Source organism: Protomyctophum bolini (genome assembly GCF_963924005.1).
Source record: "Protomyctophum bolini genome assembly, chromosome: 10".
Taxonomy (NCBI): domain Eukaryota; kingdom Metazoa; phylum Chordata; class Actinopteri; order Myctophiformes; family Myctophidae; genus Protomyctophum; species Protomyctophum bolini.
In genome coordinates, this window is record NC_137871.1 from 34242971 (window position 1) to 34378115 (window position 135145).

The window sequence follows — 135145 nt, forward strand, 5'->3', positions numbered from 1 at the left end:
TATTATTTTAATTTTGGGCATACGATACGGAAAGACAATAGGCTAATATAGTGATCACACACTACACAGATGTTTAAGTGAACCTTAATGATTCACTAACACAAAACATTAAATCCCATTAACAATAAAGATAATTAGTTTTGACGCCGTTTGTTTTACATCATCATTACAGCACTTATTAGGGATTTTCCCAGAGGTTAATTTCACTGATGTGTACAACCTATATTCAAATAGTTTCATTTGTATTGGAGTGTGAAGCTTGAGGTAGGTCATAATCGCTTCAACGTGATGCCTGGGTGAGATGAATCGTCTGTGGAAATTATGCCAGTCAGCATGGCCCACCGTTTAATGCTGTGGCCAAAATAATTATACACATTTTCTATGGTATCATCATAACTATGTGGCCCTAGTGGTGTTTTGGTCTGTGTATAATCCACTGTTAGTGTTTTCCAGTGCCGATGATGGATGGTGGGAGTGGCAGTAGAGATTGGAGGCCTGTCGTGGAGATTGTGACGCACCTGGGCCAGTATAAAATCACCAACCAGTATAAAAGGAGAGAGAGAACAGCCCACAAGCTCTTTTGCCATTGTAACAAACACCACATGCTGCTGAGACCCAGTGAAACAATAGGCCTACTAGACTGACACTATAGTCAGATAAAGTTGATAGTCAAAGTTACTTTAAGCAACTCAACTCATATAAACCACTGTCCAAGTATCCCAAACCATTTGCCTGCATACTGTTACAGCAATGTTGTTATTCAATCGAGCCATTTACACGTCACATCTACAGTATAACCATAAGTGTTCACTTCGTAAATGTGTGTCAACCCCCATCCTCTGCCAGAGAAATGCCTGCTGCCTCTTAAGGTTACATTATCCATATACTACAAACTTATACATCTTTGGGGTATTCCTGAATCTTATGTCATATTATGGTATATCATTCTGGAATTCTTAACCCATAAGACACTACAGTACAAGAGGAAATATCAGATTCCACTAGAAGGCTGAAACTAACTTGATATACCTGACATATTACATTCAATCATTCCTGATTTTTATATAGAAGTGTATAATTGTAAGTCTGATGAATTGAAAATGGTGGGCCTATTGTAAACAAGTGTAATGCTTCATCATAGTGTCCACAGTTTTTGTATTGAGTTGTACTTTTGTTTGAATTAAATGTACTCATTCTGCATACTGTTTATAAATCAATACATTGAAACTGGGACTCAACTGATGCAAATTACAGCAATGTTGTTATTCAATTGAGCCATTTACACGTACCGGTATATTGCATTTCTGTTATATATGCTAAAGTGGCTTGCATTTATTTAAATTGCCTTTGTACATTTTTTTTATAAACAAAACAAACGGCATTGGTGCTGCATTATTTCATAGGCCAGTGGTCTACTTCAACATTAGAACAGGAGCGCCACCAACAGGTGGAATTTTGAAAATGACTCAAATCATGAAGGCAGTGTGCAATTTACGTGGAATCTTTCACAGAATGTCATACTAGGCTGAGGAATATATCCCACCCTTTTCACATTGGCCAGTTACAGCGCCACCAACAGGTGGATCTGTTGTTGTTGTTCTTGTTGTAGTAACTACCCAGCACACTCACGCCTAGGCCTATATCATAGCAACACGGGTTATAGACTTTAACCCATTCAGGCCTGACGTCGAAATAAAAAAAAACGTTCTGAAAGATATACCTATTCAAAGATTTGTGCCGCATTTTTACGATTTTTCAAAAATAGCAGACCTACAAGTTCTACAAGCTATGAGCTTGTAGATCTACTATTTTTCAATAGCCAACGTATAACAAAATGGATTGAAGTGTAATGTCACTTATTTTGCTTTCACACTGAAAAACAAAATTATGAACCGAGAGAAAATTGAACATTGAACAAATTGCCTGTAAATGAGCTTATAATGGCAATATACATACAAGTTAGAAAGAAAAAAAATCTTGATGAAAAACAAAAACCGGTATGTTTAAAGAACATTGGTAGTAAAAGTATATCCATAAAAAATAGGGAGTTAAGGGAGGTGGTCAAATGGAGTTGTTTTGTAAAAACTGTAAAAACTGTTAAATGCCCGGATGAAAACTGTAACCCAGATGAAACCATAGAGAGCCTGCTAGTGGACTGTTTTAACATTAACGTTATACTTATAATGCAGTATTGTATGGAGTCTTTGATGAAAAACATGTCTGCTATGGAACAATACTTTTATTGGGCTGTGGTTTGCACTGTGGTCAATAAGATCTGGAACACCAGGAGTGATCAGGAGGGCCATCTCTGGAGAGGTGGTCTTCATACAAATAGTAACTGAACTGAAAAGACAGAGAACCCTGGACTCAAGACAGAAAAACTGATACCAACACTCTGTGTGTGTATTGCAATTCCTTACTACTGTACTGCCAAACTCAATGTAATATGAGTGCCATGAATAATTTAAATAAAGCATATTTAAAAAGGAAAGCAGGACATGGGTTTAAAATGTATTTAGAAACTTAATTGTATTAAATATTGTAGGATGGCATTTTGTATTGCCGCTATGTTTTGTATGTTATTTTTTATTCCTCAGGTACCCACACTTTCTCTCCATAATAAGGACACACGCTCTTACACCAAATGGTAGGGCTGTAACAATTACAAATATAAGTTTATGAATTATGATTAATTGTCACACATAATGGGGTGCTTGGACATGTATGAACTCACGCATCACTAACATGTCCTACACATACAAGACAAAGGAAGTGTCCCAGAGAGAGAGAGAGAGAGAAGGATGAGGCTACATGCTTGGCAGGACTTAAGAAAAGGCCTACATTGACAGAGGTGTTGACACAAGCCAGCGTCATATGAACCAAAGAGAGAGAGAGCGAGAGCAAGAAAAGAAATAAATAAATGAATAATTAATTATGGCCACGGCGGGCCATGAGGAATTGACCAGTACATAGAGATAAGTTTTGCCGTCAAGCCAGTCATTAAACAATAGCCGTCACAACACACAATCTTCAACACACCCACAACACAGCAGCCACACACTTAGTAACACTAACTAACTATCTACTAACTGTAGTGTAGATGAACATCAGTCTTCATTTTGAAATGATGTGAAAGCCCAAAACCTCTAGCTTGAACTTAAAAGGCTAATTGAAGTGGCCAAGATCCACATGATAATACTATTCTCTGTTACAACAACTCAGTTTGTTCAGTGGCAAACACAACACAACACAGACTGCAGCATCCACCCAATCCCAGAGCAGACACAACACAGACTGCAGCATCCAGTGTCCACCCAATCCCAGAGCAGACACAACACAGACTGCAGCATCCACCCAATCCCAGAGCAGACACAACACAGACTGCAGCATCCAATCCCAGAGCAGAAACACAACACAACACAGACTGCAGCATCCAATCCCAGAGACACAAACAGTCACTGACTGAACATTCATTAAATGCCACCCAATCATTGCGTCCTAAAATGACAGCAACAGCTTGAAGTGTACACACAGCTTAATTTTCTTACAACACAAGCAGCAGCAGCAGCAGCAGCAAAGATGGGGAAAAGGGTTCGTACCTTGAGCTGTCTTCTACTTCAGTTGTAGAAGAAGGGATGGCGGCTGGCGGCCAGCAGGGTAAAAGTTTGGAACCCACCAATGGATAGAGAGAGATAGAGCAGTCCTCTTTTAGTTGGTCCTCAGATGAGCCCTCCAGCGGGGTCTCCAGTCCTCTCCATCCTCCATACATCCCGACTGTGGCGACTGTGGCTCAGGAGGTAGAGCAGGTCCTTGGGCAAAATTGCTCCCGATGTGCAGGTTGGTACCTTGCATGGCTTCCGCCGCAATCAGTGTATGAATGTGTGTGTGTGTGAATGTAATGCATATGTAAAGCGCCTTGGATAAAGGCGCTATATAAATGGCACCGTTTATCATTTAATCCCAGTGTCAATGGCACCGACCAGCCTCATTCTCCTCCTCCTGGAGGCCATCTGATCTCGCCCACCCTCGGTATCACCCCATACAGATGCATGTTGGTAACGTGTTCATCCTGGTTGGTGTTTAGCACTGCACGTAGCATTCTGGTGTAGCACAGTGGGGCCAGGGTCGGTAGAGCAGGCTTCAGGGACCAGCATTCACAGCTATATAGGAGAGCGGACATCATGAATGGTAAATGGTGCATTTATATAGCGCCTTTATCCAAGGCGCCTTACATAGATTGTGCATTACATTCACCCATTCACACATACACAGATGGCGGCGGAAACCATGCAAGGCACCAACCTGCACATCAGGAGCCATTAGGGGTTCATAAATCATAAATAATAACAACTTGAATTTATATAGCACCTTAAAAAACACACTTTACATCAACAAAAACATGCTATTTTTTTCATGAATATACTATAGTAGAGTATTTCTTTTTACATTGTATGGTTTTATTACTGTAAATTGTTTGACATTGACTTATAATAATAATTATAGTTGAATCTACTTGTTCAGTTATTGTTATTTTAGTATTTAAAAAAAACATTTGCACATAGCTTGTAGAAATGCCTATTCTCATACTTTAGTGTGACAGTCTTGTATGAAGAAGTATAGGGCATTAAGTCATTTTGGGGCGTTATACTTTAAAATAGCAGATCTACAAGCTCATAGCGCGCTATAAACTTGTAGGTCTGCTATTTTTGAAAAAAATAGTGAAAATTTGCCTCAAATCTTTGAATATATATTCTTTCAGAGTTTCAGTTCAAATCTTTGCTTCTGATATTACATATCATTTTTGGGGTCCTTGACAACCACTGATATAGAAACATGAGGTTTTTCAGAAAAAAAATTTATTTTAGGCCTAAATGGGGGGTATGATATTTCTGCCTAACAGCAACCAAACACAATATTATTCACTTCACAGGCACAGCACACAAACAATGCTTTATATCCTGACTAGTTCTTTCATTTTACTTTTTGTAAATATAATTAGTGACATGACATTACACACAAACAAACAATTCACCTCTATCAAGTATTAACCATGAATGCTAAAGCAGCTAATTAACTGTAGGTAGTAGCTAGGTAAGCTAACGCACCTGGTCTCTTGGGGAATTATCGTCCAAGGACGATAATTAAACTTCTCCTCCTGCTGTCACCGTCATTTCTCTGGGCAGTTTCAACTTTCCACTCCCTGACAACACTGACAACTCTCCTCATCTTCCATGAGGTGGAAGTTGGTACGTTTTAACTTGTTTATTTCACTGTTTTACTAACAAACACGAAGGAGTTTGAGTCAAAACAAACACTCGCAGGTGTGTGTGTGTGTGTGTGTGTGTGTGTGTGTGCGTGCGTGTGTGTGTGGGGGGGGGGGGACCAGAGCCCGCGCGTGAAGGGAGTGTCTGCCAATAACCTGCATCACAGAATAGAGTGAGCGTCTGCCTTATTACGTTTTTAACTCAAATCTATGCTTCTGGGCCGGGGGTCCCTGGAACAACATATTTTCAGATGGGGACCGAGTTATTGGCCCATTTGGTTCCATTTTCTCACACTCAGAGAGATCGAGTTACAAACTTTAAGGTTCCATTTGTTTCACCTGGGCTGGGAAAACCAGTCTGTCTGGAGCCATGGTCTGGAGTCTGGACCGTAGCAGAGCAGGTGTGTAAACATGGTGGTGGTTTCCTGAATGGTTTTCAGACTTTTCTTCTCGACCTATGGCACCTAGTAGGCTACAAAGCTCACACAGCAGGCATCGTTCCCCTCCTCCCCTCTCCTCTCCTTCTCTGTCGGAACTGCTATAATTAATATGATTATGTTTTTTTTTTACATTTAACAGTTTTTATATGAAATAAAGACTACCCCGTCAGGAAGGCTACCATCTTTATCCATGCGGCTGTATTTTATTATGATTTGCACTCCCAGTCCTTGACACTAGATGGGTGTCTGGTGCCAGGACTGGGGCGAAGCACCTTGCAAGATCTCCATAGTCCATACAAATATAAAAAAAAATCTATTTAAAAGTAGCAATACCACAATGTGGCATGGCACACAAAAGAATAAAACAAAATTATGTAATTTTCTGCAATTTGGCATATATGATATTGATATAGACTACTGTAAATCAGTTTTATCATCAGCCACTTTAGGGTAAATAGCCTACTGCAAATGTTGCAATTATTTGTTGTAGGTCTAGTTATAGACAATTACACTGACAAGAATTCTGTCACCTCTATGCTGAACACAACTTTTCTGAATCTTGTCTGCTTCACCTAAATATTTATACATTTACATAAATAAATAAACTACAATGCAAATTGCATTTTTGAGATTATAGAGCCACAGTTGAAAGGATGGAAGTGGTGGGAAGAAGTAACCTACTCTGATTTTACTCTGAAGTAGCAGTAGCAATACAACAATGTAGAAATACGGTATACTATACTCTGTTGTCCTGCATTCAAATGTAGTTGAGGTATAAAATACAAAGGTATTCACAAAATATAGCCTACTGATCTACATGTTCACATTGTGTCATAGAAATTGCAGCGTGTTGTGAGTTAGAAAAGCTATTATTGTTTTTGACATTTGCTTTTTACTTTTCACCTACAATGCCATGCCCCATTAGGGATCGATTATGAATCTATTTATTAAATGACCAATGATCGACGATTCATTTATTTAATACACTTTTTTATTGATTAGTTTGAATAACTGTTGCAACCCTATAGTAACATTGTTATAGTTATGAGTGAAGGCAAAAAACTATGAGCTGCACTGCCATAAGATTCACCCATCTCTTTTAGCAATATTAAATAGGATGCTAATGCTATATGCTGTCACATATGAAGTGAATTGTGTGAAGTTATTGTTTATTGTTGTTCATTGTTTTTGTTGTTATTTTGTTTGCTTGGCCTGTTTTATGATTGTATTACATGTTCTGCTATTTGCACTGTGGATGGACTACGGTCTACCTGTTTTCTGGAAAGCACTTTGGGTCAACTGCTGTTGTTTTTAAATGTGCTATATAAATAAAATTGACTTGACTTGACTTGACATATGTCACGACTAAAATAACCGGATTGAGGGATGGGATGGCTGCTAATTGTAGCTAACCAGCCACTGCAAAGCAAACTCTGCCTATATTTCCAAAATGAAAATAAGTGTGTGTTGATTTGATTTGAACATTTAGAAGCAACCAATACCACATAAGGAAAGGGTGAGTGTGATTTTATAATAATATTATTATTATTATTAATAATAATAATAATAAGGATTATAACTGCTTATAATAAAATGTATATACCGGTAGGCCTACTATATCCTATGATGCACTGCTCAGTGGTGGAAAGTACAATTTTGAGGTATTTCCAGTTTTCTGTACTTTTACTTCTACTCCACTACATCTCAGAGGAAATTATTATACTTACTTCTACTCCACTACAATTAGTTAAAACTGTATACAGTTTTAATAGTTACTAGTTACTTTGAAGATTTTGATTATTATTACAAAACATACATTAACCAATAGCCGATCTAGAAGTATATTGTAGATTTGCTATTTTCAAAAGACTTTTATACATTTTATACATTTGAAAACTTGTGTAACGGGACATTGTACATAATGAGTGCTTTGTACTTTTGGTACTTTAAGGACATTTTGATACCAAATACCAATACATTTGTACTTTTACTTTAATTCCAGACTTTTACTTGTAACAGAGTATTTGTACATAATGAATGATACTTTTACCAATTTACAAAATGTGTACAGTTGGTGTGACAAAAAAGCCACCACAGGCCGATATACATTCATATACATATTTTATTGACATTGTTTGTGTCACTCAAACTCACCCAGTATTAAACAGAAACATTAAATAAATAAATACAAGGTTCTTCTTGAGACATCATTTTCAAGTTTGTAGGAGATGATTGTTGAAGTACACATATTAATCAATTCATATCTATTGATTTATATTGCTCATGTATGGTTATTAGTATTTGATGTGGTTATATGTACACACAGCTTTAGATCCATATTTCTTGGCTTTAGGCATCACATAGTCCAAAGAACACATCATAGAAAAGGGTAACTTGGTTTGTATTTTCAAAACCATTAAGCTTAGAATAATAACATCCATATAATCTGCCAAAAAACAGCACATATAATAAAATAGAAGCAGCGAGGGGGGAAAACGACAACAACAACAACCAAAGAATCACTGTCTTCAGTCTCCGTGAAAAACCCCAACAACATTACAGGCTAACATTAGACAAGCCTATAATATACTGTGTATTTAAAACCCAACAGGCTCCAGGACGGCGGCCTCTAACCTCTATTTCAGGACCTCTTCCCCCCTGCGTTGGGCTGGCCAGGGGGGTGTTTGTGGTAGCAGTCTGTGGGGTTGGGGCTTGCATTCATCCCTGTGGGCACATAGTACATGCTCTCAAGGTAGCTCTGGTCCAGCGGCGGATGGCCCTGGGGCTCTGGCTTGGACCCCTGACCAGACGGATTCCCATAGCCGTTTCCAGGCCCGCTCTGGTGCAGTGCCGCTGGGGCAGAGGCCTCGGGGTGGCGGGGCGGCTGGGGTTGAGCCTGGGGGTGAGCCTGGGGCTGCGGAGCTCCGTAGGGCAGGTACTGCGGGGAAGTGGCATACATGTTGGGGTTATGGAGGGATGGATAGGGGGCTGCAGAGGGAGGATAGAGACCTGAGTGGGACATAGCCTGCTGGGGGATAAGCACCTCCACGTACTGGCCCGTCTCCGGGTCGAACAGCATCTTCCTCAGCGGCTGCACAGGCATCTCGATGTAGAAGTACTTCCCTGTCTCGGGATCCATGAGCACCCTGCGGGGCGTCTGCCCGTAGCTGCTCTCTGAGTACAGACTGGAGTTATCACCCCCGTAGTCAGAGCCATAGGATGGACCCAGGCTCTGAGGGCCACACAGGTACTGGGCATCCATTGGGGGAAGGTTAGGGGAGTGGCTGTGACTATGACTATGGTCGCTGTAAGGGCCCCCGGCCACACCAGGTGGCTGCTGATGTGGAGACCGGTGAACGGGAGGGCGCCGGGGGTCCATCTGCTGGGACGGGGGCTGCATGAGGGAGGGGTGTGGAGGGCAGACAGGGGGCTGATGAAGCGGCTGGTACATGGCTGGTGGCGGCTGGCTAGGGCCCATGGGGCTCGATTTGGGAGAACTGCGGTGGTAGTTCATGGGCAGCGGATCAGATCTGCAGTGGTGGGCACGAGGGTGGGGCTGGGCCATAGGGTAAGGCAACGCCTGGCCTGGGGAGTGTGAGGGCGCGGGAGGAGTGAGGTTGCGGGGGCTGTGGTGGTGGTGGTGGGGAGGGGTGAGACCGGGGTGAGAGGGGCAGCCTGAGGCGCAGGAGCACGGCGGAGGGCGGGAGGAGGGGTGGTAGCGATGTGGCGATCTGACTTGACCGCCAGGAAGCACTAAGGGGCTGAAACTCTCCCTTTCGTCATAGCTGGGGGGGTCGTCGGAGGCATAGAAACGCATGTCATCCATCCTCTGGGAGCGCTCGCTGGACAGGGATCTGTGGTACTGCTGGCGTGGTGCATGTGTGTATCCCGGCACTTGTGTTGTGGACACAGCAGCGGATTGTTTTGTACTGTTGGAAGTAACTGTCATAGCTTGCTCTTGTGTATATGTCGTCCTGCGATGCTGTGGTTGACTGTTTAGATCCACAACAGCTGGCTGGTTTGACTGGCTGGGTACAGCTGAGGCAGGGCCATGGAAAGTGGAAGGTCCAGGGACTTGGTTCGTGGCCAGGGCAGGAATTGGGTCTGCGGCTGAAATTTGAGCTGTAGCTAAGGTTGTTGGTCTTTGTGTATGTCTGGAACTCTGAGGTGCAGTCCCTGGCTGCTGCTGAACTCTGTCATCTGTTGCCTCTGTCTGGGAGAGTGCTGTAGATCGGCTCGGCGTGCCAGAAATGGCGGCTGACGTTTTGCCTGGGGGAGGTTTGTAGCTGGAGACCGCAGACACTGCTAGTTTTCGTGTATAGTTGGAAGCTGATGCAGTCTCATTTGAGAGCTTTCTGTAGATCGTCGGTGAGGACACTACTATTGTTTGAGCCCTCTCCTCGGCCAGTGGTTTTACACCTGATGTCGCCTCTGTTGATTTCTGCGTTTCGTTTGGCTGCGGCCCAAAATCGGCTGGTTTAAATTTGTAGTTTGGTTTAGGGGGCACCACTGGCTTTTGAGAATTATTATTAGCAATAGACTTGACCTCTATTGTTTGAGGCCTGCTGCTTGGCAGGTTACTTCCAGGCACCTCTGGTTGCTGTGGTTCTTTAGACGTTGACTTCACTTCGATAGGCTGAGGTCTGAACCTCCTCGGAGCAGGTGATTTTGGCGGGAACGTTGGATCCTGTCGCTTCACTGCTTCAAAATCTAAAGGCTCCTTCTGCTTGGTCTGATATGGTGTCTGATGTTGCTGCATATGTCTGACAGTAGACACACTGTTTTGCTTCGGTGCATCTTTTGATATGGATTTATCACTGTTCCCATCCTCTTCATTGACCTTTGAAGGGGGACCAGATTTGGTGGACGAGGAGGAGAAGGTTCTTTCCCTCCGTGGCTCAGCCTGACACCCATCTGAGGTCGTGTTGGTCTGCAGTGGGATCTCCAGGCGGTTCACGTGCTTATGGGGGACTCCTTTGGCTTCAGATGTAGCCTGAGCCTCGCCCACTACTGACCCGATGTCTGCCTGATAGCCCTTCTCTTTCAATATCATGGAAACTGAGTGTCCGCCACTGCCTGGGCTGATACTGGAAGTAGGGCGTGAAGGCGACACAGACTGTGTGCGGAACGGGCTCTGAATGTCATCCTGGGCTGGTGATGGAGATCTCTTGGTCTTGCTGGACCCATCCCTTATCAGCACGACAGCGGTGGACACCTCTCTGTCCTTGCTGGGAACTTTGGGGAGGCTCCCCAACATGGGAGGCTTCTTGTCTCGTCTGACCACCTCGCTTTTCACCTCGTCGTCTGTTGTTTTGTGACTTTTCACCTCCACGCTTTGTGTTTCCGTCTCTGCGTCGGGGCCGGGTCGAGTTGGTCCTGGTTGGACAGGTCTCGCGTCCTCAGGTGTTGTGTGACTCTCCTGTGGCACGTCAGAGGGGGGCAGAGGCGACGCATGCCGTTCTTCTCGTGTTTTCTCAGATTCCGCCTTGCTGGGATTCATTTTGTTTTTGTCCTCTTTCCAGCAAACAGCTTTACATTCGATCTGCATTGGCTGCTGCGGGCGGGACAGAGGTGTTGCCTGTCGCTGCAGAGATGGAGAGACTGGTGGTAGCTTCACCTCCGCCTTCCTTCCCTCCCTCCTCTCCCCCCTGAGCTCTTCCCCCCGTTCCTCCATACTTTGCTCTGCCATCTCCTCCCTCTTCTCCTGGGTCCTCACTTCGTTCCTCGCCTCCCTCCTTTCCTCGATCTTTTCCTCCTTCCTCTCCTGTTTTGTTTCTTCCATCTTCTCCTCCCTTGCCTCCCGCTTTTCATTATCATTCACAAATGATGGCAGAGCGGCACTGGCCGCTTTAAATGACAGATTGTATGTATTTTTCACGAGCTTCCTAACATCCCGCACTTTGTGCATGGGGGCCTTCACTCTGTTGTTTCCGTTCTCCTCCACCTCCTCTGATTTCTCTACTCTGCCCTCTGACCTTTCTGTACAAGGCACATCTGGTGATGGAGCCTCGCGGTGTAGCTCGGGTCTATTTTCCAGGTCAGGTGAGAGAGAGACATTGAGTGAGGTTTTCTTCTTATTCTCCCGGGCAGGACTGACTTTGAATTGGGTAATCTCTGGCGTGTTTGACATGTACGTGCTGTTGTCACATTGCTGCAGTTGTCTGTGGTCTTCTGTGCCAGGGCCCTCACATTCCTGCTCACTGTCTGTTGTCCTGGCCTCAGCACTGCAGGCTCTGGTGGCCAAACGGGAGCCTGTGATTCCGGTTGTGGCATTTGCTGAGTCACCAGCCTCATGCCTTTCCTCCCATCCTTTACTGTCATCTCCTCCTCGCTCCCCTCCAATTCCAGGGATTATGTTTTCGGGGGTGGATGTTTTACCGTCAAATGGCACTGTGAATTCGGATCTCATTTCAAATGTGCCCGAAGAGGTTGTTTGTCTGCGTTGAGAATCAGACCATTCTCTGTCACTCTCTGACAAGGTGAAATTGGCTGTGTTATTATTTGGACTCGGCCTGTTGCTGAATTTCCCAGCCTTCTGTTGTCTGCCTTCATCCTGTGGGCTTGAGTCTCTTCCCAGAGGAAATTCTTCAGGTGAGAGGCTTTGGTCTGAGCGAAGACTTGAACTCAGACGGCGCTCATCAGTTTTTGGTGACTCTCTGAGCGGTGCCACTGCACACTGAGGAGGCAGGGTTTTCTCTTCAGAGGTGGGGCTGACTCCTGGCATCTCCCGCTCTTCAGTTTGTTTATCAACGCTTCGCATCTTCTTGGACAAAACACTTTTAATGAGGCATGTAGCCATCGTGGTCTTTTTGGAGCATGTTTCATCCAGAGACGCGGATTTCTGGAGTTTAGATTTTCTCTCGTTGTTCTTAATAGGCTCGGGGCTGGTCTCGGGGTGGTAAGACTCTTCCATGGCTGCTGGAGTACTGTGTTGTCTCAGAAAGTCTTTTGAGCACCGCTGTTGCAAGGGACTATCTGTGATGAGAGGGCTGCTGTTCTCACTGCTCTCGTCCTGCATCATTTCAGCCGCTGTCTTTCTCTTCAGCTGGATCTGCCTCTTTGGCACGCATCTCTTCCCCTTCCGAGGCTCCTCTCTCTCCACAGCCACATCCACACACTCAAAGCTGCCCATCTCGTAGCGCCTTGACGGGTCCAGACCGTCTGAGTAGTATCCACAGGGCTGCTGGAACAGGAAATCCTCGTTATCCAGCCGCGGGGCGGAGCCCTTGAATTCTGCGTAGGCCAGCCAGGCAGCGTTCGCACCTGCTGGGCTGTCCTGGGTGGAGGGCTGGGAGGCATTGGTGGACGAGCGGTGGCTGCTGTTGTACATGTCCAGGTAATCCACCTCGGGGCTCGATAGGCTGCTGAAGGCCAGGTCACTGAACCACTGCACCTCATTGTCCGCCTCGTCCAGCTCACTCCCCATGCTGGAGCTGGAGCTCTGGCTGGGCCTGTTTGCGGCTGCGCGTCTGGGAGCAGCTATCTTACTCTGGGGCGGAGCGGGGTACTGCCTCCTGATGGGACCGCCACCCCGGCTGTCTTGCTGGGAAGTTTGTGCGTGGAGGAGGCTCTGTTGTTGTTGTATGTGTCTAGCGGCAAACAGGTTCTCTGAATAGGAGCGTGCTGTTGGCACTCTCTGCCGAGTCTCTGTGCTTGTGGGAGCTCCAGCGGGGCCTTTTCTATTCTTGGCACTGAATGACAGCTCAACCTGTTCCCCTCTGTAACTGGTGTCCCCCCACCTCCCTTCCCCCTGCTCAGACAACAGCTCCTCCCTCTTCCTCTCTCTCTCCATCTCCCTCCTCCTACGCTTTTGCCTTTCTCTCTCTCTCTCCCTTTCTCTCTCCCTTTCTCTTTCTCTCTCCTCCTCCTCCTCCCGCTCCATCTCCATTTCCCTTTCCCGTCTGACCCAGTGGGCTTGGCTATTACTGTCACTGGGGGCAACTTTGGAGTTTCCCCTGGTTGTCACCTGTTTCTTTACATTACCAGCTGGTTGGGATGCTAAAACCTGAGGAGGACTATAGTTTCTGTTCTGCCAGTGTCTGTATGGCTTCTCGGGAGCTATTATGTGGACAGGGGTGAACCTGGTTAGTGGAGGAGAAGGCGTTCTCCTCCTGTTTACACGGTGGGCCATGTCTTCAGTGAGCCTCTCTCTATTTCCACCGCAGACTTTAGATTGTGACTGCTCTCTCCCTGTGTGTTCAGGTGGATGAATGTTGTTTTCTCTATTTGCAGGAGTTAGAGAGTGAGTCTGGTATGTGGGCTGCAGCACCTCTGCTCTCTGTATGGGTGACTTCGATGTGGCCGTGTGTGCAGGTGAGTTATTTGGACTCCTGCTTCCAAGGGAGACTGAGTGATTAGGGGAGGGAGCCTTTAGTTTCGTTGGAGAGTTGTCGTTCCTGACTTCAGGTGATAAAGGAAATGAGTCTTCCTTATGGACAACAGTAGGGCCGATCTCAGAATTTGGATTATGCCGCTGGTATATTTCATTCAGTGTTATTTCCCCGTCAACGCTTTGTTCTAACCCTCTCGCTTTATCTGAAAAAGGCAAGTCACAAACCTCAATTAACTGGATAGGACTTTTCACAGCAGATGGCCCGTTTTCAATATCAGCCACAGCAGATAACTCGGGAGAGGCTGAGTCGGTACTATGTTTGTCAAATGGAGAGACACTCTCCTCAACCTCAGGTATATCTTTCAGGGGAACAGACAGATGAGTATACTGGTGGTCAGCTTTACTTAAAGGACAGACTGGTGGGATAATATTACAACTAGGTTCAGGTGATAGACCAACTGGTGATTGCTGACTAAACCTACGTTCGGGCGAGGGGGCAACAGGTGACCGTTGACCAGACCTAGGTTCAGGTGATAGAGCAGCAGGTGACTGCTGACTAAATCTATGTTCAGTTAACAGTTGACTAGACCTAGGTTCAGGTGATAGAGCAGCAGGTGACTGCTGACTAAATCTATGTTCAGTTAACAGTTGACTAGACCTAGGTTCAGGTGATAGAGCCGCAGGTGACTGCTGACTAAATCTATGTTCAGTTAACAGTTGGCCAGACCTAGGTTCAGGTGATAGAGCAGCAGATGACTGCTGACTAAATCTATGCTCAGTTAAAGAGGCAACAGGTGACTGTTGACCAGACCTAGGTTCAGGTGATAGAGCAATAGGAGACTGCTGACTAATTCTACGTTCGGGTGACGGGGCAACAGGTGACAGCCGAATAAACCTTGATTCAGGTGAGCAGGGAAGAGGTGAATACTCTTGTTTTCCGCGTTGAGGTGAAGAAGATTTACACCTGTCAGATGAAGGGGTTGGATACCTTGGCTCAGGTGAAGGACTATTCGGCTTTGTATCTGGTGATGGAGTTTGATGGTTTGGCTCAGGTGAAGGTGTTTTGTACCTTGGCTGAGATGAGAGCGCTGTTTCCGGGTTCTCACACTGAAGGACAGTACACGTGACGCCTGCTATCTGAGGTGAACTCCCTGGTGTACCAGAGGACTCTGTTGTACTGCTCTGTATGCTGTCTCTGCTCCTCGGGGCAGGTGGCCAATTTATTTGACTGCACTCAGGAGTGGAGCGATGGGACAGTTCAGGAAATGGGGCTGAGTCTCTGTCCTCGGGCTGAACGATAGAATAACAAATTCCTGTTATATGAGGAGGAGTTGAATTCAGGCTTCTGGCACCAGGAGAGATGGAGTCACGGTGATGATCCAAGGAGTTTGATGTCTCCTTCACTTCAGAAGACGACTCTCTCCTTCTGACCTCGGGTGAGGATGCGGTGATCCTGATCTCAGGTGAAGCAGCAGTATGCCGGCGTTCTACTGGAGAGTAGTTTGACCCGGCTTCAGATGACGGGGCTGATTTGTAACCAACTAAAGGTGAGGAGCCTTGTAACCTGGATTCAGGAGGAGTCAATTTTATCTCAGGTGAGAGAGCGGGGGACAGTCTTCTGGTTTGATTCTCTAATGGAGGGGTGGCACTGAGTAAATCAGGTGACGGAGTGGTGGGCTTAGATTCAGGTGTAACCCTGTGCTGCCTAAGTTCAGGTGTGGAGGTTTGAGATATGAGAGGTGGAGGAGGTGTGTAGTGAGGAGCAGGTGTAGATGTAGGTGTAGCAGGGGAGTGGTAATGAATCGGCTCAGGCGTACAGGGAGAGTGCTCTATGTCCGGTGTGGAGCCTCTGCTAAAGAGATCTGGTAGGGAAATCCTCCCTCTTAGTTCCGGATAAGGAGATGAGGCCTGCGTATCCGGGGAGCAGGACCTATTCTTTAAGTCGGGGGAGACTGATGTTTCTCTCGACTGGGGTGATATTCCTGTGCTGCTAAGTGAGGGAGAATGGGAGGAAATAAGGACCCTGGGTGCAAAGGTCGATGATACTAAATGTGGTGAATAATCCCTTGATATCCGTTCCAGCGAGGGGCTCCTCTCTCGATTACCAGAGATGCTCCTTGGCTCTGGTGAGATCGCTGCTCCTCTAGATTCAGACGAAGATGGGGGCAGTTCAGAGGATGATGAGGAATTGTCTCTGTTTCTGAGTTCAGGGGAGGGGCTAAGAGTCGAAGATTGATAGGAGAAGCTGCTATGTCTGTCTTGGGATCTAGGCGTGATGCTCCGTGATTCAGCTTCCAAGTAATCTTGTTTTGGTTGAGATGATGAGAAGGAACTTTTCGTATCAACGGAAGATGTGGATAAGGATGACACTCTTCTTTCTGGGCTGAGTGTATGTGAGCTGTCCGTGTTGTGTTCAGGAGATGGGGTTCTATCACCACAAGTAGGGCTGTGGGCCTCGGCCGACGGATCAACAGTATTTTGATTCACACAGCTCACTCCCTGGCCCTCCGAATAATTTCTATGCGGTGTCGGGCTATGGAACTTTTCTGTAGAATCCTCAAACAACTCCTCTCCTTCACTGGAACCGGGAGCTGTGTGGTAGGAGCCTGAGGAGTCGTTCCGGTCATCCGGTGACGCGGCAGCTCTCCCATCCGCCTCCTTCTGCACAGGGACGAGAGACCGCGAAGCGGGGCTGCTGGAGAGGGACGGTGTCTCGCAGTCGTCGCCGAATATGTCACACAGGCAGGTGGTCTCAGAGATGGCACTGCGATGGCTGGTGATGTTGGTGATGTCAAAGATCTCCACGTGGTTAGGGGTGCCGTCGCGGTGGCGCAGGGTGAAGGTGCGGGGCGCACTGCGCAGGAAAGAGTAACTGTCCCCCTGGAGAGTCCAGCTGTCCATCGCTAGACCAAGAGCTCCAGAGTCTCACAGTGGCCAGTCCAGTCTTCTCCTGCCGTCTGCTCTGGACTCTACCTGGACTGGGACAGAGAAATGGTCAGATTGATGTGTGTGTTCATATGTAGTTCATTCATTATCCTTCCCATATATTTAGACAGTATATGTTTGCCAGGATAGCAGAAAGAATGCAGGGTAATAAATGTAACACAGCCAGGTCTCCAGCTCAAAACAAAACCGGGGTTATAGTTGCCATTGGTCAACACACTCTACCGACATACACATTGAAGTTCATTCATTTCCATCATGGGTGAATATCCTAGGTAGGACATAAGCTTATTTAGTGCAACTTTGGTAAGTAAAGTACACATTATTCTTGTGCTGTTTGCCTGTCTGCAGCAAAGTCTGTCCCCTTCAGAATTATTGACCTTTTTAACCTCTCTAAAGCTGTGGGAATTCGCTACTTGGTTTTAAAAGGGGTTACAACATAAAAATAGATAGGTTAATTTGGGCCTGTTGCCACATGCACCATGCAAATTGTAATGAACATAGCGGCATAAATAAGTGGGCTAATATGCTTAAAGAATGCTTACAGAAGCTTTCATGCAGTAATTACAGATTATACATTTTAAAAAGACGCTTGCACACTGATGGGCTCCATTGCAGACAGGTTTTCAAGAATTTTAGATTATCCATAATGCTCCATTTGCAAACCTTTATTTTACTTTACAAAGCTTTAAACTGAGCTCAGTTCAGATATACATTACATTTGACAGTAGATTTATTTATTTGGCTCTGACGTTACATACCATTCATCTGTCCTTAACACACTGCTTTGCTTCGGAACTGCAGAGAGCATGAAACCATGGCCACCCGCAGTGTGAGCGGGTGCAATGGGAAAGACGGCAGCGCTTCTACTGTACCTTTTGGCTGAACGATAGGGTTCTCCTGAAGGGCATCGGGTTCCTCGTGCGTTGCAATAGGTCCTCTTCATCCAATCCACTGTCCCTCTGAATCCACAGAGCCGTCCAAAGACTGCAGAAATACTATACATGTGCCCTGACCCCGGGGGCCAGCATTGACCAGCGTTCAGCAAAGCTCAGCCAGGGCTGAGCCGCCGTCTAGACAACTACAGAAACACATTGGTGGTGCCTGCCATATAATAAGACACTGCTGAAGGAAAGGAGCACATCTCACATGTAGGACTTACACTTTGGTTCCCTCTAAACTAATCTATTCTACCCTCTCTCTCTCTCTCTCTCTCTCTCTGTGTATCCCCTCCCCTAGAGCTGGCTCCAGGAAAAAGGGCTTGCTGTGTCTAACCTGGGTCTTATTTTTTCTTCTCCAGGCTGATGTTTGGTTTGTCAGTGTGAGTTCCCTGTCTGAGTTGGGCTGGTTTTTCGGGGTGGGTGGGGCGTAGTGGGTGGTGGTGGGTTTATAGTTAGCAGCAGGTGCTGATCCGTCCAGGATGGATGTATGCCCCGGGAATCTGACACTCGGAGCCAGCTCAGTCACAGGGACCCACTATATATAGACCCATGCTATCAAGGCCAGATAGCCATAGCTTTAGCAGTTCGCCTGGGCGCACGAGCATGAAAAGACAGTGGAGAGATAATGGCACACAGAACAAACCCACACTTTGCCCACTTGACTGATACACGGGTTGCCATGGGAGTAGCTACAACTGCATGTGTGCGTGGGCAGCGTGGCTGTGTGTGTGTGTGTGTGTGTGTGTGTGTGTGTGTGTGTGTGTGTGTGTGTGTGTGTGTGTGGCATGCGCACGCAAGCTAGGGGCTTACTGGAGGGACATGAGGTTAAAGGTGAAAGAGTAGACCGTGCTACATGCAGAACTCGACCCACTTGTGAAGGCTGCGTTACAGTATACTGTAACGCACCCTTCACACAAGTGGGTCTCAAACATAGCCTATAGGCTATGTTTGAGCTGCCCCTGCATAACCAGTACCACACTGAAAAAGTCTCATTTTTATGGGGCGCTATAGGCCGCTAGCCCCTCCTATATTCAGTAGTGTGTGTAGATTCAGTAGTGTAGATTTTCGTCTTACACAAACATTACATTCCCATTGACAATGAATGGAGAATTTACATCATGTGTCTGAGCAAATCTGTGTTTTTGTCCTACACGTGTAGATTCAGTAGTGTAGATTTTCGTCTCACACAAACATTACATTCCCATTGTCTACGAATGGAGAATTTACGTCATGTGTCTGAGCAAATAGACATGTTACGTCATAATGATGACTGATGAGAGATTTTTTACTTAAAAGTATCAATACCCTATATTCGGTATTCAAAATTAAACGGTACAAAAGTATTAGCTAAAAGTATTCATTATTTTCAAAATGTATACAAATCTTTTGAAAGTATAAAACGTGCTGAAGTGATTAATTTATGTTAAGTGTGTCTCTGAGATGTAAGTAGGCCTATAAAGTAAGTATAAAGTAAAGTAAAGTACTGTCCACCACTTCTAGACTATACTCACACTTTAAACACGATTATTTTTTACATTTTTTATCATTTGGACATTAAGAGTTAAAAGACAGCAAACATGAAAAAAAACAAGAAAAACATCTTTCCCCTAGCTCTGAATTTACGTCTTTTAAACCTGTGATATTTTTTGTACGTTCTCATTTTGGTGAATGCATTTGAGGAAGATGCCGCCATGCAGGTCATGTTCCATAATAGTTTGTGTGTGTGTGTGTGTGTGTGTGGGGGGGGTGTCTCATTTCTGTTACTAACCTAATAGGTCTGGAGATTACCGTTAATTCTGTGTCATTAGGTCAATGGAAACTTTCAGCATACAGCTCCCATCGCATGTGAGGTTGCATAAGGAGATGATTGAAGGCACGCTGGGCCTCATGTAACGTTTTTCATTTGTATCAGGAAAGTCAAGGTGATGAGAGAACTCACCCCTCAGATCCCATTTTAAACACTTACTTTAATTTGGGATATAATGGAGAAACAACATGCACCGTTATTTTCCTCTTGAAACCTTAAGGAGGATATGCTGTGGTTCATTTAGCTCTACTAGACGCACTGGCCTACATTATCTATGATAAATACACACCTATATCACCAGGCAAACCTGTCTTAAAACCTCTTGTGTGCAATTTTGGAGGATAGGAGACAGCTAGGAAAATAATTATGTGTCTGCGTTCTTATGTGTGCGTTTTTGTGTATAACTGTATATCTTCTTGTGTGTTTGTGTATCATTATAGCTTACAAAGAGTGCCATGTGCCAATTTGAACTCTACGTCAGGCATAACAGTGGAACAGCAGGACAGCATGCAGCGGATAAGCCAAAGGGAAAGAATGATGAACGCCCCTGCAATGGCAAGCTTTAGTCCAGATCACTGTTTGATTAGTCACACTGACCCCCTCGACTCCAAAGGTCTCGCTCAGTCGCCAAGCCCTATCTAACCACAAAGCTGGGCATCTGTCTGCCAGCATGCCAACAGACTCACAAGTCAGTCTGGCAACGTGCAAGACTAGGATGCCAATAACCTCCTGCCACCATTTGCCTGGTGTACTTTGCACATACTTTTAGTCTACACTTTAGAGCCATATAGGCCTATATACTTTGTTGACCGGTGTCCCCCAGGGCTTTATCCTTCTACCCTAATGTACTGTAAAGGGGGTACACAAGCACATGGCCGTTTATCCGTCCGCCTTCTCCTACCAAACCACTCCGTTAGCACACATCTCTCCATGCACACAAAATATACATGATTTCATTCAGTAAAATCAAGTGCTATGTTTGGGATGTGAGTTTAAGCTAGTGTTCCGTCTCGTGACAGGGTATTCAAGAGACGTTGGTATGACAAACTGAAACAGTAAAGATAAAATTCTTTGTCATTTCTGAACCGCCTTAATTACCCTTTTTGGGATTTAAGTCACATTTGGGATATAATCTCCATGTGTGTGTGTGGTAAATGTCATAAACACATGGTAATTCATTGGTTATTGTTGTTAAATGACAATTAAAACATTTTTTTCTTCTTCTTCTCCTCCTTCTTCCGCCAAAAATAGCTGTTCTGGCTGAGTCGGTTTTCGTGAAACGCAGGAATCTGGTAGAGGGCCATGCCAAACGGTGACTATGCGAAGCCCATGACGATTGGCCAAATTGAAAATGCAAACTTTGAACGTGCATATCTCATGAACCGTTTGACCGTTGGCAATGACACTTAGATACACATATGTCTCCTCATGCCGAACAACTTTCGTGTTCTGACCTCTGACCTTTAGATCATTTTGAATTATATGAAAAACTGCTCAAATGTATCTCCTCCCAGGATATTTGATCAAAAGTTCGTAGTACATCTTTTAAGTGAAATATTTTAGTTTTTATGAGCCAATGAAAATTGCTGTTTTGTGAAAATTCTTCTTCTGCCTCTAATACCTACATGCAGCCATTTGCGTAATTTGCTTATGCTATATTTCTTATTGTTCTTGCATTGTAATAAGACAACTAAAACTAAGTAGGCTAAGTAATTTCAACCTGGTTTCTCTTCTTGGAATCAGGAGCTATGTTGTGTCATGTACTGTATGGCGAGAATTATGCCAACCCTTGATGGATGCGTTCGGAGCTTTGCTCGACATTTTGGGCAAGAGCCCAGATCTCATTAAAAGATTGAATAGAGACCCTTAACCTGACTCCTCAGCCATGCATTTCTCCTGGGCTATAAAGGGATCTGCATTAGGTATGTCTCACCATTAACAAACGACACTGCATGCTTGTAGACTAATTAATATGAGAAATTGTTTGAACCTATACTGTTTATGCTGTCACCTCTGACTTCTGCTTCAATGTTGGAATTCTCATCATACACAAATGAATTCTCGGTATGCCTGCTGACCCAGCTATGGTGTGTGTTAGCCCTGGTCCAGTGTGTTAGCGTCGCCTCTCTCTCGCTAACGCACAGAACCAGGGCTAAGTGTGTGTGCGTGTGTGTGCGTGAATATACACAGCATATTCCGGATTTTCTCGCCTTCCTAATTAAAAGTGTAGACCGGAAACAGAAAGGTCCAACTGGCTCAGGATTCAAACCAGCGATTTTCTGCCAGTCATCACTGCATATACAGTATGTGGTATGCGTCACCATTTGGCTATCGCCGTGACCGCCCCCTAGACTTTGATAGATTGAATATGTACCCAGCAAAAGTAGTTAACAATGCTTCACAAAAATATAGAAAACCATAAAATGTTTGAAAAAAATTGAATCATTTTGAATTTATTTGAACACAAATCTTCTCTTCTGGGAGTACCTGGCGCCTTTTCAGAGGGGGGTCCGTAGACAAATATATAATTTTCAGCGACGCCCTGCACATAGAAACACAGACATACACATTAAAAGTTAAAACATTTTCATGATGTCAAGGATTGATATGTATTTCTACAGTATTTCTACAAGCTTTAAGATGTGCTCTTTTCAAAGAGCCCATACAGTAGGAGGGTTAAAGGGATATTAAACTTTCAAAAAACCTTTGGTCATTTTATAGTCTACTCTGGCTTATGTGAACACCCTAGACGATTTTTAAGTTGCTCGATTCAGTATTTAGATATTTTATATTTATATTTTAGCTGCCCCTCACGTATTAGAAGGACATTATCATCAGTCACCAGAAAAAAGGTCTGTGTTTTCGATGAATCTATCGTGGTTCAAATGGAGTTTGACGTTACAATGGTTTTGTATAGGAATTAATATCAAATAATACCTAAATACTGAATCGAGCAAGCAACTTACAAACTTTCTGGGGTGTTCACATGAGACTGAGTATCCTATGCCACCAAAATGTGGAACACCCTACCAACAGCCATTAAGACATGAAAATCCCTTGACTCCTTCAAAACCGCTCTCAAAGGGCACCTAACGGACGGCTGCGATTCGAAACTGGCCCCTGTAAAACCGGAATCCCCCGTCCCCTTTCACCCTTACTGTATATGTTTCCTTTCCCTAGCTTTTTACCTCCTTACATGATTTCCTGTTTTTTATATAGAAGTGTACGTCTCTAAATGTTCTGTAGAATTAGAAATGATGGACCCTGTTGTAAACAAGTGCAATGCTTTATCAGTGTGTTGTCCACTGCAGTAATAGTCTTTGTATTGAGTTGTGCTTTCATGTGAAATGTACCCATTCTGCATGCAAAATGTTAATAAATACTTCAATCAATCAATCAATAAGATGACAAAGTTTTTTTTTAAGTGAAATATCCCTTAAACTGATCAGATTTTGATGCTATATTTATTCTCTCTTTCTCGTTCTATCACGTAACCCCGGAGGGTCGTTGGGGCACCACAGACGATCTGTTGACCAGCTCTCTCGATCCATCCCTCTCTATCCATCTTCCCATCTCTTTTGTCTCCCTCTTCTCCTGCCCCCTTGTAGGCTACAGTGCCTTGCAGGATGGTCTTTGCAAGACCTGAGGATTTATTAACATTTTTTTCTGGGGACCCCTGGAACCACCTCAAGGATCCCTGGGGGGTCCCCGGATCCCACTTGAGGATATTTTTCCACATCAGTCTAAGCAATTTGGATTCTATTTGTAATTGTACCATACATCATTTGTTGAAATAAATAATGACAACCATGATACAAATCCAGTGCTACATTTAAAAGCATTAATATTAATACATTGTTGCATTATATCATAATGCGCCTAAAATACAATCTTACTTTGAAATTCTCTTGTCACGGGGCAGAATGCGACACGGGAAGTTCCGCCTCCATCCTGGTGGTGAGTTGCTGTCATAGCAGGCAAGTGGCTAACGCTAACGCTTGCTAAGTGGCTAGCAAAACAGGTAAGTGTTTCTTATTTCAACGTTTTGGTGTTGAACTGAGAGCCGGACAACCGAATATATGTTTCGCTGCGGGCGAAACACAAAGCGAAGACGACAGAACGGCTGTCATTGTGCCTTGTAATCATTTTCGGCCCTGTCATTCAGCAGCTTGGGTAACGTTACCTTTAACTGTTTAGCTGCTAGCGACAAGCTAGCTTTTGTGGTCAAGCCTAGCGACTGTTCTTAATGTTTGTTTACGTTTGCGAAATACAGCTTCGTTCTTATTTTTAGGAGAGGAGACGTGCGTTATATGTGTGTCAGCGTTATATTTTAATAAGAAAATATGCGTGTAGGTCCACTGAAAGCCACCCAACGTTAATGTTACACAACGGTAGCGGTTGTAGCAAAGATTCCATGTTTACAGTGATGACCATTTGATTGAAGGGGCTGATGAGTGCGTTACATTGTCCCTTTAACACCGAATACTATGTTTATTAATTTAATAACGTATCGTTTAACGTCCAAAATATATACGAGGTGAAAATGATGTTATGAAATACCCTATAGGCTATATATATTTATATATCTTTTTTAATTCATCGTGAGTGACTATATGTAATATCTTATAATAGGCCTGCCCTAGAACCTCATCGCCACCAATTAATCGACCAAGCAAACTTTTCGATCCAGACAGAGATTTTGCTGTGCTGTTGTATTTTTCTCCTCATGGTCAGATAAAAACACAACTACCATGGCTTATCATAGTTTGATCATTGTTACAACACGACAGCAGATGCGACGCGGGTCGATGGGTTGAAAAGACAGCAGTTTGTTCTTTGTTGTTTTAAAACTCGTAGGTTGGGTGGGTTGCCAGGTTTTTCCAGACTCACTGTAAACAATTGGTAGGTGACAATGAAGTAGCCTAATGCAGTGCTATCCACTTGCTTATAATTAGTGTTGTCATGATCAAAATGATGATAGACAATCAAATCCATGACCTTGTCCTTAACCAAAAGTCAGATTGCTATCCAGACCTTGAATGGCTTCAGTTTGGAGTAAAGAGTGCACAGTGCAGTTAAAAGAAGAGCCACTACATGGCAGTACCCAGGATTCTCTTATTTTTTGACAGTGTGAATTTATCAGATCGATTCGATTTGTGAATTTGAAGAATCGTGACAATGACAGCCCCACTGCTTATCCAATCAAAATAGCAAAGAATTGGCTATTTTTTTATCTTATTTTTTTTTAACTAGAAGAGGTATTGGATGCTGTTATGTTGTCTGTCTCTGTCATGGTGTTTTATATTGTATGTGTTGTTATATGTTTGATAATCCAAGAGTAATTCCATTAGTGATTCTGCAGTAATATCAAATGCAAATTTACATGTGGTCCTTAGTCTCCTCTTCATGCCGCATGCCGCATGAGTGCAAAATATTGTTATATGTTGAATCCTAATCGTTTTGTTGTGAGTGAAAATCACCCAATAGTCTGTATATTCTGAGTCTTGAGAGCCCATTCTCTCTCTCCCCCAGCCTGTGTAAAACAGCAGATCTTTCAACGAACATTCCATGCTGGAATAGGGAGGCTGGGGGTTCAAGTGGCATTTTAAGTTTCATGCATATTTTGATCATTAACATTTTCATGTCATTTTTATATCGTCACAATCCACAATGTCCAATAATATAATTGATTATACATGCGCTTTAAAGATTCATCTCTGGTTTAAGAGCGTCTGATTAAGGCCTTAATTGTAAATCGTAACATTACTATTCACAATAATCCGTGATGTGTTTGTTTTGTGTTGGACCCAGCAGCAGGTGGTTGTGGGGTGTGTGTGTGCGTGCCAGTGAGTCAGTGTCCCAGACAGTCAGCAGCAGCCATGGAGCAGTGTGCGTGTGTGGAGCGGGAGCTGGAGAAGGTGCTCCATCGTTTTGTCATGTACGGCCACCAGTCTGAGGAACGGCTGGACGAGCTGCTGAGGAACGTCTGCGAGCTGAGAGGGCAGCTGGTCGCCTTCGGTAAGAAACGCACGCCAAAGCGATCATTACTGACCCTGCGGTAGTTAATGGTTATTATTCACAAGCTCTTGTTAATAGAGGGTATGCGCATGCATAAAGTGAGTGGCAAAGTGAGTTTTAAAGTTGTTTAATGCAATCGGATTAGATGGGACTTTTCTGTTTAGATGTATGGGCTGTCGAGGCCAGAACGTAGTGTTTTGCCACTTGCGGTCCCGCATAACTTCCGGGTATGATGGGGATGTCACGTGCATACCCTCTATACGACATACAAGGTTTCTGTCAGACGGTGACGGTATCCTTAAATTGGGACTCTGCAAATCACACAGATTACTGGACTGTATTCTGACACTCTAATCACTGTAATTTACATATTAGTCAGCATCTAGAGACGCACAACAACACATGGTGAGCTGAGAAGAGTATTTGTAGCTAACTATAAGAAAATATATTTAAATATCGGTTAAATTAAATGGGTTAGATATTTAGTACTAGCTAGTATCATATTGGTATAATTTGAAACAGTTTGATAGACTGCACTGCAGTGCTTGTGGTCCACTTTCACGAGCGTAATGAGTAGATATGTTTACACATATTGTGGGAAAATTGCATTGCTATTAAACACTCACAAATTTGATCGTAGTATTTGAAAGGTAAAATGGTGATTGCGTGCCTTTTATCAATAAGATTCATAAACAATATCAACAGGTTTGAACAATCTAGACCAAAATAAGAGGAATGAATTTCAAGAGTTACCATAATTAAAAAGTGTTGCCCTACGACATGCGTGTTGATCACTTTGTTCTCCCTGTTTTGACATGCAAACCTGTTTGCAAACCTGTTTCTCTCCTTTAGGGGTTCAAGATGCAGATTTATCAGTCTTGTCTCAAACAATGGCACAGTGTTGTAAGAACATCAAGGAAACGGTACAGATGCTTGCCTCTCGACATAAGGACATCCACGGCAGCGTGTCGAAAGTGGGCAAAGCCATCGATAGGGTAAGGACACAGATGGACAATTCACAGCAGTTCATTTACACAGGCTGTCATACATGTATTTAATTACCCTGCCTGCGTGCCGTGGCAGGGTAGTGTCCCGTATCATCTACTCTCATATAGCCATATTTTGTAACTAATTGGTATTGATCTGTCCGATCATATTTCTATTGTTTGTATATTTTACCCCATTGCTCTGGTCGGCTGTCATATAAACATTATTTGCCATAATGTAATAAAAATAAACAAACTTTCATAGATTTTAGACTGAAATAATTCAAGCCTTTTATTGTTTTAATATTGATGATTATGGCGTACAGCTCATGAAAATCAAAAAATTCTATCTCAGTGAATTAGAATATTTTACGAGACCACTAAAAAAATGTTTTAAACAAGAAATGTCAACCATCTGAAAAGTATATTAATGTATGCAGTTACTACTTGGTCTGGGCTACTTTTGAACAAATTATTTCATCAATGGGGCATGGCATGAAGGTGATTAGCTTGTGGCACTGTTGAGGTGTTATGGAAGCCCAGGTTTGCTTTGATAACAGCCGTAAATTAATTTGTGTTGTTCAGTCTTATGTCTCACACCTTCCTCTTGACGATACAACCAAGATTCTCTGTGGGATTCAGGTCAGGCCAGTTGGCTGGTCAGTTAAGCACAGTAATACCATGGTCAGTACACCAATTACTAGTAGTTTTGGCACTGCGGGCAGGTGCCAAATCGAGCTGGAAAGGAAAATTAGCATCTCCATGAAGCTTGTCAACATACTGTAGCACAAAGTACTCTAAAAAGATGGCTGTGTTGTTGAAACCATTGTTACATTTTCAGTCATGAGTCAGTCAGTGGATCAACACCAGCAGATAACATGGCCTAAATCATCACTGTGTTTTGTCATGTCCAGAGTCTCAACACAACCATCTATTATGATATTTTACAGCACTGTGTGCTTCAGTATGTTGACAAGCTTCATGGAAATGCTAATTTTCCTTTCCAGCTCGATTTGGTAACTGGTGTTCTGACCATGGTATTACTGTGCTTAACTGACCAGCCAACTGTCCTGACCTGAACCCCACAGAGAATCTAGGTTGTATTGTCAAGAGGAATTTGTGAGACATAATACTGAACAATACAAATTCATTTACGGCTGTTATCAAAGCAAACCTGGGCTTCCATAACACCTCAACAGTTCCACAGGCTGATCACCTCCATGCCATGCCCCATTGATGAAATAATTTGTTCAAAAGTAGCCCAGACCAAGTAGTATGCATATATTAATATACGTTTCAGATGGTCGACATTTATCTTTGTGTTTTCGTAAAATATTCTAATTCACTGAGATAGGATTTTTAGATTTTCATGAGCTGTACACCATAATCATCGATATTAAAACAATAAAAGGCTTGAATTATTTCAGTTGCTCTGTAATCTAAAATACATGAAAGTTTATTTATTTGTATTACATTATGGCAAATAATGAACTTTTTCAGATTATTCTAATTCGTTGGGATGGACCTGTAGATCTTTAACATTTTATTTTATTTTTTATCTCGTGATTTTGCCAATCACTCTTGAGAGTGTAAAATGAATCCAAATGGACCCGTAAAGGTTTCATTTTACGCTCCCAAGAGTTACATTATTGTTCAAGAATGTACACAATTAGAAAATGTAGGTGAATCGTTATTTTGATCAACATTTGCCTGTTATCTCTCCTAAATCCAGCATGGAATTGTGGACCAAAACAATCTTTAGTTTTGGGTCTGAGAGACTAAACCTCATCATATGGTGGTCCGTGGCTAAAATGCAGAGTACTATAGACTAATAACAGTCCACACTAATTATCCATAATGTATAAATGATGGATAAGGGGTCAGGACAACTAGGCCTTTTCATGGAGTGGTCAGAATAAAATTTGGACTTAAACTGTTATTCGTCTATAGTACTCTGGGCCCTGGTATCAAAATAGTTGAAAACCACTGATGGTAATGGATATTATCCATGTAAAAGGTGTGTTGACTGTTTTGCAGCGGCTATAAATGTCCCTGGATCTAAATGTCCTATCTTTTCCAACCATAGGGTCAAGTCTTCCCAAAACACAATGTCTTAAAATATGTTAATCACAGACACGCAGCCAGGACGAGTCTAGAAATGACTAGACTAGTTGTCAAGTGAGAAACAGAGAAAATTTAAATCGACATTTGGCACTAGTTAAGGTGGCATAGAAGTATCCGTGCTTTTCAGTTTGCATTCAGTATTTTTGGTTCCTCCTTAAAATAGTTTTTGTGAGCGTGTGTCTGTCTCCGAGCGAATCTCTCAAACCGCTGGACTGATCAGTGCCAATTCTTATTTTTATCAACTTTAATGTCCCGCTGCTACCACCCCTTCCAGGGGAAAAGCTGTCCTAAAGTGCAATGAAATGAGGATAATATACTTTTGTGACAGCTGGAAAACAATCTGATGCAGGCATTATGATGTAACACAGACAGAGCTAGAGAGAGCACACACACACACACACACACACACACACACACACACACGCATGATGATTTGGCTGTGCCATGATTTGGGGGAATTAGGGATTTAAAATAAAAGCAGGCCAATGTCTGCAATGTCTGTGATTTAAGAGGCATCAAGCATAAATTACCTACGGTATTGCCAACTTTAATTTACATTGTGTGTGTGCAGATGTAAGATTTAATTAAGGTTTATTAAAAAATATAAATATATAAAACGCTACTATATCTCTTTTGATATATTTTGGTTTATTGCCCAGCCCTAACCAAGGTGTTGCAAAGAGATGTTTGTATGACCAGGTCACAGAGCATTTTTGGAATTCCTGCTGAGCTTTTGGCCTTTTATTTATATTCCTGCAGAATTTCGACGCAGAGGTCAGTGCTGTGGTGGCAGAGACGGTGTGGGACTCCCCGGAAAGACAGAAGTACCTGAGCGAGACCATCGTGGAGCACCTGTACAGACAAGGAATGCTGAATGTAGCAGAGGACCTGTGCCAGGTGAGCAGCCACGATGCACTGTATCATACGGTGCTGTTAGGAATGTGTGTGTGTGTGTGTGTTTCATGATTATTACATAATCACATGATTGCGATAGTTTTAGAGTTAATTGCAATTATGTTGCATAATCGTTAGAATAGTTTCCATTCATCTGGTATCAATTATTCTGTTGACAAATATCGATACATTTTCAAAAATGTAAAAAAAAATAACCTCTCCTCTCCTCTCCTCTCCTCTCCTCTCCTCTCCTCTCCTCTCCTCTCCTCTCCTCTCCTCTCCTCTCCTCTCTCAGGAGTCTGGAGTCGTCATAGACATGAGTATGAAGCAGCCTTTCTTGGAGTTGAACCGGATCTTGGAGGCTTTGAGAATGCAGGACCTCAGACCAGCATTAGAGTAGGTCTTCTCTTTCACGCTATAGAGCACCTCAGACCAGCATTAGAGTAGGTTTTCTCTTTCACGCTATAGAGCACTATAGCATTGAAATCAGTTGAACCACGTTAACTCTTATTTTATACTTCACCTATAACTGAACCACGGAGAACCACTGCAATAGAGCAATAGAGACTGTTTAGCTTACTTCCGGTGCGGAAGTAAAAAAAAAAGCCTTGTTTTCTGCATAGAATCAAGATTTTATTATCAGTCATAACAATCCGGTGTAGATTTAACCAGGTTGTAAAAACGTGCTTGATGCTCCCGTAGAAGCCACATCTGTATGCAATCAATGTAGTTTTAACCCCTTTTGGTTAGCATTAGGTTATGCTTTAGCTATTGAAAAATAGCAGATCTACAAGCTCATAGCGCGCCACCGAGTGGCGCTCTACGAGCTTGTAGTTCTGCTATTTTTTGAAAAACCGAAGAACGACTGACATAGAAACATAGCTTTTTCAGAAAACTGTCAGGATGTAGAAGACATTTTTAGAATCAGAATCTGATGGGTTAAGGAAAGGAAAACAACTTTAATTTGCGACGTCATGGAAAGAAATAGTCACTACTCCTACGGTAACACCATGAGTGGCATCGTGTTGTCGTTCCTATAGGTGGGCGGTGACGAATCGCCAGCGTCTCCTGGACCTGAACAGCACTCTGGAGTTCAAGCTGCACCGGCTCTACTTCATCAGCCTGCTGAACGGAGGCATCAACAACCAGCTGGAGGCGCTGCAGTACGCCAGACACTTCCAGCCCTTCGCCTCCCAGCACCAGAGAGGTACTGGTACAGTAGGCATGTGGCACCCGTGCTGATTTTGGCAGCACATTTTTGATTTTTACCTTAGTCATTTGAATAAAATTCAATTTAGTTTTACACTAGTCATAGTTTAGTCATCTGAAATGCTATTTCTTTTTTTAAGATGTTTTTTTTGCGGCTTACGCCTTTTATTGGTTTTTTGAGTGGTGCAACCACTCCTACAAGCAGCAATGTCCGTGTACCTGTGTACCTGTTTACCTGTGTGTGTGTGTGTGTGTGTGTGTGTGTGTGCACGTGAGCACGAGTATGTTACGTATTTATACCAGTAGGGGGCACCAGAAACAGAGAGAGGGGTATTGCTGTGGCTGCTAATGAGAGAGAGAGAGAGAGAGGGAGGGGGGTGTGGGGGGGGGGGGATTGCACCACTCAGTTCACACAGGTGTGATTTTTTAAGGGACAGACAGTAGGCTGACAGGAAACGGGAGAGAGATGGGGGAAGACATGCAGTAAAGGCCGTGTCGGGCTCGGGAGTCGAACCCGCGGCACACTGCGACTGGATTACCAGTCGGGTGCCCAGACGGTTACGCCACCGCCTGGGCATCTGAAATGCTTTTGTGTTAGTCTATTTCTAGTCGACTAAATGTCATGCAATTTTAGTCGACTAAATCTATGGTTGGTTTTTGTCGACATTATTTTGCAGGCCTTGACGCCGTCATAATGGCTGGTTTTACTCTTTCTGAAAATGGCCGATCTACAAGCTCACAACGCATCGCATGCTTGTAGATCGGCTATTTTCAGCATGCAACCAAGTGTAAAATGACTTGTCTTTTACTTATATTGGATCTCTTGTCCACTAGTCCCTTCCTAACATTTTAGTCTAGTTTTTATTTGTTGACAAAATAGTCAAAATATTTAGTCTTAGTTTTAGTCATCATAGCTTAGTTTTCGTTTAGTTTCCATTTAGTTTTCAATATTCATCAGTGAAAAAAGATGGTCGCCGAACATCTTTCGTCATTGTTTTTTAGTGCATGATTACAGCTCACATTTCATATCACACACTAGCCCCCCTAAATTTTTTTAATAAATCGATACATATCGTCGGGATATAATATCGATATACAGTATATCGATATATGATATATCATTACATGCCTAATAATGACTAATATCATCTTCCCGTCCGGTTTCTCCCTCTCCCCGAACAAGAGCCAATAATGTTTATATAGATGCTCGACAAAGCCGGGTGCACCTCGGTGGATTGAAACCCGCCTAGACTCTGCGGTAGTGGACAGCTACTTAACCACTGTGCCTCATGACATCTGATTCTACATCTGGCAGCCAACACTTTCAAACTGTTCAAGTGGACCCCGATCAAGAAAATGTTGGGAACCGCTTCCCTAAAGTGTGTCTTCTCTCTCTCTCTCTCTCTCTCTCTCTCTCTCTGTCTCTCTGTCTCTCCAGACATCCAGATTCTAATGGGCAGTCTGGTATATCTGCGCCACGGCATCGATAACTCTCCGTACCGCAGCCTGCTGGAGACCAACCAGTGGGCAGAGATCTGTAACATCTTCACCAGGGACGCCTGTGCACTGCTGGGCCTCTCCGTAGAGTCACCCCTCAGTGTTAGGTGAGATGCACATCAACACACTACAGTACACAGCCTCTCCGTAGAGTCACCCCTCAGTGTTAGGTGAGATGCACATCAACACACTACAGTACACAGCCTCTCCGTAGAGTCACCCCTCAGTGTTAGGTGAGATGCACATCAACACACTACAGTACACAGCCTCTCCGTAGAGTCACCCCTCAGTGTTAGGTGAGATGCACATCAACACACTACAGTACACAGCCTCTCCGTAGAGTCACCCCTCAGTGTTAGGTGAGATGCACATCAACACACTACAGTACACAGCCTCTCCGTAGAGTCACCCCTCAGTGTTAGGTGAGATGCACATCAACACACTACAGTACACAGCCTCTCCGTAGAGTCACCCCTCAGTGTTAGGTGAGATGCACATCAACACACTACAGTAAACACTGCCGGGCCTCTCTGTAGAGTCACCCCTCAGTGTTAGGTGAGATGCACATCAGCACACTACAGTACACAGCAAATATAGTCATTTATACACAGGGCTGCACATAAGCGGTGCGCCGCCGCCACCGCGGATGCGTCGTCAAAATTCAGGATTCCATGCTGCTTTCTGCTGGGTGGAGGTGAGAAAACCTGACACAAATAGTTTCGTCTTCTCCGTTTCAGATAGCAAACTACTGTAGTCCCCGGTGTAAAAGGGCATGCTTTGGATGCTTTGCACTCTTCCCATTTGCCGCTGTGCTTGTGTTTGTTTTCCGGGTGCTGGAGCAGCATGGTTGCTCGTGTGCGATGCCGTCTCTGACAGCCTAGGCACCGGCCACCGACCTTTTACGGGTACTAAGGTTTTAGTTCCGACATAGTGGAGTGGGAAGAGTTTAAAGCATTGCGGACTGGCACTGCTGCTGCCCAACATGAACACCGTGTCTCGACATACTGTCCCTTATTATCGTAAAGTCGGGTAGTGTACACTGTTTATTTTTGCACCGAGGAGCCATGTGTGTCTGACTACGTCGCCTCAGCTAAAAACAAAAGTGAAGCCTGATGTATGCTTCGCCGTACGATGTGTCGCATGTTAAAAAAAATAGCTGATCTGCAAGCTCACAACGTGTGTGTGCAATACAAAATAATAAAAAATCTAAATATTGCTTTGATGCTCATATTATCCTTAGGAACTTATTAAGTTGTTTTTATTAGAATATGCATTCCATATGGCTGGACCACACATGGACCTAGATTTTAGCAAATTTAGATTTTTTTAATAATGGGATGAATCTACAACAAGAGCCATTCTAGGGCTAAATCTGGAGTTTCAATACCCTCCATTGACTCCCCACTCATCCAATAAATATCGTTTTGCTACAAGTTATTCATCCCTCTTTTATCCAGCCGGCGAGACGGGTCGCCGCATTTTAGGAGCACCAAGAAACTCCTCCAGGTGCTCCTCTGAGTACTAGACCAAAAGAGTTGTGTGCAGCCCTGTTTATACAGTCAATTCCTCTCCACACATATTGCTGGTGGACTCCTACACTGCACTAGACTTTGATGTTTTTTTTTTTACATAAAAGTGATAAAAGGCATCTTCAGGCGTATGCAAAGGCTCAACTTATGTAATTTAGATAGCAATTGATGTAGTCATAGCACTGTGCTATGTTATCAAGGAGGGATAACGGATGTTAGGTTCAACTTCCTAGCTTACTTATAATTCTTGATGACCATTTCTTTCTATGTATTTGATGTATTATGTGTTGTTCTTGCTTACCGTAAATCGCTCTGGATTAAAAGTGTCTGCTAAATGCCTAAATTGTTGTATGTGGTTTCTCCTTAGCTTTGCATCAGGCTGCATGGCCTTACCGGTGCTGATGAACATCAAGCAGGTGATAGAACAGAGACAATGCAGTGGCGTGTGGACACACAAGGACGAGCTGCCTGTAAGTTCATGGATGGTTCTCGACCTTTTTTAATTTCAAGGACCCCCATAAATCTGAAAGTGTACAGATGGAGTTGAATTATTATTAATTTCTTTGTTCACACCTTGTCTTTGCGGTGGCGTGTAGATTGAAATTGACCTGGGGAAGAAGTGCTGGTATCACTCGGTGTTCGCCTGCCCCATCCTCCGGCAGCAGACCTCGGAGAGTAACCCGCCGATGAAGCTTATCTGTGGCCACGTCATCTCCAGAGACGCCCTCAACAAACTCACTAATGCTGGGAAGTAAGTGAAGAACACAACATTTCCTGCCTTTTTTATGAACAGTGACAGTGGAGAGAGACAGGAGATGTGGAGCTGGAGAGTAGGTGGATGACCTACTACACCAGCCAATTGATTACTTAACCAGTCCACTTTTCACAGTCAGTTTGCAGCACTCTTCAGACACAGGCAGATACAGACATCTGCATATACAGTATGGGCACAAAAGGGACACAGACAGATAGTTAAAACGGGTGCTATGACAAGTTGACAACGGGTATTATTAGGTTCCCAAGTTGCATCGTTCTCAAGTAGGCCAGTGGCCGGCGGGCACGTACAGGTCTAGTTCGGTAATGGTCCGTCCGTCCGAGAATTGATCCAGGGACTTGCTGATCAGAGCATTGTTTCCAGGTTGCTCAGTCGGTAGACCACTTTCCTTTGGACCACACCCATATGTTGGTTGGCACAGTTTGGTCACCATGCATCACCACCACACCCTGATAGGCAGAGAATGGATCAAAATAAACAAGCTGCATATATGTGACACCCTTACAAGTATGTGACACCCTTACTATATCAGACACCCTTACAAGTAGGCTAGGCCTACATTTGTGATGCAGAGAATGAATCAAAATGTAAAGTGGCATAATAAACAGCAAACAAGCTGTTCCCCCACCCACCATAGTGGAGCCTAACTCCTAACTACTCTCTTCTGCCAGGCGTAGGCTAAAGTATAACCATGATTGATAGTAGGATCACTTTGCACTGCAGATCTTTGCGCGGTGTGGGTGCAGCTTGAGAATGGAGATTGAATATACTTGTTACACCTTCGGGTCGGAGAATAAATTGGTCATTAATAGATTGATTCCGTCCAGCTGCAGTAAACTGTTTATACTACCTGCATGGTCTCGTCAATGCAAAGCGTTTTGAAGCACAAAGGCTTTGCCGTGACGTTTTGGCTGCTTGCTTGCAAAGAATATAATTTTACACGACAAGATCGTGAAGCATGAATATCACCTGATAAAGATGTGTAGTTTCCACCCAAGAAAACAATGACGAAAGCTGAAGAACTTTGATGAGGTGCGCAGCCAGTGTGACCGTGTGCACTGCTGCTGAATACCATGCCTGCTTAATTGTCTGCTCGTGCGCGCTCCGGTTTCTCAACATCAATACAAGTTTAATAAGCATCTGATCCTTCAGGTGGGAATATATTCTCTATTCGGACATTTATAGCCATAAATAATAGCGTACTGTATATGTGGGACTGTCAATCCAATATTGAGAAGGCGGGAAAAAACCTAAAACAAAACGTAATTCTCAGAATAATCTCACGGGCCAGAAATAACTTCCGAGGGGCCAGTTTTGGCCCGCGGGCCGCCTATTGCCGACCTATTGTCGTTTTGGGTATCAGCCGCCACTTTGGAATTAAATAACATGGCTGCCATCGTCTTTGCCTTCATTACCCAAGATTCTCTGTGTCTCTGCTCAGTCATGCAAGTGACGTGACACTCCACAACTATATAGACAAAAAACATCACTTGTTAGTTACACCCCCTTTAATTAAACTCTGAGAGCGTACAAACTACAAATATAACCAAATGGACCCTTGTCTTGCACCAGACGCAGGACACTTGTTCAGCATGTCTGATTGGCTGTTTGTGTTTTCCCTCCTTGATCACACTTGTGAGGGCTTGAAATTGACCATGAAAGGCATCGTTTTATATGGTAGATTCTTACCCATTATCCATTATACACACACTGCCATTATAATAACGTGTCAGTCATCTTACCATTGAAGAAGCATCTTCATGATATGGGGGCTCCGCTGTTGACTCTTTGTTTTCAATAGTTTGTAAAAGTTCCCACAGACTAATTTAGTTTCACTCTAGTCTGTTTACATCTTAACTGGAAGCGAGCGTGTCCGGCGAGGACGCGGTGTGATGTGGCCAGTTCACGCTTCATTGGAACTTCTGCCTTTGTGTGACTAACGTGATTTATTAGGAATTCAGTTCTAGAATTATTATGGGGTCTACCAAGCTCACTTTGCAGCAGTAGGCGTTGTGTGAGCTAGTAGGACTTGCTATTTTCGCTGTGCACATGGTGTGTGACTGACCGAGAATACAACGGTCAAACAGTCCATAAATATTGCTTAGATATTTTTACTTTATAATTTTATGGGACATGATATGCTACTGGTATATAGTTTAAAATGTTTACATGGTGCTGCTTTAAGTACTTCTCACATCCTTCCCTCTTGTCTCTCCTCAGGCTGAAATGCCCGTATTGCCCCATGGAGCAGAACCCGTCAGATGCCAAGCAAATCTACTTTTGATAGCGTTTGCTCTCCTCGTGTGTAAAAAGGCTCAAGTTTCCCTGGAGGCCTCCCTCCCTATCTTCCTCCCTCCCTATGTCCGCTCTTGGCTCTCGTCCCCTGGCCTGTTATTGTGCGCATCCAGGTTGTATCGCAGTGCTCCCCCCTGCCCGGAGAGCCTTTTGGCCCCAAGGCCATTTCTCCTCCACCCTGGACCCCCACCTCACCCCACCCCCCTCCATGTGCTCCTGGTGTACAGAGACGAGTAGGGACGGCTCAGCTCCGACCCGGAGTGAAATGAAGTGAGGAGTCCGTCTTTTAATGAGAGGAGTGCCTCCGAAAAAAAAAGGATTGTTCGTTGAAACTAAATTCTTGCAAATGCCCGGCAAAGGTTCTCTAGGCTTTTTACTTTTAGAGTATATGTACTGCATCATGTTTTTTTTCTTGGTTTTATCAACAGTTTGAGTTGGCTTAAGAACAACCGCGCCTGTCCCCCCCCCCCCCCCCCCCCCCCCCTATTTTCTTTTAAACCCTTTCTGACTGAATGGGCTGAATGATTATGAATGGTATAGAGTGGGTACATGCTATGGGTTAGGCAGTTTCAGGATAGTATTTAACTTTTATTATAACGGAGGAACTAAGTCCAGAGAAGACTCTTGCGAAAGTATATTCAAATATAAATTGTATTGAAGGGTTATTGTTTGCTGGTGGAGGGAACCATTAGGACTCTGAGTTGGTATTGGACACTTTTTGATTGTGAAATGTGAAGCATTTGTCCTCTTGGTGACAATAAAGGCCTCGTGTAGTTTTGAAGTCACGGGTCGGCGCGCTGGCTGGTGTTTGGGGGGTGTAATCGGTCGGACGCTAAACAAGACTGTTGGCGAAAACACAACTCTGCCTTGTGACCGACTGCACCAGCAGCAAGTTGTATCCTCTTCATGGAAGCCATGTGTCTTGTTTCCGTATATGTATTTAACAGAAATACCACAAAAAAAACAAAAAAGACAAACAAAAATATACTACTGTGAAATGTGCTTTGTTTCTATTCTTCATTGCTAGAGCTGAGACGACTTGTAAGATAGTAAGTTAATGTAAACAATGCCCGTAACTGACAATACAGCATAACCTTCAATACTAACAACCTACGACAGGATTCTTTCTTGGTTTTGTTTACCATTTGTCTCGCTAGCTACGCAGTCCTGCCTTGTGTATCCTCGGTTTTGCACACAGTGTGATTTGGAGACGTATAGTTAAATCAAATGTGACGATAGCCATCTAGGTCTATCTTGCGGTGACTGTAGGCTTGTGATTTAGCTTTACTTGTTACGGGTGTGGGGAGGTCTTCTGATCATTGTGGCTCTAATTTTTCAATATATATTCACATAGAAAACGCCTCTGCTGCTTGCTGCTGCTGCGTAATGTTTGGCTTTGATTTCAGGTTTGAGTCAGAATAGAAACATTGAAAAATTCATACATCATCTCCTCAGGGCTCATTGTATACATGGTGACAAATATACTACTTTAATGCAGATTTCATACCAGGGAGTGGTAGGGAGTGGAACCTGCTAAACTAAAGACACATTCTGGTGCTATTGAAAACATGAATCTCACATTTGCACCGAAGCACACTATTTGTCTGCTTTAGTGCATGTGGAGTGTCATTTTTTTAATAGGCAGGCTGAGATGATCAAATTCGGCGTACATTTACGACTGAATGTTAAAGCCAATGGTTAACTAGTTGGGACGTTTTGCCCTCTTGGAATTTGTGTTATTCAACCAAAACACAGTTTCAGATTACACCTGGGGGTCCAAGCCAGGATGTACTATAGTTTGTGTAGATATTCCACACTGAATCAATAACTATGTGTGTATATGTATATCATTGCTGTTGGGTGGAAACCTTATGTTCAAAATTGTTACTTTGATGAATTCAAATAAAATAAATAGACCTACTGTACAAGCTCAAAACATGTCGTGATGTGGCGTGTTTTGAGCTTGTAGATTTTCTATTCTGACACTAGTATGATCAATACAAGTATGGCATTAATTAAAAAACATATATAAAAAACCCTAAAAGAACAAAGTCAAAATATGAAGATAAGAGGTTTGTGCCCAATATCGTTGATATACAGTGTGTGTGTATGTATACATGTGTGTACATATACATACATACACATAACCCCTTGAATATGGTGATGTCACCTCACAAGAATGAGGCTTATTTGTTTGGCAAGCGCTGCACCAGCAAAAACACTCACACTGACCATGCAACACAATGTTGCTGTTGGGTGGGAACCTTGTATGTCCAACACGGTTGCTTTTCAGGGAAAGTGGGGGGGGGGGGGGGGGGGGGGGGGTTGTGGACCACACACACACACACACACCCCAATGGGATCCAATATAGTTAATAATTAATATTTAGTCATACGGTCATTGGTTCTGTATTTATAAAACCTGCAGACTACTTACCCAGTTTTTGCTTATACTTTCGGAATTCTTTAAATATAGCACAATTATTTTCGATACTTTAATGCGACACAGTCGTATAACAAAGTAGGGCATTCATTTATGTGGGGGGGAAAAAGTTGGAATGTGGACAGAGATACGAGGATTCTTCCTGACGGCAACGATATCATCACTGGTTTTATGCTACAATTTAAGATGAACTATAGTGTCTTTTCTCCCCTTTCTTAAGTTTCTGTTTGGTTTGAGGAAAAGCACACATTGTGTGATTTGTTTTTTTCTTACTCTTGTTCACTTGAGTTTGCGTTATTTTATTTCATTTTATTCTCCTTTGGTTGACAATCACTCATCGCTTCATCTTCATCTCTCCACATATAGACTGCTAGCCTCTACTGTTCTTCTGTTGGATATCTTTTGTTCAATGTTTGCATTTTCCTGCTATTGTTTGTTTAATGCAAGTTTAATTGTAAATATTTATCCTCTAACATGTTTCATATACTTGCATCTGAAAATAAAATAATAACTTTATACTCCAAAAGCCAATGGTTTTGAGTGCCATTATAGCTTTCAGTGAATAATATTGTTGGTTGTTAAATTCCTTTTAACACCACTTGGTGGAGCTATTGTTGCATTCCATCAACTATTTTATGACACTACTCCCTCAAAGGGGAAATTAAGCTCATGTTATAGCAGGCAAGTCTGTCAAATCTATTGGATATTAGTGCTTTTGGTTCATCAAGACTTTCAGTGTATGATTAATCTCCACTTATAATAATAATCTGTTTGGTTAGGTAAAGATTGTTTATATGGGGCCTTTCAAAACTGAGAAAACACAGAGTCGGACAACAAAATATACAAATCACAAAACATAATATATACAGTTACAAGGTGATCTTGCTTAGGAAACAAGTGAATTTTTAGCAGATTACTTTTATTCCACCGAGTGGGGGCTATGAATGCAAAGGCACTTTTGTTTTTATTCTAGTTATTATGTTAGTATAATATAACTAGTATATCTATGGTAGCGTATGTTAATACTGATGACCACTACAGACTACATCTATATAGATATGGTAGAGAATACAATAATATTATATAGTACATCTGTATGGCACAACATATTTTCAGATAAGTGTCCAGTGTCCACAGGCCATATGGATTTGGGGGTCCTTGATATGCTGCTCTAGTAGTGGATGGTCCTTGGCTTGATTTGAGCCATGCAGTTGAATATGAAGCTCAGGTTTATGTAACAGATGAGATGGAGAGGTAAAGGACCCGGTGGTGAGTCACACACACATGCTGCTCACAAATATTCATGTTATGACCCTGAATTAAAAATAAACCTGTGCATGCATGGATTCCTAGTTCCTACTTTATAAGTTTATATGCATTCACACACGACACCAATAAAGTGTAGGCCTACAGTTGCAACTGAGGGCTGTTTGACTAAGAACAGATCTGAGGGCTGTTTGACTAAGAACAGATCTGAGGGCTGTTTGACTAAGAACAGAGGGTTGAAGCGGTTACATTCTGGTACTTTCCAGCACTCAACTTGTTTTTTGTTAAATGTGTGGGTCACTTCCTGGTATCTTTTATCTTTGAGGGCGTTTATATTTGTTGTGTTCCTTGAGCAAACAGAGATCCTCTTATGTCTGCATCTTAGTCAACCTTTCACCCCTCCAGACCGGCTATTTTCCAAAAGGCTAAGTGAGTATTGGACTTAAGTGGTTAATAATCAATAATCATAGTCCAATAACATGGTATGGTAATATGATTCTGAAATGGCCATTCTGCATAACGAGCACTTTTACATTTGCTATTTTAAGTATATTATGGTGCTAAAATACCTTTGTACTTTGACTTTAAAGTATTTTGAATGCAGGACATGTAGTGTATTTCTACATTGTAGTATCAATACTTACGTCTAAAATCGGAGTCCTCCTTCCCAACACTGTGTGTAAGGGAGGTGCTATGTGAGCGTTACATTACATACTCAAAGTAAAAGCACCTCAAAATTGTCCTTATGTACGGAAATGTATTTCATTACGTTCCACCACTGGCTACACACAGTGAAAAGGACCCAAGGCCAAGCCTCTAAAAAGCATATTTAATTAGCCCTGCTGCAAGCCACCTCCTCTCTCTGGTTAGTGCTGTCATAAAGCCCCCATCTCATCTCTCATCTCTGGCTGTTTTATTGTTGCGCTCAGGGGCAGCCTGAGTTTATGCCCTGTTGAACTGTAGAATTTATAAACAGCTCTATCAGTTTGCCAATTAGTTTCTCCAGTTGATATTGGCTCGGCCTGGTGTTCAGTTATGATCAGGTGTAGCCTACAGTATGACCCCCTTTCCACCGGTTGGTTCCCAATGGGAACCGGTTCAGTTCTTTTTGGTTCTTAGTCCATGAACCAGAGCTCCAAATTGGTGGGAAAAACTAGACCTATATTAAATTGTTTATAGGATCAATACAAGTAAATTAATACATGATAACCCTTCCACAGTAGTAGTTTTTGTATATTTTCCTACATAATGACTAACTTTTTAAATGTAAAATTTGTAATACAATAAATCATTGTGTTCGTGTAAGTACTCAACTTTGGAAGTTTCATGGTGATAACAATCTAATAGGTATGGTTTTGCACACTCAATTCATAATTAACGTTCCAATTATGGATCCTTTACCACTGCGGCACCTTTAAGCTCCTTATATGTTACATTTCTACAGACCTATAAGAGTGCATTTGGTTCCATTTGTTGACAATCAGTGCATGTATCATATCGTATTGTTCTAGACTAGGCCTATAGGGCATAGGCTATCTGACTGACGATTTTCAACACCACAATAAAATGTTTATTATAAATCCAGAACAAACATAATATAACATCCATACTGCACAGTGTACATAAACAAACTTTCAAAACAATAAAGGTTGAAAGTCAAGGTCAAAACAGAGCTGGTATTTGAATTTTCGTGAATCTTTTTTTATGTATACAATGTACAACGTTAGCTGTTGTGTAGTGGCAGGTCTCCACTATTCGGCACAATTCTAAATGCCAATTGTGACGCAGTAGGCTACTGACTGACGTCCACACTCATAGCACCAACTGGAAGCGCTGCTGCGCTGGGAAAACATCCAATTGAGAACACACACGATATTTATTCAACCGTGCAGCGATGTCTGGAAATAGAGTAGTAGCATTATTGGAACACAGTTCGGACAGCGCACATTGACGGGGTAGTATGCTGTATGTACTATTGTACTAAATATACTCTAAGATTGTACTATATACATAGGACAACAATGGCGGCAAGTGTTCTGATGCGTGCCATTCGCAGCCAGTGTGTAATGAATGGTCTCAACCAGCAGGATCGATCGGATTCAACACTCAGTCCATTTAAATCTGTGGTTCCCAAACTTTTTGCTTGTAGATCTGCTATTCTTAATTATTTTCTAATTCATGGAATTTCTTAGATTTTTCTTTACTTTATTCATGAATGTTTTTTGAAAATGTTTTGAAATAATACAAATTCCAAACGAAATGTAGGAAACCAAAAATAAGGGGACCCATGAAAATGTGTCCGCGACCCACAAATGGGTCCCGGCCCCGGCCCAGTGTTTGGGAAACAGTGACTTAAATGATGTAAAAGGAGGCCTGTTATGTCCATACGAGTGAGTTTGACATACAGTGAAAAAACAAAAACAAAAAAGGCAGTTAATAATATGTACAATTGATCATGTGGCAGAAATTGGAGTAAAAACAAACATCCAAAAATATAAACTTTCCTTTTGTAGTACATATAGTATTCTTAATGGCAAAATATAATTAGTGCCTTGGCATCAGATAATCGAGATAATAAGATAAGATAATCAGATAGCTCTAATCCTAGACACTTAACCCCAGCAGGCCAGCTAGCCTGCCAGATCCAAGGTCGTACCCTGAATCCAAAGAACAATAAGTACAGCAGTGGCTGCCAAACAGTTTCCCTTGGAGTCCCCCTTCTAAAGCTGAGACCACCCACGTGTGTGTGTGTGTGTGTGTGTGTGTGTGTGTGTGTGTGTGTGTGTGTGTGTGTGTGTGTGTGTGTGTGTGTGTGTGTGTGTGCGTGTGTGTGTGTGTGTGTGTACTGTCTGTGTGTGTTTGTACGCACACCCAACATAGTTCTTGTATTATGGAGAGCGAAAATAGCTGATCTACAAGCTCACAGTGCGTCACATGGCAACGCGTTAGAACATTTCTAGGACTATTTTTTGACAAAATGACATGCCCAAAAATAGCGTTGCCAGGTTCAAATGGATGAAAGCGAGTTATGCTTTTTTGTAACATGTTACAGCAACCACCTACAGCTACAAGCAGACAGACAAGGCCTCACGCCACCCCCTCTGATCTTTGGCACCCCCATAACCCTATGGGGTTCCCGGACCCCAAGTGGGACACCACTGGGCCAAACCAAATCTCTTTGCATCCTCGACTTACAGCCCAAACTATACAGCAGTCCCAACCAAGTGTAACTACGGTATCAAACCAAATATAATAGTAATCAACACATTCATGTGTTCATTCATTTATAGTAACAGATTACAGGTTATTTATTGCGACAAAGTCAGAGAGGGTACATTATTGAAGCTTATACAGATGATAGTGTTCTTTTTGTCATAGATGGATAGAATGTTTTGATGCAATTCTGTAGCATTGCTTAGTACCAGTGTGTGTGTGTGTGTGTGTGTGTGTTTGTGTGTCTGTGTGTGTGTGTGTGTGTGAGAGATAAAGGTGCAATAGTTAATCAAATGAATCGATGTAATTGATTATAAAAAATAATACATTTTAATTAAATAATATTTTTTGTGGGAAATGTAATTTTTCCCAAAAACATTTTCCGAAATAGAAATAAAATGCCGATTTACAAGCTCACAACATTTTTTTTTGTTGCATGACATCGTTGTACGACGTTGTACTACAATAGGGCTTCAGTTAATCAGACGAATCGATTTAGTGACGTCGATTATATTAAAAAAAATCTATTAGAAATGTTTTATTGAAATTTGTTGATATATATAATAAATATATTAAGAAAATAATGGATAACCCTAATAGTGTTTAACCCAATAACCCAAAAGTGTGAGAACTAGTGATTTAAAAGGCATCTGTAGAATGGACAAGGGCATGGACCCGTGGATCATGGCATATAGAGGTATGGTTGGTGGATGTCATAGGCCGGTGGTGCCAAATATTTTTGGCATCTGGGGCCCACTTGAAAATCTCTAAAGTGTTTGCAGCCTACCCATACTGTACTTACTGTACATGGATGGGCCACGTGCATTTTCAGAGAATGTTTATTTTTTAATAATTAATCTATTGTGTTCCCGGCTTGGTAAAGTACTATTAAGTCCCTATTTATTGGCAAACTGAAAACACATTTTTCAAGTTTTTTCCTCTCTCTCTCTCACTTTTTTTACGAAACCTTGCATTTTCTTTGGCCCACTTGCAATACCCTCGTGGCCCACCAGTGGGTCCCGTCCCACAGGTTGGAACTCACTGACTGGCAGCTAGTTCATCAGGTCCTTAAAGAGTCATGCACATGGATAGAGTACAGTAGAATGGAATAATGAGCATTAGTGAGGAGCACTCATATGAAGATAAGGTTGACACTGGATGGGTGAAATGCTCCTTCACACTGAAACCATGCCTATTCTGGGGTGAACATTCGCCCCCCCCCCCAAAAAAAAATGGCCGATCTACAAGCTCGAAACGTGTCGAGACACGTTGTGTTCTTGTAGGCCATTTTTCGGGTGAATGTTCTTTGGCGTGTAGATGGAGGAAAGCAGCCAAAGTGCAGTCGCATTAGCTCTAGACCAAGTTCCCCGTTATGATGACAGGGGGGGGGTTATGGGGTCAAAAAGGTTGAGGGTATTATGGGCATGCGCGGTGGCCGTCGTCCACACAGTCAGATCTCAGAGGATTCAATCCTCTCGATCCACGGCAGACCCGAGGAAGGTCTCTCGTCCTCCTCCTCGCCGCCTCCCACGCTCCCCTCCCTCCTCCCCCTCCTCCTCTCTGGAAACTCCCTCTCCAGCGTGCCGTTCCTGCTGTCCACTCCACCTCCTCTTCCCCCTGCTCCTCCTCCTCCTCCTCCTCCTCCTCCTCCTCCTCCTCCTCCTCCTCCTCCTCCTGCAGCTCCTCCTCCTGTTGCTCCTTCTCCGCACTCCCTCCCGGCGCCTCGGAGGAGCTGCAGATCCTGCTCCAGGGCCTCGTTGCGGTGGAACATCTCCAGGTAGCTGGCCTGCAGCTCCCTCTGGTAGCGGATCACCTTGACAAGCCATTTTCGATAATCATGTTTAGATAATCACGTTTCTTTCCAATCTATGTTCTAGAGCTTTTCTTTATACTATGCAATCTGTAAATAATATGTATATTGTTTTCAAATCATGTCTTAGTTTAAATGTTTTGAGGTTGAGGCCTTTGGGCTTAGCACTTTTCCTTTTTTATATTGTACGTACTTTTCCCCTTTGTATTGTTTTTTATCCACACTTTTCCTGGGCTGTGTGTGCTCCAGTTCCTGTCGATTTGATCCAATGAAAGCCAATGAAACTGGTCAGATGACCAATGATATCCAATGAAATCAACAGGAACTGGAGCACACACAGCCCAGGAAAAGTGTGGATACTGTGCTAAATAAAATCAAAGCTAAATCAAACCTTGTCCTTCTCCGTCTGCCACGTGCGGCGCTCGTCCTCGAAGGCCGTGGCGGCGGCCTCGCTCTGCCGCCGCTCCAGCAGGAGCTGCGCGCGCAGCCGCTGCTCCTCCTCCGCGCTGCCGGAGCCTCCGCACCCTCCTGCAAGCCGTCCAAATAAAAGGTAGGGTAAGTCATAGCTTCTTTGTTTTTCCTTGTTGAAGCTCTATATTCTGATAGTAATCATTGCTATATAGTGCTCTCCAGCACTGTCATAACCAGAAACAGTAGGGCCCTGTTTTCGTCACCGCTAAACCCCTTATCCATAAACTTCTTTGCCTTTTTTACTACCGTATTTTGAAAAACTTTTTTGAATAGTTCAACTAGCCAATCTACATTGACACATTGTGAGCTTGTAGACTGGCCATTTTAACTATTCAAAAATGTTTTGCAAAATGGTAAAAAAGGCAAAGAAGTTTAGAGATAAGGGGTTTAGCGGTGACGAAAATGTATCCCCCAATCTCTAAACTTCTTTGCCTTTTTTTACTACTACTACTACTTACTATATACATTTTTTAATAGTTCAACTAGCTGATCTACAACTCGAGTTGATGTAGATCGGCGTGTTAGCTGAACAATTTTTATGTTTTTCAAATAAAGAAAGGCAAAGAAGTTTAGGGATAAGGGGTTTAGCGCTGACAAAAATAGGGCCCATGTTCAGATGCCACCTCTGCCTGGTGGATCAAATTGGTATTCCAACAACGTGTAAATGGCTGAATTGAGCAGGACCATTTTTTTCGTGTCATCCTTTAAGCCTTAATGTCTGACTGTACCACATGCTGTTTACATGTCTGCATAGTGACTAATAATTATTATTATTAGTAGTATTACTAATAACCATCAAACAAACAAACATCAACCCTAGATTCTTACTTCAAAAGAAAGCAATCAGAATTATAAATCACGCCCGATTACTATGCACCAACAAATCTGTAGACTTCACAACAGCAGTCATAATGTACAAATGATCAAATGTAATCAATGCAATGTTCATTCTATGACCAAAATAAACTGAACTGAACTATTCAGTCTCAAGGCTAGAAGGTTATTTAGATAGCATGTTATGTAGACAGACGCCAGGTCATTTGTATAGCTGGCATCCTAATCCTATAGCGTGCAATGCATATTTGCATACTGCATAGTTTCATGTACAGATTATTGTCTTTTTGGATATTCTACTGTTTTCGACTGATGATAGGTTCTTGGTTTACCTATGATCCTAGATTAAGTTTCTATTAATTTGATGTATATTACCTTGTGTTTTCCATCCTCACTGTGAATTGCTCTGGATTTGAACGTCTGCTAAAATGCCTTAAATTGTAAATGAACAACACCAGCTGCTGTTCCTCCCTCCCCGTACCTGCTGTGCTCTCCTGGGCCGCCGCTCTCCCCTCGTCGTGTGCGCTGTTGTGGTTGTGTGCGCCGGGGGTCGTGTGGAGTCTGCTGCGCTGCCGCTGCTGCGTTCCCTGCAGCGCGTCTATGTGGGCGTCGCGGCCGCGCAGCTCGGCGCGCACCTCCCTGAGCTGCGTCTTCACCTGGAACAGCTCGCTGAGCTTCTGGGTCACCTCGGCCTGGGAGTCCCTCAGCTGCTGCTTCAGCAGGGAGATCTCGCCCGACTTCTGGCACACCTGCCGGGAACCAGTGTTGAGCGAGTGAGAAGAATTAGCAACCGGGTCTAGGGGTAATTAACATCGAGTCACCAGACTTTCCACCTCGGAGGAAAGTCTGGTATTCATTCCAAAATGGCCTGTGTGATGAGAAAAAGTCTTGCAAGGACTCTAAGTATACAATACAGTACCTGCCACTGGGTCTCCTCCAGCGTGGGGGAGGTGACCTTCACCCTGACGGCTCCTTCTTCCTCCTCCTCCTCCTCCAGCTCCCGCTGGCGGCTCCTCTCCATCCTCAGAGCGTCCATGTCCTCCTGCAGCCTCCTCTTCTCCTGCTGGGCCTTGTAGAGCTGCAGCTGCATGCTGCGCTGCGAGCGCTGGGCGTGCTGGGAGACCTGCCGCAGCTTGGTGGCGTACAGCCGCTTCAGCTCGTCCACCTCCTGCTCCCACAGACGCTGTTTCCCCTCGAACACCTGCGGGCCGTCAGGGAGCCGTTATAGAGAGAAAACTTTTCAGTGAAACCTCCTAGAGTGAAACGAGGAAGTGAACTGATTTTTTACCCTAGAACACTAAATGTAACTTTTGTCAAACCATCACTAAACCCAGGTATATTTTACCCATGTAATATATTCCATTAAATATTTCTCATCAAAATATGTAGTACAGCAATACAAAACTTGAGGTACACTTCTTTTCATCATGACTTTTCACAAAAAAACTAAAAATAGATATCATTGGGGGCCCTATCATAATCGGTGAAAATGTGGGTATTATTTTGGAAATATTCCTAAAAAACAAATAGTCTACATAATAATAAACAAAAGGGGAGGATGAAGCCTGCAGTGACTCACCTGAGCGATGGCTCCCTCGCTCTCATCCAGGTTCCTCTTCATCTGCTTCAGCTCGTGTTCTTTCTCCACCAGCCGCTCCTCCAGGTCACGCACCTGGACGGGGACAAAGCGCAGTTAGACCTGTAATCAAACGTCTCCATCCACCCGACTGTCATCACATAATATTTGTAAGAGATGGTGGCTGTCTTTGTTCATGTCGGTATATACGAACCATTTCCTCCACAGAGACGGAGAGGGCCAGCTCGTAAGGGGGCGGAGCCTCTCCGCCGTAGGGCGCCAGGCGCGTCAGTGTGGCCATGCTCCGACACGTCATGTGGGCCATGTCCGCCATGACCACGCCCACAGAGCCCCCCGCCACCTTCTGGGACAGACACGCCCGGTCCAGGGAGCCGATGGTGTTGATGTGACCCATGGAGGCGCTGGAGGAGAGGAGAGGAGAGGAGAGGAGAGGAGAGGAGAGGAGAGGAGAGGAGAGGAGAGGAGGGGAGGGGAGGGGAGGGGTTTTGTGAATAAAACCTTTGTGAATAAAACCTCCCCTCTGCAGTGCTCTAGTCTAAAGTGACCGGAGTCTGTCTCATTTCTCCCCAAAGGCCCTTGATTATGATGGACACACACACCATACCTGTAACTTTCATTGGAAAATTGTTCCAGGGCCCGCGGGCCCCATTTCGCTATAGTTGAATACCCCTGCTTTACAGCATTGGTTCTCAAAAGTGGATTCCAGGGAGTGTGGGTTCCTTTCATGTGGGTCTAAATTAACCCACACAAGTCTGCAGCTCTCTGACAGTATAGAAATTAAACCCAGTGAACCCTAACGGGTCCATTTGGTTTAATTTGTTTATACCGTCAGAGTTTGAGAAACACTGCTTTACCTCACCACGTACACCAGCTGAATAATAATAAGTGTGTACCTGATGTGAGCGAGGTGTGGGCGGAAGGGCGGTCGGTACGGAGGCAGGCTGTTCATGGAGTTATGACCTGAATCAGACAGGTTGTCATCGTCCTGGGTCGTCCCACGCACTGATGACAGGGCCTGCAACGGACGCTCACAGTTAAGGCAGCCGTTCGTCATCGCGTCAATAACATGCTTAATAGTAGCAACGCTACTCAACGACTCAAAAAAACACTGGCCATGGTGGAGCTATGCCACCTATGCATTGATGGAAAATGTACTTTGTACTTCAATGTAGAAATACAAGTTTACTTGAGTGAAAGTACAAAAGTATTGGTATCAAAATGTACTTAAAAGTGCCAAAAGTAGAAAGTCCCCATTATGTGTTTTGTGTGCAAATCTTCTACGACTTAAAACAAAATAATGTAATATGTTTTTTGCTCGACAGCACACGGATTCAGTGTCACAGTCTAAACCAGTGGTTTTCAACCAGTGATTGAAGGGATTCTAGGTGGTCCCCAGATAAATGATGGAGAGTTGGTAACCAAATGGAGCCTTATCTTTAACTCTTGGACCCGTACGGGTCCATTGTTAAACATCTGATCAACGTTTGCCTGTTATCTCTCCTACTACAAACACATCATGGAATTGTGAACAAAATATTATCCAACGACAACAAAATATTCTACGTTTTGGTGTCTGAGAGGCTTATAAATCTCATCACACGGTGATCCGTGGCTTAAATGCCCAATACATAATGATATGAAAAGGGTTGAAAACCACTGCTCTAAACATTGGGAAGCAGGCCCGGGGCAATAGAGAAATCAGACGCGTAAGAAAGCGCCTGCAGGCACATGTTAGGGCACCTTGTTGCCTGCGGTTGCGGGTCCTCCATGGCGGGAGGGCGAGGGCGAGGACGAGGAGGTGGAGACGGCCGTGGGGGCGTGGGCGTACGCCCGGTGCAGCCCGTTGGACACGCCGTGGTCAGCGTCCTCCATCTTGGACGAAGGGTACAGGTTCTGCATGGAGCTGAAGTTTTTGGGAGTGACGGGCTTGAAGGCCGACGGCCTCAAGCGAGACTGGAAGGAGACGAGGGAACAAAGGGCGACCGTTGACAAGTGCTTGAAAGTGACTAAGTGCATTTATCATTAATTTGTACTCTACTGGAGTATTTCCAAATTTCCACTACTAAATGGTGCATTTATATAGCGCCTTTATCCAAGGTGCTTTACATAGATTGTGCATTACATTCACCCATTCACTTCACAGACCGATGGCGGCGGAACCATGCAAGGCACCAACCAGCACATCAGGAGCAATTAGGGGTTCAGTGTCTTGCTCAAGGACACTTCGACACTAACTCTGGGGGAGCCCGGGTTCGAGCTGGCAACCTTGCGGTTACCATCCAGCCACTCTACCCCTGAGCCACCGCCGCCCCTTTGTAGATTTAGATTATTATTACAAAACATACAGTAACCACTTCAGCCCTTACTCTATACATTTCGGAAAATAGCCGATCTACGAGCTTACAATGCAAAATATTATATTTCATAATGCTGGTCAAGCATGTGCATTTGCGAGTGTGCATGCACCGTGCACGTGATGTCATGAAAAATGGCATCCCTCCAGTTAAAGGATCACCAGTACACCACTGGGCATAGCCCATATATGTCAAATTATTATTTATCATTAAAAATAGAGACCGCACACTTGATGAAACTCCCAGATAATGTTTTTTTAAATTAAAACCATTATCTGGGAGCTTCATCAAGTTTTAATGAGTAACCACTACAGTGATGTTTTTTAATTGTTCTATTTTTGTGCTCATCTTGGATCAATGGAACTGGTAGTATACTGTACCTTAAGTTCCTATTTATCCGTGTCACAATGAAAACTCATTTTCAAAGTTTTAAACAAAAATAAAACATATTTTTTGCTATTTACAGTGTTCCCTAAATGCATACTATTGTAGACGCTCCCTGAGCGCAGCATAGACGCTCCCTAGGCCTAGAAGCAGGAAGGAACTCGTTTACTGCTTTGTTTACACCTGTGTTTTGCACCCAAGCTGCAGGAGCAGCAGGAGCTCAGAGAGATTTAGAACAGAAATGCTGAAAAGAGTGTGAAGGGAATAACTTCTGGGTATAACAACCCTTAAAGGGACGTTTGAAAGGAGAGACACAGCAGAGACATAGTTTGGATTACTTTTTCTGGTGAGTTGGCTGCTCAACATTGACATTGTTATGCTGCATCTGCAGTTGTTATTTTAGTTCTAATGCTGCTGCTGGAGTGAAACATAACAAGAAACAATCAAAAATTGCGAGGCGCTGTGAGCTTGTAGATCGCTAATGCTCCCCTCAGATTTGGGATTCTATATTTTTAGAATTCTATATTTTTCTTTTGCATTAAACACTTGAACCCTATGGTTCAAGTGTTTAATGCAAAAGAAAAACGTTCCTATCGCACAAATATTGGGCAGCCCCCATATAGTAACTCTGAGGATCCCTAGGGGTCCCGGACCCCCTATTGATGAAGACCCCACGTGTTATCAGATGAGAGATGGATGGGGAACAGCTCACTTAAAGAGGAAAAGGGGCGAAGAGAGATGATGAAGTTCGAGACAGCTAGAGCTGAGTCAGGGGGAAGCTCCACGCCGGCTCACATAAATCACACTGTTTCTGTTTGAATCGATATGCTTGTTCCAGCCTGTGTGCTGCGTTCTGTGTTCTTTACTGTAGCTCTGATCAATTCAGCCGAGACCGCCTGAGACTTAGTTCCACTGCTGTGATAAAGACACAACATACCATGGTATTAAAGCGCTAGATTTTTAGTCAACATTGCTTAGTTTTTATTCCGTTTTTTCGTCTGTGAAAAAGGTAGTCGGCGGAGTATGATTTCTCATCATTGTTTTTAGTGGACAAAGCGTGGCTCACCTTCTCGTACTTTCCACCAATGGGCAGTGAGTTGTTCTCTGTGCCGTCTTTGTGGTAGACCTGGGCCAAGATGTCCTCGTCCTCGTCGGCACGCTCCCTCTTCGCAGAGGTCACGCCAGAGGTCACGCCAGGGACACGGTCCTTGGCTTTGGGCTCCTTCCTGATTGGTGAAAAGCACAGCAGAGCTACAGAGAACCGTGTCACCTTTTTACCTCTTTAAGCCCTGGCCAGTGTACTTACTTTAAGTTGGGACTTAAGGTGTTCCATTCCTCCAGTAGAGACTCTACTGGATAAAATGCCATCTATCAAAACATTACTTTTAGGATAAATGTTCTAAAAATAGAAACTCTACTCAAATAGAAACTCAAAAGTAAAAAGAATTGCACATACAAGCTATCTCATAGCACGGCACAAAGTGCCTATTTTTGAAAAATCTTGAACATTTGTGCAAATCTTTGCTTCTGAGGGTCCCTGAAGCATAACAGCATATTTTCAGATGGGGGTCCGTAGCCGAATGCATATCATTGCCGGGTCCAGTGGTCTAGGACCGGACAGATGGTTTGTGTTGTAGTTGGTGTTGTAGTCTACATGTGAGACCCCCCGGACCCCCAGCCCAGTATACCTACATGTGAGACCCCCAGGACCCCCAGCCCAGTATATACCTACATGTGAGACCCCCAGGACCCCCAGCCCAGTATATACCTACATGTGAGACCCCCAGGACCCCCAGCCCAGTATATACCTACATGTGAGACCCCCAGGACCCCCAGCCCAGTATATACCTACATGTGAGACCCCCAGGACCCCCAGCCCAGTATATACCTACATGTGAGACCCCCAGGACCCCCAGCCCAGTATATACCTACATGTGAGACCCCCAGGACCCCCAGCCCAGTATATACCTACATGTGAGACCCCCAGGACCCCCAGCCCAGTATATATACCTGCTGATGTTGAGGTAGTTAAGCAGCTCTCTCTGGTTGAAGCCTTTCTTCAGGAGGCTGTGGTTCTGCTGCTGTTGCTGCTGCTGCTGCAGCTGCTGCTGCCGGGGTCTCACCTGGGATGGGACCCCATAATCCTTATTATCGTTTATCGTGATTAAAAAAAGGAAGAATGATAAGCTCAGAATTAATCATATCGCAGAGATTCTAATTTATCGTGAAATTGTCCTCCGTCATACAATACTAATTAGCTTCTGTTGAGCTGCAAATTCAGTACAACTTAAACCCCTCTGTACTTGATCAAACAGACCGTGAAGAGCACATTTGCGCAAATTGATTTTCCAAAAATATCGGATCTACAAGTTTGTAGATCGGCTATTTTTGGCAAATGTGAGGGGGGAAGGGGGGGCTTTCAAGTTGTTAAGAAAAGTGCAGTAATCACGACGTGTCATTTTCCTACGGTCACGTAGGAAAATATAAAATATAAAATAGAGAGACTCACCTGGGGCACGGCGCGGTTGGCTCTGCTGGGAGACACGATGTCTGGCCGGTCCACCAGGCTGCCGACGCTGCCCATGCCGCAGCGGGACGACAGGGGCGGCGCGCCCGCCGGGAAGGCGGCGGCGCGGAACTTCTTGCCGGGGTCACGCGTCAGAGGGAGAGTCTGGACCGACGTTGCCATTGGTCAGAAGACGGGGCGGGCGCGAGACGAGCTCTGTGGCAGGTTGGAGAGACAAAAGGAGAGGCCGTTGAACACTTGGTGCAGACATAACACAGGCGAGGCGGTGTGAGCTTGTAGAACGGAGGGAAGATTTAATTTTATACTTTAATAAATAAATGCATATATATATATAATTTTAAAAATAGACAATCTACAAGCTCAAAATGAGTTGCGATTAGAGGTCTACTTCTAACAGGATGTGTCATTGCTGCAGTGTGTGTGCGTGCGTGTGTGTGTGTGTGTGTGTCTGTCTGTGTGAGCTGACAGATGTGTCTGTGCACGTGGGTTCAGACAGCTGTCTCCCAGCATGCACCACTGACATGCCAACACGTTCAGATCACAGCAAGGTCAACCGCAAAACTCTCTGCTCCAAGATCCTTGTACATGCAATCATACACACAGTCACACACACACACACACACACACACACACACACACACACACACACACACCTATATATCAGCAGAGCAGCACTGTATATGAAATGACACTTTTCTGTTAATTAAAGCCATAAAGGTCGTGATATACTCTGAATGCAACACACACACACACACACACACACACACACACACATTCAGTTTGAATGATGCAGTCTTCTCTTCACAGAAGCAGCAGCAACAACCCAATATGATTGTGAGGAGGATGCATTGCTCATAAGCGAATGCACGCCAGCCCACATCCCATCCCATCTCATTCTGGAGAAAGAGAGAGCCCAAAACACAGCCTGAAGCATCACAAAACCCTGGGAGGCCGTCGCTGCTGTTCTGCTCTGGGGAGAGAGAGGTATGAGGCAGCATAATGCCACTGTCGGCTTGGAAAACCTGGTATATATGCCAGAACGACATCGTTGCTTTTCAGTAAATGGAAAAAAGAAGAACATTAAGTGTTCCAATGCAGTAGATTCTCAAACTTTGTCATGTCAAGGATCCCCAAATTGATATGAATTTGGCCGCGGTCCCCCATTTGAAAATGTCTTGTGCCAGCGACCCCCCCCCCCCCCAGAAGAGTAGATTTGTGTCAAAATAATTCAGTATTTCCAATACTTACATACAAAAATAACACAAAGTGACGCACTGTGAGCTTTTATATCTGCTATTTTGTAATTGCCAACATATAAAGGGATCAAGCGATTACAATTATTGAGATACTATATTAACTACTTTTGCTGGGGACCCCCTGAACCCCCCACCCCCCCAATAATTTAGCCACAACCTCTTGTTAATACTTTTCATTTTGATTCAACATTTATAAAACCCACAGACACACTTACGGTAATCACTTTCTCTTTCCCTTTCGAAATTTCCCACCAAAATAGCAAAAATGGCTGATCTCCAGGCTCACATCTGTGACACGAGGCATCGTGAGCTTGAAGATCGGCTAATCTCGCTGCTTCTTTTTGCGTGACACTTTCCCATTCGTCCCATTCATTTACGGGATGAAAAAACAAAAGAAAAAAAACATACGGAGATACGAGGTTTTTTCTATAACCAACAGTAAAGATATGCAACATCCCAAGCCTCTTGCATAACGTGCACCCAACAACTAGGTTACAACAGCCCCCCACTCAGTTCCCGGAAACAAAAAACAACGAAATACAATATAGTGGCAGAAGTGCTTTTGGCAAACATCACACACACGATTCTAATCAAGTGCAGCGCTTTGCTTTGTTTTTATATCGGTTATTTCCCGCGTCTCCTGAATGTCATGTGTATCCAATTTACACACAATTTACACACGGCACGCCTCGTGCAACAATATGCATGCCCCTCTTCGAGTGGAAATAATACAAACGTTATGTAAGGACACTGTTTTTTCTTTAGTTTTTTCCTACAAACATTATAAGACGTCAAACTCAGCTGCTCTCTGTATCTTTGCGCCTCCACCTACTCTGTTGTGGTGGTTGTATTGTATTGTATTAACCTACTCTGTTGTGGTGGTTGTATTGTATTGTATTAACCTACTCTACCACAGCGATTGGTCGAAATACATTTGTATTCAGTAACAAAAAAAGTTAAGCACTCAAACGCGCCATCATCCATATTATGGGGTTGGAACATAACCCAAAATAGGCGATCTACTAAGCTTACAACGTGTCGCGCTGCGATACGTTGTAAGCTTGTAGATCGCCTATTTTTGGTGAAGAGATTCGGTGTTGATGGAAAGAAGCAGTCCTCCTAGCACAGAGCCAAATCAGGCGCTATACTCTCCGTCTGCCAACCTGGGGAGAGCCCCGAACTGAGCTCAACATGCTTCCTCCAATGCATGGGGAGTGAGCTTCTTATCAGGCTCTGTTTACTAAGTGCAGAGGGTCTGAGTGGTTAAGTAATGCGTTGGTTGTTCTTCATGTTCTTGAGTGCTGAACTGAACTCCACAGTCTCCACTGTGTGGACAGCTCCTGAATGCAGAGTATCAGTTTATTGGCCCATTCATCTTCCAGCACTCCATTCTCGACCTTGGCAGGTGGTCCAAGAAAGGGCACAACGTTTCCGAGTGGTGGGCATGGACATCTCCACTATCTCCATAGCCAGAATGATATTTCGCGTTTATTCCTCTTTTTTTTAAATATATTTTTGGATGACATATAGTCCATTCATCCATCCATCCATCTCATGAATGGTCTATAATGGTATATTGACCCCTCTCCCACACACACACACACACACACACACGTCTTGCGTTTTTCCAGCCATAAACTGGCTAGGGGGGGAAGAAGAGAGCATGCAGCCATGCACACACATACTGTACGTACACACACAGAGCGACTTTGTAACCACCAGTTAACTAGCAGGCAGAGGCTATTTGGAGCATCTATTCTATAGGCTACCGCTACATGTTAGTGTGAGCCGCCTTCCTTCCAAGTTCCAACCCTCTGATTTAGAGAGTAGCTATAAGAATATCCTTGTCAAAAGAATTACCATAGAAATGGCAACATCCATACCCCTCTTGTATTCCATTACATTCTGTTTTGAAATGCAATGCTGTTCTGTATCTCCTGTGTCTATCATAATTAAGGGCCAATGTCAGATGCCTTAATGCAGAGTGGTGCAATGTCAAGGACCGCCTAAATTGATAGGCATTTGGCCGACTGAAATACTGTGGGCTGTATTTTGCGTGTCTTAAGTACCAGGTCTTATTACCTAACTTGAGTAAACTAAAGACCTGGAGGCGTGATCAATGCTCTTTGGCCACTCAGAATAGCCAAATGGCATTGATCACGCCTCCAGGTCTTTAGTTTACTCAAGTTAGGTAATAAGACCTGGTACTTAAGAGACGCAAAATACAGCCCTGTGTATTCTAAAAAATGTACAAGTCTTCAACATTATTTTCAAAAACAGCGGACCTACAAGCCTTGAGAGGCCCATACCCTATCTCCTGATTCTGTAGTGTGAGGAAGCTTGATGTATACAATTCCACTCCTTGGACATGATGTTAGTATGTCGCATTGAGTCTTTGGTATGACCCGGGCCAGGGATCGAATCCCGACCTCCCAGTCTCAGGGCGGACACTCTAACCACAAGGCCGCTGAGCTTCTATTTTTGAACCCCCTCAAATACCCCTGGGGGGAGAGACGAGTTCCACCCGGGCAACCCAGCTGAAGAGGCTTGAGTTATTATGGTGTTCTAGTATTTAAAGGACTGCCCGTCCATATTGTGGGGAAAGCTTTTGCAGAAAATGGCAGATCGACAAGCATGTCGATCGGCTATTTTCAGCCCACAATAACATAAAACTGTTATACCCTGAGGGAGGGGGTCAACTATATATAGGGTTTATACTGTTATACCCTGAGGGAGGGGGTCAACTATATATAGGGTTTACGTGGTTAAATTGAAAAAGCCTGAGAATCAATCAATCAATGTCCGTAGTCCACATTTATCAAGTGCTTTGCACGGCTGCCCTTGCCTTGACGGAGCTGCAGCAATCGTGTAAATGGATCAAATGGGATAGAACTCTAGAGGACTGTGTGTGACAGGGCTGTCAGCCATCCAGAGAACACAGACCACTCCATCCATGGTTTTATTCATGAAGAAGAAAGACAGTGTCAAACTTTACACTAAAGCAATACAGCAAATAATAACCTCTATGCATTGTCAGTGCTTTTTCAAAGTGGGGTATGCGGACCCCGCCGGGGTCCTTGCGGGGCGGTTCCAGGGACGTGCCCAGATGAATGATTGATGGTTACCAAATAGATCAGTAGTACAGGTCTGTAACTCTGAGAGTGTATATTTGGTTCTATTTGTACGTTCTCACACTTAAAGGAATGGAATTTATGCGCTGCGGTAATGGCGAATACTCAAGTAAGGTAAAAGTGCCTTGAAGTTGTACTTAAGTACTGTACAATACTTGAGAAAATGTACTTAGTTGATTTCCATCACTGGTAATGGAGGTCACTCTGCTGTGGTTTGAAACGTGACCTTTGTCAAGGTGTTTCCATCAGCTGGTCAGGGCCCTCCGTCTGTCGGGCAGAAACCTTGTATCTCCATATTTCGACATTATATATTAATGCAAAAATAGCAGACATTCATGCTCTATAGACCTCTATAGTAGATTAGCAATTCTTGCCATTTCAGAAATATTCTGAAAGTGATAAATGTCTGTGGGTTTTATAAATATTGAACCAGTATAAATAGTATTAACAAGCGCTTAAAATACATTGGATAAAGTACATTGGGTCCATTGGAACATAGGTTCGAACCCCCCTCCCCATTTCCTGAAAAGTAACAGCTTTGGACATACAAGGTTTCCACCCGTCAGTGACGTTATGTGATTGCTATATGACTCACGGCTCGTGAATGTGTTGCGTTTGTGTACGTACGCGCCTCAAACCGGATGAATAAATCATGAGCGTGTCAAACCTCAGGGCCGTGGGTCATGTTCTTTCTGATGTTTGTTTTGCTATCTGTCAAAGACGAGGATCAATAAGCAACAGGAAGCGCAGAGAGAGAACATTGCTCAGGAACTATCGGAAAGGCAGCTCGCTGAAAACGTCAATAATTCCATGCTGTGTCGGCTGGAGACCTTTTGTATTATGATTTTAAAAGCGTTTTTAGTAAAGTACTGAACTTTTGCTTTGACAAATGCCCTATGACAAACAAATCACACCTGTGTGAACTGAGCGGTGCAACTATACATTTATTGTTATAGTTACTGAAGTGTACTGTGCTTTGTAGTGTACTGTGCTGTACTGTGTACTGGACCCTGGGGGGTACCCGGAACATGGGGTCCGGGCCGGTTCCGGCGAGCCTTCCCGAGTCCGAAACGGTCAAGAAATGACAGAGTTGTTTCAGCTTTCCGTGCTCGGACAGACATAGACTACACATAGAGACACGCATAGGGACACACAGCTGCATGATGGAGTGGAGGCACCGCTCAAAAACATAAACCCTTCAAACTTTAACTAGCGCTCCAAAGTAAGCAAAAGTACCTCAATATTTTCCAAATTAGTCAAAATCGTTCAAATATAGCAGCTCTAAACGGTCAAATAACAGTACAGTAGTGGAGTAACAAGTGCAATATTTGCCTCCGAGATGTAGTGGAGTAGAAGCATCAAGTATTGCAAAATGGACATGCCTCAAAATTGTACTTAAATCCAGCACTTGAGAAAATGTACCTATTTACGTTCCACCACTGGTTGCCAGAGAGCCTGTCTGTGTGTGTGTGGGGGGGGGGGGGGGGGGGGGTGTTACTGGCTGGAGGTTGAAGGATAAAAACCCTTTTAAGCTGCGACCGCAAATCTTACGGGACTGAAAAAATCTTGCGTCCAGTTGTTTTCCATAATTGCCTTGTGGTTTATGGGCCCCGGGTAAGGAGAGAGAGATTTACAACTCAGCCCTGACTAGCCAAGGCAGGGTTGCTGACACACACACACACACACACACACACACACACGCACGCACGCACGCACGCAGGTCAAAGCAGGTCTTTCTACCATCCTCAGAAAGGTGGACTAATTGAAACTGTCACTGTGTTGGTGTGTTGTGTTGAAACATTGTATACACCCACATAGTAATGAAGCATATTAACCCCTCGAATACATTTATGTCCCTTGAGCATAGTATGAAGCCGCTCGAGTATATCTGACTGAACTAACGTACTGTATCATTAAGTTACTAACTTACTAAAGTCACCTGCCCTGGTCCTCAGATTAGATTATTTTCCACATAAATATGTTTCAAATATCTTTGAGTTTTATAAATATTGGACCAATTGAATCAAGAAGATCTTGTGTGACATTGGATGCAACGGACCACGGGTTCTTTTTGTCCACGTCCTGGAAAGTGAAGTGGTCTTGGACATATGAGGTTTCCACGCGGCAGAGACGACATAACGGTTGCTTGACAACTGTCACGGAGAAGACAAAACGCTATGGTCTGAGAGAGACTCGGCTCTCCAAGGACACTCTCTTAAAATATTCTGCTCAGCTCTCCAGTGGGAAAACAATGCATTCACTGGAGTCCTTGAAGCCCTGAGAGGGAGGTGGGGAGGGGTGGGGGGGGGGGCATTTCAACCTCCACAAGCCCCCCACCCACCCACACACAGCCAGAGACAAATGGATGACCGCTCTGTGTGTGTGTGTGTGTGTGTGTGTGTGTGTGTGTGTGTGTGTGTGTGTGTGTGTTTGTGTGAGGCCGAGAGGGAAGCCACATTCCACAGATGCTTTTCAAAAGACACAAGCTTGAGCTCGTCCCCTTTTTATTTATTTATTTGATCCGCAAAACGCTCACTCCCATGAATGCACACGCACAGTTGGATGTGTGGGCAGTGCCCTGAAACCCCCTCCCGCAATAAAAAGCACAGATGAGCTATAGGGCACCGAATCTAACCGAAAATATACTGAAACCCATGTTTAGAGCCAATAATTGACTTAATCTGGCTCGTGTAGGTTAATTAATCTAGAAGCAGGCTTTGTTTGCTTAATAAAACAATAATAAAATATATTATGTATTAACATAACGAAGAAAATCAAAAATGCTTTATAATCGATGTCCGATGAACAATGTAGAGGCTTTGTCCTGGCCTAGCATTAAAGCAGATGACACCAATGCACTTGAATCATTTGCTCTCTTCTTAACAAGTTGCAGTAATGCAATGGCAGATCTGGACTATTTGGATGAAATGGAAAGTGCTGCCAGCATGCACACGATCATCACAAAGCTGCCATACAGGATGAGAGAGAAATTCAGAAGTGTTGCTTTACCTCTACAAACTACTTAACCCTTTATTATGTTGTCCAATGGCTGCGGCATACAAAAACAGTAAAAGTGGCCGATCTATCTACGTATACGAGCCATGCTGTACAGATAAGCACATACCTGCAGCAGAGCTCAAGTACCCTGACCTTTGCCCCTGGAGAGAGCATCCTCTTCTCTGCCGCGCTGCGATCAAAGTTTGTTTACGTTGACAGGGCTCACGCTGAAACTCCCACGCAGCGCGATGCACCTCTAGATAGAGCCGTTATGTAATACGCTGCAGCGATGTTAGTACCGCAGTTTAGTATGCATGGAACTCAGCTTGAGCTAAGTAGGCTATACTGTAATTTATTCTATTTGGCAGAGAGCCACTGTAATGTATTCAACCTCTAGTGCAGTGGTGGAAAGTAACTAAGTACATATACTTAGGTACTCTACTTTTATTTTGGAGGTATTTGTACCTTACTTGAGTTTTTCCAATACTTTTACTTCTACTCTCACTTCATCTCGGATCCAAATATTGGACTTTTACTCCACTACATTTATTTGAAAACTTTAGTTACTAGTTACTTTGTAGATTTCGATTATTATTACAATACATGCATTAACCACTTCTGTATTTCAGGCATTTGAAAATAGCTGATCTATAAGCTCACAATTGTTTGTTGATTTTAAAAAGATGTTCACTTTTGTAAATTTGAAATGGGACATTCTGCATAATGAGTACTTTAACTTTTCGATCTTTTAGTACATTATGATGACATTCCTTTTAAACTTTTACTCAAGTACATTTTGAATTCCAGACTTACGAGTAGTTCTATATTCCACCACTGTTCTAGTGTCCCTCTCTCTCCCTCTTTCTCTCTCCCTCCTTTTCTCTCCCTCCATCTCTTCTATCTCCCTCCCTCTCTCCCTCTCTCCCTCTCTCTCTCTCTCTCTCTCTCTCTCTGTCTATGTCTCTCTCCCTCCTTTTCTCTCCCTCTATCTCTTCTATCTCCCTCCCACTCTCTCTCTCTCTCTCTCTCTCTCTCTCTCTCTCTCTCTCTCTCTCTCTCTCTCTCTCTCTCTCTCTGTGTCTATGTCTCTCTCCCTCCCCACATGTCTCTCTGACAGCCTGTGTTAGTAGCCGCCCGTCAGCAGCTGTCCCGGCGCTGTGGCGGAGGGAGGGACGTCCTCAGCATCATGAGACACCAACGCAGTTGTCGGCTGACACTTTTCAGCCAGACCAATTTTTACCAGAGGAGAGACTGTGTGATTAATGTCAAGCGTTGACGGGTTTGGGTCGGTCAGCACTACAGGAGGGCACCCGGGGGGGGGGGGGGGGGGGGCACAGAACCACTTTGAACCATCCGGAAGAGCCAGGACTAAGTAGGCCCCACCAGACTCTGTATAGCAGTGGATGTATAAGACGATCAATAGCTCCACTATTGCGTCTCCATCCACTGCATTAGCGCAGCTCCATGCGTACATTAGTGCAGTACGTGGTTCTTCTCTCAAGCTTTTCTGGATCCAGGCCCACTCGAAGAAACTCTATTAAGTGTTATAGAGGTGCATGGCCCACCCATCTGACCACTTAAGTTAAGTGGGCCGAGTGCATTCCCAGAGCATGTATATTTGAATCATCCATCAGTCGATTGTGTTCCGGCTTGGATCAATGGAAGTTATGGAACTAACTTTAGTATACTATTTATGTATAGATATGACAAATGCAGGTTTTAAAGAAAAAATAACATGACATATTTCCAATTATTTGCATATCAAACACAAAAGCTTCAGAATCAGTGCACTACAGCATTGGTTCTCAAAGTGGGGTCCGGGGACCCTCAGTAGTCCTTCCAGGGGGTCCCCATCTTAATGATTGATAGTTTACCAAAATGTATACACTTAAAGGTCTGTAACTCTGACAAGTGTGCAAATGGAATCAAATGGACCTGCAGTGGCCTAATTCATTACCAAATGGGGGTTATTCTTGGGCCGCGGCACCAGCCGGGAAGAGAACCGAGCTAGAGGAGAAACGCGGCACACTGAAAACACAGCTAGACCGTTTGATGCTGCGCCGTAATGAGGGAGCGAGGGAGGCGAGCGAGCCGCTCTTGCTCGGGGGCACGTCGGCAGCGCAGCGCTAGCCCTCTAATTGTCAGCAGGTTATTCATTATGGATGCCAGACAGACCCAACGGAGGGACGGACGGACCGCCTTCCTGCCCCGCGGACCCCGAGGCCACTCCGAGGAGAGAGCGTGTTGAACAAGAACAAGGCCATCAATTATCCCTTTGCAGAAACACTTGGAAGAAAGCTGTGTGATGTCATAGGGTCATGTAGTACTATAGTAGGCCCGTCACCCGAGTGTCACGTATCTGTGACATCTGCCAGGTGTCAGTGATGGACTGTGGTGACAGTGGTGGACTGTAACATGTACGCAAGTGCTGTACTTGTACAATTTTGAGGTGCTTTTACTTTACTGAGTATTTCCAGTGTTCCACTTTTACAGAACTACTCCACTGATCGGGGACAAATGTTGTATTCTTTACTCCACTACATTCATTAGAAAACTAAAGTTAGTGTAGTTACTTTGTAATTTTAATTATTATTACAAAATATACAGTAACCACTTTGGCCCATTTTGGCCATTTGAAAATAGCCGATCTACTAGCTCACAATGCGTCGCAATGTGACACACATTGTGAGCTTGTAGATCTGCTATTTTCAAATGACTATGACACATTTGATAACATATAATGGGACATTCTGCATAATGAGTACTTTTACTTTCGGTACTTTAATTACATTTTGAAGCCAAATTAGCCAATACTTTTGTACTTTTACTCAAGCACATACACATATTGAATTCTGGACTTTTACTTAATGTATTGAGTATTTCTATGTTGCAGTATTGAAACTTTTACTTAAGTAAAACAATGTGAGTACTTTTTCCACCACTGCAAACGTGTGACACACTTACACGCTACATTACATACAGTCACAGACGCAGAATACAGACTAAGACGTTTGGTCAAAGCTGGCGTCTGGCTGTACAGCCGCGAGGCGGTTACCGTAATGGTTTCTCTTTCTCCTCTGAGTGACAGCCTGTGTATTTTAGTTTTTGTCACACGCTCCATCACAGCAGCACAGACATGTTTACGGCTCTTTCCGTGAGACGTGATGCACAGCCTTGCTCTGTTAGCGGTCAGACATGAGTGACCCCCAAAAGCTGAAGGCCCCCAGTGTTTTCCCCTCTCCGTCTCACACTGTCTCCATTGATGACCACTGCTGGAGCCTTGGAGGGGGCCATGTAGGTCCCATTGGATCATAGTTATTAGGATACAGGGCCCTTATTGAGAATGACACGCGGACATTCGAGGGAACGGGCGAGCCGACAACACTGGCTTTATTCCAACGGTCTTGATGAGGTGGCCCTGCCCAATCAGGGAAAATGCCTCCAATTTGGGGCAGCTCTTGCTGCATATACTGTGTTAATCTGTACCGAAATGCACAAAAGCACACCACGCTGCCTCCCACTGTAGCTCCAATTCTCATAGGTTAGTATTAACCCACTGTTTAACCCCCTAAGGTTGCACACACTTTTCTCCGACTCAGCAAAGAAGGTTTTGCAGCAGTGGAAGAACATCCAATACTAGTGTGCAGCTTCAGGCCCCCTGGTACTCTAAGGATGCTGTGATGTCGGTCCGTCTGTCTCTCTGTCCTTCCCTCAGCTTTGCCTTGTGGCTCAGCTCTCTCTTTCCATCACAACGGTGCAATACGGCGACCACAATACCGCTCCGATTCTCCAGCTGATTCTGACAGTTTTCCTGTAGAGCATTTTGACTGATTAAACCAGTGGACGTGGTTCCCAAATGTTTTAGCTCAAGACTGAAAAGAGAAATTAGATGTCTCCCTGAGACCCAAACGAATCTACAAGCACACAACACGTTGCGATGCAACGTTTTGTGAGCTTGTATATTTACTATTTTCAATACTTAAAATATATATATATTCCTTTGAATATTATATTTTATTTGTAATAGTAACAGTTGAATTTGTATTTATTTCAGAATTCTTCGTTTTTGTTCATGGTGTTTGTTTTTTCAAAATGGTTGGAAACAAGACCCACAAAAATGTGTCCACGGCTCACAAAAGGGTCCCGACCCAGTGCTTGGGAAACAGTGGATTAAACAATCCGTCTGCCCTGTCTGTCTGGATGGCACATTCTGGCCTTTATATTGACATTGCTGACCGTTCAGTATTGTTGCATCTCTGCAACAGAATTGAATTACCGTGCCGTCAACCACAGTGGCAGCGCTGAGGTTATCCTGGGTGAGTGCTTCCATTGGTCCGTATTGATTCGGGTCTGAATGATGTTACATAAACCACGTTTCGAGAGCGAGAGAGAGACAACACACAGGGGAACAGCAGGTTAAAGGTCGCATTACTGTCTTCCATTTACAGTGGAAATCATCGTATGTAATATAGTACAATACCATGGTCCGGAGTTTTCAGCTGTTTACAGAGGTTTTCTTGTTTGTCTACTTCTATATATTCAGGTTTTTGATTTGTTTTTTCCATCAATCAATGCTATTGAACACCCTTTACGTGTTGGTTAAACAAATATTGAACCAATGGAAAGTATTAAAAAGTGCTTCGGACAAAACCTCTTAACTGCATTAGACCCTCAAGCTAACTCCACCACCTCTCCCCCTCTCATGCAAGTAATTGACAATATATAAAGTCACAACTCCAACTTTGATGAGGCTGTATTGCTTTGTTTTTAAATATAGGGTTTTCTTAATTTCCTGAAAATGTACATTTCTCATGTAAAGTTAGAGTTAGGTGGTTTCTTCCCGACAGCAGAGATATGCAACTTTGGATGTGTTTATCTCTAATTTGCTTTGCGATAAAGTGTCAACTTAACGATCTTCTAATTTGTTCAGATTTGGCCTCCGTGAACTGCAATCTATTGATCCTACAGTGAGGTCATGACTGTATGCAATGAGTGAGCGCATGAGAGCAGCAGAGAGAGACAGAGAGAGAGGGGAGAGAGAGAGAGAGAGAGTAAGGGGGAGAGAGGGAGATAAGACAGGGAGATTAGCACTAATGCCATATGGGGTGTGTAGACCTCAAAGAGTGAAGAGATGAGGGCTGATGCACATGTGCACAAGCACACGCACAACACGTGCACAGGCGCGCGCACAGGGTGGACATGGGCGTGTTTGTGTGGGGCTTTGTTATTCTGAGTGGACAGTTTTGCGACAGCAGTTCTTCTGATTCGATGGCTTTGCAACTACACTTCTGAGTTCAGTGACAGATTTGTTGGGTTTACGGGTAACGGGTATACGACAAAGCATATACATATAGGGCTTAAGTTGTTCAAACAAAACAAACAAGCAGCTCTTTCAAGTCGATATATGGACGTTTCTAAACGTGAGCTTCGGTTAAACAAGGTTCCCCATTCTGTTCAGCAGAACAGCAGGTCTTTCTTAAACATTACCTGCATTCTGTTCAGCTCGGTCACAACAGGTCTGAGGTCTGTTCTTAAACATTACCTGCATTCCCAAAACGAAAAGTATACTATAGTATGAATGACAGCGGTAATGCCGGGCAGCAATTTGTTCTCACACAGCTGGCTTTGAATTTTTGTGAGAAAGCAAACATATGATTTATTTACCCCTAATCCTGGATCTGGTCCAAGTTCTCTATTTATGTCTCCTCCAGCTGATAAGCAAGCAGCACTCAGATTAAGTTGGATAGACCATGCGCACATTTGCCTGGTATTTGCTTTAGCTATGATCAGCGGTGGAAAGTACATTTACTCAAGTACTGTAGTTGAGTAAAATTGTGAGGTATTTCAATTATTTTGCAGGGACATATCCACAGCAGTTATTTGAAAAGTTCATAGTTACTATAGTTACTTTGCAGATGCAGATTATTATTACAAAACGAATTAGGTCCTATTTTAATTAATTCCAAAATAGCTCACAATGTGTGACATTGTGAACCCCACGGAAAAAACACAAAAAATATGGAGATAGGACTGGTTACCTATGAGCTATGACCTATGAGCTATCAGCACAAACAGAGAGAGGAGGTAGAGAGAGCAGAGGTCCAGGGAACAGAATGTGTGAGGCAGGGGAGAGAGAGAGACGAGGAGGAATGTGGAGGCAAAGGCACATTCCGCGCGTTTCTTGCCGGGTAATTATTAATGTGCCGTCACAAAACTGGTGCAGAGCCAAGGTGGGCGATGTGTGATGGATCCATACCTACCGACCGCTGCGAGGAGGCATGCAGCGCAGCGCCAAGGCAAACATGAGCAGCCTTCCGCTGCGCCTGACCTCAATTCACTCTTCTCTTTACCTGGCCTGTTATTTCTGCAGAGAAGAGACACTACGGCATGCAGCAGTCACGTAGTTTCGGCTACTCGCGGGGCCTCCGTCGGCCATACGACGACTTCAGTACTCAAAACCCTGATTTAATTCAGACATTTGCAAAAACATTACATCTACAAGCTCAAATTGTGACATGTTGTGAGCTTGTAGATCTGCTATTTTCGCTATTTTCGGATGTTACCATTGTGCAACCATGTATAATACAGGCTTAAGTTGTTAATAATGCTTTTTCGGGTCGATTCGTTGATGTATTAGAAAACATTTATATATTTCAAATGCCTCGCTTCTCAATTATTCGGTTATAAGTCGGTTACTGGCTCCAAATATTGGTTTCGATATATTTTCTTAGCAAGAGGCAGACATGATAGACCTTCTACTGTATACCTGACCTGGATTTCTTTACCTGGGCGGTTATTTCTGCAGCCCCCCCGCCCGCCCCACACACTCCCCTCCCTGCAGCCTGTACCCTAAAATTACAGCCTCCATGGAGAAGCCATGGGTAATATTGGACACATAATGACTGATGATTCTGGGACATAATAATACTCTGGATAGAAGGGGAGAGCAGACCTGTATTAGGCCTGGGTCGGGCTAATCAAGACAGAAAGCATGACGGAGCAAGCTTCTAATTAATTTCATTACATAAAGAGCCGAGGGAAGATTAACTTGAACAGAGGTACAGTACCCCCCCCTCTCTCTGTCTCTCTCTCGCCCTCCATATACAGTATATCTCTCTCCCTCTCGCTCAGTCTCAGTTTCTAAAAAAGGCTCCATTGTTCCTGGAACAGTTCACACAGGAGTCACTATTCTGTGATTACAGGCGGCGATAGAAATCAAGAGTGGTTGTGGTTCCCACGTTAGCAGCAGCCCACACCTGAGCTGCTTTCTCTTAACAGCTAGTAGTACACGTAGTGTGTGTGTGTGTGTGTGTGTGTGTGTGTGTGTGTCTGTGTACACACACTCCGTTTTGGTAAATATGGACTGCACAGCACTGAGCTAATCTCATCTAAATCACTTAAGCCCTATTCCGTACTTCGCCGTATGGTCGTGCCACGCGGCGAAAAGCTTACAGATTCTATCCACCCGGCTATTTTCAAAATGCCATGGCCCAAAAAACAGGGACGCCAGATTGAAAGTTGTTATGTAATAGCACTGCACCCTGCAGTGCAATGTTGAACCTCTTGAATCCCAGCATGCTTATTCCGGGGTCGAACATTAGCCAAAAAATAACTGATCTACAAGCTGAATGTGAATGTGTTGCCATTTAGGTATAAATACCCACATAAACACTACATATATACAGTCTACTAGTTTGTCCAGTATTGTGGCACCTGCATTGCAACAGCAGGTTGATGACTGACGAGGCACCGTGTGGGCAGGTAGTAAACACACAGAGGCTGATGAGGTGGCCTGATGCCAAGTCCAGATCCCTTTGCATCAGCACTTTTTGGTTTCTCACTCAGTTTGGGTGTAAATAAAAGAGACGCCGAGCTTTGCAGAGAAACAAAGGGGGAAGACGGGCCCCCGTGTGTATTGAAACGTTGTACAGGGAGAGATAGGGAGAGAACACACACACACACACACACACACACACACACACACACACACACAGAGAATATGATGCTAAAAATATAGTGCTGCAGAATATTGTTGACGACAACGTAATGGAGAACATTTCTGCAGCACGTGGTTGTTGTGGTTCCGTTGCTCGGGGGAACAAAGTCGATGCTGGAGGAAAACTAAACTGTGTTTTCTTCACTGTCAGATAAAGGTAAAGGCTGCAGAAATGTAGCTGCGAGCGTGGCTGAAACAGCCAGCCCAGCACAGCAAGTGAAGGATAGCTGGGGATTTCCAAAGCAGAGAATAAAGCCCCTATCACCGCTGGCTGTAAACAAACAAAGGCTGCAATAGAAGGAAGGGTTGTAATGGAATCTTTCCTTTACAAACTTTATTTGCTTGCTTTACATTTCACAACACCACAGAGAGCACTTTATATTGTTGTCTATTGCCCGTGGAGCCCAACCCGCATGCCAAAATATTGGGTCCGATGCTGATCCCAATTTTGGAGAGTCAGACCACTGATTACCGACCGTATAACCAATATTATGCCATTAAGTGCAATATTTTTGCGGCCCGTAGTATCAGCCTGGCTCTAGTCTCTAACCCGTAGTATCAGCCTGGCTCTAGTCTCTAACCCGTAGTATCAGCCTGGCTCTAGTCTCTCGAGACAGACGGTTGACTCGCGTCAAGAGGGCTCTGTTTCTCCTTTATGTGCCGATGGGTTCTCAGATTGGCTTGGCTGGCTCTGCTGAGAGACACTGACACATGTCTGCCATCTATTCATCTATACCTATCTGCTCCAACCTGTTAGTCAATGTGGATGCTTGCTGGGACTGGACTGGCAGTCCAACCAGGGATGAAAGCTTTAAAAGTGAGCTTGTTTCAATTAATCTCCATTGCAAATGAGTTTCACTTCCAGCCAAAGTCATTAACTCCACTTCCCTTCCTACAAACGAAGGAGACTTTCTTTAGACTGGCTTTAGCGTGCAGGGAGATCTGAGGGAATTCTGAGCTTGTCGGTGGCTTGGGAAACAAGTAAAACTAAAGGCATTCATATGCAATGCTGATTCACCCCCTTTGATCTGAATGTCATTATCATACAGTATGCTGCATAGCTTAAATGCTTTAGGTAAAACATTACTTCAGAAAAGTTACTGAAAACGGAGAATAGCCCAAAACCATTGCTGAAAAAGAGTGAACTTCTAGATTCTGAGTTAACCTCTTAATTTGCACGATCAATACAGAAGCATCTAGTTAACCACCTTCAACCTAGCACCCCAATTTCTGTCACGTTATTTTGAGTGTAAATGATTAAAAAAAAACTGTATATCTTCACAATGCTATCAAGATGTGACACGTTGGGACTTGTGAGCTAATAGATAGATGGCCTATTATCACTATATCCACCGTACAAAGTATACACAGCAAGGCTTAAGTGTTTTAAGCAAGGGGTAATTTATGCTGTGCAGGTCGTTGAGAAATAACACATGGCAGGATGTGTTTAATCATCCTGTTTTATCCTGCTTATTACACAGCTACATAATAAATAATTCCCACAAGTTATATTCCATAAGTGTTGCGCTGGGCGGACACAGTCACCTTGGAACAGTAGACACAGTCGCCTCATAAAAGTTAGTGTTGGTGAAATAGAATAAATTTTCGGTTAATACTGCATCGTGTATTTCTCGCTTCAAATGTTTTCAAAAACATTGAGAGCAAATGTTAGTTGTCAATGACATGGTGTGTTTGTTTACATGGCTGTCGCGTTGGATATATACGGCACAAAATCAAGCAGCGCACATTGATATGAGCAGGTGCTCTGAGCCTTTGATTATATGTCATTATCCAGAAATAACACACAAGCTGAATTCAGTGATTGGCCAATCAGAATCAAGCATTCAACCAAGCCGTGTAATATCAAGTGGCATTATTGATATGAAGAAACAAATCACAGAGAAATAATTACCTGCCTGTTTGTTGTTAATCCAATTATTCTACTTAGCTCTCCTCTTAATCCCACACACACAAACTCTCTCTCTATCTTGTCCTTTGCCACCTGACTTCCAGCTGGTCTAGAGAGCTCAGACTCTGGTGGCAGGTTACAGGTTGCAGATAGAGGTGTGTGGATGGGAGGAGGCAGCTGTTAACTATTCTGTCAATCTTCAAACTATAGTTTTCCCTCCTGTGAAGCCGCAGGGTGACGTCATACTGGACTAGGAGCTAATAGCTATAGTGTAGATTCACAGTGGTTACCAAATTTCTCAGCTCGTGACCCAAAACAGAAAGTACAGTAGATATTCTCCAAACTAGTGAGAATAAATAACCGACCTACAAGCTAGCTCACAACGTTTCACTTCGTGCCACATTGTGAGCTTGTAGATCGACTATTTTCACTACTTCTTAAATATTTGTACTAATTTATGGAAGATCTTTCTTTCATTTCTCATTAAAAGACCAAATGTAGGAAACCAAAAACGAAGGGTAGATCTGATCCCAGGCCTGTGCCTGTAGGCCAGGCAAGGATGGCGTTGGGTTAGAGCTTAGAGCTGATCCCAGGCCTGTGCCTGTAGGCCAGGCGAGGATGGCGTTGGGTTAGAACTGATCCCAGGCCTGTGCCTGTAGGCCAGGCCAGGATGGCGTTACACTGATCTATATAGGGCGGTACCATGGAAAAGGTTAAGCTTAGCTCATCCCTGGCCTGTTCCCGTCAGGGGTCAGTTTCCACTGGTGGACAAAGTACTACTTAAGTAAAAGTATCAATACTGCAATGTATTGTAGAACTGCTATGTTAGTACAATAAAAGTCCAGATTTTTTAATTTTATTTACAAAAAGTAGAAAGTACACATTATGCATGTCCTGTTTCACAAATTCCAAATGTGTAAAAAATCTTTAGAAAATAGCCGATCTACAAGCTCGTATTGTGAGCTTGTAGATCGGCCATTTTCAAATGGCCAAAATGTATATACAGTAGGGCTGATGTGTTTAATGTATGTTTTGAAATAATAATCAAAATCTACAAAGTCACCACCAGTAACAAAACATTTCAAATCATTGTAGTGGAGTAATAGCATAAGATTTGCCTCTGAGGGGTGTAGAAGTAAAAGTACAGAAATGTTTAAATATTTAAGCAAAAGTAGCCTACCTCAAAATTGTACTTAAGTAAATGTACTTAGTTACTTTCCACCACTGTCCATTTCCAGTGACAAAGCTATACCTGACCGGATGACATCACCAGTGGAGCATCTATGACTGTGTGTGAACAACAGATCTGAGAACAGCTCTTAACCTCCTCTGTCCTGCTGTGGAAGCCTCGTGGTGATTCCTAGAGAACCCCGTGCTTCATTCAACATTCAAACTCCAGTTTTCACCGCTCTTCTCAGCACTTTTCTCAATTCCCTTCCTCCACGACCGACATATGGGTCCCGACCCACTGCTTGGGAAACCGGGGGGGGGGGGGGGGGGGGGGGGGGGGGGGGGGGGCAGTGCGGTTGGACCAGTTCCCCTGGTTCCCGCGACACAAAGGAAGGGGACCCGGACGTGAAGCAGGTCTGAGGCAGGTCAGTCCTCTCTGACACCCGAGAGCCAGTTTCAGCCACATCAACCATGCCATGGTTCAGTGCAGTGTGCTGTTTGTTCAGGGATTAATCACACAAAAACGAGGAGGATTGGACCTGCGTCGCCTCGAGAGTCAGACGGCAGGGAAACAAAAAGGGGGATAGAGAGAGAGAGGGAGAAAGGTCAGAGGAATGACAAACTAAAGATGGAAGACACAGAGGAGTAATGAGGAAATAATGACTGCGTGGGTCTGTCTGTCTGTCTGTCTGTCTGTCTGTTTGGACAATGGACGGAGTGTTTCTCTCAGGCTGTTGGACGGGTTCCGCCAGGCTGCTATCGGGTTACAAAGCGCCAGAGACGCTCACATCAGAGCCAGGGACAAAATAGAGATCATTGTTCTGCCTTTCTTCTCCCACACAGGAAAAACTTAAAGAGTGACTCCTTCCTTTCTCCCTTCTTCCCCCGTTTAAACACGTGATCAGGGGCCCGGCAGCTAGATTTGGGTGCCAGGCAGAGAGGGGAAGGTGATCTAGAACACCGGTATCCAGAACAGTGGAATAATAAGTAATGATATTAGTTATAGGACTGTATAACTTCCACAGAGTACCCAGAATCAAGCGGTTAGTTAGAGGCCTTCCAGAAACAACAATGGAATGTCAGTGTCTGACCAAACAAGAACATCCTCATTAGAGCTGTGTATTCCACTGCTTCTTAAAGTCTTTGAAGTCAGGGGCCCCCATAACGATATGTGATTGGCCACAGACACCCATCTGAAAATGATTTGTGCCAGGGACCCCCAGAAGAGGAAAGAAAATGCAAACCACAATTCTTTCCAAATCTTTCCAACATTTTCGATGTTAAAAAAATAAATAGCACATGTACAAGCTTGCAGTGTGTCATATAAGTGGTTAAAATTACTGTGATGCTGTATTAACAACTTTTGCTGGGGACCGCCTGGAACGTCGCCAAGGACCCCACTTTGAGAACCACTGGTGTAATGAATGAACACAGCTGAGCAGGTGCTACTGTATATCCTTGTCATTAGACCCCCCCCCCCCCCCCCCCCCCCCCCCTCCCGGCCCGGCCCGGCCCCTCAGGCATATCCAATCACACATAGATTCCACAGATTCTAAGTAGTGACTCTCCCAGCTGGCCTACGGAGTTCTCTCACCACCAAAGGAAGTCTGTATCCCTGTGTGTACGCGCGCGTGCGTGTGACTGTGTGTGTGTGTGTGTGTGTGTGTGTGTGTGTGTGTGTGTGTGTGTGTGTGTGTGTGTGTGTGTGTGTGTGTGTGTGTGTGTGTGTGCGTGGTAGGAGATGGATATAAAAATAGTATGATGGTGTACGAGAAGAACAGAATGAGAGAGAACCAGTGTTTGTGTGTGTATATCAGTGTGTGTGCGCATCAGTGTGGGTGTCAGTCTGTGTGTGTGTGTGTGTGTGTGTGTGTGTGTGTGTGTGTGTGTGTGTGTGTGTGTGTGTGTGTGTGTGTGTGTGTGTGTGTGTGTGTGTGTGTGCGTGTGCGTGTGCGTGTGCGTGTGCGTGTGTGTGTGTGTCAGTGTGTCTATTTGTGAATGTCTATGTGTGCGCGTGCAGTAATATGCAGTAATACGAGAAAGTAACGTTGACAGAGACAGAAAACCGGGGAGAGTGAGATGCGTCAGGGCCTGGTTACAGTTACCTGTCTGTCAGACCAGACTGAGAGAGACAGACAGGGCCTGGTTACAGTTACCTGTCTGTCAGACCAGACTGAGAGAGACAGACAGGGCCTGGTTACAGTTACCTGTCTGTCAGACCAGACTGAGAGAGACAGACAGGGCCTGGTTACAGTTACCTGTCTGTCAGACCAGACTGAGAGAGACAGACAGGGCCTGGTTACAGTTACCTGTCTGTCAGACCAGACTGAGAGAGACAGACAGGGCCTGGTTACAGTTACCTGTCTGTCAGACCAGACTGAGAGAGACAGACAACGGGGGACAGTGAGACTGTGTACCTCAGTGGTTCCCAAACCTTTTAGCTCAAGGCCCAAGAGAGAAATGTGATTGTCTCCCAGCCTGCAGGACCCACGCTAGTGAAAACAGCCGATCTACAAGCTCATAACGCGTTGCTTTACGCTGCGCTGTGAGCTTCTAGATTGGCCGTTTTCACTATACCTCTTAAACATTTGTTTTCTAATTTATGGAATTTATTTTATTTATTCATTCAATCATTGAATTAGTTTTTTAACTAATTTAATTGTTTTATGTTTTGAAATAGTAATTAGGGACAAAATGTAAGAATGATAAAGGGATATTTACTTGTGACACATAAAAATGTGTCCGCGACCCTCAAATGGGTCCCGACCCAGTGTTTGGGAAACAGCGGCGTACCTGTCTGGCCGCTGAACTCCACCAGACCAGACAACAATTTAGACCCAGACTCATTTCCTCCTCCTAAGCTCCACAGGACCATAACATGACCATAGAATGCTCATAAAACCACCTGGCTGCACGGGGCCAACATCAGACTAGAAACCTCTTGTCTACATTCATTCTAACTTGAACTTTTTGTGTTTTTTTTCCCTAAATTAATGGTCTACTTGATAGTATCAAAAGTAGCAGATCACTTTCTTTTTTAAGTTTTCTTTGAAAATAGCCGAGGTATATAGGGTTAAAGCGGTTTAACCCATTTTGACCTGAGATCAGATTAAAAAAATGTCTATGTTTAAAAAATAGCAGACCTACAAGCTCGTAGCACGCCACTCGGTGGCGCGCTATGAGCTTGTAGATCTGCTATTTTTCAATAGCTAAAGTCCCCGCCCAAAATGGGTCAAGTATTTAACGTGATTCTGATGCTATATTAACTGATACTGTGATGTGAGACTAGATATCGTTATAGGGTTGTCACGATTATGACATTTTATTTGCTGATTAATAGTCAGCGATTGAATTATGTTTTATGAATAAAATGTTAATTTCTATGTGCAAAAGATTATTGCGATTAAGTAAAATAATTGCGATTGGGTAACAATTGTGACAGGCCTAGAAGATATCGTCTGCGGACTTGCGCGAGTAGTATACTAACAGACCTGTGCGATTCGTGTCGATTCAGATACAATTAAGTTTACGATTTAGGCATTTACAGACATTCTGATCCAGAGCGACTAACACGTCTGAGAATGGAATACGCAGAGTAAGCATGCGCTCTAACCGCTAGTCCATGAACAACAAGGTACATACTCCCACAAAGAGACCAACAGGGCCAGTAAATTAGGGATATGTACTGCTAGTAGTGAGGCATACTAGGCACTTCCTCCATGCTAACTCTGATCTCATCTGATGGAGGAGGAACAATTGGGTTGTGGTCGGTGACTGTAACGTGTAAACTGTAAACCTTTAAATCCACATTATTGATTTCATGTAAAAGAACAGAACCCAGGCAGCCTGCCAAAAGACCTGTTATAGGAAGCAACGGTGCTCTGGCAGTGAGGTGGGGGCGGTGCACTTAAGCCAGGCGATTATAAATAAACGGTATACGCAGTTATAGAGACGAGGGCCATGGCCTTTTGTTCTACAACTCACACACTAAACAGCTAAAAGTGTTCTCTGAACATTATGCCTTATGCAAACAATCAACACAGAGTAGAGCCCGACTCAGGACAGAGTTTTGGGTCTGCGGTGCCGATCCTGATTTTGGTGAGTCCTAGACCACTGATTATTGATGTTTTGACTGTTCAAACGTTCCTGATCAATTTGAAAAACTTTGATTTGATTAAGGTTCCATTTGAGAACATTTAACTAGAATGTATGTTATTTACATTGGCACTATATAACCTTTTTCATGAATATAATGTCATTTTGTCTAATTTGTACGGTAGGGTATGCTAATACTTAACTTCTACAATTAGCCCTTCGCTAAGTCCCTCTCCAACCCGTCCTTGTCCAATAGGCACGTTTGCAGCGAGGAGACAGGTCAAGCTATCCTTCTCCCCCATAGAGATGCATGTTAAATGATGGTATTTCTCTGTATACTGTAAATAACCGATCATTTCAGTAGCAAGAGCATCAAAATGTCTTCTAAATCTAGCCAACAAGGCCTGCAGTAGGCTATGTACTGGACAAAATGTGCATGACATTATTTAAATGAACTAGAAATACGAGGAAATGACTTTTATCAACTTTTATCGACTGTCCGACGGGAGTTTTCATGTTGCACTAGCAGCACTATGAGGTGGCGAAAGCTTGACCTGCTTAGCAACAGTTGCTAAACTATTTGGATTGGACAATCGCTTTTTGGGGTGGGATTTAGCAAAGGGCTAATTGGGGTGGTTGTATTTTGTCTCCCCTGCTCTTCTATTGATCCTGTGTCTACTGTCTAGGTGAGACATGACCTTTGACACGATCCCGATTTAGGTTTGACACAAGTTCTGACAAAGTTCAAGAATCAATGTATCTCCTGAGCAAGCAGTTAGGCTCTATTAGCTCAATGGTAAATATTTCAGCACCTTCGCAGGAGATCCGGGTATAACTATGAGGTAGAAGAAGAAAGTTACATAGTGCAGCTTGAACCACTTAAGCCCAAAAGAGCCGACCTACAAGCTCAAAACGTGTCAAGTTGTGACGCATTGTGAGCTAGTAGATCATTAGAAAATAGAAACACACAAAAACGTATTAAAAGAAAATGGCTTGTATGCTCAACAAGGGATCGCAAGGTTGAAAGTGGTAAAAAAACATCCAGACACATTGGCTGCATAATTGCTGATAGCGAAGCTGTTGAAAAAGGTCAAATAATGGCCGATATATCTGACAAGCCCATTATTATCTTTCTCTAAAACATACAACACAGAGAATCCATTTGTGCTGGTATCTAAACGGAGGTTGGTGGCGGGGGAGCCGGAGATAAGCACCATGATCAATGAAAGCACAGGGAAACCATAACGCTGAGGTGAAGGCATGCTGGATGAGAGCAACTCTATCACAGGGAAACAGCAGCTAGTATACAGTATATAGATCGGTGGTTGTCAAACCTTTTCATATCATGGACCCCCAACATGATATGTATTTGGCCACGAACCCCCATCTGAAACCAAATATCACACAGTGGGGGATGAGGCCATGTACAAATACATTAAGAAGTCACACAATCACAAGTAAGTCCCACATGTGTCATGTCATTGTGGAGCACACTAACATTTTTATAGAAAATGTTTCAAAAAGGTTAAAAAAGAAAACTGATCTAGGAGGGCTGTGAGCTTATTAGATCTGCTATTTTTGTTATTCATCATACGAATATATAGTGCTTAAGTGGTTAAAATGTCAAGTGCGTATGCACACGTGTGTGTGTGTGTGTGTGTGTGTGTGTGTGTGTGTGGGGGGGGTGTCTCAGCTTTGTCAGATAAGAAGGGGGGAGAAAAGGCTCTGTTCTCTGGACAATAGTTCCAGGACAAGGCGTTGTCACTCTACATCCGTCCTCCCGCTGAGTCTGAGCGGGTGACATTTACAGACAAAGGCCTCGGTACGGGGTCTATAGTACGACCTTTACCAAGCGAAGGTCACAGGGTCCTGCTTGGCCCCGCGAGGATAAAACCACTGTTTGTCTGAGGACCACCACGTGGCTTCTCTGGTCATACAATGGCAGGTTTGAGAGCCAGAGAGACGGGAAGAAATGACTTGGACTCTTCTAAGCTGTAAATATCGTCGCTGTCGGGTATAAACCTTATATATTCAAAACAGTTACTTTTCATGAAATGGAAAAAGGAACCTGCGTTCCAATGGAAACTATATGTAGTTATTATTTAGTCACAAGCTCTTAATACGTTTAATATTTATAAAACCCACAGACAGACTTACTGTAACCACACATTTCATTGTGACACATTGTGAGCTAATAGATCGGCTACGTTTCTCCTTTTTCGTAACAAAAAAAAGGGAAAAAAAGAGAAACGGATGGGAACCACAAGTCATCCTACCTTGACTGGCAAAAGTCTCTCAGCACAATAAATTAAACAAACCACAAGTAGTAGGATAGTTTAAATGAAAATCCACATTATTTAGGTCAGTGGGCTACTATATGTTTGATTCATTCTACCATTGCCGCTCTGCACACTCAATACACTTTAAGACATTTGCCTTTTTAAACAGTTGGACCTAATGATTAACTAGGGCGTGTTCTGTGCTGAGAGGCGAAACAGCCAGGAATCAGGATACAAATCTGTTCAAACCTACTGAACTGGCAGTTGTTGGGTTATTTTAAATTAATCAATGCAAGGAAACGTGCAGACAAAACAAAATCCTGCACACTGTCTTAACTTGTATGTTTATTGTGAGGGCCAGTAGTTTGTGACAATGATTGAAAAGCCCTCTTAAACAGGGAGTGACTGCAAGCCTGCAATCAGTTACAATCCCCATGTGTGCAATATACCATAAAAACATAAATACCAAACGTCAATCTGCTGCACTGCTTCTCAAACCATTTCATGTATTTGTTTGCAGATCCCCATTTGAAAATATTTCTGCCAGGACCCCGTACAAGATACGTTTTAATGCACGTGTTTGGGGGGTACGCTTATGATTGTCAATATGTTTAACTTTTCTTGCTCCATGCATGAGCAAGAAAAGCAAGAACATTTTACTGCATATTGCACAAGGAGATTTTAATTCATTACAGGCTTGAAGTTGATGCCACTCCCTATTTTATTGTCACAAACTATTCGTCTGATGAAATTCTAGCGCTGAAATGTATTGGCATTATTCGCAGTAAATATTGCACAGGTGTGTGCAGGATTTAATATTGTATTAGAATTTGTCTCTGCTATATACACCTGATTCAAGAAATTGTTATTTTGTTCTAAACGCAACTTTGAGTCTTGAGTGACTGGAGCTTTCCTCAGTGGCAAAGACAGCACATATAATTACACATTCAGCGCAGAGAGGACTCCTAATTAATTCCTTCTGTCAGATCCAGGAACTGATCATGGGTTACATTGATGAAAACTTGTGATCTTTCTGTTTAAACTGCTTTCAATATTTTGGAAGGACAAATTATAATATAACTGTATCTTAACTCCTGTGCTGCCTTTAGTGACTGAATGTCCCATGCGAGATCAATATAAAGGTCTTATCTTATCTTATGTTATTTCCAGCCATTACCATGTGATGATGAAACGGTCAGCTCTGTGGCTTCTTTGACCTTTGACTGGATGACCTTACAGTATGTCCAGTGATGTTGCCAATGCTAGGCTTTAATAATGGCAGGGCCAGAAGGCTCAGAGATTAGATTGAGCCAGCCACAGCAGACAGAGAAAGCTCTACTATAATCCCAACTAGAGCATGACACTTTCCCCTCCGAGCAACAATCAGATTGTAGTACAGAGATTCTCAAACTTTTTACCTAAAGACCCAAAAGAGAAAGAGAAAAGTGGGGGAGAGGGTGGGAGAGCAGAGAGCGAGCAAACAGGACACTTCCTTGACAGCCTTGAGTTAAGGAATAAACATTGGAGAGATGGGGGGAGAGAGGGGGGCATAGTAGAGGAGAGAAGAGACAAACGGAGGTGAGGACCAAAGGTTGGGCCAGAACCCAGTCAGTGGAAGACAGGGGTGATTAGTGCTTGATTAGCTGGCTGGCTGGCTGGCTGGCCTCAGGCGAACCTCGCTGAGTCGCCACGCAACACACAGACACCACAATAACAGACTGTACTCTACGCTGTACCATCTGTGCTATGCCTGACTGACCTCCAATCCACTCATAGGGCATGCACTCCTACAGGGAGAAATATGAATTATTTAATTGCGTGGTTTATGCTTCGTTTTGAACGTGCAACTCCATTATTTCTTCTGCAGCGCGTCACAAGAGTTTGTAGATCTGCTATTTTCAAAGAATTGTGCGAATTTAAAGTGAACCTTTTTAACTCAAATCTTTGCTTCTGGGGGTCCCTGGGACAAAGTATTTTGAGATGGGGGTCCGCGGCCAAATACATAGGCCTACAATTTTGAGGGTCCTTGATATGAAAAGGTTTTGAGCACCACTACTATACAGTAGCAACATATGTTTTTCCAGAAAACTGTTGGGTTAGGGAAATCTTTCTACCTTTTCTTCCATGGCTCTTGTTTATTCAGCTATTACCTATTTGTCACAGATACATTCCACAGCTAAATATATTCTGTCAAGATGCTGTGATTCTGATCCTCGCCTTTAAAATGACTTATTTCTGATGTTTGTACATACACAAGTCTATACTAGTCTATGTATGCTAGTATATAAGTGAAAGGGGAATCTGGCTGTGTGATTTTGTGGCATTTTGTTCGTGGGAGGGTGAGAGTGATTCACATGAAGTGTAAGTAAATTACTTGTAACGTAGCTTGACATATGGATGTCATTCTATACGGGCGGCTGTGCCCCGGTCCAGAAGATATGGGACAACACATACGTTTCTAAGTAACTCTGCGCTTACACTGCTGGGCTAAGCGGAGCTGAGCAAATGGCCGGCCGGCCGGCAGACATCTAATGGTCAGCACAATTACTGTTTCATCAGCTGCCAGCGCTTTCAAGTGCCACACATATGCGCACACACAAATGCGGGCAGGCGTGCGTACACACACACACACACACACACACACACACACACACACACACACACACACGCTGCCAGGGGAGAAGCCAACCCCCTGGGAACTTAGTTAGACAGCTGAATGAAGACATCACTACATCAGCTGTCTGGCAGTCACATTGTGCTGAGAGCAGAGGAGAGGAGACAGAGAATGAGGCAGCACTGCTAATAGGCCGGGCTCAGAGAATCCCAGTTATAATGAAGAATAGGGGTGCAACAGTTAAACTAATTGATTTGATCAATTATTAAAGGCATACTATGTAACGTTGTTCTGTGTTTACGCTACATAACAAAATAATACATATATTCTCCACTGGAATAGATTTACCTGTTTTGGTAGACGGGATGTTTTCGGGTTACCAAAACAAACCAAAAGACCAAAATGTATATTTATTTAGACTAGAGTGGTGCCCGTTGGGCATTGGCCTACTTGAAACGATGGAAGTTGGACATGCATGACCCACCCATGGAGTTATTTGTCAGGCATGCCCAAATATGGAGTCTATGCAGATGTCATCATTGTGATGTCAGAACAGGCCATTTTCATGGAGATCTAGGGGTGATCAATGGTCGCAGCCCTAATTTGAGTCAGTAAGGAAAAAGATGCTCAGAATGGTATTGGCCCGGTTTCCCAAAGGACACCTCTTACACCATGGTGTACACCATGGTGTACACCATGGTGTACACCATGGTGTAAGAAGTGGTGTTGCACATGCTCATTGCACATGCTCAGTTGCTCCTCTAGGCCGCACACAAAAGCCTGTGAACATAGACATTCCGTGCATAGATGTGCCACGAAATGTTAGGCCTCAGGCCTGGTATGGTAGGTCTACCATTCTGAAATTTAATTTAATAATATTTGGACTGCTGGACAGCTGACAGTGGGCTCTCTTTACTCTTAAAAAACATAATAATAATTAAAAAAATATATATTAAAAATAATTAAAAAAATTATGTAAAGGTCATTACACACTGGCGAATTGGCGACGCAATATATTTGTGCTGTGTACATACATCTACTGATGCCTAGTCTGGACACATGAGGCCTACCATACCATTGCGTGGCACATCTATGCACGGAATGTCTATGTTCACAGGCTTCTGTGTGTGGCCTAGAGGAGCAACTGAGCATGTGCAACACCACTTCTTACACCATGGTGTAAGAGGTGTCCTTTGGGAAACCGGGCCATTATCTGTTAGCCAGAGATCTCACTTCATTCAAAGCATGCCTCCCTCTGACAGATTGAAGGAAGGAAGGAGGAGGCCGGAATGAGATAACAAACACCTCTCCTCTCACTCCTGAAGATGCATTTTTGCGCGGTGATGATAACCTGGAACAAGGATCTGTCATGTTGAGCTCCCAACGTCGCTGATGACAGTGAGCGTTTGCAGCAGTCAAACTCAACACCCTCAGCCAGCAGTGGTGGAAAGTAACTAAGTACATTTACTCAAGTACTGTACTTTACTTAGATTGTATTTATTATATTTTTTTTACACATTTGAAAACGTGTGAAATGGGACTCTCTGCATAATGTGTATAGGCTACTTTTACTTTTAGTACTTTAAGTGCATTTTGACGTATGGAATACCTTTGTACTTTTACTCAAGTACATTTTGAATACCCGTACTTGTACTTGTAAGAGACTATTTCTACAATAGGGTATATTATTGATGCTTTTACTTAAGTAAAACAAGTATGTCTAGTCTACTTAAGGACACATGTAGCAGTGCTGGCTCTACTTAAAGGGGCATTCCACGCATTTTCAACATTTTACTATGTCTCATCTGTCCGAGAGGATATGATGTAGAATTTCAGAATGTATTGAAAGGATTGAAAAGACCCTACTTGTACCTTAAAGGAGTATAAACAACAGTATATGAAGATCATGACACTGACCTCATCAAACCCTAGCCATACATGGAGAAGACTAGATCATCACCTACAGTAGATCTGCATATATATGGAGCCGAAAATGAATGACCGGCCCTCATCAAACCCTGTACACTCAAGACACTGCCCCCGCTGCCACCCTTATAGGTCTCCATATATGGAGCTGACCTGTTCTGACATTTTATATGTTGACCTGACCTCATCAAACCCTGTACACTCCAGACATGCTCCATATATGGCCAGTACAGTATTCATTCCATAATATATATGTTGATCTGACCCCCCATGCCAAAGCAACAGCGCTCGCCCCTCAGGGCGTATTACTGGTGTATATATACTGAGAGAGCTAAGCACACAAAAAACATGACATTCTAATAAGAAGATTAATTTTACTCGACAACCGTGACATCTGAGTATCTTTGATAAAGTAGAGCGCATGGTGTCACAAGCATATCTCCATGTCTAATCACAGCTCAAGACTGATTAAGTATAGCTTTAAGACACTGTACAGATACCGGGGTGTGTGTCAAACATGAAACATTACATCAATCAGTGCAGTGTACAATATGACAATCATGTGCCAGTTCACCGCTATTTTTAGCCAGGGGTGGGCAACCATTTTGGGGCATAAGATCACTTAGCCGTTTTCCAAGGCTGGTGTGATCACCCAGTGCAAGACAGTGAAAACTGCCATTGCTTTTACTATGTCTTGATAAAGGCTGCTAATTAGAACAATAGGAGCATAAATTAGGCTAATTTAATAATAAAACCTAATAAAAAAAGAATCATTGCTTTAATATGGATAATAAAGGTAAATTAAATCTTGGACTATCTGAAGCCAAAAGTTGTATGCACATCAAACAATGTCAATAGTGGTTATTAATAGATTGTATCAAACGGGGGTTCGTGGCTTAATGCATAATTGCATATCAGAACAGGCATCCTTGAAATTAAAAACTTTCAGAAATACGGTCTTCTGGAAAAAGTACTCAAATGTTTTAAAGTAAACGTATCAATACCGCAAATCCGCAATGTGGAAATACTGCTTCTTGTTTCCTAGTGAAACAAGTCAAGTGTTGATAACACGTGGGAATGATTTGGAATGGACGGTTGCCTGTGTGTGATAAAGAGCCCCCCTGTCAAACACAACTAGGTGGGTGGGGGTCCCCTCACGTCACACCCCAAGAAACGCCAGGTCAAAGGTCACCTTTGACCCCTGGTCTCCACGACAACAGCCTGACAGTCTGAAAGACTGTTATTGCCTCTCCCCCCCACCCATGCACCCACCCCTACACACATACACACACACACACACACACACACACACACACACACACACACACACACACACACACACACTCTCACTCCCTTTTGTCTCAAAGCTCCTGGGTATCAAAAGAGACAGGGGTGTGAGCAGCTCCAACCCAAACATTTACAACAGGCTAAACACATTTCAACACACCGCAGTGGGAGAGAGACAGAGAGACATATTATAGGACGGGACCACAATGGAAACAAGCCCTTTAAGACATGTTTGTGTTATCCCTTTAGCATCACTGTATAATTGTATCACTGTAGGCTACTATTTTGCAAACAGTTCATAATTCAATACATTTCTACTTCAATCAATCTAAGACAGCCAGCCAGACAGCCAGACAGACAGACAGACAGACATGGAGGGGGCAGGGGGCTACCGTCCACTTGTGTCCAGACTCCAGAGACCACCAAAGTTGACAGGATTGTGTAAAACAAATCATGTTGTTGAAGATCTCTCTCTTTCTCTCTCTCTCTCTCTCTCTCTCGCGCACACACGCACGCACACACACACACACACACACACACACACACACACACACACACCTGAAAGCCTTTCCCTTCAGGAATGCAAATCAAACATTTGATTTACAATGGCATTATAACAATGCAATAACCTATTAACCTATACTCGTTAGTAGCCTAATAAGCAAGTGATGCAGAAAGGACCGACTATACTGTACCTGATAGATTATTATTATTTCGCAGACCCAACTAGATTCTACAATGAATGATGATGGGGGTTCCAGAAATATAATAATCCGATCCGATCTACTTTATGGAAAGTTTTCCAACATGGGACATGCTCATGCGATGCCATGCAAGTAGCCATGCATCATGATCAAATATCACAATCCGGCTGCAATGCTGCGCATCGCAAAAAACAGTAGAAAACGGACGCTGCTCACCATATTGTGCATGGTAGATAGTAGATGCCTCAACCGACTTTCTGTATCGAATCGATGCTGTGGCCGGCTGGTGTTGTTGGCTAGATAGCAGCAGCAGGTTGGCTTCAAACTCAAGGCTTGGATTGGAAGATTATTTACTTCCAAATTCAGCAGCGCCAGCGGCCAGTGCTTCTGGCAACTATACGCGGTCACTGCCGGTCAGCTGGTCCGACGCAGAGCGAGGAGCGGAGACACAAATTGACTGTGCTGCTGCATGCTTGTTTCCCTCTCGGAGGTTTGAAGACTCTCTATGTGGTGACTGGTCGGACCCGGGAGGCTGCGGGGAGGGGAGGCACACGTCCCATGTGCTTCTTGTCCCATGTTTAGGGGGGGGTGAAGAAAAAAATGGGGGTTTGAAGGTGTTATGTCGCCATCTAGCGTCGGAACAGTTCATTTCCAAATAAGTTGCTGCTTGGTGTCCCATGTTTCAGAATGTATTATTTGTATAACAAACATGTTTAAATTACTCCTAAACATTTTGCCAAACATCACACACTCTCCTATCCTCCTGGTGGATATTCACCTGAGGAGGAGGATTCTAAAAACGACTTATACATCCTAAAGCCTTGTTTATACTTTATACTCAACGGTCCTATGCTGGAAAATAGCAGATATGCAAACTCACAGCACGTCTCATTCAAGACACTGAACTTGCAGATCTGCCATTTTTGCCATCCAAATGCATTATATGGTTAAATGGGCCCTAAGAGATGCAGAAAGTAACTAGAAAAAGTTGATAGTGGTCGGCGCGTCTATCATGCTGTATATTGACTGGCTGTTTGATTGCAAAATGTTTTGTGGTGTCTGCGCCCGCACTCTTCACAGTGAATGCCCTGCGTTCTACAATTACGCGCGACATGCCTGCCTACCAGACATACAAAACACCTGCGTTGTTTCCTCTTAGTTCAACAGTCAGTTCAGTACAGTTCTTGGATTTGTGATTACCATTACAGAATATGCATTTTGAATCATCTCTGAAACTCGCAGCATGGAATGCAGCTGTCGACGCAGCGCCGCCGCTGTAGGTTTTCCTTTTTGTTATTTTCTCCCAGTTGCGCTCTGAGCGCTCTCTTTGGGGGGGTCATGCGTTCCTTGCGTAAGATTGGCCGTTCTCTCACGGCCAGAATGGAATTTCCAGAACAATGGAGGGGGGTGAGCCATTCATTAGCCGTGCATAATTTTCATTTGACCAACAACAGCTGGTTCTAAATGTTCTCCTTTGACAAACAACATTGATTCTAAATGTTCTAATATGAGAAATACATGAAAAAACATGAAATAAATGTACCCACTTGCCCTGCTGTGCTACGAAACCTGATGTATAGATATGTGCAGGTTAACAGACTCTGAGAACAGCATAATTTCATCACTTTCAAAGTAACCTGCTATATCTGTCAGACTATCATATAAGCTGTGGAGCCACTTCTAGCCTGTATGTACAAAGATAAGTCCCCCCTGTTTGTTTGTTTGTTTGTTTGTTTATAGTTTGTTTACTTTATGTGTTCCGGCTATGGACCCCCCTGTGAGCGTCTTGAATAAAGTTTGAATTGAATTTAATTGAAAAAATTGTCACACTTTTATTAAAGGACAATACTGACACCTAGAGGAATGATTCAGCAACTTGTTGGTAATTTAAATAAATGTCATGGTTAGAACAGTAGGCCTATTATTTACTGAAAATATATCGATCCGGTCAGGGTACTAACGTATAATTTGTTTTTCTCTGTCAGAATGTCTCTATCAGAACTCTCTATCAGAATGTCTATATCAGAAGGTCTCCATCAGAATGTCTATCAGAACTCTCTCATAACTCTCTATCAGAATGTCTCTATCATAACTCTCTATCAGAATGTCTCTATCAGAATGTATAACTCTATCAGAATGTCTCTATCAGAATGTATAACTCTCTATCAGAATGTCTCTATCAGAACTCTCTATCATAACTCTCTATGAGAATGTCTCTATATCAGAATGTCTCTATCATAACTCTCTATCAGAATGTCTCTATCATAACTCTCTATCAGAATGTCTCTATCATAACTCTCTATCAGAATGTCTCTATCAGAATGTATAACTCTCTATCATAACTCTCTATATCAGAATGTCTCTATATCAGAATCAGAATATATCTATCATAACTCTCTATCAGAATGTCTCAGTGACAGCAATCAGGTAAATAAACCAACTTGCAGGATTGCAGTGTCCTGTCAATGCCGGTTGTTGTTGTGTTGTTGTTGTTGTTGTGTGTGTGTGTGTGTGTGTGTGTGTGTGTGTGTGTGTGTGTGTGTGTGTGTGTGTGTGTGTGTGTGTGTGTGTGTGTGCGCGCTGTACTACCTAAATAACTCAATAATAAAATAAATTCCTTCCCAATGTTTCGCACCCCTGGGGTCAAGTTCAAGCTACGCCCATGCATGAGTATAGGCCTATATGATTAAACTTTGAATGTTTTATATTTTTTATAATTGTTTTAAAATGTTATAGTATAGTGATATAATTAAATAAGTTAGCCAGTCGTAAGTTAAGTCTCATTCAATCATAGTTATATTATATCGCATTGATTATTTGTAACTTAATTGCCCACCCCGCAAAATGCTTATTTGTTCCCCAATACAACAATAAACCTAAACCTATAATAATAACCCAATGGTAAGTGATAGAACCTAGGGGGGCCATTAAAATTAGGAGTCTTATTGACATTTTTTCTTGGGTTTTAAATCCTTTTAGAAGTAGAAGACCTTGAAGAAATTTTAATATTTCAAATTTTATTTTGAAAATACCAAATCATCGAGGTTGACTGACTCTTATTTTGACGAGGCCATGTGATATCTGTTCTTCTCACCGTTCCGTTTCCGTTTGTCTACACAGTGGCTTTTTAACGTTGTCAGCTCGAGTCTGTTTGTTGGACTTTAATCGCCTTTGTGCTAAAGTTAGTGTTTTATTCTCCACGGTGACGTTTAAACATGGCAGAGGCCATCCAGAAGAAACTGCAGGCGGAGTTAGAGAAATATAAACAGATGCAGAAAGGTAAATGCTAGCGTGGCTAACTGGGCTAGCATGATTGCAGCATGTTGGGTTGGGAATGTAATATTCTTTAAATTGTCAGCCAGCCACAAATGCTTTCATACATTCTTTTCACGTGTACGTACTTTGGTAATTTGTCTATATTGTATTCGCAGGGTCGTTACAATATATTCCTGATGTCTCAAGTGATACAAACAACATTTCTGTCTATTAACATTTTCTTAGATGTCAGTAAGAGCATGTCAGCCAGACAGAAGCTAGAGGCCCAGTTGACAGAGAATAACATAGTCAAAGAGGTAAGTGTTGAATATGTTATTATGGCCAACAAATATGTGCATTCATGGATTTCACACAACCTTTCTATTGGGGTAAATAGGCTAAAGTTATCCTCAGAATAGGAATGCTCGGGTTCAAGTGCTATCTTATCTCACAAAGATTTGGCTCCCCCCCTGTAGTAAGAAACTGAGGACTGCCCCTAGGGGTCCAGGAGTTGGACCCCCTGTAGCCCCACAAGCAGAACCCAAATGCTACTGAAGTTTCTGACATTTTGTAGACTCAGATAGCATTGGGTCCCATTCCAGCTCCACCCTGCCACCGGGTACGCACGCACACATAAATACACGTAAACACGTTCGGATAAATCAATCTGCGCACTTAGACGCCTTTCTTTTTCATGTGAGGGCTTCTGAATGTGTGAACTAAGTACCTATACATACCTCTGCGAATATCTCCTGTGTCGCGGAAGCCGTTAAGTATTTTTAATCTATGTTTGATTAAAAATGTCACTTTGATTCTTCTCTTCCTACCTTGTTTATTGACACCTCATTGTACCGCCTATCTGGCTAGCTAGTGGCGCTATAGCTATGACGGAGCAGATCAGAGGCAGGGACGTAGCTGGCACAAGCCAACCGCACATCGGGAGGCGGTACAATAAACGGTAAATAAACAAGAAGAATCAAAGCGACATTTTTAATCAAACATTGGTATGTATAGGTACTTATAGTTCACACATTCAGAATAACGCAAACAAAAAAAAGACGTCAAACGGCGCAGACACGATGTTACCGAGAATGTTTATGTCCGCGTTCCAACATTCCCATACGAAAATATAGATACGAACAGGGACCCTACATGAAGCGAAATCCAAATTTCATAAAAGCTTTATGGAGGGTTCCGAGAGGGGCTAGACCCCCTGTTGAAATGAAGACCCCTGCTTATAAATGCAATTCCCTCACACACACCCATTCATTAAACATAAAAGTCCTATCTGATTGTAATGGTATTAAACGACGACAAATTCTCTAATATTGCACCTGTACGACAATCGGACATATTTTTCTCTGTCAAGTCTGTTTCAAAGTAAAGTTTTTTTTAACAGTTTGCAGAATTACAGTACATTTCAAGCACAATAATCAATAACTCTAATCAATACATTTTGAGCGGTGCCTCTGCTCCAATATGCAGCTATGTGCTGCGTACCCTCCATTGACAGCCAATTGATCAAAGTTACATTTCCGATCTGCTTGTATTAAATAAAGGACGTTAAACTAGCCAACATTGCAGCTGTAAGGCAAGCTTGAATGATCCTCTTTCAACCTGCAAAGCGTTGTTTTAATCCAAATCAATCGTAGACATGTTATGAGCTACTTTCGGTCAAGATATTCTGTGCAGGTGATTATTTTTCTAATGGCCCCTACACACACTGCACGATATTTCCTCCGATTATGATGTCGGGGAGCTTTTTTGGTGCTCGCCCATAAAACCCCCGATCTGACGCAAGATCAGGCTTTGATTGCAGAGGTTTTGCTCGTATGTGAAAGGCTTGCGAGAAGATCCAGCGGCGATAACGGCACGCGCCGCCGATGCCTTCCCGAGCGTTTCTGAATATCTAGCAGGTTTGATATTCTCGCCGACTGGTCATCATACATACAGTATGAACGGACATTGCCACGGCACCCAGAGAAGGTCAGCCAATGAGAGAACAGAACAGCTGTGCTCACAGACAGAAAGTGTCTATCTGTATCGATAGATGATAAATAATATTTAACCTTTATTTTGTGGGTAATTCCAGGTGTAATACATATTGGTATAGTAGCCTAATGTTGAAGAATGTTGATAAAACCTTGGAGTCTACGCTGCAGCGCAAACATTTGAGTGTGTGTGTGTTTGTGTGTGTGTGTGTGTGTTTGTGTGTACGTACGTATGTATGAAAGACTAGGATCCTGAGTCCTGACTCCTGTCTAGCTCTATTTCTCTGTGTGTGACTGTGTGTGTGTGTGTGTGTGTGGGAGTGTGAGGGAGAGAGAGACTTATCGGTCTTGCGCATGTATCACGGGATCCTACACCTACGTGAGACGTCATGAATTGGAATAAAAAACAGATGTAGCCTATAATCCCTATATGTATCGGGTCTGGATCACATCTTGGTACCTTTGCAGTGTGTGATCCCATTCTGGTCGGGAACCCATTTTGGTGTGTTACCCACTCAGATCAGGAACCCATATTTGGGTTCTGTACAGTATTCAAAAATGTAAACATTTTGATTCTGCTATATAAATATTTGTAGTTTTTCAGAAACCTTAGGTCAGGATTTAGAGGCGTTTTTAGAATTGGCCTCAGGCCTAAATGGGTTAAAAACCGTCTTGTCCCAACCCAACCCTTTGGTGTGGTTTGGGCTTTACCGCCTCCTGCATTATGTGCAAATTCGAAGCAGGTGGTACGCAGGGCCATTCAGTGACTTTGACATGCAATTCCAAACTCCAACAAAATAATTACCTGCGCAGAAAGTAGCTCATAACACGGTTACGGTGGATTTTATGAAACAAACACTTTGCACATTGAAAGAGGATCATTCAAGCTTTCCCTACAGCTGCAATGTTGAGTTTAACGTCGTTCAATCAGATCGGAAATTTCTATTTGATAAATGGAGGGTATTGCAACTCAAGATTCAACCCAATATAAAAAAAATTAGGGTTACTTGCAATTTGCAGCTAGTGATATTTCTAAACCCAGCAGGACATTGAGTGATTTACAAGAACTTCCAAACTCTAAGGGCCGATTCATATTCCTATTTTAGAGCCGAATAAAAGTTGCTTCGGCGCTGTAGAGCCTACAATTTGAGGTCATTTGAGGTTCGGGGGGGGGCGGGTACCGTCCTAAAGTCGGCTCTTCGGTGCTACTGAAAATTTCTGACGAGCCGAAATCATTTCGGCACTACAGCGCCGAAACAGCGGTAAAATAGGAGTATGAATCGGCCCTAACACATGGAAAAATAATCAATGCATGGAATTTAATGTTAAAGTGTTTTAACCTTTTTAAACTTTGAGATTTGCTTCAAATGTAAAGTGCATTTTGAATAAAATATATTATTATTAAGGACCCCTATTTGATACCATTTCTATCTCTGTGACCCTAAGGGTCCATTTGGTTCCTAACTATCAGTCATTAATCCTGGAACAGCCTCATGGACCCCTGTGCCACCAATCCAATAAAGAATCAAGCCATTATACAAAACGTGACTTTGGCATGTCTTCTATGTGTTTTCAGGAGCTGGACCTGCTGGACAGTCAGAACACAGTTTATAAACTTATTGGGCCCGTTCTGGTGAAACAAGATGCTGATGAAGCCAAAGCTACTGTTGCTAAGAGGCTAGAATATATTAACGGAGAGATGTGAGTTTCTTTTAAAAGCCTAATGAATTGACAACAATGCTTGTAGTTATTATGGTTGGGTGGAAAAATGAAATTGGCTTTAATCTATTTAAACACATGAACGCTACTATCCCAGATTCCCAATTCTAGGGTGAGCAGCGAAAACAGCCAATTTAGATTCGGTCTAGATTTGGGGGGGGGGGGGGGGGGTGGGCAGCAGACCTTGTATAGAGCCTTGGACAACCCCGGTCAACAAAGTATGTAGTGTTTAAAGCAGGGGTGCCCACACTTTTTGACTTGAGAGCTATACTTTAAATGACCAGCTCAGCAAGATCTACCCACCGAAAAACATATACCATTGCTGAAAATAGTTGAAATATGTACGAGGGGGCTTTGGAATAGCAGAGCTGGCATTACACATGAGACAAATGCACGTGGAATGGGAAATAGAGCGGGGGAAATTGAATGGGTAGAGTTTTTTTGTATTTCATTTGTAATGCTACTGACGTCTTTTGTGCACAGCAACACTCTTGAAAACAAAATATTGCATTGTGGGTTTGATCTGACATGCCCTTTTTATGTCAATCAATTATGTCACCTTATTTCAAGTGGCAGATGCCAAAAATAGGTTTTTAATATTTAAATTAAATATTATTTAGGCCCATGTCATGTGATCTACCTGCACAACCTTTGTGATCTACTGGTAGATCACGATCTACCTTTTGTGCACCCGTGGTTTAAAGGCTGCTGCTCGGGTGCAGTACTTAGTTTAGACAGTTTTTGGTTTAGACTAGTCATTGGTTAGACCAGTCATTAGTCCTACAACTACAACCTATCTCAAACCCTCACCCTAAACCTAACCTCCCATGCGGCAGCACGCCTAAACCTAACCTTAACCCATGTCTAACCAATGACTAGTCTAAACTAAGTATGCACCCCGTGCTGCTCATGTTCAACTTTAAACAATGTTTAATGTTCCTTGCCCGTCTGGCCTCTCTAACAGCCACTGTACCCCTGAGACACTGCTGCCACACACCTCAAGAGTTTCAGGGGTACAGTGGCTGTTAGAGAGGCCAGACGGGAACCGTGAGGTTTCCAGTTCGATCCCGGGCTCACATGTCCTTGGCTTGGGCAAGACATTGAGCCCCACATTGCCTCCAATGAGTCGGCCCAGATTCCCATGCTCTGTGTGCCTAGCTGTTCAAAGTTTTCCCCTCTGCCTCTTTCTTGTCAATATGGTCACCAGGCACCTGGAGCCCTATTTTCGTCAGTGCTAAACCCCTTATCGCTAAACGTGAATAGTTCAACTAGCCGATCTACATCGACATGTTGTGAGCTTGTAGATTGGCTATTTTAACAATTCAAAAATGTTTTTCAAAATAGTAAAATAAGGAAAGAACTAAGTTAAGGGATAAGGAGTTTAGCATGGACGAAAATTGTGAAATTATTATTATGATGTGGAAATAAGAGAAAAGAAGAAAAGTCCCTCCATAAATGTCCCTTTTAGAGGCCCAGTTTAGCTACAAACGCAAGAAATGTGTTGAAAGTGAAGCTTGTCTTCATGGTAGGTACTATGGTTGTAAAGGTTTCTCTAATGTTCATGTTGTTTTTCGGTGGCGCTGCAGTCAGAGGTACGAGACCCTTCTGAAGGACATGGAGAAGAAATCAGAAGCCCATCGAGAAGTTCTCTCCAGTCTGCAGCAGGAGTACCAGAGAGCACAGGGCCGCACCCCGGGCAAAGTGTGACATCAGACATAGCTCTCACAAACATGCACGTTTGTATTACTATATACTTGTGAGCGCATCCGAATTTTAGGAAGGCATTGGACGTGGCGGAAAATAGCAGATCAGGTCTGCGCACACACACAGAAGATTCAGCTAAATTGTTAATCCCATTAATGTAGGATAACATAAGCCCAAATTTGCCACTTTTGCAGCAGTGCTTGTTGTTTCTGTTTTCTGTTAAATAAAATATAATTTCTTATTTAATACAAAATTCTTTCTTTCTTTTATATTTCTCCAACTAGTGTTGTAGTACAAGAGTCATTGACTCGTCTCGAGTCCACATTTTTATTTACAGTCTAGTCTCTGTCGCGCCCTTAATTTGACTTGGACTTGACTTGGTCTCGGAACAAGAGACTGGATTCTACCCCCACTGAGTCCACTAAAGTAATGAGTCACTATAATGCAATGAAATGCATGTATTATACCTACCGTATACTATGAGGTGCCCATTCATATTAACATTAAGAGAACTGTCTGGCGCTTATAGACTGCTGTCCTGTTAAGTAAAGCTGATGCGCCTGCCTGCTCTCGCAGTGTTTCTGAGAAATAATAATCTGGTCTCTGTCTAAACTCGGTCTCGCCTCCCATTGGTCTCAACTCGGTTTTTACTTTGGCTCGATTTAGGTAGACTCGACTACTACACTACTTCCAACTGATAACATTTTAATGTTCCGGGGGGGAGGGTGGGGGAGATACAATGGATGGATGGAACTGTAGTTCAGGTACTCAAAGGGGACCACAATTAGTTCTAGAGTCCCCAGCGAAATGTGTTAACATAGCATCATTAGCATCGCAATGAGTTTAACCACTTTAATATTTAGCCAGTTTAGCAAGTATAAAATGGGGTTAAAGTGATTTAGATGTGGAATTTTTACACAGCTTTTCTCTTATGGGGGTCCTTGGCACAAAATAGTTTCATGTGGGGTCCTTGAAATGAAAATGTTTAAGAACTACACTGATCTAAGTTGAGTAGCGGGCGTGACTTGCTACAAAGGTGTTAGGTTGGCTGTGGGTTGTTGTGAGTGATGGTCTGTAAAACCACCTATATGCCTGATAAGAACACAAGCTCAATTTAAGGCAAAACATTTATTATTGGTTTGTCATTTATGTATGTTGTGATTTGCAAAAACATTCAGACATTTCTGAAAACAATTGATGATAAACTAGTCAATGTATTGCAGCAGCCTAGTCTAACATGTACTCTCCCTGATGTGGTGATGCAATCATTCACATTAATATGGTGATGCATTTAACATTTCTATACTAGAATGCGTTCCAGAGAGTCACCATGAAAGTGAGACCATGGGGGAACTGGTAATAATAATAATAATAATAAAACTTTATTTGTATACCACCTTTCATGACATGAAATGCAGCTCAAAGTGCTTTACAGAAAAATGGAGGATAAAAGAAAAGCAAGGCAACAACATTAAAAACAAGCAGTAATGCAATACAGTGAGGACATGAATAACAAAAATAAAAGATCAATTAAAAGCAATGTTGTAGAAGTGGGTCTTGAGCTGAGCTTTAAAAATGTCTACAGAGGCTGCCTGAAGAAGGTGCAGTGGGAGCTTGTTCCATGCCGACGGCCCGTAGAAGCAAAAAGCTGCTTCCCCGTATTTTTTAGTTGCCATTTTTTTTGGCAAAGCGAGCAGGCCAGCAGTGGAAGACCTTAGGGGGCGGTTTGGGACATATTTAGGCAGGCAGTCATGTAGGTAGGAAGGTGCGAGACCATTGAGAGCTTTATAGACTGTAGGCCATGATTTTGCTTGTTAGAACTGAGAAGTGACCAATAAGTGGACCTTTATACTGTATCACTTTGTCACTTAACTCAGTTGTACAAATGGAATAAAACATTTGACACTCCATTTGGTTTCATTTGTCCACTCAGTTATACACCTGTAAGGGTAAATTTGATTCTATTTGTACAGTCAAAGTTACAGAACTGCTCAATGAACCCTGAAGGTCCCGGTACCCCATTTTGAGCAGCAATGTAGATGACGGAGGACACAGCCCTGAGGTGCACCGGTGCTGAGTGTGTCAGCGTGTTGGCCCAGTCTGACCTTTTTGAGGTCTGTTCGTCAGAAAGCATCATCCGCAGAAGGAGAGAGGTTTGTATTCCTAATGTCTGCATTTTATGAATCAGTTTGTATTATATGGGCCTTTGTTTGTAATCCTTGTTAATGAGGAAAAGCAACGGCTCTTGCTTTTGTAATGCTCCCAAGTATTTATTCACAATCGCAGCAGGCAGGACATTCAACGTTTCGAGCGGAATTGGTACCAATACCACTATTTGTTTTAGGAGGGCTGTGGGCAGTTCAGAAACCCGTCCACCAGTGACATCATCGTTAGGCAGGTATTTTTTTATTATTGTGAGAACGATGGCTTCCATTAACGCATTGCAACTTTTCAAGGAATAGGAAGCCTGCGGTTTATATTGGCTTGTATTCCCCATCGATGATGTCACTGGTGGACGGGTTTCTGAACTGCCCACAGCCCTCCCATGAGACACAGACAGAGTAGGCTATAGAAGAAAAAAAAATCATTTTACAGGGTGTCTACTGTCTTGGGTTATTGGCTGGCCAACAGCTCCACCCTGTGGGCGAGTCCTGTATATCTTATGGATGCACGCCGTGTCGCCGTCGTGACGTCATGTTTACGCGACGGACGGAGGTGAAGGAGCCTCTACAGCTCAAAACAATTTTTTATGTTTTCTGTGTCATTCATTACAATTACAGATTAATTATATTTCCGAGTCCAATATATCGTTATAGCTAAACTAAATACACTAAAGGGCTTATTTATTCGTATTTTATTGTCACCGTGACTGAGTGAGTATCATTGAATCGGTCTGACTGCTATGGCGTTGCTAAGCTAACTGTCATTCAATGAAGTCTTGATTGCATATGTTGCCTTGCAGGGTAGTATATAGCATGCATTTATTTAATTTGTATTTGTATTTACCAGTAGTTCCTGCTCAAATAGCACTGCTTGATATCTCAGTAGTCATTTTAGCAACTGACATAAACGTCCCTCTCAGTTGAAACACGAATAAAAATATAAAATGAATCCATCCATAACAGTAATTTAAAACCTGTATATGTTTCTAAAGTGGGATTAGCTGGAGGTGGTACAGTACACTGAATGAAATTAAGTTAATTTGTCACAATTCTGTTATTCTTTTTTGACTTGTGCACATGCTAATGGCTGAAGTCGGTAAAAGGCTCGCTGTTACGAAGGCTTTCACGTTCACCTAGAGCTCCATTATATGGAGACAACCTATACAGTAGTAGAAACCTCATATGGATATGTACGCCTGGCATCGTCATGGTGATATATATGTACTCAGTTGGCTGGCATTGTCATCATGACAGGCATCTAGTGAACCATATACTGTATAAGAAGAATCCGAAGAGGTTTAGGGGCTGGCAGCATTTGCTACGCTCCTCGTGAGAGACTCCATTGCCTCTTGTACGAGACAGGATATTTGACCAGGGACACCCATAAGAGAAGATGTTTACGGCTCTAGCAGTGATTCTCAGCCATTTTAATTTCATGGAAATTCTCATTTGGTTCTTTACGATCTATCGAGTATCTGAGGACCCCCTGGAACTCTCAAGGACCCCTAGGGGTCCCTGGACCCCACTTTGAGAATCAATCCACTAGAAAAGCAGGCAAAACTACTGTAATAATCACAGTTTTGACAGTAACTTGTTCTGTGTGTGTTGTTATTAACAGGCGAGGATGCTGTGTCATAGGGGATCTGTAGTAGTCAGGTTGACTCTCAGAAGAAGTTTCGGCTCTGCTGCTGCTGCGGCTCTCACCTCCAACCCGCTGACACTACTACAACCCCTCCAACCGAAACCCCTGGGCTGCGAACCTGTCGGCATCACAGCTGGATGCTGCATCAGCGCAGGGAAGATCTTCTCCAGTTTACGTCACGCAGACAAACAGAGATTCCATCTGTCCAGGCGCTTCTCCAGCAGCGGTGGTGGTGGAGGTGGAGGTGGAGGCGGAGGTGTGGGAGCCGGAGGCTGGTACGAGAGTTTAGCAGCCTCCACCCCTGTCCAGCTGACGGAGGAGTTGTTGGTTGGTGTTCAGCAGGCCAGCGGTCTGCCCTGGTGGCTCAGCATTGTCTGCTCCACCATGGCTCTCCGTAGCACCATCACCCTGCCGCTAGCAGCTTACCAAATGATCATCATCGCCAAGGTGTGTGCTCCAAAAAAATACATTTTGTAGTGCTGCACGATTCTTGCTCAAATATGAATTTTGATTTTCCTCCACAAGAATTGAGATCACGATTCTCATGTTTTCCATGAAAATATGTATTGTCTTTAGTCTGTAGTTGCTGAGTGAACATTACTACATTCAAAATGTTGCACTGCACCTGGAGCCTTAAACCTCTCTTAAAGTCTCTTGTAGCAAAGAAGAGTAACTCAAATGAATTGGACAGCCAACTAGTGCTGCACTATTGGTATCTGAATCTAGATCTCAATCTTTTTAGATTAATTGTGCAGCACTAATTACGTCAATATTGTCGCATTTTCCTCTAAACGTCCTCAGTCAAGCAACTATTGTAATGTATGGCAATATTTAATTTGACGTTGCTTGCTCAAATCAGACAAATAAAGGCGAAGCAGTCGGTCTGAGAGGTGATTTTGTATTTTACAATGAGTTGAAATGAAAATGGCATTATCAGAATGTCAATTTAAAAATGTTCATAGTGTTCATTAAATATACCGGTATTCATGTGTGTGAGAACTTGTATTACTCACAGAGGCATAATATACAATATTACAGTCATATTATTTCCAAGTGCAGTGAAATAATTAAGGCTTAGACGCTTAGGTAAGCAACCTGAACATTGTGAATCACTATAGTGTAGTGTAGATACTGGACACACCATGCAAATGTATACACAAAATTCTTTAGATCTGACCCAGCAGAATGAAACTGTCATACCAGTTTTGATCACAAGAGGGAAATGTTGTGCTTCAGAAACCTGAATACATATTATTTTTGTTTAAGACAAAATTATATGACATGCATTTTTTTTTATTCTACTCAGAACGTACTGTTTAGTGCGGTACTGATTGTTGCATCGTTGTGAGTCTAGCCTTAATGATGTATATCAGTGATGTATATCGGGCATCTTTAACCACCAACACAAAATGGCACGAATAATAATAATTATAATTCAAATATATTATTCAATAGTTTACTTGTCATTCTAATCATTACTAATACAACTACCATATATACTGTATAGGTTAACTACAGTTTGTGTTATATTATTCAGATTCCATGTGACTTGATTAGACTGATTCATATTTATACTGATTCCAATGTGGCACAGATCACGCTGGATTTGGCTGCCAGTGTGAAATCAGTCTGAACACACAGATCTGTGACGGATCCGATCTGGTCACTTGCAAATGCTGTGTGACAGGCCAAAAGATCAGATTTGAGAAATAAGTCAGAGTTGGCTGGATTTGACTGCAGTCTAAATGGGGCCTCAATAGTTCTGCTGTAATAAAAGTTTAAAATGCCTTTTAATTTATCATGGATTTATGGTTGACACCTGTGCATTTTGACTGGACTCACAACAACAAACAACAAAGTGCCATGGATTTCTCTTCTCTTTGCTCGTCTTTCAACAATGACTAGGAGAATCATTTGGTGAAATCAACTCCTCTCATCCAGCAGTGAATAGTGATAGTAGTACTGCACATATTTGTTGTTTGTTAATTTTCTATTCAAGGCCTCAGATGTCTCAGAAAATCTTGCAGAGGAAATCAAAACAATCTCTGCTCTCTCAATAACTAATGACATTCAGGTGGAGAGGCTACAGACGGAGATAGCTGAGCTAGCGAAAAGGCTACGGTTTGAGGTGTCAATGCGAGCCAGAGAGAGAAACTGGACAGATGCAAACTGCAGGTAAATAAACTAAATTACATGGATTCTTAATACAGTATGTGTGTGATTTGGTGGGGGGGGGGTCATAGCTGCTACTTCATATGAGTACTATTATCATCAACAGGTATCAATTTAAGAAGAATCTACGTCGTATCATATCAGAACTGTACGTCAGAGACAACTGTCACCCGTTTAAAGCATCCATGTTAATCTGGGTTCAAGTTCCTCTCTGGATCAGTGTCTCTCTGGCTCTACGGAACCTCAGTCTAAATACTGGTAAATACACACTCAAAGCACTCTTAGTATTACCGATGAAAGATCACAACAGTGCCAGAATAGAGACAACAGTTATGCAGAAGTAGATGGACGCCTGGATTGAGAGAGATAGTGTGATGTAAAAATTCTATTATGGTCATCTTTTGCTGTGTTCAATTTGCTTATGCAGACGGAAGCCTTTATTTAGTTTGTTCTTTCTTATCCTGTGTGCACGTAGTGGCCACAGCATTCCATTCTGTTCCATTGTGGCTCTGCAGCCATGGTTACGATTAAGAATATGCCTCATATGGTTGGAGAAGGATGTTGCGCTTCAACAATGGGATTCTCAGGCTGTGCAACAGTGACACTTGGTGGTGAACAAGCGCTATTTCCGTGCTCGGACACAGCCAGGGACACAGCCACACACAGCTGTCTATAGGAGTGGTTACACCACTCAAAAATATGGAAGAGGTAGCGCATCTGACATCTCAGGTCAAGGAGGACAAAATGATCACATTTCACTAGAAAAACGCATGCTTTGGCACCATGGAGCCTTCTTCAGAGCTCTGGGGATGGATCTGTGCCCAAGTGAAATCTGAGTATTTTGTTCTCCTTGACCTTAGATTTGAGATGTGCTACATTTTTGTAATAAGCCATATGTGGTGTTACGTTATTATGCTGGTGAAACCAGATGTTTGTGAAGAAAATAAATGTGAAGCCTCTCTATAAACAACTTGAACTTCCCAATGTACGACGTGTCTACTGAGACGCTCTTCCGTGATCTCCAAACCTTGCATACATTCAGCCTGTCACGGGGCAGCCCGAGACACATAGGCAATGATTTTAGGGACATTGCACACACTTGACTACACAGCTGCTTCCAATTCATCACCATCCAGCCGGTTTGGAAGTGTGGGTCAAGTTGTGTCATTGGATGTACTGTAAAATGTTCTACTCATGGTTTTATGATGTGGGTCCCCTCTCTAGTACCTTTGATTGGGAAGGTGCCAAGCAGAGGAGGAGGTAGCTCTGGTCCATAGCTCTAATGTGTTTCATTTAGAGCTATGTTACTCTCAACTTCCGCCGCTCGCATGAATGCAGAACAGCCTCTCCTCTTTAGCGTAAATAAAAAGAACGTTTTTGCTACTCACCAAAACAAAGGCGAGTTGTGTCATTAGAAAGCCTACTTTCCTTAGTGGACGCCAGAAAGGGATTTTTTCACCGGAGGAAAAATATTCTCTATGAGGCAATTCTCTGGGCAATATTGGTAGAGGGCAGCGGAGTAACTAAAAGTATTTTTTTCCCGGTGGAAACAAAATCCCCTTTTGGCCAAAAAGTACAGTTTATACGTGTGGTGGGGGGGCTCAGAGTGCGTCCACTAAGGAAAGTAGGCTTTCTAATGACACAACTCGCCTTTGTTTTGGTGAGTAGCAAAAAACGTTATTTTTATGCCTGGTGTTAGCTTATGGTGAGTTAATTGAATTGCCAGTTGCAGTGTTCTGTGTTTTGGGTATGTCTCACTCCCTATAAAAGGGAGCCTGCAGGTGATGAGAGTCAGTAAGACTTGGGTTGACGCATAGTAACAGCCTGATGGAGAGCTGCTGTGTCACCGTCAAGTGTGTTTATATTTTCTAGAACTGTTATTGTGGCCAGTCTTGTCTTTCCCCGAGGCTGCACTCTATTATAGACTGAACTGGACTGCTGGTCTTTGGGAGGTGAATAAAAAAAGAATAATAAAAAAACACCGGTACTATTAACTGTGTGCAGTGGAATTTCCATGACAACAGAGAGAGTAGTTACGCATCTGTTCTGTTGGTGTGCTTGCAGGTGTACATACAGAGCTGTCGACAGGAGGCTTTCTGTGGTTGACTAATCTGACACTTCCTGATCCCACCTGGATACTTCCTGTCTGCCTGGGTCTCTTCAACCTTTTTATAGTGGAGGTAAGAGAGGTTTTTTCCCACTGTAGTAGTCGAGCACTGACGGCAGCTATGAGTTCCATCCTGAAGTGAAATATTGTATTGATTTACGTTTATAAATGTTTTTCTTGTTTTCTTTCTTTTTTATTATGGCTAGGGATTTTTGAAACACACTGTAATCAAAATAGCAATGTACTGTATCACAAAATCGTGACAAAGAATAGTGATCTTATTGAATCATGGCCCAAGAATCGTGATAAAGGTGAACTGGTGTGTGTGTGTGGGGGGGGGGGGGGTATTGCTACAGTATATTAATGTCATTCTCTCTCCTAGGTATTTGTTCTTCAGAGGAAGGACATGTCCAGGTTTCAGAAGATTGTCACCAACATCTTCAGAGGAGCTTCCCTCATCATGATCCCTATAGCATCCACAGTGCCCTCGGTAAGTGGATGTGTGTGTTAAGCTAGCTACGCAGTGGGACTGACACACACACACACACACACACTGTTTATCAGCTTCACGTTGCGTCTCGCCCCATCAACAATGTGCCAACCAAAACGGTTTCCCTTATTCCATGCTCTTATTTATCCGATCTTCCAACTCTGATAAACTGATATACAGTACGGATAGAGCAATCAGGCACCCCCCCCACACACACACACACACACACACACACACACACACCCACCCACACACACACACACCACCAGACAGACAGACAGACAGGCTTTTGTATTTGACTTGGAACAGATTTTTGTTTTCATTATCAAATGAATGTTTACTTTGAATTCTTTAAGCTCTTTGTATTCTCTGACTTAACTCTCCTCTCATCTCCTCTCCTCCTGTCTGTTCCTCACCCCTCCGCTCCTCCTCTCCTCCTGTCTGTTCCTCACCCCTCCCCTCCTCCCCTTCTCCTGTCTGTTCCTCACCCCTCCCCTCCTCCTCTCCTCCTGTCTGTTCCTCACCCCTCCCCATCTCCTCTTCTCCTGTCTGTTCCTCACCCCTCCCCTCCTCCTCTCCTCCTGTCTGTTCCTCACCCCTCCCCTCCTCCTCTTCTCCTGTCTGTTCCTCACCCCTCTCCTCCTCCTCTCCTCCTGTCTGTTCCTCACCCCTCCCCTCCTCCTCTTCTCCTGTCTGTTCCTCACCCCTCCCCTCCTCCTCTCCTCCTGTCTGTTCCTCACCCCTCCCCTCCTCCTCTTCTCCAGTGTCTGTCTCTGTATTGGTTAAGTTCTAGTGTTGTAGGTTTGAGCCACAACCTACTCCTTCGCTCTCCTCGTGTCCACAAACTCTTAAAACTACAAACTCCTGGCTCCACCCACTCTGCCACACCCTACAGAGATCTGGCTGCAGCCTTCAGGACGAAGTACTTCAGTTAACGGACCAGATGGGGACACTTGCATGGACTCTTCTTTGGGTTTGAGTAATGGTCCCACCCGCCTCCTACTAGTAGTAGGGGATAAAGTACAGTTTCAGACCGTGACGGAGGGTTGCCGTCTCAAGTGAGCCACGAGAGACACCACAGAGCGGGCTAAAGCGCACGTCGAACGTTGCGAGAGTTTGCTTAGCCGACTCAGCCCTGTTCGAGTTGCGACCCGATAGACACAGTTTCCCCTACTGCAACTCAAAGTGGCTACTGGCCAATCACAGCACGTCCTTGCACATGTCCACTGGCCAATCGCAGGTCCTTACTCAAACCAGAAGAAGAATATGGTACAAACAAAACAACACTGTCAAGATTATCCTGTAGCAGGACACAAAACAATGGTTGATTGATTGAACACTTTATTGGCAGAAATGTAATCGGTACAGGGTACAGTCAAACACACGTCCAATGGGATCACGGAAAAAAGTCTTATTTCCATTCAGGTCCTGGGTATTCAATTCATAATCATGACATGAAAAATAACAAATCAAATCATCATACCAAAAATATGTACAGGTTGGGGAACACATAAGGCGTTATAAGGAGGTGGGGGTAGTCACTAGACTAAGGGGGGTAGGGGGGGTAATCATTTCCTCTCCCTTTGGCATGCTGAAAGGTGGATGTTCAGGCCTGTTTTAAGGGATGCTAGGGATTTGCATTTTTTGAGGGAGGGAGTCGGAGCATTCCACACTTGGGTGGCAGTGCTGTAGAAGGAGAATTGTACCAGATCGTTCTCGCTTCCTCTTGTATTGTATCACTCACTTTTTTGAGGTAGTTTGTCAGGTATGCGGGTACAGAGTAACCTGACGCTGACAGATCCAAGAAGCTTGCTACACACATTTGTTTCACAGCTTATTGGGATCTGGGATCTCGGGAGCCAATTCGATGACGGGGCTGTTCCTTTTTTTTTCAAGATACTTGGTAGATGATTGGATGGGACCGTCTGTCTATCACCGTGTGGGCGTGCAAACAACCAATCATATTGACGTGTCTACGTGACGTATGGTAGGTGCGACAGTAGTCCAGTATTTCACCAGAACAACTAGATCCCAGATCCCAATAAGCTGTGAAACAAATGTGTGTAGCAAGCTTCTTGGATCTGGCAGTGTCAGGTTACGGTGCGTCTAGTTCTCAAAAAAAGTATTTCTAGAGAGCGATAGTAGAGAGTGCACAGATTCCCCAAATGATTCCCCAAGACGGCACATATCCCGCCCTTAGCTCACGCTGATTGGTTCGAACCGGGAGTGGTTCGGTGTTAGCTCAACCCCCTGAGCGATCTCAGATGGATGCTGTCTTGGGGAACATGGTTACTCAATACCGCCCCCATCTGGCAGAGTCAGGTTAGGTACAGAGGGCATAGAGGGCAAAGCTGCATTTACAATTTTAAATGTCAGTCCCAATTTCAATTGCTTAACTCTGTTTTCTACCCGGAGCCACCCAGGGTATCAAAATGGGTTGCAAAAAGATGGGTCATGGGCCCCAGACCGAGGAGTAGTCGAATTAGTTTGTTTTGGGAGGTTTGTAGCTTGTGTTTGTAGCTTGTCTTTAGTGTCATAGGGATGTTTGAGAACCAAGAGGTGCAAGCATAGTCAAAGTAGGGTTCCAATGATTCACAATTTCACAAATGTTATTTATTTGTAAAATATAGTTAACACATTTGTATATAGCAATATAAAATATTGAAAGTTTGCAAGTTGTTGTGCACACGTCATCTGCATGCACATCAAGTATATGAAGTATACATCTGTGAATTGAGTTTGCTGTTCATATCAAAGGAATAATAGCTGATTAGCTGTAAATGGTTATGCATGTGATATGTTCATGGACGTTTAAAGCAAGTAAGCTTTTTTTGGTGGGTTCTTGTCGTGTATATTTATGTCCCCCCCCCCCCCCCCTCCCCATTTTCTCAATGTAGTCACTGCCAGGCCTTATTGCTGGAGGGTGTAGACAAGAAAATGCAACCCCATGATGCCAAGTTATTTTTTTTCACCCGACAGTGAGCTCAGTATCTGACAATGAGCTGACGTCCCACACACTTGTTTGTTGGAGCAGTGCTGCTGGGAATTGAAGAGGTGGTTTACCTTGATCCCATGCCCCTAGTTGTTGATTTATTTGTATTTTTAACAATACATTGAATGTTGGTTTTTATATTGTTTGCAACGAATGCCTGGATAGGATGCCCTGAGCACAAATTAGTGATTTGGTGTTTTCATACCTCGATATAACAGAGTTATATTGCATGTTGGTGCTACCTAAAGTTCTCGACTGCCATTTTAATCAGAAGATATTAAATTACCTCTGTGTGTCCCTTAGTAAGCAAATAAATTGCCAACAAAAGACTGTGTTGATTAAGGAGTAGGAGGAAGTACTGAGGTACATTTTCTATCACATGGACACTAGAAGCACTGCTCAAGTTGATATGACAAGATGGGTGCTCTGGTGGATTGCTATACTGGTTTATGGTCGGCATTCCCTATTGCTTTCACTAATATTTCATTATGTAGCCGGTTTTATGTGCTAAGCCTCAGGGAATGTTTGACCCAACGGGATAAACTCAAGTTTAACACATAGTATTCCGTTGGATATTTTTGTTTTCGGTTTTCCTCATGAAAATTCACAAACATTTTTGAAGAATACTCCTCTGAGGGAGATTGCCATGCTGACTAAGCTGTATTTAACACTATAAACTCTTAATACTCTCTGTTTATCTCCCATCTCTGTCCCCCCCTTCTCACTCACCCACTCACTCACTCTCACACACACACACACACACACACACACACACACACACACACACACACACACACACACACACAATACTAAAACTGCTTATACATATATAGTGGAGGGGGTGTGTTTAGGGGAGGGGGCATGCTCAGTCTGCCTTATATAAACCAGTCCAGCGTTTCAGTGGATCAGTCTCACTCGAGTATATATCATCATTGTGACTTGTAGAGCTCAGACTAAACCCAGATTAGAACCATGTTGGGTCTGTATGCCCTCGTCCTGTCCCTGTCACTTTGCTCTGCATCGGCCGGTCGCGTGGCGCGGAGCTGTGATACGTGCGACACCAGCACCTGTGAGCCGCTCCCGGCAGACGGCTGTTTGTGGGGCACCGTCCTGGACTCCTGCGGCTGCTGCACAACCTGTGCTGCTGGTGACGGCGAGCCCTGCGGCGGTCGCGGGTTCGAGGCCCGGCGCTGTGCCCCGGGACTCGAGTGCCTTAAGGAGAAGAAGAACAAAGCCGGCGTCTGCGCCTGCAAGACCAACTACGAAGTCTGTGGGACTGACGGAGTGACCTACAAGACGGGATGTGACCTCAAAACTGCCAGTTTGAAGGCTGTCGGCGATAGCCAGCCTGAGATCAAAGTCCACGGCAAAGGAAAATGTCCCACAGGTGAGACTTAGAAACTGGTTAGGAGTGGGGAAGAAGACAGTAGGAACTTAGGAAGGGAAACATTTTAATATTTTGATTAATCATAATAATAATAAGGCTAACCGTTTCGATGTACTGTTTTCATAACTGAACCACTAGTTGGTAATATACTCTAGGAATTGTACTAGGGATTCTGGGCTATCATTTATTTTATCATTTTTTGAGTGGTCCAACCACTCCCTTACATAGCTGTGTGTGGCTGGCTGGGTGCCTGGGTATGAGCACGAAAATAGCATGGTTGTTTTTCACCACCTGTGCGCAACCTAACACACACAAACACACACGCACATATTAACTGTATGATGATTTCGGGTTTGCCAGTTCACTACAGTGACATACAGTACAGTAGAGGGACCCCCACACGGTAACTGTCATTTCTCAACCGTTCCGGACGTGGGGCGGCTCGCCCGAATCGACCCGGCCCCCTGGCTGTGGTCCTGTGGTTCTGGAACTTCCAGGGACCCCACACGGGGTTGCACCACTCACTTCACACAGGTGTGATTTTTTTAATTGATTTCATCATACTTTAGTAACAGTTTGCATGGACAAACACAGGGAAGTACAGTACAATACAAGGTCTGCTAAAAGGATGAATCTACCGTAAGTCAAACCTGTTGGCTTGTTTCCATTGGGGTCCTTTTGTACTCCATCGAAAACCTACCCATTCACAAAGATGCATTGCATTGCAAGATTGCATTTGACTCTTAATTGAATACAAATATTAAACATTACACAATGAAGAACTGCCCCAGGCCCACAGCAAATGAAATGGTAATAATGCAACCCAAAATGACATAGTATACGTACACGTATATTATCATCATACTTGTTTCTCCTCTCTCTCTCTCTCTGTCTATACAGCTCCAGTGATAGTGACTGCTCCAGGAGAGGTTTATAATGTCTCCTCTCTCTCTCTCTGTCTATACAGCTCCAGTGATAGTGACTGCTCCAGGAGAGGTTTATAATGTCTCCTCTCTCTCTCTCTGTCTATACAGCTCCAGTGATAGTGACTGCTCCAGGAGAGGTTTATAATGTCACCTCTCTCTCTCTCTGTCTATACAGCTCCAGTGATAGTGACTGCTCCAGGAGAGGTTTATAATGTCACCTCTCTCTCTCTCTGTCTATACAGCTCCAGTGATAGTGACTGCTCCAGGAGAGGTTTATAATGTCACCGGCTCTCAGGTCTATCTCTCTCTCTCTCTGTCTATACAGCTCCAGTGATAGTGACTGCTCCAGGAGAGGTTTATAATGTCACCGGCTCTCAGGTCTATCTTAGTTGCGAAGCCATTGGAATCCCAACCCCTGTTGTCACCTGGAAGAAGGTAAAATAACCCGTCTCCAAAATATATCTAATATATATATCTAATACTGCCCCCCCCCCCCCCCGTGTGTGTGTGTGTGTGTGTGTGTGTGTGAGTGAGAGAGTGAGTGAGTGACAGAGACACAAGCTACTGTTAGCATATTACTATACAAACATGTATAATTGTTATGCTGTATTTTGGGGGAAACTAATCATAGTAACTTCCAGAATTATATTCTGTACTGTGTAATGTAATAGTGTGTGACTGTACAGTACATTTTGTGCGTGACACTTTTTAAAAACCCTGCGTTTAACCTTCTGTGATTCATTGTGTTTTAACCATGTAGCACTCTGGGATTCCCTGTGAATGAAAACTGTAGTAGTAGTGCTGATTACTTTTAAAATTCACCTTCCTGAAAATCTGTCTGAAAAAAAACAAAAACAAGAAAACATTTATTTATGTTTCCTTTTTTTACGATTTTATCTGGTTTCAGTATTTATGATGTATTTTCTCTAATATTAAGGTTATAATAGCGGTCAGTTTGTATTGGTGGTGGGGACGGGGGGTGTGGCGGGGGTCACGAGACATGGCCAGGGGGTCCGCGGCCAAAAACATTGAGAACCCCTGGCCTACATTACCATATCAGACTTCCTTCCGTATGTCCCATTCATTCATACGAAATGAAACTGTACCCAAATGTAACTATGATTTCTATGTGAGCTGCTCTTTGGATGGCTTCAAGCTGCCAGTACTTATTAACTACTGGTTTATAATCCTGTTATAACACATACCACAACACCTTCCTGCTTTTGTTGTGACCAGAGTATATTTAGAGAAATGGCATGTGAAACATTAACACAGGAAAAACACCGGTGAGTGGAAACAGCTTGAGGGGACATTTCACCGAATGGTTTGCCAGCCTTCAAAGGGATTGTCCAAGAAACATTATCACTACAGTGTCTTTTTAAGTCAAGTCAAAGTAGCACGTTTAAAAACAGGAGATCATCCCAAGTGCTTTCTAGTTGAGACAGATGATCAAACAGATGATCAAAACAATAAAAAAATCGTAATACACAAAAGCAAGACTCAAATGTGTAGAAGGCACAAATTGCAGACATGAAATGCTATACAATTAAAGCAAGTAAGTATGGTAGTAAGCTTAAAAGCTTAACCGAGACTGATCCAAACAAACACAATATTGGACTTGACAAAAACAAAACAGAGGGCAAATGGACTAAACAGAAAGCCATAGGAAAAAGGTGGTTATTTAAATGTCATTTAAAATTGTCAATGGTTTTGAGGCGTGTTGTGTTGGTGTTAAATCAGTCTGTACAATAGTTCATTCCATTATGTAATGTAATTTGATTGGTCTTAGTTTTTACATAAACCTACCTACATATGTGTTCCAGTTGTATACCTTACAGTACAGGTTTTTAAGTGCCCTGCTTAAAAATGTAACATGAGTAAACAACATATTTGTAAACTAAATAGACTGATTTAAACAACAACACAACATGTATAGATGTGTTGGTATGTGCCGAATAAATCACAATCCTTAGGGTGAAATTCTTCTTTAAGAGTCTTGGGCATCTGCCAAGACAAACAGACAGAGTGAATGCTGGGAATGGCCTCTTGTCATCTTCTCAAACCTTTAGAAATGTTCTGTTGGAGAGGATAAACAACTGGATAGCTAAAATTAGACATATTCTATGCAGGAGGAGAGGAAGACATGGGGAATAGAGAGGAGAGGAGGCAGGAAGGAAGGAAAACAGCTTAAGAATGTTCAATCACTCCCCCATACAATAGTTTAGAAAGCTGAGAGGGAGACTGTAGGAGGGACACGGGAGGAAGGCTCTGTATGATGGCTCCTGGGATCTGGTCCTAGATCAGCTGTGACATGGTGGAGAAAACATAAGTAAGGAATGCATAATAATGCTTAAGTGGGGTCACCACTGCACTGCTAATAAATCTCAGCTATATCCTACTGGCTGTCTCTCCTACCCTGTATCCCTCTCGGCTGTCTGTCTGTCCATCTCTACTACTGTACATTAGATTGTCTTACATTTACAGTTGTCTGTCTCTCCAACAAGGTCTTCCTCTCCTAGGCTTAATTCCAATACCCAAAATCTCGCTCACTCACACTCGGTCACTCCAGCATGGCAGTGTTATGGTGAGATTTGTGACATGCTGAAATATGTGGCCATCTTGTGGACTTTGCATAACTTACATGGAGGTAACGTGGCCTAAATACCGCTAGGTTGAACTCTGCTGATAAACAAACTGCAATGATGTACGTTTGGAGTTTTTCACCAGGTAACCAATCTCGCAGTAACACCACCATGCTGGAGTGAGCGAGCGAGTGGCCGATATTTTGGGTATTGGAATTCAGCTCTAGTGTCTGTCTGGGGGGGGGACGGGGGGACGGGGGGGGACGACATGAAAGGAGAGGAGGCAAATTGATGAGTGGGGAAGGGATAAGGAAAGGAGACGAGAGGATAGGGATAAGGAAAGGAGACAAGGGAGGATAGTTAAGGAGGGTGAGGGGAAGAGACAAGAAAGGAGAAGGACGGATTTAGGAAAGGAGACTAGAGGAGACGAGCGAGGAAAGATTGTGATAAGATGGGGATAGTGAACATTCCGTTACAATTCTGTGAATAAGAATAACCTCATGATCCCTGTTTCCAACACTAAATATAGTAACACACAACATAAGGTGTGTAAGTAGGAAGAGCTGAGTTTAAGAGAATGAGCACCGCTCTAGAAGCCAGACTGACCACAAATTGTATTTACACTTTATATAAAGAACAAGAGTGAAAGTACATACAGTAAGAGTAGAAATATCAAACATCAACATAAACTAGAACAGTATCTGTTGGGGGTGATCAATTGGCTAATTAAGGGCAAGGTCGTGCAACATTGTGATGTCGGAACATCATTGTGATGTCAGAACAGGCCAGCTCCATATGGATATCTAGGGTGATCAGTGCCTGTTGGGGGGTGATCAGGTGTGATCAATTGGGTGAGGTCAAAGGTAAAGGGCCGATTCATACTCCTATTTTAGAGCCGAATCTGTAGAGCCTACAATGTGACGTCATTTGAGGTTCGGGGGGGGGGGGGGGGTACCGTCACCGTCCTAAAGTCGCCTCTTCGGTGCTACTGAAAATTTCTGACGAGCCGAAATCATTTTGGCACTACAGCGCCGAAACAGCAGTAAAATAGGAGTATGAATCGTCCCAAAGGGTGAGGTCGCGCAGCATTGTGATGTCAGAACAGGCCAGCTCCATATATGGAGATCTAGGGGTGATCTGGATTTGAACCCTGTCCGGAGCCTGGGCCTTTTCCATCACATGGACACTAGAAGCACTACTCAACTTGACAAGATGGGTGATCTGGTGGATTGCTATTGTGGTTTATGGTCGACTTTCCCTATTGCTTTCACTAGTATTTCATTATGTAGCAAATTTGAAGTCGGTGGGGCGAACAGTTTACAGAGACTTGGTGCATTTATAGATAGATATCAAATAGAGATAATGACACATGAAACATAGTTCTGCATTTCGTTAAATAGCAGCAGCTCAAATCTGCATAGGAAAACAATGGTCCCAATATGTAAAAGTCAAATAAGAGAAAAAAATATTATTATAATTATTCAAATTACTATTATTATATTGATTAATTATTAGTGATCAATTCATCCTCCTTCATGGGGCCACCTTGCTTGTGGCTTCACCGACCTGAGCACCCGCTCCTGCCCCCCTCCTTCCCTCCCCTCCCCGGTAGAAAATAGCAATAGCACAGCGGAGAACACCAAATTTGGAGCGACAGCCTCTGCACTCTTATTGGTTAGCGAAATACAAGGAAGTGGGCTGAATGCGGACGAAAATAAAAGCCTGGGTACCGAGGCTACTCTCAGAATGTTATCATGAAGGTCCATCCACAATGTATTGAAGCCATCTAGAGACTTCTTGGCCGTGGTCATGAAGAACTGACTGAATTGTTGAGAGAAATGGTGACCTTTAAAGTCATGTGCCCAGGACCGACATCCACACTTTCTTGTGGAGAAAGGACCACGCCTGTCCCTGTCTCGTCCTGAGGTCTAGAAAGATAAGGAAGGTGTTGTTTTAAAACAGGAAAAGCTCCAGACAAAGGAAGTAAAGCTGTGCTCTGGGTATGCTCTCTGCGGGGCGATGAACTTAAATAGTTTATCACTTTGTTATTTGTGAAAACATGATCCTCCCCATATGCTTTAGGTCTGTCCTAGTGTCTACGGTATAAACTGTACTGTACAGTAGGTAGAAACAATGTTTTGGACAGAAGGGTGACTTCAGATAAACACATGCTACAAAGCAAGTGCATCTTGAAACTTAACAAAAAGACAAATATTGAGAACAATTTATACACAAATAACCTACGCTCAGCCTAGTCCAGTATGAAAACTATAAACATGCACAGTTCTCATGGTCGGAGGAAAATAGACATGCACACTGTCCTCACTTATAGCAGTAGTTTATTAGTTGCAACATTTCAGTCTATTACGACCCTCATCAGGTGATGAAACGCAACTCCAATAGCTTAATAAACTACAGTATAAATGAAGACGGTGTGCGGGACTTACATTTTTCTCACGTCGCACTGGTTGCCTGCTCCGACGCACCTGTCCTCGTAGGTGTGCAAAAGGACTCTTCTCTACAAAGTCTCATGGTCTGACAAATCCTACTTACGGTTGAATATCTCTAAAACAAAGTACATGATTATAGACTTTAGGACAAGAACTGTAACCCATGGGGACATAATAATAATATTCTTTATTGTCCCGAAGGATATTCATCTTCACATGACTATTTGTCAGGATAGTTGAGGAGTAGTGTAATTAGAAAGGCGCACTCGGAGTGCAAATCTCTGCCTGGAGGCAGGACCTAATAATAATAATAGAAATGTATGCAGTGAAATGACTGCCTACTGTGCCTAGTGCCATTAAACAGTAGCATGTGATTACCAGTTGTGTAGTCTCTACTGTCTTCTGGCCTACCGGCATGTGCACCCTCATATCTTCAAAGACTGATCCAACCCTACAATTGTCTTCTGCCCTCTGTCATACGCATTCATTGTCCTTTGTCCTACCTACCTGTCAGATTGTTGCTGTCATTACTCTGTAATGTGCCAATTGTTAATGACAATTAGGTTTGTATCATCATAATCAGTCAAAGGTTAAGATTTGAAATGTGCTGAACAGTGTTTGCATATTACAGTAGGATGGGTCATCAATATGTCTGTACACGGACAAATGTGTCAAATTTGAAATGAGTCTCCAGGTTTCTTTCAGAATATTTATTTCACATATTTATTATGACACTATGGCATATTAGGAGTCCAACTAGGTCTAGTGTTTCTCAAATGTTTTATTTGTAAGGACCCCCATTTGAACACTCAGTTGCAGACCTGTAATGGTCATTCAGCTAATCAGCCAGACTCAAATCACTCCGCCGGCAGGAAATTTCTTTTTGCCAACGGCTGATTCGGTCTGGCTTATTAGCCAGTCTAATTCAGGGCTGCTCTTTATGTCTTTCTGGTAGTATTATTGTCCATTAATTTTGTAGTTAAAAATAACTAAACTAAATACATTTGACAAATGTCCACCACAAGCCAGCATGGTGATGACCTCAGACATGGATGTCAGAGAGAGAGAGAGAGAGAGAGAGAGAGATAAGAGATTGGTCATGGTCTCTCAACCCATAAAACACACATCATAACATGTAACACAACAGTACTTGCCAGAGACGAAACATTAGCCATTGTACGTTATACAAAAAGTAGATTTGAGGTCAACTGTAACAATAAAGTTGACTGACAAAACGGGATTAGAAACAAACAAGAGATAAGAGGAAGAGAAGGAGGAGGATGAGAACAGAAGTACATCATCAGATCAGTAACTGTAGCTCCAGAAAGCTAGTTTCTAGCCAGTTTGAGTCCTTCATCCGAGTACAGAGCTTTTAGCTGGTATCTTCTGACTTTATATATTGCTCTCTCCCTCCTTTTCCTTCTGTCTCGCTCTCCGTCTTTCCGCACTTCTCCACACTAGATGAATAGATTGGTGTAAAGGTCAGGTGGGTGTTTGTGTAGCCTGGGGTCATTGAAGTTTTCATGGTGAATGCCAGTGGAGAGGTTTATCTCATCCACTGGAAATGTGAGAGTAACTAGAAGCAATGACAGGCGAGGCATGACTGAACCTGACTTAAATGTCAGACATTTCTGCACATTAAATTAATGTGACCCCACCTTCATATCCTGTAGCACTATACTTTGTTGGGAGAGACAGTTGGACAGCTGAGAGAGCGAGACCGTGTAGGAGGGACAGACGGTGTAGAGGGATAGAGGCAGTAGGACAGCTGAGAGGGAGACGGTGTGTAGAGGGATAGAGGCAGTAGGAAAGCTGAGCGGGAGACAGAAAAGGAGTGACAGACAGTAGCAGATAAGACTCAAATCTGTTCACTGCAGATACATAACTGTGTGTGTGTGTGTGTGTGTGTGTGTGTGTGTGTGTGTGTGTGTGTGTGTGTGTGTGTGTGTGTGTGTGTGTGTGTGTGTGTGTGTGTGTGTGTGTGTGTGTGTGTGTGTGTGTGTCATTTAGATTGTAGGAGGGAAGACTAAGATGGAGCTGTTACCTGGAGACAGAGACAACCTTGCCATTCAGACCAGAGGCGGACCTGAGAAACACGAAGTGACTGGCTGGGTGCTGGTCGGTAACACACACACTGCACAATGACATGTTAACAAGATTATAATGTTAATCTCCCATTCAAAACAGTTTTAGACATCTTCTGTCATAGAAAGCCATATAGAAACTTAATTTATTATTATTTATAGTATTTTTCTCATTGTTGACAAATGTGTAATACATCTCCATGTATCTATGAATATTTGGACGTAAATGTGACATCATAAAAGGTGAATTTTGGTCAATGATTTATAGATGCTTGTTCCGTCTTGACTTGTTGACATTTCAGAGTTTAGGAAGGAGTTCGTCTGCTTCTCATTCATGTTTAAACTGCACGGCAAATATTTAAACAACCCCTCACAGCTGCAGCACATTAAGCTTTCTTATTTATGATTACGGTATGTCTTAACCAAATGTCATGTTCAGAATACAGCTGTAAACATTCTTTCTGATGTGAGATTGTGTTTTCTTTACACAGCAATGATGCAACAATCTTAAGTGGGCATTTCAGTTCATGATTTTTTTAAAGGTAGTGTAAGTGATATGTTTTGGTTGTTTAAAAGGCTAAATCACTATATTCTGATAGTAATCATTGCTATAGAGTGTTTGTGTTTGTGTAGATGACACAATTTCAGCTAATCAGCACAGGGTAGTAGCATTTAGCATTTATCAGCTTATTTTGATTTTTATAGTGTTCCAGTTTCAAATTTGTTTTCTGCTCACTTCTTTGTGGCATCACTTACAATTCCACTTGTTTAATCTGTATCCAGACTGCGCGCTCTATCCGGATTGGATCAAATTGGTATCCCGTCCTGAAAATGCATTTTCTGTTTAATAAAAAGCTGGAGAGACATGGAGACTCCTGTTGCGCTGAACAAACACTCTAGTTTAAGCAATGCTATCATCATATAGAGCTTTTTAACACTTATTTTAACCAAAGTTAGTTGGACACAGCTACAGGAACACTGAAAGTACAGGTTATTTAACACATTTTGGGGCGGGAACCCCTTTTGGTGTTAGCATTATGTTATGCTTTAGCTATTGAAAAATAGCAGATCTACAAGCTCATACGAGCTTGTAGGTCTGCTATTTTTGAAAAATCGAAGAACGACTGACATAGAAACATAGCATTTTTAGAATCTGATCTCAGGTCAAAATAGGTTAAGTAATGAATACATTGTCTGTCTCCATCGCTGTCAGATCTCTCCACTCACCAAAGAAGAAGAAGGGTCGTACGAGTGCCACGCCGTCAACGCTAAAGGAGAAGCATCCGCTGTTGGAATTATTCATGTCGTTGATTCTCTGGAAGACATTCCAGTTAAGAAAGGTAACTTAACTGTCGTATCTCATCACATGTACATACAGAGAAAAGGTATAGTAGGAGAAGTAGTTGACAGAACCAGAACATGGATTAAGAAGAGTTCATTAAAGGCTCACTGTCACCATGGCAACTAAGGTTTTTTAAGGATTACCTAGTTTACAGTATTGTTGCTTCATCAAATACATTTAAGGGCCTAACACATAAACACTGACGCATTCCTGAACACATGTAAACGCCTACATCTAAACACACACGCATGTGCGAGCACACACAGAGACACACGCAAACACATTTGGTGTTTTTGCCCACAGGTGGACCAAGTTTGCATTTCAGCCTGCCGCTGCATGTCTTAATGTTTTCTAATTTCTTGCGTTCTTTCTCTCTGTCACGCACACTTGCTGGGACTCGACTTGTGTCTCTGGGCTCATAGTTCATGTTGAAAAGTTTATCTCCAGGGAACAAAAAGACTGAGCTCACGCTCTGTCAACTGTAAATATCATGGGTTTGTCCCCCAGGGCTGCAATGTTCTTGTTAACCTTCATTAATTCAAGGAAAGCTGGGGAAGCTTACTGTTGGTTACGGCAGTTGTTCTCAAAGTGGGGTCCTTGAGAGAGTTCCAGGGGGTCCCCAGCTAAATTATATGGACCCTTATTTGTCTGTAACTCAGGATCCATTTGGTTCCATTTGTACACTCTCTAACGGGTCCCATTTGTACACAGTTAAATTAACATTTATTCTATAATATAAATTGAGGTCCCAGAGATAGAAATGACATTAAATGGGGGTCCAAATGCATGTCAAACTGGGGGTCTTTGAGATGGAAATGGTTGAAAATCAACTCGAGAGTAATCAAGTACTCAAGTAAATATACTTCATTACTGTCCCACCACTGGTTAATGGGAATCTAACCAGTCTTTTACGGTTTGTTACTCAGATATAACCCAGTGGTTTTCAACCTTTTTCAGGACAAGTCCCGTTATTTATTCTGAATTTGAGCCACGATCCACCATTTGATGAGATTTAGCCTCTCAGACCGAAACAGAAAGAATATTTTGATATCGTTGGATGAGATTTTGTCTACACTTCAATGGTTTATTGATGAGGCACTGGTACCATAGGAGAGATAACAGGCAAACGTTAATCAAAATAATTCTTCTACATTCTCAAATTGTGTTGACTTAAATTAAGTATTACAGATGTTATAATAATAATTTAACTCTTGAGTGTAGTAGAATAAAACGTAGGTTTTTTAGGTGCTGGAGTCACAAAGGGAAAATGAAAAAAATAAAAGGATGCTCCGCACACTGAGATCTGTGCACAATCAATGTATTTATCTTTGCACGCTTTCGGTCTACTGACCTTCTTCAGGCACCTGTATGGGTCCATTTGGTTAAATTTTATGCCCTCAAGAGTTAAAGATCTATAAAGGTCCATTTGGTTTCCAACCCTCCACCACCTGGAATCCCTTCAAGGACCACTGGTTGAGGAACCAGTGATCTAACCTGTCTGATGCAATGTTTTGTGTCTTTGCAGTGACCAAAGATGATGAGCTTTAAGGAGAGAAGACCCCAGAGTCACACTGATGTCTTATCTATAGTCTACCTGCATTAAGGTCCATCTATAGTTTATCTACACTACAGTCTTAGATCTATGCAACATCACTGCAGTTAAACAGGCCAATTAAGATTAAGATCAGAATCTGACTAATCTAACATGTACGTCATTTTGTGGATGTTGAATTTTCGAATCGTTCCCCTATGCTTCCTGAAATCTTCTTTTCCAAACATCCTCTCTCTTCCTGCTGTATTTTTTTTGTGAGTTTTGGTTGTTAGTTGGATTTCTTTCCCAAGGAGCAGTTGGCTAACATAAGAAAACGGAGTGTACAAATAAAATACCAAGAATAGTTTTAGAATTAATTAAAAAAAGAAGAAGAAGAAGAAGGGGGGGATGATTTTCAGCATGAGCTGAAGAAGAGAAAAAAAACTGGGAAATTTACACAAAACTAGAAGCTCATAGATCGCTGGCTCCATTCTGCTCTTTGTGCAAACAAGGCTCAACAGGCCTTTTAGACTTCATTCTGACAGATGTGAGGTGACAAGACAGGCAAACTAAACTCTCTGTCTGTCTCTCTGCCTGTCTATCATACCAACAGGCTTAACTCTCTCTGTCTCTGTACCAGCAGGCTTTGCTAAAGAAACACGCTTGGATGTGTGGGAGGTTTTGTACAGACAAGTATGGACTCACTGAGTTGGAAAAAAAGCTTATTAAAGGATTTGGGATGGAATTTACACACACACATGCCAACGGTGCTCATATTATCGCTAATGGTGCTATTATTGTTATGAGATATTGTGTTGTTGTTGAGGTTGTTGTGGAGACACGTTATTTGTTGTTCTTTTCAATGGTTAAAATTCTCTTGTATTCTGGAGTACTAATCTGATGTTACTATGATATGACATGTACTGTAAACCACTAAATAAAGAGTGACTACATGGTGTGGGTATATGGAATTTACTGTGGATTTTTACATCTGGACCAACAAATAGAACATAGAATTTGGGGAACAGGCAAAAACAAATTCTGAAAATGTTCAGACCATGTCCCAGTCCCAATATGTGATTTGTAAAACGTTGTGAAAGGGGAAACCCCAACCTTGCATCGGTCCACCCCTGTCCAAGACGGATAAAAGTTGGTGTAAGAGAAAAGTCATGAATCATAAATTAATAACATTCTTAATTCTTTGAGGTGATAAAATGGTGTTTTCCTGAAGTTGCTTTTACTGAATGTTTTGCCTATCCATGCTTAATTTTATAAAGGCAGCTTCTGAAGCTCTGTGGTATTATATTCCTAGTCTGGCCAGTCAATTGATATGAAATGATTACTGTAGGGCTTGACTTTACAGCCACATGGTGCATAGCAGCAGTGTGTTAAAGTAAAAAATCACACCCGTGTGAAGTGAGGGGCGCTCTTATCACACAAATGACGTAAATTCTCCCTTCATTGTCAATTAGAATTTAATATTTTTTTTATTTTTTGTGTAATAACAAAATAGACAATTTTCTCAATTTTCTTATCATCGTACATGACGTAACATTTAAATCTGCTCAGACACATGACATAAATTCTCCATTCATTGTCAATGGGAATTTGACAAAATATTTGCTCGTCCTCGGATGATGTAAATTCTCCATTCATTGTCAATGGCATTTAATGTTTGTGTTGTTAGCCCATATTTGATGTTTGTGTTAGGACAAACACAAACATCGCTTGTAGGAAGGGATAGCAGTGAGCACCCCTCAAAAAACCCCAGAGGAAGGCTCTTGTATGCATGTAGACTTCAGAAGTGCATTATGCACCTTGCATAAGGTTGCAAAAGTCAATTACAAGAGAGACAACCCATTGGTTGGCAACTAAAATTGGATACATCTGGCACTATACTGTAGAACATCTGGGCACCTGAACGTTGGGCTATTTTGTTGCATGTCTTTTCTAGAGCGGATACAGAAATAGCCTTATCTGTATTCATGTGTGTAAATTACCGGACTGAACTGTAGATAAATGTGCCCGTCGTCTATAGCATTTTATTAGACAGGAGGTAAAAACGGTACGAGAATAGTATTGTCAAACTGTTTACTGAGCATGACATTTTAGTGTTTTATTTTGTATTTCATTACATCCAGAAGTATTAAGTTGTCATATAGCTTTTGGTATTGTGTTGTATTAGCAATCTATGCTAAACATATTGCATAAACATTTTAATAATGTAATTATAAGTGACAAATAAATCCTTCATGAATTCTGAAACTATATTTATTCAGAATTGAAAACGTATAAATGACAATTAACATGAAAATACATCATACATTTTAAGTCTATGGGCCCATATATACTTTTCCATATACTGTACACACCCCACCCCCCATTTAAAAAAAAACTAGCCTATATATAGCCTATATATACACTGATGTAAACCAGTCTCAGTGCTTTTTATCCTCGTAGCAGTTTTTGTATTAACTTGTGCGTTTGTTTGAAATGTACCAATTCTACAAACAAATACATTCATGATATGACTTACTACCATGATGGACAGGGATGACTCTGCCACCCGCCAAACAAGGTGCGGCCGGCCGTGGGGAAGGAGTGGATTATAGTAACTAACATGTAATAGCAAAGCTTTAATTTCAGTATTATTACAGTGCAATACTACCACCATTTGGTGGCCAGTGGCCAGTTATACTGGTGTGATGTGGCCCTATCAAGCTACTGTATGCTGCCTCCACTTGGCTGGACATTGACACTGCAGGCAGGGCCTTGCCTGGGGAAAACCTAAGGTTGTTGGTGTGTTACCGTAATAGACACCTCGCCACGTGTAAAATAATGGTGATGTAGCTTAGTTCTTTAAAGTGCCTGTTTAGTAAACAGTTAACAGACGGTCCCGGGTTCAATTCCCAGCAGCCCGCCCCATCCTATTGTTCTTTTGAATATGTTGATCTGACCTCATCAAATCCAAAGTAAAATAATCAATACTGCATTACAGAAATAGCCTACTATGTTACAACGTAATTACAAGTAAATGTCCAGAATTCGGAAATGTACTTGAGTAAAATTATATATGGAGATCTAAGGGGGGCAGCGTGGGCAGGAGTGTCTTGAGTGTACACTGTACAGGGACTGACGGCACGACAGACAGATTTTGCAGGTTTTCATAGTAGGTAATCTTCTGCGACCCACAGGCGCAATATTTGTAGCCTATACTTTGTTGTATGTATATTGTATGTAACATTAACCAGCGGACGACCCGGCGGATGAATTTGGTGAGGCGCTTCGCTCCATGATTGAAAGTATGGATAATTGCCAGTGTAACTGCCAGTGACAGTTGGTTCTGCAATCATTTCTTTAGTTTGAAGTCTGTTTATTCTTTATTTATTGTTTGTCTTATTTTGTTGTTTGTTATACTTCCTGTAATTTGGCATACTTTTACTTTGACACCTCCTGTTACCTATCCATATATAGCTGAAGCCTGTTAGCTTCACTCACCTCAGACCAATAGACTCATTTCACACAGCCAGACTCCAGAGTGAGCAGAGGGAGAGACCACCAGTGTGTGTGTGTGTGTGTGTGTTTGCACCAGACCACACGGTATGAAATGTTTGACTGTTTATGTGACTCTTATTATGTTTGTATTCTTATTGATTAAGCAGCGTTGAAGCCTGTCACATTTGCAGTTGTAGTGAACTTTTAGTGACTGAAGCTGTCTATTGTCTACAGTGCCTGTCCGTCACACTATGTGAACTTTGACAGGAAAAGACTCGCTCACCGTATAAACAAAGAAGTAAAACTCCTTAGACTTGAGACTTAGAAAAATATATTTTATTTTATTTTAAGATGCTGTGCTCATGGTGCTCTGTGCTCATGGTGAGATTAAAAAGCAAAACGTTTTCGGTCCTCAGACCTTCGTCAGTGCTATGGTTTTTTACAGACAAAGAACTTGCTTTTAAACAGCTTCCAAATAATACAGCTCAGGTGCTGTGCATTACTAATTGGTGACATCACCAGATTGTGGGCGTGGACATTACAGAAGAGATAAATATACAAAATCAAAGTTATATATGAAACAAAAATATTGCATACATCACATGTTGACAGACTTATATAATCACTTTTTGAATATAACTTTTTACTCTATAGGTAGCACTGGAGGGAGAGATCTTCATTCAAGTCACACTATGTGTAAATGTGACCATCGGTGACTGTTGATGTGCCCTGAGGTTCAAATTGGTTATGCAGCCCTTTAGCACCCTCGATACGCGGAGTGAGGTATACATGATTATTTATTTGTCTAGTTTCCATTTGGAGTATATCATTCATGATTGTATTTGTTTGGTTTTCGTTTGGTTGTGGTACTTTTGGTTATTGTGCATTTTCCTTGTCTTATAATTGAAATGACTTTTGAGTTTTGTTACTTTTGTATCACTGTATTTATAATTGACCATAAATTAACCATTTTTATTGTTGATTGTACTGCTGAAGTGACAAGTTTAATGCACAGATTTTAGTAGTGAAACTATGAGATTATTCGATTGTAACTGTATTTATTCTATATCTTTATAGTTTTCACGGTGTTGGAACAATAAACACACCCGTCGAGACCACCCAAACTTGTCATTCTTTCATCAATCGAGGGGCAGCTACAGCCAGAGTCCCGGCCTCCACCTCCACCGATGCAGAATGTAAGATTGAGGGTTTGAAGCAGGCCCTCCGTGTGGCTATACTCCAGGCCTGAGCTAGTAGACAAGTTTATGGGCTGCTTTATCAACTGCACCTGCCCAGACCGCCAAGCTCGGCTTCTTCTCAGCCCTCTGAGTCCATTCTCCTGTGACATGCTGTGAATGCTGCTGGGCCCTATAGAGCCTGGCCTGCCCTAAATCCCTGACCACTGACTGCACTACGTCAGAAATTCCCTTGCATCACTTGGCGTCTTACTAGGCCTGCACAACTGATGAAGTCAAGTAGAAGATGGCTCAAGGTAGGAACTTTGTTTTTTGCTTCTTTGCTGCTGCTGTTGCTGCTGCTTGTTGTTGCTGTGTGTATAGTACTAGTGTGATTCATTCTAGCTGGTGTAGGCTACTATTACTGTCATTTTAGGACCCACATGACTGGGTGGCAAGGAAACATGTTAAGTAACTGTTTCTGGCTCTGGAGTTGAATGCTGATGTGAATCTACAGTTTCTTTCTTTCTTTCTCTCTTTCGAGTCCTCGTCAGGATTGTAGTCCCTGGCTCAAAATCAGTTGAAAACTCCTGGTCTACAGTAACATCAGCAACTTTTCACTTATATAAAGTCTGATCAAATGTATATTGCAAGAGGCAACCACACTAGCGATTGCTAATTGCATCATTCATTAACCCATTCAGGACGGGAACCCCTTTTGGTGTTTTAAACATTATTTAAAACTTTAGCTATTGAGATTGTAGATCTGCTATTTTTTTTAATCTTGAAAATGTGGTGCCAAAGCTTTGAATATATATTCTTTCAGAGTGAATGTTTTAACTCATATCTTTGATTCTGGCGGGGGGAGGGGGGGGGGGGGGGGGTACAACATATCCGGGCTCCTTGACATGTAATAGTTTGAGAACCACTAACATAGAAACATTTAGAAGACATGCAGACAGGAGTTGTACTGTGCAACATGACCACATGGTGGAGCAATAGGCTCCATTATAGAAAAGCTCTGATTTCGTTGGGTGGTTATTTCAGGAACAGGGAGCTTCTTTGCTCTACAGTCTACAGATTAATTTAAAGAAATGTTTTCTTTCCCTGAAGAAAATAATATCAACTTACATGATCTGGATGGATGACTTGCATTTTTTTAACGACATAAAGCAACACCTTTATGAATTAGTCTGCCTTGTGTACAACTGGATAACTGTTGCCCTGTGTTTTAGGTATAGAGACAGTTGGTCAGTGTTCTCAGCTTATAGGATTGATATCAGGCCAAACTATTGAACCGGTATCAAATCGCCCAATTAAGGAAGTTCATCCCCATTAGGGCTATGGGTAGGAGGATTGGTGTGATGGGTTATTGATCACAGGAAACATAGCCTACGTTGTTCATTTGTGTCCTCATTTCACTTATAACTCACACCTCCAACTATACTGTTGGTCTGAGATGCATTGGCATGTCTCTCAGTCAGTCTCTTTCTTTATTTTTTTTTTATATATATTTTTTAGCTTTTTCTGCCTTTAATGATATATAAGTAATCTGACAGGAAATGGGGAGAGAGAGATGGGGGGGGGGGAAGACACGCGGCAAAGGCCGTCAGGATCGGAAGTCGAACCCAAGGCACACCGTTCGGCAGCCTAGGTGCCCAGACGGTTCAGCCCTTAAAAAAACCAAAACAAACGTGTGCTGAGTGACAGGATTCTGAAGAAGACTTGTTAGATGAAACATTATCATGCAAACATGCGCCAGACGTTCCTTTTCCCGCACATCATCCCCTCTGAGGCTTTGACATTCATGTGTCCTTTAAAGGACTTTACCCTCACTGACCCCTCCCCTCGGGGACAGTTGCTAGGGCTGGCCGGAGCTCCATCTTAGAGGGCTTAACCTTCCGTCAAGACCACTCATCACTTCATCTCTCTCTCTCTCTCCCCTCTTCCTCCTCCTCCTTCCCCTCTTCCTGTATTCTGCATAGCTAGTTTGTAGCCATGACGACGGCATCCATGGCAACATGGCCCGTACGTCGCGGTTTTAAATAATAATGGTGGATGGATGAAGGCAAGTCTCCACAAATGAAAAGGAGAGGCCGTGCATAGACGCGGCTCTTCTCGTTAGCAAGAGACGCTGGGGGCTTCTTAACGGGTCAGGCCTCTTGAGTGAGAGCAACATGCAGCTGCTCTCTCTGGGCCACTGAGTGCTTTATGGAGAAACGTATGCCGTGGATACACGCTAATAACATGACGTGTCTTCGTCAGGTATGACGTATCGTATACCTGACGAAGACCCACAAGGGGTCGAAACGTTGTCATCCTTTATATCCTAGCTACAAACAGCGTGCGGACTACTTCTCCTTCTCCTGTATGTATGTTTTTGTTCAGCACCTGAATGTTTTTTTGTAGTACGTGAAAAATAGCAGATCTACAAGCTCATAGCTTGTAGGTCTGCTATTTTTCACATGCTTTCCTCTGGATACTGTTCAGGTATACCCAACATGGTCTGGGTTCTTGCATGCATGGGTGGAACCGGTTCTCCCCGAGTCCCAGTCCCATTATTTAACTTTGAGCACAGGTCTGCCAATATCGATTTTCTTTCCCGATCAGATAGTTTTTTTATTTTTATAGAACACAGTTTATGCCATATCACAATAGTACAATATCCCAAATCACTGACGATATCCAGTCTAATATCAAGATATGGATATAATATTGATACTATAGGGATGTCCCGATACAGTACAGGCAGATAAACAGCAACTGCAATATTGTTGAGAAAGAAAAGCAGAAACAGCTGGCTCTCTCTCTCTGTGATGAAGATCCATTCCAATTCAATCCCCTTCATTTATATAGCACGTTTTACAGCTCAAGGTTTACAAAGTGCTAAACGGGTCTTCTTTGTGACCTTGAGATTTAACTGGCTCGCAGACCACAGTGACCTTACGGAGGAGTATAAACCTCAATATTTTCGGAGAGATACTGACGTGCCAAACCATTCAGTGATTTTTAAAAACGATCTTAAAATCAATTGTGAAGCGAACAGGGAGCCTGCATGCAGTGAAGAGAGGCCAGAATGCCGATGTGGTGTTTGCTCCGTCATATGCATGCAGCGCAGGTGTGTCTGTCTATCTCTCCTAATCCCTGATCAGTCTCTATCTGAGCAGATCATTCACTGTTTACTTTACTCAGGTCTCATTAAGACAACAACCTTGGCTGCCTTTCCCTTTGAACACTCCTCAGTTCTCACAGTAGTGTTTTTCACCCAGGAAACGAAAACCCAACACGGTAACATTACTGTACGCAACCTTTCAGGCAACGGAACTGGCACAGAAATTCGGCCCTGGCATTTAATTGCGATCTTCACCGGCCCTATGTATTTTTGAGTGGTGCAACCACTCCAAGGAACAGCAATGTCCGTGTCCGCCTATGTACCTATGTGGCCATGAGCACCAGTATGACTATTAGTAGGGGGGGGGGGGAGCACCACTCAGCTCACACAGGTGTGATGCCCTTCTGGCATCTGCCAGAATTGCCAAACCGTCCAATCCGGGCCTACCGCTGGTAATCAATCATTTTGGGTGTGAACTATCCCTTTAAGCGGACACACACAGTATACACACAGGCACATGCGCAGAAATGCACACAGGTTCATACATTAAAGATGTGTGTCAGGGGTGCATGGGAGGATCTGGTGATGGCATGCTAATTGGATTACTGTATCTATTAGCTTTTCATTCTGATGTGATGTACTGTATGCACATGTTAATTAAAATGCCTTCGATTTCAATTTAAGATTACACCTCCAGCACTCTGCAGTGAGTCTGCAGCATAACATTTAAGATTACACCTCCAGCACTCTGCGGTGAGTCTGCACCATAACATTTAAGATTACACCTCCAGCACTCTGCAGTGAGTCTGCACCATAACATTTAAGATTACACCTCCAGCACTCTGCAGTGAGTCTGCACCATAACATTTAAGATTACACCTCCAGCACTCTGCAGTGAGTCTGCACCATAACATTTAAGACTCTTTCTGAATGATCTCACGGGATGGGAGGGCCTGGGTAGCAAGCTTTTTGAGGAGACATCTAATACATATTTTGTTATCAACAAAAAGCATTAAAGCCATTTATCTCAGTATTTTCCCCATGTTCACTGCGCTAATAAACTGGTACAGAGTGAGATGAAATCATTACTTTAAGGCAGTGATTTTCATTTCAACCAGTGGTCCGCGGACCACCAGTGGTCCTTGAGGGGGTTCCAGGTGGTCCCCGGTTAAACCTAAATGATGGAGAGTTGGTAACCTAATGGACCCTTATTATCTCTTGGCAGCGTAAAATTAAACCAACTGGACCGTTACAAGTCTATTTGGTGGAATTAATTTATGCTCTGTATATGTACAGTAACGGTAGAAGAATGTGTTGTCGTTGGATAAGATTTTGTCTACATTTCCATGCTTTTGGCAAACATTGACCATGTTTAGCGATAATGTAACTCTTGAGTGTGAAATTAAACCAAATTGACTCGTGTACGGGTCCATTTGGTTTCATTTTTACGCTCTCAAGAGTTAAAGATCTAATAAGGGCCCATTTGGTTATCATTTAGCTGGGGCGGGGACCACCTGGAAACCCCTCAAGGACCCCTGGTGGTCCCCCGGACCACAGGTTGAAAACCACTGCTCTATGAGGTCAGCAGACAGAGGCTTGTAGCTAGTTGCTAATTGGCAAACACAGTCTGTGGACACACGGCGCACAGATCCCAGGCTCTCTGCACACATTTTGGAACGGGTCCAGTTTGCACAGAGCTCGGCTCATTGGTCCGTCTGGCTGGTTGCCATGGGAGACGGATCAGGGACTGCTGATGGGGTTCTGGGAGTGCAAACAAAACCAGGATGGGATTGGTCAACATGCGGGCCGGGGTCACGGTTCAGCTGTTCGCACACAAGAGGAGTCATCTTCTGAGTTTCCCTGTCGGTACAGTATATACGTAGCGCGTGGAAGGAACACGTTATTCCGACCAGTTCCTTTCCCCTCCATCAGGCGCCCCGGCTGGCCAGAGGGAGGCCGTACAGATATTTTGTGAGCCCTCCTATGGCCAGCTTTGTTTGTTTTTGTGTGAATTTTAGCGATGATTTGATTGGCTGATCGGCCCATATCGTATCGCTGTTAAAATGTATCGTTACACCCCTAGTACGTATCCTGATGCCGTGGTTCCCAAACCTTTTTCATGTCAAGGACCCCCAAATTCACGCGACGGACTGACTGACAGGACAGGTTTTTCAGGTTTTCATAGTAAACTGTGACCTACCTACTGTCGCAATCAAAAACAATCTTCTCACAATAAAGGAGGTGTGAATATCAGAGAGTTATCAGTTAGCGTCTCGGTGCAAGAGATCGTTGGTTGTCACGACTCTCAACGCGAGGGGAGGAGGCAACAACCCTCGGAGTTTGGAGAGAGAGAGAGAGGGAGAGAGATGGGTGACTGTGACATAACAAAGTGTATTTCAAACCACGCCACAATATATACCCCTCAGCACTGGAGATAATGTAATACACTAGTGTCGCAGTTGGTACAGTGAAATGATATGAGTCACGACGACTGTGAAATAATGAACCATAAACAGTTCCGTGTTATCTACCGTAATGGCTATAACTAATCTCCATCCTAAAAATAAACGTACATGGGTGGGTGGGTGTGAATGTGAATATGCTTGCTTTAGTGTGTGTGTGTGTGTGTGTGTGTGTGTGTGTGTGTGTGAGTGAGCGAGAACAGTTTTACATTATACACGACTACAGCCTGATAAGATCTGCATCTCTCTGTCTTTCTGTCTCTCTCTCTCTCTCTGGTTGTACTTTACTTGAGGCCATGGTCTGCACAATGACTACTTTTGCCTTTGGTACTTTAAGTACATGTTTATGCCAATACTTTTGGAGACCGCCTGATGACCTCTCTTCCAGGCCATTAGAAATGGATTATATTCGCATCTTTTTGATGTATTTACAAACTCCTTTTTAATTTCCGGAGTACTTCTACTGTTGCCGTATTGATACTTGTACTTAAGTAAAACAGTTATGTAATTCTTTCCACCACTGACGAGCAGTCTAGTGACTGTAGGGTTAATGTTAGTTCTCCATTTGGGTCATTTCAGGAGCCTGAGCTGAATATTAACAGCTCTGCTTTTTACAGACGGTCGACAGGCAGGGAAACCTGGAGGAAGTCAATACAGACTCCCTGCATGTTGCTCTGAATTTTAATCTAATGGTTTTTTCTGATGCATGGGGCACGCTGAGTGAGATGGACGAATATCTGTCCAGTCAACGAACACTCAAGGGGGGGTCTCGGCATCACGCACACACACACACGCACGCATGCACACATGCATGCATGCATGCATACACACTGACATGTATTTTTATATTATGTGATGTAGTTTTGTATTGCAAGGGACCGGGTACAACAGTGGTTCCCATGCATCTACAAGCTCACAATGCGTCACTTCTAATTTATGGAATTTCTTAGATTTTCTTAGATTTCTTCATGAAATTTGTGGGAGGGGATTTTTTTTTAATTTTGTTTAAAATTCTTTTTTTTCTTTTTTGAGAATGTTTTATGAACATTTTTTGAAATATTAATTGAACATCCATGCAGCACTTCAAAACCACAGGATGTGATGATACTTGATTGAATACTTTATTGGCAGAAATGTAATCAGTACAGGGTAGTGTCAAACAAATGTAATCGGCACAGGGTACAGTCAAACAGAAATGTAATCGGCACAGGGTACAGTCAGACAGAAATGTAATCGGTACAGTCAAAGACACGTCCAATGGGATCACCGGAAAAAGTCTTTGAGGTCTTGTTTCCATTCAGGTCCTGGGTATTCAATTCATGACATGAAAAATAACAAAGTATCAAATATCATAAAGTATCATAAACATATATACAGGTTGGGGAACAAAAAAGGGGGTTATAGGGAGGTGGGGGTAGTCACTAGACTAGACTAAGGGGTAATCATTTCCTCTCCCTTTGGCATGCTGAAAGGTGGATTTTTTTCAGGGAGTCCGGGCATTCCACACTTGGGTGGCAGTGCCGTCGAAGGAGAATTTGCCCATGTTTGTTTTGAAAGTGGGTGGTACCAGATCGTTGTTCTCTTTGTTTTGTAGCTTGGTCTTTAGTAAAATAGAGGTGTTTGAGAACCAAGAGGTGCAAGCATAATAGTCAAAGTAGGGCTGAATTAGGGCCCCAGCTAGAGTCTTTCTTGAGAGCACTTTTGTTGACAAACGAGGAAATTCTGCCCAGAAATCTTGTTCTTTGGTTTAGTTTTTTGATTACCCTTGTTGCCATGCTTTCACCCGTCAGTTCGTTGTGAAGAATACAGCCAAGATATGTAATCTCTTCTTTGCTGGAGATTACTATGTCGTCAACTCTGACCTTGAAATAATTTCCATTTACTTTACTGAGAGCATGTTTGGACCCAAAAAGAATGGATTCTGTTTTTCCGAGATGTAGTGAGAGTTTATCGGTAAGCCCCCCCCCCCCCCCCCCCCCCCCTGTGTCACACCTGTGTGAAGTGAGGGGAGCTCTTATTGCCTTGATGCCTTTTTTTAATTGATTATGGTTCACAACTGAAGTGAAAATTTACGCTGGCTTATGCTGTCTATGGGAATGCAGTTTTTAGAACTGTAATAAGGTTGGTAAGTTTTTTTTAATCAGTTTGGAGGGGATGATTGTGTTGAATGCTGAGCTGAAGTCTATGAGTAGCATTCTCACACAGGTGTTGTCAGTATCCAGGTGAGAGATGGTGAAGTGTAGGGCTGTAGCAATGGCATCCTCTGTGCTCCTGTTGTCACCTTATAGCTTTTAACCACTATAACCATTATTTTAAACTTCAGCTGTTGAAAAATCGTTAAATGTGGCGCGAATCTTTGAATATATATATTTTCTTACTTTCACAGTGAACGTTTTTAACTCATAACCTTTGCTTCTGGAACAACATATTTTCAGATGGGGGTCCGGTCTACCGTCTGTGGCCAAATACAGATAATTCTGGCCGTCCTTGACATGAAAAAGGTTGAGCACCACTGACGTAGAATAGAAAACATAGGTTTTTCAGAAGACCGTTTTGGATTTAGAAGCCATTTTCTTTTAGAATCGGCCTCGGGTCTAAATGGGTTAAGAGTACTTATTGCAGTTGTAACCGAGGCCATTTATTTCACAGCCAAACCTCATTGGCTCCATCAGACGGCAGCTCTCACATTAATAAATGTCGGGTTGTCGGAGAGGCATTTTCTCACCTTTTGTATGTCTAATCGCTTTGTCTCTCCTATTAAGAGGCCTTATTATTATTATTGTTATTATTACAGGAGAAGCAACACTGCATGCCGTCAAGCACACTTTATAATGACCATTCCCCCAGATCCTATTAAGAGCCACGACGCATTCCAGGAAATCAATTAGGACCCGGGGAGAGATTAGAGCCGACTACTGTATGTCTGATCTCCAGGCAGCTAAAGAGGAGCTGTGTAGTCATTATTTAACCATTAGATCCACATCTAGACAGACAGTAGAGGGGGGGGCAACCCAGCGCCATCAGCATGGAGAGCGATGGAGGGAGAGGGTAAACGGGGCAGATAGAACAGAGATTATAGGGAGAGACGGAGGAAGGTATTATCAGGTCTGTAAAACCAAGAGTGGGTTGGTGGACACTGGACAGCACATTGAGTACATTTTCCTTCTTTTTTTACCCCAAAAATGTATTTACTTTTTCCACACAAATGACAATACAAATATACAAAAAACAACAATGAACATTACAAGACAATTACTCATATAAAGAAAGCAAAACAACAATAACCAAAAAAGAAAAAGACATTGAGTACATTTACTTAAGTACAAGTTTGAGATGCGTGTACTTTACTTGAGTATTTCCAATTTCCAATACTTTTTAAAATACTGCTATTTTTAAATCTTTTTACTTTTTATACTATTTTTATACTATTTTTTATACTATTTTTATACTATTTTATACTATTGTACTTTACATACATAGTACATTTTGATACCAATACTTTAGTACTTTTACTTCGAAAAATCGAAGAACTAGAATGATCTGATCTCAGGTCAGAATACTTCATGTACTGTCCTCGTGGTCCATATGGGACATCATTTACTTGCAGTGTGTTCTGGCTCAGTCTGCAGCATGCGAGCGCCCACCAGTGTCGCCACCTCCAGCTTTTGGACTTTTGAAGAAACGCCTCAATATTGTTCACCAGATGATGTCCAATCCAGACCATTAGGACAGCCATGGAGTCACAGGACTAGGATTTGAAGAAGTCCTCCGTTTTACTCGGAGTGTAGAGTCGGAGAGTATAGCGACACGCTATGGGCTATATATAGTTCCAAACATTGCTCCTATATGGCTGGAACTATCCCATTGAGATAGAATGGGCACTTCTGCATTCCATTGTTCCAATGGGAGTCAACGCTATAGCGTCGGCCACTCTCTTACTATATTACTCTGGTTTTACTTAAAGGACCACTTCACCACTTTTCAACCTATCTTCATATAATAGGTCCTCACTAATAATCATGATAAAATGGCACACTTTTCTCTGTCTCTCATATAGAGGGCTGTGGGCAGTTTAGAAACCGTCCTCCAGTGACATCATCATTAGGCAGATCTTTTTTTAAAACAAGATTTGTTTTTACAAAAATGTTTAGATTTTCATTATCGTGAGAACGATGGAGGCTTCCATTTTCGCATTGCAACTTTTCAGGACTAGAAAGCCTGCAGTTTCTATTAGCTTATATTCCCCATCGATGATGTCACTGGAGGACGGTTTCTGAACTGCCCACAGCCCTCCTATGAGACACAGAAAAAAATTGCGCCATTTTTTTTTACATGATTATTAGTGAGGACCTATTATATGAAGATAGGTCCTTTAAGTAAGCGTATCAATACTGCGATGTAGAAATACTTGTAAACGTATTGGTATTCAAATGTCCTTAGAGTACCAAAAGTAGAAAGTACTCATTATGCAGAATGTCCCAAAATCATATTTGACATCGAAATTTTAAAAATGTCTTCTAATTCCTGGCAGTTTTCTGAAAAACCTTATGTTTCTATGTCAGTGGTTCTCAATAAAGAAAGAGAGCTCGGGGAGACGTACGGGGAGGCCTTTCTCAAAGGTTCCCGTCACATTAGGAGGACGCAAACCTCATTAAAGTGAGCTATATCAGGTCAGGTGGTTTGGCTTTCCCAAAAACAAGATTCATAGCTTTTTCTACCCAGGAAACTCATTCAATATATAGAGCACACTCTATACTGGCGTGTGGTTAGAGTATGAAAATGTGGCTAGAGCTTTTCTAAAAGGCGCCTGATTTGATTTCCTCTCTATCTCATTCCTATAGCGTTCTACTAGACAAAGAGCCCTCTCCCTCCTCTTCTGTCTGCCCTGAGTCATTTCTCATCTATCCATTAGCTGGGCCAAATTGTTGCCTGGAGGAGGAAGAGAGGAAAGAAGGGTTCCTTGCTCTGTTAAAAGGATTTGCTCTGAGAGAGACGGAGAGAGAGGGAGAGAGACAGAGAGAGTTGGCTATATGTAGCACTGAGTGGGCTCCCGGAAGAAAGCTAGGGCCCTATGGATGGATAGAGAGAGATGGGGCCTGGTGGAAAAAGCTCTCCGATAACGTCAGGATGAGGAGGTGGGCGGATGGGTTGAATTCAGTCGGGTGAAATGAAACGTAGCGAAGCTACCGTGACCTGCTTTTTGCTCTGTCAGTTTTGATATTCTTTCTCCTTGACTGTTTCCTCTGCGCCGCCACTCATTAACTGACCGAGATCGGTCTCTTATTATGTATGAGCTGGGGCGATAAATCACTGCACAGAGCCACACAGTTACAAGGAGAAATGTTGGCAAGAAGAAAGAGGATTGTGGCGCCTGCAGTCGCTAGCGCCTGCATGTCGCTTCACAGCGAGGAGGTCCTGGGTTCGATTCCTGTCGGGGGGTTATAGGGGCGTCATCAGCGCCCATACCCTAGGTGGGGTTAGCGAAAGGGCCTTCCTGTGTGGAGTTTACATGTTCTCCCCGTAGGTACCCTCACAAAAAAACATGCAGTAATCCTGTTCTCTATACTGCCTCCCCTGTGGCTAGATGTTAAACCGCAATTAATTTGTTCCGTATTTATGGACATTTCCTGATGTTTTTTCAAAGATTTTGTTTTGTATTTGTGCTGCCATGGGCATGCCAAGATACTGAACCCCTAATTGCTCCTGATGTGCTGGTTGGTGCCTTGCACGGTCGCCATCAGTGTATGAATGTGTGTGTGAATGGGTGAATGTAATACACAGTCTATGTAAAGCGCCTTAGATAAAGGCGCTATATAAATGCACCATTTACCATGAGGTTTGAACTCATGTACACAAGCCCGCAGTTCAGTCCACCTTTGTGGTCCCTGCTGCAGCAGACATGTGCTCTTGAGCTTGCAAGATATATAAGCTTTGGATAACGGCTTATATGAAAATTGTTGAACCATGATGTCTTTGTACTTTTGTTACAAAAGATCTGCTATTTGGGAGGGGAGGCAAAAAAAATGGTTTCAAATGTCTCTTGTCCAAAATAGGGACGCTAATGGAGGGCCAATGAGTCCTGGTTTCCTCTAATACTGAATGAACATGTTGCTCAACCCGAAATGTTGAGGTGAAGCTTTTAGTCACTATTCAGGAGGGCAGCATTATAAACGCAGCAAAGATTCCTCTCTGGCCTTAGTTAGCACAGCGTGGTTTGGTTTTACACATCAGTAACGCATCAGAAACTGGGCCGCGTCTACGCCACAACCACATGCACCACTGCATAGCACTCTGGGTAATCTCAGCAGCTCAAACCATCGTCACCCCTGGGAGACAGACCATGGAACTCCATCTAATATCTCATACGCACGCACGCTCAAGACTCACTCACTCATACGCGCACACACACACACACACACACACACACACACGCTCAAGACTCACTCACTCATACACGTACGGGCGAGCGTGCATGAAGGCATAGATATTCTCTATAAGGATGATCAAGATAATAAAGCGGCTGGGACGTTTGCGTTGTGCATTTCTTTACCCGAGCATATATCAGTATTACAATGTGTCTGTCCGCCTGTCTGACCACAGGCTGATGCAAGTGGGCAGCCAGACCCAGACTGTCCACCTGTGACATTATTATTGATGCATATCAGTGTCCAAACGTTCTGTCTGTCTGTCTGTCTGCACAGACTGAGGTAATGGCCGGGCGTCTAAAAAGCTATTTTTATCGTTTTCTCCCTGCAAAGCCTGGTTGACCAAACTTTGCTAATGGATTGAAGGCATGCATCACTGACTAACTATAGAGGCTCCATGAAGTACAAAAGGCTGTAAATGTTTTGTTTTCCATTGGCGGTGCACGTTGCACGTCGCCGTGGATAAGGATCTTCTAAATGGCAGAATTATAATTGTAAATGTGCAACGAGGCCTCCGGTGTTGAAGCAGCGGGCGAGCGTGCATACATGAATGTCTTAACGAGTAACCTCAAGGTACATCAACACAAACAATGGACCTCTGCCCTTTTCTCCAGGAGGCAGCCA

General features: G+C 43.1%; 6 protein-coding genes across 15 annotated transcripts; 4 read left to right on the top strand and 2 right to left on the bottom strand.

Moving 5' to 3' along the window:
• Positions 1-7807: 7807 nt before the first annotated feature.
• On the bottom strand, positions 7808-18239 carry LOC308323154 (uncharacterized protein). 4 transcript variants are annotated; one of them, XM_080774811.1, is made up of 2 exons: positions 17854-18239; positions 7808-17008 (listed from the first exon to the last, which is right to left on the bottom strand). In XM_080774811.1, the coding sequence occupies exon 2, from the start codon at positions 16934-16936 to the stop codon at positions 8345-8347; it is 8592 nt and encodes a 2863-aa protein (XP_080630937.1). In that variant the 5' UTR covers positions 16937-17008; positions 17854-18239; the 3' UTR covers positions 7808-8344. The 4 variants fall into 4 exon arrangements, with proteins under 4 accessions (XP_080630937.1, XP_080630936.1, XP_080630935.1 ...); XM_080774810.1 differs by having other exon boundaries at positions 7808-17013; XM_080774809.1 differs by lacking the exon at positions 17854-18239 and adding an exon at positions 17740-17837 and having other exon boundaries at positions 7808-17013.
• Positions 18240-23677: 5438 nt separating this feature from the next.
• On the top strand, positions 23678-39374 carry rmnd5b (required for meiotic nuclear division 5 homolog B). 4 transcript variants are annotated; one of them, XM_080774196.1, is made up of 10 exons: positions 23678-23747; positions 25541-25744; positions 26597-26739; positions 29614-29751; positions 30044-30144; positions 30789-30970; positions 32396-32561; positions 34351-34453; positions 34580-34734; positions 36979-39374. In XM_080774196.1, the coding sequence occupies exons 2-10, from the start codon at positions 25606-25608 to the stop codon at positions 37040-37042; spliced, it is 1191 nt and encodes a 396-aa protein (XP_080630322.1). In that variant the 5' UTR covers positions 23678-23747; positions 25541-25605; the 3' UTR covers positions 37043-39374. The 4 variants fall into 4 exon arrangements, with proteins under 4 accessions (XP_080630322.1, XP_080630325.1, XP_080630323.1 ...); XM_080774199.1 differs by having other exon boundaries at positions 30789-30955; XM_080774197.1 differs by having other exon boundaries at positions 23688-23747; positions 25538-25744.
• A 2950-nt stretch (positions 39375-42324) lies between these two features.
• Positions 42325-85790, bottom strand: n4bp3 (NEDD4 binding protein 3). Of its 3 annotated transcripts, none has more exons than XM_080773897.1 (12): positions 85533-85790; positions 53935-54147; positions 53436-53548; positions 52492-52651; positions 50428-50640; positions 49581-49702; positions 48881-49088; positions 48670-48762; positions 48010-48291; positions 47572-47839; positions 46177-46313; positions 42325-45788 (listed from the first exon to the last, which is right to left on the bottom strand). In XM_080773897.1, exons 2-12 carry the CDS (start codon positions 54112-54114, stop codon positions 45426-45428), a joined length of 2139 nt encoding a protein of 712 aa, XP_080630023.1. In that variant the 5' UTR covers positions 54115-54147; positions 85533-85790; the 3' UTR covers positions 42325-45425. The 3 variants fall into 3 exon arrangements, with proteins under 3 accessions (XP_080630023.1, XP_080630021.1, XP_080630022.1); XM_080773895.1 differs by having other exon boundaries at positions 53436-53569; XM_080773896.1 differs by lacking the exon at positions 85533-85790 and adding an exon at positions 71245-71339 and having other exon boundaries at positions 53436-53569.
• A 2629-nt stretch (positions 85791-88419) lies between these two features.
• pfdn6 (prefoldin subunit 6) lies at positions 88420-94684 on the top strand. The gene is made up of 4 exons (XM_080773812.1): positions 88420-88595; positions 88818-88888; positions 92139-92263; positions 93868-94684. The coding sequence occupies exons 1-4, from the start codon at positions 88532-88534 to the stop codon at positions 93986-93988; spliced, it is 381 nt and encodes a 126-aa protein (XP_080629938.1). The 5' UTR covers positions 88420-88531; the 3' UTR covers positions 93989-94684.
• A 2027-nt stretch (positions 94685-96711) lies between these two features.
• LOC308322052 (cytochrome c oxidase assembly protein COX18, mitochondrial-like) lies at positions 96712-104070 on the top strand. Of its 2 annotated transcripts, none has more exons than XM_080773241.1 (7): positions 96712-96862; positions 97766-98236; positions 99864-99964; positions 100068-100219; positions 102026-102141; positions 102451-102558; positions 103323-104070. In XM_080773241.1, exons 2-7 carry the CDS (start codon positions 97772-97774, stop codon positions 103491-103493), a joined length of 1113 nt encoding a protein of 370 aa, XP_080629367.1. In that variant the 5' UTR covers positions 96712-96862; positions 97766-97771; the 3' UTR covers positions 103494-104070. The 2 variants fall into 2 exon arrangements, with proteins under 2 accessions (XP_080629367.1, XP_080629366.1); XM_080773240.1 differs by having other exon boundaries at positions 96712-96858.
• A 2400-nt stretch (positions 104071-106470) lies between these two features.
• Positions 106471-118816, top strand: igfbp7 (insulin-like growth factor binding protein 7). Its single transcript, XM_080773894.1, has 5 exons — positions 106471-106937; positions 108189-108298; positions 114906-115013; positions 116193-116319; positions 117847-118816. The coding sequence occupies exons 1-5, from the start codon at positions 106523-106525 to the stop codon at positions 117867-117869; spliced, it is 783 nt and encodes a 260-aa protein (XP_080630020.1). The 5' UTR covers positions 106471-106522; the 3' UTR covers positions 117870-118816.
• The last annotated feature ends 16329 nt before the right edge of the window (positions 118817-135145 follow it).

Bases quoted from the DNA above. Each gene is read 5' to 3' on its own strand.
- LOC308323154 (XM_080774811.1), bottom strand. From the start codon at position 16,936: ATGGACAGCTGGACTCTCCAGGGGGACAGTTACTCTTTCCTGCGCAGT.
- n4bp3 (XM_080773895.1), bottom strand. From the start codon at position 54,114: ATGGCAACGTCGGTCCAGACTCTCCCTCTGACGCGTGACCCCGGCAAG. The intron at 53,570-53,934 runs GTGAGTCTCTCT...AACGATAATAAG, and splicing joins CCAACCGCGCCGTGCCCCAG to GATTATGGGGTCCCATCCCA. The intron at 46,314-47,571 runs GTACGGGGAGGG...GACGGCTTGCAG, and splicing joins GGCCCAGGAGAGCACAGCAG to GAGGGTGCGGAGGCTCCGGC.
- igfbp7 (XM_080773894.1), top strand. From the start codon at position 106,523: ATGTTGGGTCTGTATGCCCTCGTCCTGTCCCTGTCACTTTGCTCTGCA. The intron at 106,938-108,188 runs GTGAGACTTAGA...CTGTCTATACAG, and splicing joins CAAAGGAAAATGTCCCACAG to CTCCAGTGATAGTGACTGCT. The intron at 108,299-114,905 runs GTAAAATAACCC...TGTGTCATTTAG, and splicing joins CTGTTGTCACCTGGAAGAAG to ATTGTAGGAGGGAAGACTAA.
- pfdn6 (XM_080773812.1), top strand. From the start codon at position 88,532: ATGGCAGAGGCCATCCAGAAGAAACTGCAGGCGGAGTTAGAGAAATAT. The intron at 88,889-92,138 runs GTAAGTGTTGAA...ATGTGTTTTCAG, and splicing joins AGAATAACATAGTCAAAGAG to GAGCTGGACCTGCTGGACAG. The intron at 92,264-93,867 runs GTGAGTTTCTTT...GTGGCGCTGCAG, and splicing joins GAATATATTAACGGAGAGAT to TCAGAGGTACGAGACCCTTC.
- rmnd5b (XM_080774196.1), top strand. From the start codon at position 25,606: ATGGAGCAGTGTGCGTGTGTGGAGCGGGAGCTGGAGAAGGTGCTCCAT. The intron at 26,740-29,613 runs GTAAGGACACAG...ATATTCCTGCAG, and splicing joins TGGGCAAAGCCATCGATAGG to AATTTCGACGCAGAGGTCAG. The intron at 32,562-34,350 runs GTGAGATGCACA...GTTTCTCCTTAG, and splicing joins GAGTCACCCCTCAGTGTTAG to CTTTGCATCAGGCTGCATGG.
- LOC308322052 (XM_080773241.1), top strand. From the start codon at position 97,772: ATGCTGTGTCATAGGGGATCTGTAGTAGTCAGGTTGACTCTCAGAAGA. The intron at 99,965-100,067 runs GTAAATAAACTA...TATCATCAACAG, and splicing joins TGGACAGATGCAAACTGCAG to GTATCAATTTAAGAAGAATC. The intron at 102,142-102,450 runs GTAAGAGAGGTT...TCTCTCTCCTAG, and splicing joins TCAACCTTTTTATAGTGGAG to GTATTTGTTCTTCAGAGGAA.